Raw genomic sequence first — 121,896 nt, 5'->3', positions numbered from 1 at the left:
CAGAAAATGAGTTGGTCACTTTTTCACTCCTTCTCCAGATCTGTATCTCAAAATGCACTCCAGGCTGAACCATAGGAGATTATCTGGACCAGCATCCTGTTTCCTAAGCAGGCAAAATATTATCATTCCTATTTTACAGATGAGGCAATTGAAGCCCAAGAATAAATTCCTGAATGGGGTGGAATTGGAATCTGGAATATTTTAACTGCCTTGGATGTGTAACTTCTTGGTCTGACCAGTAAAATAATCACCAGTGACCTGTATAATAATGAGTTTCTGAGTTATAATACATAATATTAAAATAACATTGCAAGTTTCCAGAGTTCACTTATTTATCAGTTTTTTTCAGAACTCAAAACATATTTTCCCATAGAAATAAACAAGTTGGTAGGGTTTCCATATCAGGTTGCCTACCTCATATGGTGTAGGTCCCCTAACCTGATCCAATATTCCAACCAAATTTGATCTTTCAAATTCTTCCACTGTGACTTCTGGACTCAACATCTGTCATCATCCTTATATGCCAGCCTCTTCTCTGAATGTTCCTTTCGGAAACCTGGCTGTCTTGGAGGACACACTTCCCCGGCAGCCCTTTTTTGAAAATTAAATTAAATTAATTTATTTTTTGCCACGCTGCATGGCATGTGGGATCTTAGTTCCCCAACCAGGGATCAAACCTGCACCCCTTGCAGTGGAAGCACAGAGTCTTAACCACTGGACCAGAGAAGTCCCAGCAGCCTTTTTAATAAAGGCCTATTTTTGGTCCTACTTCATACACCTCAGGGGCTGGAGCTGGGAGTATTGATCCTCAGTGCTACTTTAGACCATTATTCTTCCTTCATCCTTCAAAATCCTCTGCTCCTGGGCTTTTCCTGCGCCTGCGCCGGAGACGAGACCCTCCGAGCAGGGACTAGGTTCGCCGGAAGCCCGCGCTCCCGACTTCTGCTTCCGGGTCGGAGCCATGGCAGTGGCAAATTCAAGCCCTGTCAATCCCGTGGTGTTTTTTGATGTCAGCATTGGCGGCCAGGAAGTTGGCCGCATGAAGATCGAGCTCTTTGCAGACGTTGTGCCTAAGACGGCCGAGAATTTTAGAAAAGATGGGGTTCCAATAGGATACAAAGGGAGCACCTTCCACAGGGTCATAAAAGATTTCATGATTCAGGGTGGAGATTTTGTTAATGGAGATGGTACTGGAGTCGCCAGTATCTACCGGGGGCCATTTGCAGATGAAAATTTTAAGCTTAGACACTCAGCTCCAGGCTTGCTTTCCATGGCAAACAGTGGTCCCAGTACCAATGGCTGCCAGTTTTTCATCACCTGCTCTAAGTGTGATTGGCTAGATGGGAAGCACGTGGTATTTGGAAAAATCATTGATGGACTTCTGGTGATGAGAAAGATTGAGAACGTTCCCACAGGCCCCAACAATAAACCCAAGCTGCCTGTGGTGATCTCACAGTGTGGAGAGATGTAGTCCAGAGGAAGACTGAATCAGGCCTCCCCTTGCTCGGGGTGATGCTCTTGAGTAAGATAAGCTGGATTGGCCCCTGTGTTTGCTTCCCTGCCTGCTGCTGCCCCATTTGATCAAAAGACCTTGGAAGTATCACAGACTCAGAAGCCAAGATTTTGTGTTTAAGTTTTCAACTGTAAATAAAGTTGTTCTTTAAAAAAAAAAAAAAATCCTCTGCTCCTATGACGTTCATCTCTGGAAGTATATCGCCCACTACCTCTAATTGTTGCTGGGGTCTTTCAGCCTGATCCTTCACCCACGTTCACTGACACCTTTAGCAACTGGCTCATCGTCTTCCTCTTTACACCCATGTTCTCATCATCATTGCTGTTGACTTCAAAGCCCACCAGGGTACTCCACCGACTTACAGTCTCTCAGCCCTCAGTCTCCTCTCCAGTGACCTTTCTCTTCAGCCCACCCTCAGGCCCCTACTCACGGCTCTGTCATCTCCTAAAACACCCTCTTCCAGTTTATTGAATTCAAGCTTCGCACCTCTTATGATCACCTCCTAGCCTTCCGGGTCATCTACTCATGTATCCCTACTCCTTTCACTTCATGGAGACCTTGAAAACATTGACCCAATCAGTTTTTCACTATCCACCGACACCGACTCCTTTTTATGTTTACTCTATTTTATACCCAATTTATATCCATGATCTAGCACATAATCACTCTCATGCAAATACTTTAAAATCCCTTCTCTCTCTCTCTCTCTCTGTTTTTTTTTTTCCTTTTCTTTTGGATTCTCAGTTCCCTGATGAGGGATTGAACCCAGGCCACAGCAGTGAAAGCCCAGAATCCTAACCACTAGTCCACCAGGGAACTCCCCCTTCTCTCTCTCTCTCTTTTTTTTTTAGAAGATGTTGGGGGTAGGAGTTTATTAATTAATTAATTTATTTATTTTTGCTGTGTTGGGTCTTCGTTTCTGTGCGAGGGCTTTCTCTAGTTGTGGCAAGCGGGGGCCACTCTTCATCACGGTGCGCGGGCCTCTCACCATCGCGGTCTCTCTTGTTGAGGGGCACAGGCTCCAGACGCACAGGCTCAGTACTTGTGGCTCACGGGCCTAGTTGCTCCGCGGCATGTGGGATCCTCCCAGACCAGGGCTCGAACCCGTGTCCCCTGCATTAGCAGGCAGATTCTCAACCACTGCGCCACCAGGGAAGCCCCTCTCTCTTTTTAACAAAATCCAAATCCTGATTAATTCCAACCATCCATCCACTTGCTCCTTGGACCCAACTCTTTACTTGAAGGCTACTAGAGCAAAAAATCCACAGTGATGCTGACTGATCACACTTTAAATCAGTGGTTCTTAACTGGGACCAATTTTGCTCATCGCCTCACTGGGACATCTGGCAATGTCTGGAGACATTTTTAAAAATTTTATTTTATTGAAGTATAGTTGATTTACAATGTTGTGTTAATTTCTGCTGTACAGCAAAGTGATTCAAATACACACACACATTCTTTTCCATTATGGTTTATTACAGGATATTGAATATGGTTCCCTGTGCTATACAGCAGGACCTTGTTGTTTATTCTGGAGACATTTTTGATTGTCACACTGGGGTGTTGGGGAGGGTTCTACTGGCATCAAATCAGTGGAAGTCAAGGGTGCTGTTAAATATCCTATAATGCACAGGACAGTCACCCATAATAAAGAATTATCTGGTACCAAGTATCAACAGTGCCAAGGTTGAGAGATCCTGCTTTAAGTTAATATAACAAGTCTCAAAGGGACAATCGACACAGGGTCTTAGCACTTGCTGTTCCCTCTACCTATAACATGGTTCTCCCCTGGCTGGCTCATTATTTAACAGTCCCTTCCTAGAAAGGTCTCCCTGACCTCACTCTGGAGTGGACCCAAGCTCATCCACCACATTATCCTATTTTATTGCCTTCAAAACATGCACCATTTTTATGTCTTTATTGCCTGCTTCCTCCCTCTAGAATCTAAGTTACCTGAGTGCAGTGTCCTCTTGTTTTTTTGTTTTTCTTCTCTTTGGCTGCACTGCCTGGCATTCAGAACTTCCCTGACGAGGGATTGAACTCGTGGCCCCTGTAGTGGAAGTGCAGAGTCTTAACCACTGGACCACCAAGGAAGTCCGCAGTGTCCTCTTGTTTATAGCTGTAGCCCCCATGTCAAGCATGGTGCCTGGTACATTACATAGGGACTCAGAAAATATCTACTTGTCAAACAAGTGGATGAAAATTTTGTTAATTTGCAATTTAATCATTCATTCATCAACTATTTATTGGTGATAAAATTCAGACATATCTCTGCCCTCTTGGAACCTATAGTACAGTGGGGAGACTGACACTGAGTAAATAATCACACAAGGTAAATAGTTTCTAACCATGATAAGAGCTTTGAAAGTAAAGTACATGTAGCGGTGAGAGCATTCAGCAGGTGATCTGACTCAGCCTGGGATGGGGTAGTCAGGCCAGGCTTCCCAGGAGAAGTAACATTTGAGCTGAGAGCTGAAGGATGAGTCGGTTAGCAAGGTAGTGGGAGGTTGGGTGGGGTAGATGGAGATGAGCACCCAGGCATAGAGAACAGAGTGCAAAGGCACTGTTGTGGGAAGGCACATAGCACGGTTCAGGAAGTGTGGCTGACGCACAGAGTCTGGTAAGCCACAGTGTGGCATTTATTTGCCAAATCCAGTGCAGCAATAGGAGCAAAAGTGTGCCATTGGAAGTTTTAAGGATTTTAAACAGGAAGTGACAAGATTTAAGTTATCCCGGAGGACAGACTTTAGAAGGACAAGCAGGGAAGCAGGGAGATTGGTTTGGAGGCAGTTGCAGTGTCCAGGCAAGAGGTGATGGTGGCTTGGCCTGAGATGGTCTTAACCTGGAGAGGAGCTGGATATACTTATGTAATGAGAAACATGGAATTTCAGAGCTGGAAAGCACCTGAAAAAAAAAACAAAACAAAACCTCACCATTAATCAAAAGGTAGAAAAATTAAAATGAATAATAAAGAATTCATTAAAGTCTGCATTTTATAGAAAAGCAGGTTAATTAGCTGAGCATGAAGGGCCCTTTAATTATTTTTATTGAATAAAAGAAGGAAAGAGGGAAATGTTTGAGAGGGAGGAGCAAAGACGGGAAATGTGAGAGAGTTGAGATAAAAAAAGGAGAGAGAAAAATTAAATGAGAGAGACAGAATAAGAAAGGTGTGTGAGCCTGAGCCGTGGCAGGAGGTTGGAGGAGAGGAAGATTGGGAAGAAACTGGACAAGGGGGTGGCAGCGATGTGCACTCAGGAAGATGTAAAGAAAGGCTACTTGGTGATGCTGGGCTCCAAGGGGGCTGGAGATAGGGTACAAAGGTAGACCAAAAGAGTGGGGAGTAAAATAGGAAGCGGAAAAGACAGGAAGGGGAGATGATAACAGATGAGGGAGGAATGAATAAATGGGGGATGCTTGGAGGAGATGTGTGGAGAAAGGATGGGGCTATACATAGCTCAGGGGGAGTGAGAGAAGAAACCTGAGGGTGAGGTGGCAATCTGAGGGCTGAATCAAAGGCCACATTAGAGCCAGGTGTTCTGGAGGACAGAATGGTGAGAGGGTGGGAGAGGGCACATAAAGGGGCAGGTCCAGGCTCAGAATGAGGGAGAGAAATGTGTGCAGGGCTGGGGGAGGAAGAAGAGGGAAAGGTGGAGGACGAGTTGGAAAGACTCCAAGGGAGAGGAATGATGGGTGTGGCCAAGACTCTAACCCTGGCCTTACCTTGCTCCCACCCTCTGCTGGCTTCTGGCCTCAGCGGTTTCTTCCTTCTGCTACAAGGACCCTTGAGACGGGATGGGATAGTGAACGCTGGGAGGTGGGGTGCCAACGGCCCCGCCGTTAAGTCATGTCAAGCAGGAATCGGAATAGGGGGCCAAGGAGATGGGGGGCGTTGGGGCGCCATGCCTGGAAGCTGGGTGTCTGTTGGAGGGCGACAGCGGCGAGGGGTGGGTGGGTGCTAGGAGGTGACTTTGGCGGTGGAGACTCCAATAAGGCTGCTGAAGTGGGGAGTTCTGCGGGATTGGAGCCAGAGCCCTTGAAGGTGGGATCGGCTAGGAAAGGAGAAAAAGAGCAGAGGGTTGGGGCGAAAGTAGGGCGGGACAAAGAGCGCCCAGAGTAGAACCCGAGAGTCCCTGCGTGGGGGAAAGGTGGAGCCAAGGCTGGCCTGGGGCATCCCCCCGGCTCCGGCTCCGCCGCGCTCTTAGCGCACCTGTCGGGGAGAGGGGAAGGGACATCCTGGTGCCCGAGGGACCTCCAGTCCAGAGGGGCTTACTCGGAGCTTGGGACTCCCGAGAAGACTCCGCCTCCTCCCCTCCGGCGGTCCAAGCCCGGTAAGTGAAGGGGCGTGACCCTGGTGCTCAGGTTTCTTCCTCCTCACCTGGGCCGGGAGGGGTGGGGGCCAGGACTTCCGGCTCAGGTGAGTGTCCCTTCGGTGACGTCAGGTCATCCTCGGCCGCCCCTCCGGTCCCTCCCCGCCTCGCGCTCCCGGTGCCCGCGGGGGCGCGCCCCCGACGACCTACATATACTCAGGTGCGCCGCACCTGTCCGCCCGCACCTGCCCGCTCACCGCTGAGCGACCTTTCTTCGCACAGCAGCCTTGGGCCGACAGCCCAGGATACTTTGGGGACTTCCAGCATCCGGGACCGCGCCCACACGGCCCCTCCACCTTTTGTTTGGGAAGGGTCGCCGAGCGCCGGAGGGAACTGCCGGGTCTTCGCGGATTGCTTTTGTCGGCCACCAGTCCTGTTCCCTCTGCTGTGAGATCCTCGCCCCGCCGGAGGGGTAGATTTGTGTTTACTTCGGTGACAAGATTTGCAAGCACTCGACCAAAAACTTTTTTGCCTCTTTGGGTGACAAAACTCGCCAGCCCGGCGCCTCCCGTCTTTTCTGAGGGCGGAAATGGCCAATTCGGGCCTGCAGCTGCTGGGCTTTTCCATGGCTCTACTGGGCTGGGTGGGCCTGGTGGCGTGCACCGCCATCCCGCAGTGGCAGGTGAGCTCGTACGCCGGCGACAACATCATCACCGCTCAGGCCATGTACAAGGGGCTGTGGATGGACTGCGTCACGCAGAGCACGGGCATGATGAGCTGCAAAATGTACGACTCGGTGCTCGCCCTGCCCGGTAAGGCCGCGGGACCGACGGGGCGAACGCGTCCAGGGCCGAGGTAGCGGGTGGGCGCGGGCCCCGACCCCAGGCCACACGGCCCGACGCCCTGGGTTGCCGGCGAGGGCGGGCGGAGAGGAGGAAGCGGAAGCGGTCGGGCTGGGGACGCCGCGGGCCGAGATTCTGGGGTCGCACGTGCGCGCCTCCGGGGCCGGCTGCGCCCCTCTTCGCCCGCGGACCGGCCTAGTCTTCGGGCTTGGCGGCCGGCGGCCCAAGCACCTCCCGGGAAGCCGAGTCCTGGGGCGGGGCCTTCCCCCTCCCCCCACCCCGAGGAGGCCACGGCCTCCGCCATCTCCCGCCCTTTTCTCTGACAAAAGGCGGCGTGAGCTGGAGGCCTCGGAGTTGGGTTGGGGGCCGCGGGGTCGGACCGAGGGCCGAGGAGTCGTGCACCCTGTCAGTCCTGGGGCGCCGCCTGCGGCTTCTAATCTTATCGGCAGATTAGCCGAAGCCGCAAACCGTGGCCTCGATAGTGGGGTCAGAGCTGGGACGAGGACCGGGATCTGCGGGCGGCGTCGGGTCTCCGACCACCGCTTTCGGGGCTCAGGCCACCACCTCGGTTCCTCTTCGACGTACCCTTTCACCCTTTCCCCTCCCCGGAGCAGTTTCGTCGAAACCCTGGCGCCCCGGGCGGATCCTAGAGCCGAGAGGGCGGGGCAGAGCGGGAAGGCCCGCGGAGTCGGGAGGGGGCGGGATCCACCCGCTCTGGCCTGGGACTTGGGCGTCGAGGGAGCCCCAGGCCTGCGGCGAGTGGGTGCAGCCGGCGACTCAGAGGCTGGAGCCATCCGAGGGCCGCTGGCATTTCCATCAAGGACAGCATCCTTCCCCCTTTCCTGCAGCGGCCTTGCAGGCCACCCGAGCCCTAATGGTGGTCTCCCTGGTGCTGGGCTTCCTGGCCACGTTCGTGGCCACGATGGGCATGAAGTGTACAAACTGTGGGGGGGACGACAAAGTGAAGAAGGCCCGTACAGCCATGGCCGGAGGCATCATTTTCATCTTGGCAGGTGAGCAACAAGTCCAAGGTGGGCCCAAGGACTGTTCTTGCCCATCCTGGAGGGGTGAGGGTGGGCACGGTGCTGGTTTGCGGGGGGCTCACAATATCTGAATCCTCATTCTTTCTCCAGGTCTTGCTGCCTTGATAGCTTGCTCCTGGTATGGCCACCAGATTGTCACAGACTTTTACAACCCGTTGGTCCCCATGAATGTTAAGTAAGTAAGAGAGCCCTGCCTCCTAAGGGGTCTGGGGTCGGGAGAGGCAGGCCAGGGTTTCTGACCCCAATCCTTTCCCCACAGGTATGAGTTTGGTCCTGCCATCTTCATTGGCTGGGCAGGGTCCGCTCTGGTCCTCCTGGGAGGTGCACTGCTCTCTTGCTCCTGTCCTGGGAGTGAGAGCAAAGTTGGGTACCGTGCACCCCGCTCCTACCCTAAGCCCAACTCTGCCAAGGAGTATGTGTAAGCTGGGACGCCCTTACCCCAGCCTGGCAGCCTAGAGGTGCCCCCAGACATCTGAAAGGACCTGGGGCAGAGAGCTCAAACCGTGGGCAGGGTGCCGAGCAGAAGCCTGCGGTCACTCTAGCCCAGCACACCATGTACAGTTCCCTGGGGTGTTGGGTGGCGGGGAGACAAAAAGGGGGAGGGTGTGCTTTTTGTACAGTAATAAAAATATGTTTTGCAAAGTAGACTTTTTTTCCCTTCGGGGCATCTGCTTTCTTCCAACCCAGATCCTTGCAGAGAAGCTAGAACCTAAAGTGTACCTACTTCAGTTAAAAAAACATTTATTGAGCACCAATGGTGTGCAAGGCTGTTCCAGCTCCACTATTTCAGTCATTCAGTCCCCAACACTTTTGACTATTGACTCTAAACGACTCATGTTCTTGGCTTCCCTCATCCCCTCCCAGCCTCCAGTCCTATCCACTCGCAACTCTTGCTTAAATAGCGACCAAAGAGCTTTTGTTTTTAATTTAAAAATTAAGATTTTATTAGGCTTGTGGGGGGGTGGTGTCACCTTCCGTTATGCCCCCATTCCACTTCCTCTCCTCACTGGAAGCTGCTCCCTGGCTCATGGGTCACAGGGCAGGGCCTCCACCGACACAGGGAACAAAGATGGGGCAGAGACAGGCTAAGGCCAACGCAAACAATGGAAGGATGGTTATGGGCCCAAGGTGTCTCTCTTCCTCCAATTACAGTCCAGTCACATCTCCTGGCCAGTTAAACATCTAGGTCATCATCTGGGTCTTCTTGGTCCAGGTCATCGTAAGCATCTGGCTCATAGAAAATGTGGCTGGTAGCCTGGCCCAGCCCAGGGCACAGTAGAGCCTGCTGTCTGAGAAGACATAAAGGGAGATTGGTGCTGGTGAGGGTGGGTAATGGGTCATGTCTGGATACCCTCTTTCCTTGTGACAGTGACTCCCTCTTTGGCCTCCATATTTTCTTGGTCTAAGTTCCCCTGTGTGACCTCGTTTAGTTAGCACAGAAGCACCACCTGGTACAGGGTAGATACTCTTATACCGCTCTCATAATAGCCTAAGTTCTTAGCAGCTTGAGAGCAAGGATCCTGCCGAAGTCTGGCTTCACCTGCCCACACACTGGGCACAGGACAACAGGCATCTACTAAGCCTTTATTAACCTGCCTCTGCCATACCCATCTAGCTTCCTGTCCTCTTAGCACCGCTGCCTGGAGACAGGGCCGCTTCCCCAGGGTCTGGTCTGGCTCAACCCAGGCCCAGATTACTTTGGGGACATCTGTGGAGCTGGGACCCAAGGCTCTAACGGAGAGAAAAAAGACATAAAGGACCTTTCCCATTGCTGGGGTTTGGGTGGGTAGAGAACCCCTCCCCAGACGTGCCTCTGGAAGTGGACTTCAGCCCCTATAAAGTCTAAGAGGTTAATCAACAACCTGCTGTTGCCCCACCTCTTAGGCCCAGATGCTGGGCTCAGCTCAGGGATCCAGGCACTGAGGCCCCAACCTTACTTTTCCGAGCTGAACTGGAAGGGCAGGGTCAGGCTATCTTTGGCTTCTCTCTCTCTCTTGGACAGGCGAAGGTTAAAAGTCAAATGAGTCGTGGGGTCCATCTGTAGAGACAAAGGATGCTGCCACTCTGCCCCGTCACTGAAATCCCTGACCCCACCCCCAACCTCTGCAGTCTTTATCCCCCTCTCTCCTTTCTCCAGACTCCAAACTGCATCCCCTCGTTCCGGCCCTGGCTCTCTTAGATACCGAGGGAGTATGAGGATCTGGGTAAGCCTGGGATTCTAGAGGAGGTCCCCCTTGGAGCTCCAGGCTGAAGTCAGCAAGGACAGAGAACCACTGAGTCTGGGGAGAAGAAAGAAGAGTGTTAAGAAGGTTTTTTTTCGTCTTACTGAACAAACCAGAGAACCAGGACCTGCCACCCCAGCTCCCAGCCACTTATGTAACTGGCTGCTTCCAGCTCTTGCTCTCCTTTTTCATCTCCTGGAAGGTAGTATCTTTCATTGGTTAAGCTCACAGGATCCGAGCTTTCCAGGCTACAGAATAGGGATAATAAAACAATCTACCTCACAGGGCAGCTGTGGAGATACAACGAGGGCAATGTTCAAACCATGAGAGCCTAGGGAAGTGCTCCATCGCATCAGCCATTTTATTGCTCTTCCTCTCTGACCCCAACCTCCAGTTCTCCTGTGCTTCTGACCTGGTGGGTCGGACGCTGTTGGGGCCTCCGAAAGAGGATGTGGGCTGAGGCCTGGCCCATCGCACCACTCAGGGTCACCTCGGTCTGAGCAAGGCTGCTCAGTGCTCCCAAGGGGCCTGGGCCGTGAAGCTCTTCATGCAGCAGGCCCAGCACATGCACCTGCTCTCCTGGGGAGCTGTCACCTGAAGAGGCACAAGAAAGGTGGTGCACGAAGGGCAGTAGGGAGCATTCGGGGGAGGCCTGGGATCAAATAGTGAAGAGGAAAAAAGGAAGGAGAGGGCCACGTTCCCTCAGAGCCCTGCCAGGATCCTGACTGACCTCGGCCAGTGTCACTGCCCTGTTCTGACCTCTTTCAGCCCTCCCCTTTAAAACACTTTCTTATTCCAATGCACATCGAATCAAGGCACCGCTCTGACCTCAATCCACAGGAGCGCCTCAAGGCCTTCAGGATGGAATCCACACTTTCAGCATCTGTTCTCTGCTTGTTTTCCAGCCTCATCTCTTACACACTGAACCATATGCAGTGTCAGGAACTTGCCAAGATCCCAGTCAGTGCCTTAGATCCCCTCTTTCCTTCCCTCCCTTTTTACCAGCATTTACAAAGCGCCAGGCACTGCACTAAATACTTGCATTTTTAGGTTGGACTGTATGAAATTGCTGACATTTGATCATATCTGATCTACAAAAAAAGCAATTCCAAGTGGTTCATCCTCATACTATAAACTCCCTCCTTCCTCGGCTTTTACTGAGGAAATGGAAGCACTGTGAGACCAAGCACCTGTATACCGAGCTGGGTATCTGACTCTAAAGCCCATTCTAGTACCCACTGTACCTTAGGGCTAGTCCCAGTGCCCCCAGCTGGACAAACTGGCCCTTGCTCTTCAAGACATTCCTTCCTTAAGGTACTCTGTGCATGTTCCTTTATCATCGTGGTCCTTATCAGACTTTCTAGTAATTGCTGGTTTACTTGTCTATACCTTTACGGGACTTTGAGCTCCTGGAAGGCAAGGACCTGACTACAGTTAGCCTTTATTTTTCCATTATCTAGAACTGTGCCTGATACAGTGTATGTATGTGTATGTTTGTTGAATGAATGAATGAAATGAATGAGGGAAAAATAAACTTGGAGAAGAAAAAAAAGAGTAATTAGTAGATAGCATTATGAAGAAACCAATAACTAGAATAAAGGCTAAAGAGATGGAAGGAAGTCCAACTGGAGATCCCTGATATGTTTCCTGTTAGGGTGGAAAGGGGCACATCCCTTGGCAGGGGGAATGTATGGTGGGAAGAAACGAAGGAGGAGTCTCACCATGGCAGGAGTCCTGATGGCTCAGAGTGTGCAGAGTCTGGCAGAGTGTGGTGCAGGGAAGGTGAAGCAGCAGCCAGCTGAGGGAATCGAGAGCAATGGTGACAGGGCCAGGATCTGTCCTCCTGCTCAGGGCCCTCAAGACTTCCAGGGGACCCCCAGGAAGGGCTTCCCCAGTCTTTGACCAGTTGAGAGGGTCTCTAAAGAGGTCATGGTAAACCAGCCTGCAAAGGGAAACAGAAAGGCATGATTCTACTGCCCCTCCCCCTAATCTCCAAATTCAGCTTCTGATCTTTGTGGCTGTTTCTCGATTTTCACTAATATCCTAAACATTAGTGAAAAGGGTTTTTGTTTTTGTTTTTTTTTGCAGTACGCGGGCCTTTCACTGTTGTGGCCTCTCCCATTGCGGAGCACAGGCTCCGGACGCGCAGGCTCAGCAGCCATGGCTCACGGGCCTAGCCGCTCCATGGCATGTGGGATCTTCCCGGACCGGGGCACAAACCCATGTCCCCTGCATCGGCAGGCGGACTCTCAACCACTGCACCACCAGGGAAGCCCTAGTGCAAAATTTTTACTGAGAAGTAGAATATAGTAATTGAGAGCACAGACTTTGGCATCAGACAGCCCTGAGCTGCAAGCTTGGTTCTACTTGTCCAAGGTCACCTAACTGATACATTACTTCACCTCTGTAAGACTCGGTTTCTTCATTTATAAAATAGGAATACCAACCTCCTGACAGCACAGTACTAAGTGATGCCTAAAGTGTATCATCCTCGAATGGATAAAGAGAAAAGAGAGGACCTGAGACATGGTTCCTGCCTGTAGGACAGCTTAGAGAAGGTCAAGAATCAAGTCCTGAGGTACTAACTACAGATAACATAGCGATTCAGGAAAAGAGACTGGCATGGACTAGAAATCCTGGGAAAGCTTCACAGTGGCAGAACTTGTTCCCAGACATCTTTCTATCTCCTGCTTCTCTTGTGAATGCCATCTTTACAGCATCACCTCCACTATAACAGCTGATACAAAATTAGGGCTCAACAGACAGGTGTAAACTGTTATTATCCACTTAGCTAACCAGACCAGGAAGTAATCTTTCTTAACCACCCAACATAGGTGGATTCAGGTACCTCCTGATCTGGCTGCTTTCCTCTACCCCACATCAGTCTGTTAAATCCAGGAAATTCTACCTGCTAAAGTCCTTTTACATTTGTCCTAAACTCTCCATCCCTACTGCCACTGTCTTTGGCCAGGCCTCTGTCACCTCCTACCATTATTCTCTAAGATTCACTGGAACAGGAATCATATCGGCTTCATTCACTGCTCTAGCCTAGCTCAGTTCCTGGTTCACAACTAGTTCTTAACCGGTACTTATACATCTGAGTGAACCTGCATTACTGCAATAGCCTTCCCACCTGGTCTGCCTATCTCCAGGCTGCCCCCTCCTAACCCATTCTCCACACTGTGGTCACTGGACGAGTCTTTCTAACAGGTATGACGTTATCACTCTCCTCTCAAATTTTCGTTTTCGTGCTCTGTAAGACCTTCTACTACTAGGTACCTCCCTCTGTCTGACCTCAGGAAGCTCTTCCATCTCCCATGAACAGGTGTGCCTTCCATACCTCTCTAATTTTGCATAAGCTGTTCCTTCTGCCTGTAAGACAAATCCCTATGTACCCTGCAGTTAGTGCTGATGCATGTTGATCACCAGATTCTGAGTAACTCAAAAGGCAGAACACGTTTATTCTTGTCCTCCAGTCCAGCCTCTAGTGCTAACCTGTACTGTCGGCCTTTTATTGCTCTGTTCCTCTCATCTTCTATGGTCCCCGCTTTGGATTCTCCAGATACCACTCTTCATCATTCCTCTTATTAATTCCTACCTCTTGAAAAACCCATATCCATTCAATGAACAAGTAGCTGCTACAGGTTTGCCCCTGTTGCTGGAAGGGGAGTTCCTCAGCAACAGAGGTCCCAAATCCAATTAAATTTCTTCCAATTTGCACTTACCGGCTGTTGATATTGGAGTCAAACCCTTCACGAAACTCTTCTTCGCTCACTTCACAGCCCAGGATGTGGACTTGCTCCCCACTGAGGCAGAGATGAAGGGGAGTGTCAAAGAGTGGGGCCCAGGCTCCCTTCTCGGGTAGGACAGCGAGACGCTGCGGGATACTCACCACAGTGCAGATTTCTTGATAAGCGCCTTCAAGAGGCTGCGCCCCTCCCACTCCACGGAGTCTGGAGAGAGCGAGGGACGGATAAACAGCCTGAGAACACTGAGGTTTTCGCATTCGCGAACCGGTAGGGACCTCCACCCCTGGCCTCTTACCCACGGCCCTTCCTCTCCACTTCCGCCCCTTGGGCCCTGCTCCTAAGGCCCTGTGCCTGTGACCCTCACCCCGCAGCAGCACCAGCCCACCAAGAGCCAAGAGCGACTCCAGCATCTCCAAAATGCGTCGCGTCCCTCTTCGGACGCCCTCTGATGACGTCACTACCCATCGCCCCGCCCCTCCACATGGAAGGGGCGGGACATCCACGATCTCTCCCACCACTAAGACCTGGCGTAACCTGGCGTGAGTGGTGCTTAGGTTCACTATCCCAGGAAGGCTCACGCGGAGCGACCCCTCCTGAGCCCTGGTGCCCAGACGCAGGGACGACGCCCCTCTCTACATTTTTACCGTGACTAGGGCGGGAAGAGCCGTTGGGGCAGTTGTCTGTGGGGTGGGAGGGGCAAGTGGCCCCGCAAGCCCGCCCGACTGTCGGAGCCACTGGCGCAAGTGACGTCACTCCGCCCCGCCCATGCAATTCGAGGCGGGCCTGCTTTGCCCCAGGCCCCGCCCCATCGCCACCCTCCGCGCATGCGCGATACTGGGGCCTTGTTCGGAGCACGATCCACTTTCCTTATCCCCACCCCCGAAGACAGAGTAGGGGGAAGTTCAGCCCCGGTGAAGCGAATACACGTCACCACCGGAAGTAGTGTCAGAGGGGAAGAGGAGGGGGGAAGAAAGAAGGAGGGAGGCCTTTGGGCGGTAAAATGGCGCCTGTCAGAGTGGGAAATCCAGCTGCAGAGGCTGCAGCCCCGCTCCCTAGCGGCTGAGGCACCCCCGACCTCGGGGAGGGGGAGGCCGCTCCAGTCCAGCCATCCGCGCCCTTCGGCTCCCCCTCCCCTCCTTCCCGGCTCCTTGGCTCAGCCGGTCCGTTCGCTGCCACCGCGGCCCTGCGCGCGCCGCTGTCCCCGCCCGCCCCTTTCCCGCGGGCAGCCCCCTAGCGCGCCTGCGCAGCGGGCCACCCTCCGCTTCCCCCTTCCCCTCCCCCTTCCTTCTCCCTCCCTCCCTTCTCCCTAGCCCCCTCCCCCACAGCCCCCTCCCCCAATTCTCCATCCCCTTCCCTCCTGGTCTCGGAGGACCCCATCGTAGCCCGACCTGTCTCGGCCCGCAGCCTCCGCGAATCCGTCGGTGCCACTCCCCGCCCATGTGGGCCCCCGCGGGCTGCCCACGCCTGTCCCCCAGCTCCCCGTTCCGCTGGGCTTTCCCCTCGTCGTGGGTGGCTTTCTGAGCCGCCCGCTCCGTGCCCCTCTCTGCAGCCTCTCCTGCCACTCGGGGCCCCCGTTCCCCCTCCCGGTGGCGGGGGGCTGCCCCCGGGGGGCTGGCGGAGCTGGGCCGCGGGGGCCCCGGGGCCGGCGGTGCCGGGGTCATCGGGATGATGCGGACGCAGTGTCTGCTGGGGCTGCGCACGTTCGTGGCCTTCGCCGCCAAGCTCTGGAGCTTCTTCATTTACCTTTTGCGGAGGCAGATCCGCACGGTGAGCCTGGGTGGGCGCTGGTGGTGGTGGGGACCTCTGTCAGCGGTGCTCGAGGGTTTTTGGAAAGTCTCGGGCCTCTGTTAGGGCCTAGAAACTGAGCCCCGGCGGCAGCGTTTACCGCTAGAGAATTAGAGCACCCGTCGCTGGGCATGGGGTGGGACGGGGAAGAGGAAGACCCTTGTAGTAGAACCGAGATGGTGGAGGGGGGCTAGATGGGGAAAGGATTTGGCAACTCTTGGGGGCTAGGGTGATGGGTGGGGTGCTCTTTAAGAAAGCTGTAGTTGTTGCTAAAGAAGCCGAGGGGCGGGGAACACCTGTTTGATGGCAGCAGGTCTGTTGATGTGGGCTTGTGAAAGACTCTCCTATTATTTGGAACCTCCGTGTGTGTTTGGTCTCATAACAAGGGAGAGACAGGCTCATGTGCCAAGGGTGGGGGTGGGGTGGGGGCGTATGTCACCAACAAGGATGGGAACGTGGGAAAAGCCCTGGGTGTGAAGGAGAAATCCCTGCGGTTCAAATTAAGGGAACTCTTCCGAAAAAGGTCCTGAAAACTCATTTCATAGTGTGAGTGTGAATACTTGGGTTTCTTAAGACTTTGGGACTAAAAAAGATGCATTTATGATTGGCATCTTTAGTTGTGGAAGGGAGCACATTAAAGTTTGGGTGTTCCTATCAGAAGACGGTGCTTGTCAGTTTAAGGTTTGAATCTGAGGGCACGCTTCTCAGATTGTTTCTCCAGGAGACCCCAGCATTGTGAGGGATACTGTGGGGAGTGTATCTCTGGGTTTCCTCTCCCATAGCTTTTCTCCAAGGTCAAACTTCCCTAGGCTAACATCATTTAATGCGCTCTGTGTTCCCACCATCACGGAGGAGAATCCTCTGAAGGAGTCTGGGGAGGATTCAGTGAGCTGGGTCGCAGAGGGTCTCCAGTCTGTACTCTGGTGTACCTCAATAAAACGTGAGGGAATAAAACCAGGTGCGGGCTGCCTAGGTCAAGGAACTTCCAGAAAGCCCTGAGTGGTAGTGGTGGTTGACTTACTGATTTGGGGAATGGGCCTGGCCTTGGATTCAGTGTCTCCTTTACCACTCCACTCCTTCCACTTCCTGATTTAGGGTTTAGGGTGAGGATTGTTTCTGGGTGGTCATGGCTGTAGGCAGGGCTATTTCCCTGAGATAAGGGTTAGGAGCCAAGAAGAATCGGGTCAGAGATACTGAGATGTGGGGGGGACTAGCTCCTGGGATTTTCCTTACGTGTTAGCTGCTGTCCTCTCTTCCTGGCCTTGCTCCGAGCATCTCCCCTTCTTCCCCTAACATAGCAGTTTTCTGTTCTGGGTGCAGGGATGGGCTCCAGCACATGCAGAGACTGGTTCTTTGCAAAATTGCTCTCCTCTGGGCAGCACTGACCCCACAGCCTTTTGTCTTCCCTTCCTTCCTTTCCAGTCTGGTTTCTCCCCCCACCCCCTTTCTGGCAGATGCTTAGAGCATTCCCTACATGCCCAGCATGTGCAACCCGAGATAGCAGGGCAGGACACCCGAGCTGTTGCGGCCCTCATCGCAGCCCCGAGAGAAAAGAAGGGCACATGCCTTGGGATTAGGGGGAGAGGGCCCTTTGGTTTGCAAGTGGAGAGCCTGGTTCTGGTGAGACTTGGGGCCTAGGAACAGACTGTGCTTAGAAGAAAAGAGCAGAGGAGGGAATTGCCAAGCTTTGCACGGGAGAGATTTGAGTGCTGGAAACAGGAGCCTCTAGAGAAGGCTTGGAGAAGCTGGAAGGCCGAGATGGTGACGTCCTTGTCCCTTCCTCACCTCCCACTCACAGCCCTTACTTCACTCTGGCCTTCTTGATACTCTCTCAGTCTGCCTGGTGAGTGGGGCTTTCCAGTGTGCTCTGCCTTGCCCTGGGTACCAGGATAAGGAGGCTGTTCCGAGGGCCGAGGTTCTCTACAACTTGTGACTTGGCTAGTGGAGACAGAAATGGACAGGTGGCTGGTTAAAATAGGCCTGGTGGCCCCCAGCCAGAGGAACTTAGCTGACCTGACAACCCCTGGATTCCCTCATTCTCTGTTCCCCTTAGTGACCCAAGGACCTCCCCTTCTGACTCTTACGCCCTGTCCACTAAGGAATCTGAGGCTCTCAGCTCCCAACAGGAGGTGATGAGAGCTGTCACAAAGAATTCTTGAGGTGGAGGTGGGGAGGGCCACGCATTTCTTTGTTCCACGTAGCAGGATAACATCATGGTTAAGAGGGCACGTCCTTGGATCGGACCGCACAGGTACAATCCTGGCTCCACCATTTCATTGATTCTAATGTAAGTGATCACCCCTGCTATAGTGTTCTAGGAATACAGCCACGATTGAGACAGAATCCTTGCTTTCATTCTAACTGGAGGGGCAAACTGCTAAATAAGACAATTCCTAGCTGTGGGGTCTTAGGCAAAGTATTTAACTTCTCCAAGCCTTGGTTTCTTCATCCTTAAGACGTAGATGATATTGTTGTTGTTATTATTAGGGTTGTTCTGAGGATGAAAGAAACAACCCTAAATTACACTATGCCCAATGTATGCTAAATGGTCAACACGGGCTTCCTATTAGTAGTGGGGAAGATTTCCTTGTCGAGGGTTCTAACCCTCTCTCTTGCTGTTCCTATAGGTAATTCAGTACCAAACTGTTCGATATGACATCCTTCCCTTATCTCCTGTGTCCCGGAATCGGCTAAGTGAGTATGCTGACTGGGAGGAACCCTAGGTGAGGTAGGGTTCAAGTTCTTGGCTGGAGGTTGGTTGGTGTTACCCCTTCCCATTGTGGTTCAGGCCAGGTGAAGAGGAAGATCCTGGTGCTGGATCTGGATGAGACACTTATTCACTCCCATCATGATGGGGTCCTGAGGCCTACAGTCCGGCCTGGAACGCCTCCTGACTTCATTCTCAAGGTGTGTGGGGCTGGGAAGTGATGGAATGGTTACGTCTGTTATTCTGCTCGCTTCTTTGCCAGTCCCAGAGCATCTCATCCCTGGCTGTGTCCTCTGGCAGCCTGAAGGAGGGAAGCAGGCAGTGGGAGGGTGGGGGGTGTCCTTTAGGCCTGTGTTGTGGTGCTCAGGACTTCTCCAAGCCCTGCTGTGTTCCTCTACAGGTGGTAATAGACAAACATCCCGTCCGGTTTTTTGTACATAAGAGGCCCCATGTGGATTTCTTCTTGGAAGTGGTGAGTTTGCAGAAGCTGAAGGCAGCTCTGTGGTGAAGCAGTGGTTTTAGGGCTCTGGGAGTTTAGAGGATTTGGAGGAAGTAAGGGATCAGGAGAAATGGGTAAGGGCAGTTTTGGAGAGGGGAGGTTGTAGGATGCTCAGAGAATGGCGTTCGATAGTTTGGGTTCATTTGTTTTGCTGATGCAATTCTATTCTTCCACGGCCTTCCCGCTCTTTTGTTCTTGCATCTGTGAATCTTAAGGGTGTATGGTGCCTAAGACTCTGAGTCTGAGGACAGTTTCAGAATTTTGTGTCCTCAGAGACATTCAGTGTTGTTGGAAGTCCTGAAGGACTCTGCTAGAGTCTTAGTAAAAGGGAACTATATGTCTGAATGATCATCTCTTCTGATACCTTCCTCTTCTCCAATCTCTTTCAGGTGAGCCAGTGGTACGAGCTGGTGGTGTTCACAGCAAGCATGGAAATTTACGGCTCTGCTGTGGCAGATAAACTGGATAATAGCAGAAGCATTCTCAAGAGGAGATACTACAGACAGGTAAGGGGCTAGAGTCCAGGTCTAAGAGTGAGGCTTGGGAGGCAGGCCATCAGGGAGGGACCTGAGTTTGAGGCAACTGCCCTGGAATGGGACCTTCTGAGGGTGTGGGGGAGGCATACTGTATAATCTCTTTTGTGAGAACTGGCTGCCTGTGGGCACTGTTGGGATTGGGGGAGCAATCACAGAGGGCGAGTCTCCTTTTGATGCCCAGCTCACCCTGCCTTCCAGCACTGCACTTTGGAATTGGGCAGCTACATCAAGGACCTCTCTGTGGTCCACAGTGACCTCTCCAGCATTGTGATCCTGGATAACTCCCCAGGGGCTTACAGGAGCCATCCAGGTACAGGGGACGGTGGTGAGTCTGGCAGGACTAGGAAGTGGTTCTGAGGAGGTATTTTGAATGCATGGAGCTGGGATTCCCTGGTTTACAGTAGGTCAGGATGCAAGTTGTTTCTCTTTTAAATGAGATGTTCCCCGCCCCCCATATCCATTTCATAAATCAGATTTCTCATATCGAAGTGCTTCAGGTAAGACACAAGGCAGTAAGTTTGACTAGAAGCCTCACCCTAGTATGAGATACGGTGATTAAAATTTTATTTTATTTTGAAGAATAAATCAAGAAGGTTTTACTTAGGTCATTGAGTTTGGGGGGGTATGTATTTTAAAGTAATGAACCCCACCCCCAAATAAAAGGAAAAACACCCTGTCTCTCTTGAATCCTTTGTTTCTTCTCATGTGCCTTTTCACCCACTCTAGACAATGCCATCCCCATCAAATCCTGGTTCAGTGACCCCAGCGATACCGCCCTTCTCAACCTGCTTCCGATGCTGGATGCCCTCAGGTAAGGGAAGCTAGACACTTAGATTTCTGAGGAGAGGAGCGGGTGGGGGATCCCAAGAAGGAATAAAAATTTGTCCTGTTTTACTTACTTATCTCTTTTCCCTTAAGAATATTACTTTTGAACAAGGTCTTCTTAAAACTCATCACTTTTAGCCATTGGGTTTTGGGCAAACTGAACCTGTCTCATGTGAAAACGGTGATCCTTTCCACCCCACGTCTTCTGTGAGGCTGCCTTACACTAGTGTGAGGATATCAACATAAGGACTCTACCAATGCAAGTTATTGTTGTCCCAGGTTCACCGCTGATGTTCGTTCTGTGCTGAGCCGAAACCTTCACCAACATAGGCTCTGGTGACAGCTGCTCCCCCTCCACCTGAGTTGGGGTGGGGGGGAAAGGGAGGGTGAGCCCTCGGGATGCCGTCTGGTGCCCTGTCCACTGGTGAGGACTGCCTGGGCAGGGTCTGCCCCTCCCACCCCTCTCTGCCTTGGGAGCCCTGCACTCCATATGGAGTCTGGATGGACACAAGGGCCAGATTCTCAAGCAGCCTCACTCTAACTTCGTGTTCGCACTCCCTGGAAACCCCAGACTGGGACATAAGCGGAGGCCTAGGAGAGCCGCAACAGTGTCTGGTGGAGAGACAGGACTGGCCAGAGTGGGAGAGAGACATTCGGTAATCCGGGAGGCTCAAAGAGAAGCCAAGCCAGCTTTGTTGTGATTTGTTTTTTTAAAAACTCTTGTACAAAACTGATCTAATTCTTCACTCCAAGGGCTGGGGTGTGGGTGGGAAACTGGGATTTTGGGCCACTGGATTTTCCCCAAACTTGTCCCCTCCCTTACTTTCTCTCTATTTTCCCTTCTTCCTAGATTCCCCTCAGACCTGTAACCAGCTTTCTCTTTTTTTTTCTTTCTTCTCTTTTAAACCATGCATTATAACTTTAAAACCAAGGCTGCCCTAGGTCCTTCTCTGGGGTTTTGGGAAATGAAGGGAGGGGTCTTTGTTCACACCCACCCTGTCCCCTAGGCAGAAGGAAAAGAGGCTGCTGTAGACCCGAGAGGTAGGGGGAACGGTGGTGTTGGCTTTCCCTGGTGGGAAGGGTCTTAGTGACAGGATGGGCGCCCTGGCGGGGAGTGAAAGGACAGCTGTGTGTCCTGAGGGAACGTGAGCTTCAGTGCGGTAGGACGGAGAAATATGAAAGGAGGAGAGACCTGGGCGCCGGCAAAGCCCGCATTTCGTCTGGGGGTGGTTAACGTGAACAAGCTAAGCAGACGCTGCCCCTGAGCGGCGTGGGGCGGGAAGGTTGGGGGGGGGGTGCTCCACGCCACCGGCGGACCGGCCGAGCCCCGGGGCTCCACCTCCCCAGCGCTTCCCTCCCCGAAGCTAAGCCGGCTCTACTTCTTCGCACCCGCCACGTGACGCTCCGCCCTTCTCCGAGATCACATGATTCTTGGGCACACAGAGTGCAGTATTCTTCCGCGCTGACGTAGTCCTTACTTTTCGGACCTCCTCTCTAGTCCCTATTGGTCCACTCACCCCTGGAACCTAAGCGTTCCGTGCGTCTTTTCAAACATACGTTTCGTTTTTCCCCTCTATTTCCGGAGACCACTTCCTCTGCTTGGGTACTACTTTGTTTTGGTGTCAACGGCCGCTTTCAGCGTACCAACACGTTTCATGAATAGCTCTCCTTGTAATTATCTGCTCTTTTCCTGTACGTTATTTCCGAAAAGAACTTTTGGAGAGCCAAGTCTCAAATTACGATTACCATCATCCAGCCATTTTCATCGTTACCTTCCTGGGGGAAACTCGGGAAATGGGTTTTCAGTTATCTTCGACGATAGCAAAAGCCAACAATCTTTCCTACGCCGCCTGCGTAGCCTCCAAATTGATTCCAAAGCGATTGCGCTGACGGCGTGGGGGCGGCGGTCAGTAGGTGGTGCTACGCTAGTGGCGTTAGGGCCGTTGCGCTAGCGGCGTAACATAGCAGGCGGGGAGGCTCCTGATGGTCGGGGGCGGGGTTGGTGAATAGGGAAGTGGTCCAAGTCTCGGGATCGCTCCGCCGAATCCGCCCGCGCGTTGCCGCCGTCGCCACCGCCCCCCGTCCCGGCCCCCCCCGGGTTCCCTCAGCCCAGCCCGGTCCAGCCCGGTTCCCGGGAGGATGAAGTTCGTGTATAAAGAGGAGCATCCGTTCGAGAAGCGCCGCTCTGAGGGCGAGAAGATCCGAAAGAAATACCCGGACCGGGTCCCGGTGAGGACAGTAGCCAGGGCCGAGGGCGCGGGGCGCTGGCGCTGACGCCACAGCCCGGGCTTGAGTCCGGGACCCGCAGCGCGGGCATCAGGCTGCCGGCTGTGGCGGGGTTGGGAACGAGTCCGAAACTGCTGTCCCTGGGACCGGAGGTGAAAGGAGTGGGCTAGCGGTAGGGCTGGGGGTGAGAGGATGTAGACGCGAGAGACAGACCTTGAGATTCATGTGGGAAGCCGTGGGGCGTTTGACAGTCTGAGCTTCACATGGGGTTTTTCAAATTGAAGCTGTAGTCGGCCCAGACAAGTCATCCCCTTATGATTAAAATAACAGTTTGTTACGACGCCCTGTTTAGGGATCCTGGATGTTTAGGTGAATTTGAGTCAGTGGGGTCAGAATCCCTACTCAGGGCTGCGCCGCGTGTTCAGAGACAAAGAGAAATGAGTCTGGGGTAGGTGTGGGTGTTAGGAATGTTGTTTGAGTTCTTGACAGGTGGAGCTGTCCGGTTATATACCTAACGTCTCCTAATTTTCACCTTCTCTTTAACAGGTGATAGTAGAAAAGGCTCCCAAAGCTCGGATAGGAGACCTGGACAAAAAGAAATATCTGGTGCCTTCTGATCTTACAGGTGGGAATCTGACCCAATACCCGGGTTTGCTTTCTGAGGGTGGGAGCGCAGTTTCTGTGGGAGGAGGCTCCACATAGAAGGTGTTCTTTTGAGGGCATTTGTGATCTCTGACTTTATCAGGCCTTGTATCTTTGGCAGTTGGTCAGTTCTACTTCTTGATCCGGAAGCGAATTCATCTCCGAGCTGAGGATGCCTTGTTTTTCTTTGTCAACAATGTCATTCCACCCACCAGTGCCACGATGGGTCAGCTATACCAGGTATGGTGCCTGGGAAGTAGTGGAGGCTTTGGAGAGGAATTGGAAGCGCTTCAGAGGCAAAAAGTTTTAAGTCAGCAATTCTTGGACCAACTGGCTTGCTTAGCTCTCAATTTTATATTTGCTCTTAAAATTTCTATATAGTCTTGGGTTGGGGATTTGGACAGGGCCGTGGGAGTAGAAAGAAAAGAGAATAGTGAGCTGGAGCAACTGTTGTGATCCAGACTCTCCCCAGGCCCCTCCCTGTCCCGAGGCAGCAGAGAACAGTTTGAGGTCTTTTTGCCCAAGACTGTTGGCTAGAATAATACTGTTCAGCGTCTAGGGCCTGGAGCAAGTGAGAGGGAGAGTCAAAATGAATGGTTTTGGAAGAATCTGTTCCGGTGGTGGGTGGCTCAAGTAACTAAAGCCCAGTTGCCTGAACACTGTTACTTTCTGCTTTCACCCCAGGAACACCATGAAGAAGACTTCTTTCTATACATTGCCTACAGTGACGAAAGTGTCTATGGTCTGTGAAGCTGCTGTCCCTAAGGTGGGGGGGTCCCATTCTACAAAGAGAGAGGTGGCCCCCCTTCCTTGACCTGCTCCTCCTTGAGGGTCAAACACCACCTCCCTTTTTCAGGACCTGCACTTCCTAATGTTTGAGACTCTCTTCTAGCCCCTTTAAACACAAGGGTTAATGGGGGAGATGGCCTCTAGTACCCACTCTTTCTCCCTTTAGCACCTTTCCCATTCTGCTTTAGACTTCTTGACTGTCAATCTCTGTCACATCTGGTGATTGTTTTGGTTTCTGTTCCCTTTCTAACTGCCCAAGGGGCTCAGAACCCCAACAATCCCTTCTTTTCACTACCTTCTTTTTTGGGGGCAGATGGAAGGGACTGAAATTGTGGGGGGGAAGGTAGGAGGCACATCAATAAAGAGAAAACCACCAAACTGAACTGGATTTTTCTTTGTGTTGCTCCCCTCCCCCTTTTGTTCTCCCTCGTCAGTGGTGGGGAAAGAGGAGGTTGGAGGGATAGTAGTATATTTTGGTTTGTTTTTATGTTGGGCTTTTCCTTGTGCATAAAAAGTGTGCTTTTGTTGTGCTGGATGGAATACTGAGTATCATTTCATGAAAGTTCAGTTTTATATACGTGTGTATGGATTGGGTCCTGAGGTTATAAAGAAAATTGTTTTTTTACTGTGGGTTTCTGTGGAAGTTTGAAAGCACCTGCTTTAGATAAACCATCCAAGTTTGTCATAACCTTTTGGGTTAAGGAGATTCTCGAGTGTGGGAGCTAGTAAAAGGACTCTGTCCTCAGATGCATGTCGCTTAGACAGACTGCCGGCGTGAGGGATCCAGTGGAGTGTAATCCAGGAGAGGGAGAACACTGGGAGGAGGGAGCCATTATCACCGGGAGAACTTCATCTCCCAGCAGCCTTTTCTCTGTCTGGCCGGAAGTGGGGCGGTCCCCCGTGGGTAGAAAGAAGCCGCAGAATGAGGCAGTATGGTGGCCGAAAGTTCTAATCCCTTCTTTCCCTTCATCCCCTTCTTTCTTAGCCCCGCCCAGCCTACATTTCCCAGGAGCCTGAGCGCACTCTTCCACTCTCCCCTCTGCTCCCAATCTCCCCGCCACTCCCCGGGGGAGGAGAGCGGTTTAGTGCGCCTGCGCCAATCCGTGGCTTGCTGGGAACTGAAGTTCCGGAGGCTTATGCAGTGTCCTTTTTGCTGCCCCCGGACGGACTATAATCCCCTTGATGCATTGCGCGTTAGCGCCCGCGAAGGGAGGGGGGAGAGAGGGGGAGAGAGGAGGAGGGAGGGAGGAGAGAAGGAGGAGGGAGCAGGCGGCCGGCGGCGCGGGGGGAGGGGGCCCGGTCCGGGAGTGCGGGAGGCAGTGGTAGAGGGAGGTGGCGGCAGCGGCTAGCGGACTCGAGTCACAACCGAGTCGAAGCAGACACCTCCGTGGAGCGAGGCAGTAGGAGCACCGAGCACCGGAGGCGGCACCGGGATCCCCGGCTCAGGGGAGGGGGGCGCCGGACCGGGAGGAGGGGAGGGGGCGATGCTGGAAGCCATGGCGGAGCCCAGTCCCGAAGGTGAGCTCTCGACCGGCACAGAGCGCTTAGCCGGCGGGGGGCGGGCGAGGAATCTATTGGCAAACTTGGAGGTCGAGCCCCGGAGCCCAACGGGGGAGGGTGGGGAGGGGGTCGGGGGTCGGGGGCCTACCCCTGGAGGTGGGAGAGTGACGAGTTGAGAGACCTTGGAGAAAGAGGAGTGGGAGACTGGGCTGGGGGTAGTTGGAGATCAGGCGCTGTGTGTGTGTAGGGCGGGTGGGGTGGGATGGGGGAGCGGGAGCTGGAAACCCACAGCTTCGGGGGTTAGGGGCCGAAAGGGCCTCCGGCAGGTTGGGGCCCTAGAACTGGGAGGTTGGGGGAATCTGGGGGCCGGAGAGTTGTTGGGGAGGAAGGATGTAGAAAAGGATTGAGTGAGGAGCTCGGTAGTTCGCCGAGGTGGGGGAGTTTGTGGCGGTGGTGCCGGAGCTCCCGGTAGTTGCCGCCGGAGCTAGCCCGGTGATTGTTGGAGGGGTGGGCAGATAGTTGTGGGGAGAAGAGAGGGGCTGGGTATTGTCTGCGATAGAGAGACCTATGCGGGGGGGTAGTTGTGGGGAGAGGGAGCCGGGAAGCGACGAGAGCTGGCTAGTTTGGGGGGCGGTGGGCCGGGGTGGGGGTTTAAGGCCGGCGAGTTGCGCCGGGGTGGGGGGGCTTGGTCGGTCGGCGAGGGTTAGAGCCTGGGAGTTGCGGAGGATGAGGGGGGCAGCGGCGGCAGCAGCGGGGGTTGCTGGGGAGGAAGAGAGTAGCTGGTTGGGGGGGGCTCGAGTTTAGGGGTCCGTAGCCTAGTGACTTGCTGGCGAGTCCGGGGGCAGGGAGGGGGGGGCGGCGGCCGGAGAGAGCTCGGAACTGGGCCCGGGGCCCGGCGGGGAGCCCGAGGAGCTCGAGACGGGGAGGGGCCAAAGCCCCGGATGGGGGCGGGGGGACGGCGAAATTGTGGGGAGCGCGGTAGGGGGGGGCAGGTGGGGCCGCGTCCGGGTGAGAGCTCTCAGGTCTGTCCCGGCCGCGAAGTGGCGTTGGATGTGTGAGCCCGTGTGTGTGTGGTGGGGGTGAGGGGCGCGCCGGGCCTCGTGCTCGAGTAGAAGGGGCCGGAGGGCGGGGAGCGGTTCGGCGTGGTCATCCTAGACCCTGGGGGCCGGCGGGCGGCGTGTGCGGTCGCGGAGGGCCCGGGGCGGTAGAGCGCGGCGGGGTGGGAACTCCGGGCACTGGGCGCGTGTGAAGGACAGGGGCAGGCGGCAGCCCGGGCTCGGTCCGGGGAGCGGTATGGCGGGTGGGGCGCCGAGAGCCGAGGAACCCGGAGTCTAGAGAAACCGTGAGTTGGGGGGGGCGGAGCGCCAAGCCTCCGGTGGGGGGAAGGGGAGCGCTATAGCGAGGCCTGAGAGGGCGCCGCGCCCAGGCTCCGCCCCTCGCGGGGCGGAAGGGGGAGCAGCGGCGGGTCCAGCACCGCTGGGGGCCTGCTCGCCTGGCTGAAGGACCTGGGAGCGGAGGGGGTTCACTTGGGACCTCGGAGGTTGAGAGGTGGGGTCTTACACCGACCCTTTCCTAGTGCCTTGACTCAGCTTTTATTGCTTTCACAGATCCACCTCCGACCCTTAAGCCAGAGACTCAGGTGAGGTTTCCCATTCTTTTGCAGCCCAGTATTACTGCAGGATCCCCTGCTCCTTCTCTATCCCTCTCCCACTTTTTCCAGATTTCTCACTCCAGGGACTATGCTTTTGGGAATGTCCCTCGTAAACTGTGTGTGCTACATATTTTTTTCCTTTCAGCCACCAGAGAAACGACGGAGAACAATTGAGGATTTCAACAAATTCTGCAGTTTTGTTTTGGCCTATGCTGGTTACATCCCTCCTAGCAAGGAGGTAGGGAGAGGAGGACAACTGACTGGAGGGTGGTGTCCTAGGGCTGTAGAGGGGCTCTTGAGCTTATGAGACTGTATTACTTTGTAGGCAGAGCCTAAAAATTATATGTAAGACTAGGGAAATGGAAATTTTGGTGGGAAAACTAGTATCTGGAGTGGGGGTGGGATTAATAGATAGGTGGTTTGAGTGCAGTGAATGGTTTTGGGGTGCTCTAAATGGAAGGTGCTTTTGGATAAAAACTTTAGGAAGCTGAAAATGGTAACAAATGAGGCTGTTCAGAAAGAACTAGAGAAATATGGCTCTGGTCTGGGGGATGCTGTGTTGTGAAGGCAGTGGGCATTGGGGAGATGGTTAGAATTTGAGGTGGGGGTAACATGGAAGTGTTCAAGAGGAGATGCTGATGGGAATTGGGGTGGGGATAAGTTTTCTGAATACAGTAAGATTTAGTGGTTTGGGCCGGATATTTTGGTCTTTTAAGTTGGGTTTGTATAGGGGCTGAGATGACCCTGGGCCCCTTGCTGATCCTGGTCTCTTCTCCCCTTTAAGGAAAATGATTGGCCAGCCTCCGGCTCCAGCTCTCCATTGCGAGGTGAGAGTGCGGCAGACAGCGATGGCTGGGACTCAGCCCCCTCAGATCTCAGAACCATCCAGACCTTTGTTAAGAAAGCAAAGTCATCCAAGAGGAGGGCAGCTCAAGCAGGTCCCACCCAGCCAGGACCCCCAAGGTCCACTTTCCCTCGTCTGCAGGCCCCTGACAGTGCCACCCTGCTTGAGAAGATGAAACTCAAGGACTCTCTCTTTGATCTAGATGGGCCCAAAATGGCATCTCCACTGTCCCCCACATCCCTGACACATGCCTCCCGGCCCCCTGCTGCTCTCACCCCAGTGCCCCTTTCCCAGGGGGACCTCTCCCAGCCTCCTCGAAAGAAGGACCGAAAGAACCGAAAGTTGGGGCCAGGAGGGGGGACAGGCTTTGGGGTGCTTCGGAGGCCTCGGCCAGCCCCTGGGGATGGGGAAAAGAGGTCTCGAATCAAGAAGAGCAAGAAGCGGAAGTTGAAAAAGGCAGAGCGGGGGGATAGACTCCCACCTCCTGGGCCTCCCCGGGCACCCCCCAGCGATACAGACTCTGAAGAGGAGGAGGAAGAAGAGGAAGAAGAGGAGGAGGAAGAGATGGCAGTAGTGGTAGGAGGGGAAGCCCCAGCCCCCGTGCTGCCAACACCTCCTGAAGCTCCTAGGCCCCCTGCCACAGTGCACCCTGAAGGAGTCCCTCCCACTGACAGTGAAAGCAAGGACGTGGGCAGCACTGAAACAAGCCAAGATGGAGATGCCAGCTCCAGTGAAGGCGAGATGCGGGTCATGGATGAGGACATCATGGTAGAATCAGGTGAGAAGTTTGGGGCTGCCCAGGGGTAGCTGGGTTGATGGGTTTGGGGGTATTGTGGATCTAAGAGCTCCAGCAGAACACCAAACAAACCATCTTTTCCCCAGGTGATGACTCATGGGATCTGATCACGTGTTACTGCCGAAAGCCCTTTGCAGGCCGGCCCATGATTGAGTGCAGCCTGTGTGGAACGTGGATCCACCTCTCCTGTGCTAAGATTAAGAAGACCAATGTCCCTGATTTCTTTTACTGCCAGAAATGCAAGGAACTGCGGCCAGAGGCCCGGCGGTTAGGGGGGCCTCCGAAATCTGGAGAGCCCTGACATATGCCATCTCTAGGCTGGAACTTCGAATGGCAACATGACTTGGGAACTGAGCCTCAGGGTCATCAGCCTGTCACTCGGAGCTGGGATGTTGTCCCACTTCAAGGCAGAAATTCCCAAGGGAGGCTGGTTTGGAAATGAGTGATGTTCCTATCCTACCCTTCCTTCCCGTCTTGTGGACTTGAACTCGGACCTATTGCAGTTGGGGGTGGGAAGCTGTCTGGGTCCCTAGACACTTAAGCTCTGTCCCTTGGACCTGCCACCACTCACCTTCTGGGTCAGGGTTGGAATTGGGATGGAGTGGGACGGTTGTCTATAAAACTCTAGTGTAAATATAGCACTCCCCTCCCTCATCTTTTCTTTTATCTCACTCCCCATTTATTCTACACCGGTTGTATTTTTAATTTTGGACTTCTCCTTTTGAGTATGGCAGCTCAGAGGTGGAGTACCAACCAGAGCTTGGCCGAGGGAGGAAGGAAAACAGAAAGGTGACGATGCTCTCACCTCTTGTTTTTAATAATATTGGCCAGCTGTTTGTACAGACAGCCTTCGTGTTGTAAATAAAGCAGAGTGGGCTCTTTTGTGTTTATAGCCCTCACTGACTGTCCTGCTTGGGAGGGAGGCTTTGGAAAAGCTGGCTGGAGGTGGGGCTGAAACTCACCTCCCTTAAAAGTCCAAGCTGAAAATGGCCTGGCGCTGCGCCTTTTCCACCAACCCTAGGACCTCGATTGGCTTTGCCCCACCTCACCCCCCAGTCAAGGACCCCCCCCACTTCCCACCCTCACCTCCCACTTGCACGCTCCAGCGGATCAGAGTTGCTTGGAGCTCTCTCTCTGAGGGGGTAAAGCGGGGTGGGAGTCGGTTGCCTGCCCCCTGAGGGCAGAGGCCAGCCGAGCCAGGGTAGTTGGAGGAGGCGGGTGGGGACACACTTGGGGGCGGAGCCGTAGAGGGTTGGGAGACCGTTGCTGAAAGTGGCAATAATGTGACGGGGGCGCTAGGCGGAGCTGAGAGTCACGTGACCAGTGAGGGTCACGTGGTGGGGCGTTACGGGCAGAGCGGGGGCGGGCTAGTTCTAGCCACGTGACATGGGGAGAGGTGGGCGGGGCGCTGGAGAGCCCTCGCGACGTCTGCGGCGGCGGCGGCGGCGGCGGCGGCGGAACCCGCGGCTTTGAGTCGCGCCCCACAGCCCGTCCCCAGCACCCCACGCCGTCACCTCGCTGAGCCTTGTCTTTTTCCCTTTTGCACCTTTCTTGCGCTGGGTCGGTCGCGTTGCTCGCGGGTCGGTTCGTGGGAGTGCGCAGGCGCGGCGGGGGCGATCAGCCCCGCTGGGTGGGCGGCGGAGCCCGGGAGCGCGCGGGCGAGACCATGGCGGGCAGCGGCGCTGGGGGCGGTGGTGTCGGGGAGACGAAGGTGATTTACCACCTGGATGAAGAAGAGACTCCCTACCTGGTGAAGATCCCCGTCCCCGCCGAGCGCATCACCCTCGGCGATTTCAAGAGCGTCTTGCAGCGGCCCGCGGGCGCTAAGTACTTTTTCAAGTCTATGGATCAGGATTTCGGGTGAGCGCGAGGCCTAGACTAGGAACGACGGGGGCTGTGCTTTTGTGGGTTGGGTAATATTGAGGGGCACTGGTCTACTTTGGGACATGCTGGGATTTTCTGGGCTCTAGTGGAGCACATCTTTACTATGCTCGTGTAGATTGGCTATCCCAGGACGGACAAGGTTATGCTTAGACAGATTGAGGCGTGCGGAACTGTAGGAGGACAGACTGGGCTATACTAAACCAGATTATAGAAGATTAGGCTATACTGGAATAGAGTGGGGCACACTGGTTTATTTTTGGGTGTTCTGGTCTGTGCTGAGGTAGATTGATCTCTCCGCTGGTAACTACATTGTGAGTAGTCCTGTAGCACACAGGCTATGTAGGGATATTGTGGACTCTGCTGATGTAGATTGGGCTATACTGGGCAGGCTTGGGATGTTCTGTCCTATACTAAGGCAGACAGGATAGTTTGGGGACAGTCTAGTCCGTACTAATGCAGAGTGTTCTGTTGGGATGCCATTCTGGTCTCCAGCGGGTTCTATTGATTGATCTTAGTTTCTCTGGGGGCCTAGTTTTTATTGGGACACTCAATACAAAGGCAGACGGGGCTGACGAGGTCTGTACCAATACAGCTGGTACAGTCAGCTGTATTGGGATATTTTAGTCTATATTGGTGTAGACAGCTGCACGTGGTAGAATAGATTGGGCTACCCTGGGGTAATTTGGGACAGTCTGGGCAAGACTGGGACTTTAAATAATGCAGAGTAGGCCCTTTTGTGTTTATAGCCTTTGGGACTGTGCTCTCTTGGTCCTCAGTCTCAGCTCTTGAAGGGAGGCTGGATCAGGCTGGGATAGCCTGGGTTATAGGAAAACTGAACAGACTGGGCTCTACTTAGTAGAAAGACTATTGGACGTTGGGAAGGTGGTACTGTCTTGGGAGTTACCTTGGATTTCAGTGTTCTTTTTGTCAGCACTATAATCTGGGGCAATTTATTTAACTTTTGTGCCTTGATTTCGTCTGTGAAATGGAGTTAACCAGAGTAAAATGCTTAGTACAGGTGCATGGTACGTTCTTGGTGTGTGATCATTGCCCTTATTAGCATTGAGTCTAATTCTTAAACTAGGTTATGATGATACAGGATAGAATCACTTGGCAGGCTGGACTATGCTGAGACTGGATTATGTTGGGAAGAATACAACGTTATGCTGAGACAGATTGGTAGTGACTGGGCTGTGTTGTCACATTGATAATAGGTGGGATTGAGTTGACATAGATCCAGGCTCTTAGAACCATATTAGGCTAAAGAGTTAATCCGACCCGGGCCTTCCCTGGTGGCGCAGTGGTTAAGAATCCGCCTGCCAATGCAGGGGACATGGGTTCGAGCCATGGTCTGGGAAGATCCCACATGCCGCGGAGCAACTAAGCCCGTGTGCCACAACGACTGTAGCCTGTGTGCCTAGAGCCTGTGCTCCACAGCAAGAGAAGCCACCGCAATGAGAAGCCCACGCACTGCAGCGAAGAGTAGCCAACATTCGCCACAACTAGAGAAAGCCTGTGCACAGCAACAAAGACCCAACGCAGCCATAAATAAATAAATAAATTTATATAAAAAAAAGAGTTAATCCGACCAGATATCCCAATTTGGGGGGGAGTGTGTGTGAGAGTCTATTCAGGGCAGAGCGTGTCATAGTTTACACGTTTATTAGTTTAGCCAACAGGTATTTGTTAATGCTTACTAAGTATCAGGTACTTTGGCCCGTGGCCGGGGACATGGTGTTGAACAAGACAGGCATTAATGATTTCACTTGGTGATTGAAAAGAAGGTCCGTTGAAGGAAACCATGGGAGAGGTGACCCCCAGGGCTGGGCTTTAGGGTCTGTCAGGAGGAGCAGATGGCTTGGTGCAGAGTTTGTGCCAGGTGAGGCACAGGAGAATGGGGGTCTGGGCTTCACCTCTGCTTGGGAGCTCAGTCTAGTGAGGAAGGTACTATTCTTTGGTCTAATGGGTATTTTTATCCAGGGGAAGACAGCACATTTGGACATCTCTCTGGAAGTGAGTTAGAGAAAACTAAGGAAAGCATAAAAGTAGAGATGTAGATGAGGACCAAAGCCTTTGGGGGAAGTTGTGTGAGGAATAGGGTGAAAGTTGGAGGGAGGCTGCCTGCAGGGCTCCTAAGGTTAGATATCTGGGGCAGCTGGGGCAACCTTACGGGAAGCCTTTGAAATTGGACTGAGAGGTTTGAATCAGACTCTAGGAAATCTCTGGAACAGCGCTGAGCCCCTGAGGATGAGCTGGGGAGAGAAGGAGAAATAAGGAAAAGGAATTGAGTTTGGTGATTTCTTAGGTGTAAGTGTTTCAGCATCAGAGAAGGAGACTTGGACAAGGTGGGAGAAAAGCAACATCCTTGAGCTGGATGAAGATTGGGAGAAACTTCGAGTGCGGGTGGGAATGGGGGAAGCCAGTCCAGTCTCACTGACCTTTATCTTGTCTCTCGGCAGGGTGGTGAAGGAAGAGATTTCAGATGACAATGCTCGCCTTCCCTGCTTCAACGGAAGGGTGGTATCCTGGGTAAGGGGCCCTGCCAGAGAGTCCCTCTGGCATTGCCAAGCTCCTCCAAGCCTCAGCCTGTGCCCGCCCCCTCTCAGTTGCTGGAAGCTCTGGCTCTTTGCCTTCTTACCTGTTTGTTTCTTTGTTTGTTTTTGGCCATGCCCTGTGCGGCCTTCGGGGATCTTAGTTCCCCGACGGGAACTGAACCTGGGCCTGCCGGTGAAAGCACCGAGCCCTAACCGCTGTACTGCCAGGGAACTCCCATCCTCCTTACCTGTTTGGAGAGCCAGCCAGCTGGAGCTCCTCAGCCTTCTCCTTCTGGAGCCTCTAACGCTTGCTGCTGCTTTTTTTGTGCTTTTCTCCAGGCTCTCTCAGGCGCTGTCCCCTTTTCTACTCTTTCCTCTTACTCTTATCTCATATGCCTCACTTCCCCATTGAGCCGTTTTCTTTTGTTGTTGTTCTTTTCAAATCACTTGCATCCTTCTAGTTAGTGTCATCAGATAACCCCCAACCTGAGATGGCCCCCCCAGCCCACGAGCCTCGGACAGACCCGGCGCCTCCACCGCCACCTGTACCCCCTCTGCCACCGGAGAGGACCAGTGGCATTGGAGACTCCAGGCCTCCATCCTTCCAGTGAGTCCTTGGGATTCTTGAGTCCAGGGGAGGGAGGTGAGGAGGGAATCCAAGCCCCTTGGGAGGGAAAGCCGAGGATTAGGAGCCTTGTCCCACTGACGCAGGTGGGAAACCCTCTTTGCCCATCTAGCCCTAACGTGTCCAGCAGCCGGGAAAATCTGGAGCCCGAGACAGAAACAGAGTCAGTGGTGTCTCTGAGGCGGGAGCGACCTCGCAGGCGAGACAGCAGTGAGCGCGGCGGTGAGGGGGGCCAGGCCTGGAGGCCGGCGAGACCGGGAGCTGGGGAGGGGTTGGCTCCGACCCAAAGCCCTGACAAGGGTGAGGAGCCTGAGTCCTGGTTCCTGAGGTTCCTGTTCTCCCTCAGCGGGGGGCCACCGGCCCAGCGGCCCCTCGAGGCTGGAGCGCCACCTGGCAGGGTACGAGAGCTCCTCCACCCTCATGACCAGCGAGCTGGAGAGCACCAGCCTGGGGGACTCGGAGGAGGAGGACACCATGAGCAGGTGGGGCTCCGTAGACCTCCCCGGGGCGCCCTCCCCGCCCCCGCCGCCACCCCATCCTCTCCTTTGGCCCCGCGACCGCGGCCCGGCCAGCTCCCCGCCCGACCTCCCCACAGGTTCAGCAGCTCCACAGAGCAGAGCAGCGCCTCCCGCCTCCTCAAGCGCCACCGGCGGCGGAGGAAACAGCGGCCACCCCGCCTGGAGCGGGTGAGGGGCTTCTTGTGGGGCAGCTGGACCTCGGGGGAGTTGGGGATGCAGGCCTTGGTTTCGGGGGTACAAGGCCCAGACGGGGAGAATCCTGGGTCTTGTCCCGGCTTGTTGGAGGCAGTCTGGCTCCTTCCCCTTTACCCACCACAGGCCTCATCCTTCAGCAGCGTCACCGATTCCACCATGTCTCTCAACATCATCACAGTCACGCTCAACATGGGTATGGAGGGCGCCCGGGCCCTGGGGGCTGGGAGGACCTGGTCTCCAGGGTCCCTGGGAGGCATGAGACTGGGCCTTCCTCTCGTCACCTAGCCTCCCTCCACAGAGAAGTACAACTTCCTGGGCATCTCCATCGTGGGTCAGAGCAACGAGCGGGGAGATGGAGGCATCTACATCGGCTCCATCATGAAGGGTGGGGCTGTGGCGGCTGATGGGCGCATTGAGCCCGGGGACATGCTTTTGCAGGTGAGCTGGGGCGGGGCCACCCGCTGACCCAGGCCAGGGCCCTCAGCCCCTCTCCCCCACCTTTGACCCACCGCCCCTCCTGCCAGGTGAACGACATGAACTTTGAGAACATGAGCAACGATGATGCGGTGCGGGTGCTGAGGGATATCGTGCACAAGCCGGGGTGAGCCTCCGAGCTGGTCTCAGGCCCTTGGTTCTCTTTCTTTGCCTTTTCACCTTTCGTTTTAAAGTGGCGAAACATAATGCTCATCAGAAAGTACGTAATGTGGGACTTCCCTGGCAGTCCAGTGGTTGGGACTCCGCGCTTCCACTGCAGGGGGCGAGGGTTCGGTCCTTGGTCAGGGAACTAAGATCCCGCATGCAGCACGGCGCTGCCAAAAAAAATACATAGAGCGAGAACACGTAACGAGTGAGTCTGGAGTGAGTGGGTGTTTGTGTCCCCACCGCCTAGATCATGACCTAGAAGACTTCTGACCCGGGAGAGCCCCTCGCAGTGTCCCTTCCCACTCCCTCCCTCCTCACTCCCCCAGAGGTAACCACTCTGTTGATGCTTTGGTCATCACCACGATGGTTTGCTTGGTCGTTTCACCGGCCATACACGTGTTTTTGAACAACACAGTTTAGTTTTACCTGTTTTCGGACTTGCTCTGAATGGGACCATGCAGCGTATACTCACTTGAATTGCTCAGCAGTGTGTTTTTAAGAGTTACCCGTGTTGGTGAGTCACCCACATTGTGGAGCCTTCCACCATCACCTTCTCTGGCCCAGCCATGTCTGTGCTCCTTTTTCTTTTCCTTTTTTTGTCCCTCACCCATTCTCATTCCAGGCTTCCCCACTCCTCAGGCCTCTCCCCTCACCCCAGCTTGACTGGCCTCCTCTTCCTCACAGCCCCATCGTGCTGACTGTAGCCAAGTGCTGGGATCCCTCTCCCCAGGCCTATTTCACTCTCCCCCGAAGTGAGTGATGCTCAGGGACCTGTAGCTGGGAGGACAGGGCGGGTGTGGATACCCTTGGCCTCCAGGCTACAGGGAGTGGGGTGGGTGAGGGTCAAGATGGGGCTGGGACAGGAGTCTTATTCGGGGAGGGACAGGGCTGGCTCTCTGGGACTGGGAAGTGACCATCTTGGTGGCCTTCGCTCTCCCAGATGAGCCCATCCAGCCGATTGACCCTGCTGCCTGGGTCTCACACTCTGCTGCGCTGACTGGCACCTTCCCAGCCTATCCAGGCTCTTCGTCCATGAGCACCATCACATCTGGGTCCTCTCTTCCTGATGGTGAGTCCCCAGGCCCACCTCATCCAGCCTCCCTGGAAGACCACCCAGTGTGGTGTGAATCCACCGCTCCTTGGCCCTACCTCTCGTTTTCTGTTTCTCCTTTGTCAGGCTGTGAGGGCCGGGGCCTCTCCATCCATACAGACATGGCATCTGTGACCAAGGCCATGGCAGCTCCAGAGTCTGGACTGGAAGTTCGGGACCGCATGTGGCTCAAGATCACCATCCCTAATGCCTTTCTGGGTACGGCTGGACTCTGGGCAGGTGGTGTGGGGAGGAGGAGGCCAAAGCTGGGAATGGTCCAGGCAGGGGTGAGGCAGGAGCTGGGGAGAAGAACCTGAGGCCTTTCTTTGCTCTGGGCGATCCAGGCTCGGACGTGGTTGACTGGCTCTACCATCACGTGGAGGGCTTTCCTGAGCGGCGGGAGGCCCGGAAGTATGCCAGCGGGCTGCTCAAGGCAGGCCTCATCCGGCACACCGTGAACAAGATCACCTTCTCTGAGCAGTGCTATTATGTCTTTGGAGACCTCAGTGGCGGCTGTGAGAGTTGTGAGTGCCCCTGTCCCAGCCCAGGGAGAGCGGATCTGGCTGCCTCGTCCTGCCTCTCCAACCCCAGGCCTAGCCCAGAAACCAGCCAGGGCCACCGTGGACGCTGAGCAGCATGCGTCCTGCGCTGGGCCCTGAGCTGGCTGATGACACGCGTGGGGGCTGACGTCCCCCGGTGTTCTGCCGGACAAGCTGTGCGCCACATGCAGGGTTGGGTCTGCTGGTGGGGAGGGCAGCTTTTCCTGAGTCACATAGAAGCATGTGGGACTAGTGGTGGCCCTGGCCAAGTTCCTGCCCTGATGGCTGTGGCCGGTGGGACATTTCCTGTCAGAGGCCTTCGTTTTAACCCCCATCGTGGATGGTTGTGGGGAAACGGTTCCCAGTTCCTCTTCATTCGATGTCTTGGGGTGCTGGCTTCTTAAAGCAGTGATCCTAGGTCTTTCTCTTGCCTTCCAGACCTAGTCAACCTGTCTCTGAATGACAACGATGGCTCCAGTGGCGCTTCGGACCAGGACACCTTGGCTCCTTTGCCCGGGGCCACCCCCTGGCCCCTGCTGCCCACCTTCTCCTACCAGTACCCAGCCCCGCATCCATACAGTCCCCAGCCCCCACCCTACCACGAGCTCTCGTCCTACACCTACGGCGGAGGCAGTGCCAGCAGCCAGCACAGTGAGGGTAAGTCACCGCCAGATCCCCATACAGCCGGGGCCTGGACGTGGGCACCAAGGTGAAGCCAGGGAGCAGAGGCTGGAGCGGGGACTGGGGAGGCCAAGGGACCCTGGGCTGGGGCTCAGTTGCTCCCATCCCCTCTCCCCCAACAGGGAGCCGGAGCAGTGGGTCGACACGAAGCGATGGGGGGGCGGGGCGCACAGGGAGGCCTGAGGAGCGGGCCCCTGAGTCCAAGTCTGGCAGCGGCAGTGAGTCTGAGCCTTCCAGCCGGGGCGGCAGCCTTCGGCGGGGCGGGGAACCTGGTGGGACTGGTGATGGGGGCCCTCCCCCATCCAGGGGCTCATCAGGAGGTGCTCCCAATCTCCGAGCCCACCCAGGGCTCCATCCCTATGGCCCACCTCCTGGCATGGCCCTCCCGTATAACCCCATGATGGTGGTCATGATGCCCCCTCCCCCTCCCCCTGTCCCTCCAGCAGTGCAGCCTCCAGGGGCCCCTCCAGTCAGAGACCTGGGCTCCGTGCCCCCAGAGCTGACGGCCAGCCGCCAAAGCTTCCACATGGCCATGGGCAACCCCAGTGAGTTCTTTGTGGATGTTATGTAGAGCGCGTGGTGGGGCCATGTTGGATCTCCACCCTTGGCCTGTCAGTGCTTGGTGCTCCTGTCCTGTGATTGGGTGTCTTGTCAGTCACGTGCTCATTACTCCTCTGGTGCCTGGACTCAGCCTGTCCTGTGGGCTGCTGCCTGCTGTGAGGTTGTTGCCACTGTGACTCTTTCCAGCAGTGCCTGGTTCCTCCCCCTTCCCTCAGGGGTCAACAAGGGACCCTTGGTTATTTTTAGCTTTATTGTTTTTTATAAGCCTTTTGGGGGGTTAAAATAGACTTTTTTACATTTTTGGGACTATTTTTTTACTAGACATTTTCTCTTTTGTATGAAGAATCCCTGTCTCCTGGGCCCCTTCTTCTACCCCCAAAATGTGACCTCCTACTCCATTTGCCCAGTCAGCTCTGTCCTGCGCAGGGTGGGAGGTACCCTGGGAAATGGAAGGGGGTTGGTTCCCCTAGACAGCAGTCAAAGAAAGCTGGGGTATTTGGTATTTGGGGGCTGTGTAGCTGCTTTTGTTACTCTATTTATTTTAGTCACTTGTATAAAACACCAAATAAAGCAATAGGGGCAAACTCCCCATGCCTCTGGCTCCTTTCTTTGGGAGGGAGGCAGGCAGCAAGGGAAAGGACAGAGGTACGGCAGCAGAGCATGACTTGTTAGAGACTTTATTTGTGAGGCGGTAAGCACTCCCTCTGAGAGTAGGCACCTTCCTGGGCCGAGGCCCCCTTCAAGGCAGAACCAGGATCAGCACAGAAGGGGCCTGGGCTTGGGCTTGGGAGAAGGCACATTCTGGGCCAGGCCCTAGCTGAGAGTATTCAGAAGCCAAGGGGGTTGCTGGTGACCACGCCGCCCCGCTCCACCAAGGCCTTGGAGATGCTTTTGAAGTTACGGAAGAGCTCCTGCTGCTGGGGGTCAGACTGCAGAGCAGCCACGTTCTCCCGGATCCGGGCTGCAGCCTGGGGAGGGGGAAGGAGGGGTCAGGCCTGTGCCTCGAGGGCCCCCCCGCCGCCCCCTGTACTTGGTAGCCCTGGATCTCACCTCAGTACACCAGCTGTCACAGAGCATTTTCTCATGCTGGGCTGTGGGGTGGCCCTCACTCAGGGCCCTTGAGGCCCTGGGGGGAAGCAAGAGGAAACCAATCTGGGCTGTGAGCCTGGCCCAGGACCCCCAGTGCCCCCACTGCAGCTCAGGCCTCCCCCACTGCCTCCTCACCTGGACAGAACCACCACCATGGCATAGAGGTCAATGGCACTGTCTGCCAGACGCTGCAGCAGAAACTGTTCGTCTGTCAGGTAGATGGGATGCGGTTGGGGGGCGGTTAGTCGGAGGGAAAGGAAAGTGGGGGGCAGGAATGGGGTAGAGCTCACTCACTGACAATCTCCTTCTTGTGTTTTATCAGCTTGGTCTCCACCACTGCAGCAAACTGCTCCAGAGCCTGCACTGCCTGAAGAGATGGGGAAGGTGCCCGGGGCTCAGAGTGGGGCCCAGCCCCGTCAGTCTTCGACGCAGACTGTCCCCCCACCTTGACCACTTACTCACCAGCTCACCGCTCCGACTCAGTTCCTGGTGGATGGTGCCGCTGAGACTCAGGCCACTGCCCAGCCCTGCCCGCCTTGGAGAAAGGGGAAGGGTGACTGGTTAGTTGCCATACCCTGCCCTACCCCGCCCCGCCCCGCCCTGCCCTGGACCCTAAGCTTACCGCCTCAGCTGTTTGCTTGCCTCTCCCAGCAGGAGGCCAGCATTCCCAAAAGGATTCTTTAGAGCATTGCCAAGCCCCGAGAGTTCCTTTCCTTTGTCCTGTGGCGGGGAGGAGGGTCCAATAGTCAGGACTCGCTGTCCTGCCCAGCTCCTCCCCCCATTTCTCCTCCCTCTTACCATACAGCCCTGCAGAGCCACAAACAGCCGGAGAATGTCATTCGTCCCTTCAAAGATCCGGAAGATGCGAAGATCTCGGAGCACACGCTCTACCCCAGGCTCCTGCCACAGGGGAAGACAGATCATACGCCCCTGCTGGACATGCTGCCGCCTCCTCCTGGCCCACTGCGGCTGGCCTGGGCAGAGAGGTGTTCTGTACCTTCATGAAGCCCATGCCCCCCATGATTTGGATGCACTCATCTGTCACCTTCCAGGCTGCCTCCTAGGGACAAAGAAAACACCCAAAATTGGGTTTGGAGCCAAGCTCCCAAACCGGGCTCTCCCTCCCCACAGGCCTGGGACCTCACCGAGCCAAAGATCTTGCTGATGGCAGCCTCTATCTGGAAGTCTGTGGATCCCTGGTCCATGTTGGCACTCACCATGTACGCCATGGACTGAGGTTGGGACACGGGAAGGGAAATGGAAAAGGGCTGCATCAGACTCGACCTGATCACCCATATCTACAAGACTGGGTCTGCCCTGGCGCCCTGTGGCCCTTGCCTTCACCTTCCAATGCCATGTGTCAGGCACGTCCAAATATTTGGTTCCCTGGTCAGTTCGTCAGGGGCTTGCAGGCATTTGACTTCTTGAAAGGGGTGAAGGAGTAAGGGTGGGGTGGGTAGACCAAATTTCAGGGACCTCTGGAAGCACCTCGGCAGAACAGCATGGCTCTCTCCATCCTGCGGAAGCTGAGCTGACTATGCCTCCCCGCATCCCCTAGGGCATTGGTGTAAAGCTGGAGACCCACTGCCCCAGGTGCTGCTGGGGGTTGTAGTCTGACCCAACTGGGAAGAAGGCCTCAGGGCTCTGGGGAGCGGGGTGGCCCTCACCTCAGTCACATATTGCAGCATAGCCATCCGGGCCAGCTTCTCCTGGATCATCCCAAAGTTGTGAATTTTTTCCCCAAACTGGGTACGATTAGCAGCATGATCCACCTGGAAGAGGGCACATGTGTCCCAGTGTGGTTCTCTAGTCTCCTCTTTCCGGGAGAGGGGCTGGGCTGCGCTGGGATGGGTGGGCTTTGGCCACAGCCAGGAGTTCAGTCCAGGCTGGGTGGAGACCTAAGCTATCAAGTCTGGAGCTGTTGGCAGGGGAGGGGCCTCTGGTGGAGGGAGGGCTTGCAAGAGACCAGGGACACGTGGAAAGGGAGACAGTGTGACTTAGGCTTAGATTCAGGCTAGCTAGGGACTCAGGCAGGGTACTCACCGCCTTAGCAATGATGCCCTTCATGGTGCCTGCCATGGCCGCGGCCATGCCAAACCTTCCATTGTTGAGAATGTGCATGGCGACCTTGAAGCCGCCCCCCACCTCACCCAGTACGTTCTCTGACGGCACCTGTACTCCGTCAAAGTGCACCTCTGCCGTGTTTGAGGCCTTGATGCCCATCTTCTTCTCAGGGGGCCCGCTGTGACAGACAGGGTGGAGAAGTTGCCACCGGGTGTGTGTGGGTGAGCCATTCATTCATTATGAGCCAGCCTGTAAGAGGCGCAGGCAGCAGTCCCTGGCATGCCCAGAGGGCTGAGGAGGCCTGGCTCTATCCTGCTGTCGTGCGATGGGCTCAGTGGTTGCTGAAGCCAAACTTTAGGTCAGTTGCATGCATACTAGGCCTAAAAGGGACATGCTGTCCAAATGCTCTGGCTTTTGCACCCATCCCTAGAGTGACCTGTGACAGCCATCTGCCCTGGAACTCAGTACTGCCCCCTCCCTGGCTCCACCTCTTTCTCCCCAGCCCACTCACTTGGTGACACCTCCAAAGCTCCTCTCCACCACAAAAGCTGTGATCTTCTCCTTCACGGCCCCCGTGGCTGTGTCTTTAACTGGTGTCTTGGCAAAGACCGTGAAGATATCCGCTAGGCCTCCATTACTGTGGAAAAATGAGAGGCAGTCAGGATGGAGCAGTGGGCCCTGGACGTGGGCAGAGGTGGAGAGGAGGGAAAAATGGGAGAAGAGTGCCTGATCCAAATCTTGCTTCCATTGAGGGTATAGTATTTTCCACAGGGGCTAGGCACAGCTGAGGTTCGGATAGAGGCTGCATCTGATCCACTTGAGGGCTCAGTTAGACAGAAAGCGGCAATAGTCTCCCCTATTGGAGAGAGAGCTCCTTTACACTGGGTTCTGATGGACAGGAAAGGCCCTTTAGTGCCCCCCCCCACAAACACAGGCATTCCCCCTTAATGCTTCCGGTGATATTCAGTGTCTTCCTGTTTCCCCACCAGCACACTGTGATGTCTACCCAGAATCTCCCCCAGCCAACACACCCAGCTGTGTGGTGATCTAAGTACCACGCAGCCTAATTTGTGCCAGGCCCAGGACACTCCCGATCTCTGGGTCTCCTAGGGCTGCCTCACCAGATGCCAGTTTGGGGAGGTATTTTTCCTTCTGGGCCTTTGTGCCAAAGAGCAGGATGCCTTTGAAACCGATGCTCTGATGGGCCCCCAGGACGATGGCCACGCCGAGGTCATGCATGCCCACGATCTCCACCAAGCGGGCATACTGGAGGGGAAACAGGCATCTGGGGCTGTAACTGGCTACGTGGGGACCTGCCCTTAGCAGGAAAGCGTGGGCAGCAGGGCAGAGCCCGACCTGGGCATCCCTGCAGAGAGAGTGGGCAGAGCAAGCGGGGCCATGGCAGAGAAGGACACTGGCAGGTCTGTTCCAGGTCTCGGTGGGAGGTTGGTTCCCTACATTATCCTCAGGCAGTCCCCACCTTAGCGATTCATTAGGACTTGGGACCCTGGGTGAGGTCCATGGCCCTTGGGAACTGCAAGTAGTTTGGTGGTAAGAGTCAACATCCCACAGGCCCCCAGGGCAGCTCTTGGCAGAGACCTTAGCTCCAGGGGTGAGGAGTAGACTGGGACACTGGAGGTGACCGAGGGAGCTCCCTCACCTGGGTGTTGCAGAGACCCACACCACCCAGTTCACTGGGCACTTGCAGACCAAAGGCCCCCATCTCCTTGAGACCCTGCATAGTGGTCTCCTCCACTTGCTCCAGCATGTCATTCTTGGCAGGATCGTTCACCTCCTGGGGAAGGCACAGGATCTCGTATCCAGGCTCCTGTTAAGCTCCTTATCCTCTTTCCCACCCCATCAGGGACCAAGCTCTATTCCTCAGGCTGGTGCTGCTCACCTCAAAGAATCGGGACACAGGCCCCACCAGCTCTTTAAGAAACTGTGTCTGGTCCTCGTTGAGCACTACAGGGGTTGGAGTGGCAAGAGGCACGGGCAGGTCAGGCCAGGCGAGGCGGTCAGGGGAAAGACGCCCCATCCCTATCCAGCTCCGCCTATCCGTTTCCTTACCAGAGGGGTACGGGAACACCTGATCAGTGGTGAGCTGGCCTTTGAACATCCCCACAGCAAAGGACTTAGATTCCTGCACAGGGAGAAGGGAGTTTCAGGGAGCAGTATGGGGTGGGTCTGTCCCTAGCTTAGTTCCTCCCGGGCTCGAGCCACATACCGGCTTGGCCCGTTTTTCCCCGGTCGAAGCCTCAGAAGAGAGAGAATCGGACTTCTCCACAGCCGCCTGGGGAAAGGGATGGTTAGTGAGGCCGGTGAAGGGGATTCCAAAGTAACAAGGAAAGCAAAGGGTAAGAGCTGGGTGCCAGGGGAGGGCGCATCTGCCACCTTTCCCCTAGTTTCATCTTCAGGGCACCCTGGTCTGCCCTTTCCCCTACTTTCGGCGCCAGGGCGATCGGCAGGTGACTGGGACCAAGAGGGAGACCCCTGCCGGCGGCTGGGAGGTGGGCGCCGAGGCGGCTTCCCGCTCTCATACCCTCGAAGGTGGCCGTCACTTACCTGGGCGGCCCCACTGGCATAGGGTCGCCAGGCGAGGCCGGGCCGGGGCTGCCCAAGGAGCGCACTGGGCCGCGAGCTGTGGGGAGTAGGGGTTCAGTCCTGGCCCGGTGTCCGGGCCCACTGCCCCCTTACCCCCTATCATACACACACCTCCCGCTCCCCAACCTCAGCAGCTGCCGCCCCATGCTCGGCGCCACCCTCGCCGCCTGCATCACCGAACCGCTCCAACCGGTGCTACCCTGAGCGTTGACTTAGCGCTCTCTCCGGGTTAGCCAAAGTCTGGTCCTCCAGCCTTGCCTCATCCTCCACAATGCACTGGGAGGCGGTGGGCGGGGGCTTCCGGCCGCTGGGGCATGCTGGGGGCTGTAGTTCCGGAGCGCCACCGAACCCCTGCATTCTGGTTGACCTAGGGTCATTTCCAAACGTCCCTTGTCTCCCCCAAACTCCTTCATCTCGCCTGTCCGAACTGGAGTGTAGCCCTCAGAAGGGGTGATGAGATAGGCTGAGACGGAAGACTGAGGAACTTAGGCGGCTGCAGCCAGAGGGATGGAGGGTAGACTGAAGGGAGGACTTCCCAGGTGGAATTAGAAGGGAGAGGTGGGAAGACATAAACGTAAGATAGATGCCAGAGGCAGAGGCATGGAAAGAGGACTCTTTGGGGTTCCTCGTGAAATCCGTCTCCACCAACACAAGACAGAGGGAAATAGTGGGGTGGGGTTAGAATGGGCATCATCAGAAAATCTACAAACAACAAATGCTGGAGAGGGTGTGGAGAAAAGGGAACCCTCTTGCACTATTGGTGGGAATGTAAATTGATACAGCCACTGTGGAGAACAGTATGGAGTTTCCTTAAAAAACTAAAAATAGAATTACCTTATGACCCAGCAATCCCACTACTGGGCATATACCCTGAGAAAACCATAACTGAAAAAGACACATGCACCCCCATGTTCATTGCAGCACTATTTACAATAGCCAGGTCATGGAAACAACCTAAATGCCCATCAACAGACAAATGGATAAAGAAGATATGGTACATACATAGAATGGAATATTACTCAGCCATAAAAAGGAACAAAATTGGGTCATTTGTAGAGACATGGATGGATCTAGAGACTGTTTTACAGAGTGAAGTAAGTCAGAAAGAGAAAAACAAATATTGTAAATTAACGCATATATGTGGAATCTAGAAAAATGGTACAGATGAACCGTTTGCAAGGCAGAAATAGAGACACAGATGTAGCAAACGAACGTATGGACACCAAGGGGGGAAAGGGGTGGGGGGACGGGGGTGTTGGTGGCGGGGTGAATTGGGAGATTGGGATTGACATGTATACACTGATGTGTATAAAATAGATAACTAATAAGAACCTGCTGTATAAAAAATAATTTAATTTAATTAAAAAAAAATAGTGGGGTGGATGACCCAAGGCATATTTTCCTGAGACGTCGGAGTTGCACTAACTCTGGAAACACCAAAATTTTCACAGTAGGAAGGACCCCGAGGTATGCTGCCTCCCCCTTAGGGCCTGAGACCTTCCTGAACATCTCTCTGCGCCCTCTCTTGTTCTTTCCTGAGACCATGTGCTCAGGGCAGACCTCTGGACCTCTGGGCAGATGGATTCTTCCCAGTCCTGAGAAGAACTGTAGGAATTCTCATGTCCTGTCCCCTTCACACACACGCACGCACACACACGGCCACACGCACGCCCGCGCGCGCGCGCGCACACACACACACACACACACACACAGACACACGTCTACTCTGGGTCAAGAAGTCCCAGGTAATTTATGCCCCTCTTTTTGCCATTCTCACTGGGGACAGGCCCAGGAGGATAGAGTGACAGCTTCCTCTCCTTTTGAGAAGAGAGAGCAGAGCCCCTTGGGGTTGGCCCTGTTCCCTGGTGGTCAGGAAAATGTTGCGGTCATGCCTGGCTTTGGGGAGAGGGGCCAGCGTGTGAAGGGGAAGGTGGTGGTGGCGGTGGTGCCTGGGGACCTGGGAAGAATGGAATGGTGGGCGGGTCAAGCCTGCCTACTTTACCTGACAGCTCAGGCTGGGTGGGGAGAAGACAGCTCAGCTCTGATCCGGTGGATTAGAGAGATTAAAGCGAGAGAAGAGAGAGATGTCTGAGGGACCAGGACCAAGAGGTGAAAAACAGGAGTCCTTGTGAAGGAGAGGCCTGGGGGCTGGTGGGGGGCTGGGACCCAGGGATCCTTCTCCCTGGACCTTTCCAGAGAGTCTGGGGTGAGAGGGCAAAGGCTGGGGAAGAGGCGGTGAGTGTGTTGGTCCTTCTATCTCTTCCTTGTCCCAATCCCCCCTCACTTGCATTTCACCAGCTCCCAGGTCAGCCCTCTGGCTCCTGGCCCCCCCACTATTGCGATGGGCACCCCCTCTCCTCACGGTGCTGCACAGTGACCTCTTCCAGGCCTTGCTGGGTGAGTCGCCCCAGTTTTCTGGGGGGCGGTGGTGGAAAGGGCTGGCCTGTGCCTGTGAGGGCAATTACTGAACTTGGGGGCTGGTTCGGAGCCTGGAGATCATTTGATACAAGCAGGAGCCCCGGGCAGGGGTCATCCATCAGCATCCAGTCCACCAGCCTTGGCTAGAGGAGTTCCTCTGTCCTTCCCAGGCAGGTGGAGGGGAGGTGATGGCAGGGGCAGCCAGGGAGGCGGGGGGATGGGGGGGGGTGGGAGAGCTAACTCAGCTCTGTTCCTGTGACAGACATCCTGGACTATTATGAGGCTTCCATCTCAGAGAGTCAGGTAAAGGGGTGAGGGTGGGGGCCTGACTTCCCAAGGGAGCAGGCAGGGCTGGAGGGGGATCAAAGTACTGCTAATATGAACCTGAGACTTGGGGGCCCTGGGGACAACATCCTGAGTCAGGGGCAAGGAGAATGCACTCTTTCCGGTCCTGTAGCCCCTTCGCCCTCTTGCTTCCCACTCTTCTTTACCTGCCCCAGTTTCAGGCACTAAAGAGTCTAGGACGCAGTCACTTTTCAGGCTTCCTTCTGTGAATCCTGAGGGAGCACTAGGCCCCCAGGTATTCCCTCCTGCCAGCCCCTCCCTCACTCCCTACCCCCTACCATGGCCTTTCTCCAGTATCTCAACAACCCCGGGTGCTCCCAGCCCATCTGTGTGTGCCTCCTCATCTGAGAAATGAACTCCCTCCTCACTGCCTCTGCTGTCATCGCTGGTGGCTGGCCGAGACTCCATGTTTGCCTCAGGGCCTCTGGGCTCCTGCTTCCTTCTCCTTTCCCATTATCCGGGTTCCTGCCAGCGCGGAAGCAGTTAACTCTACCAAGGCACCCCCCCCACCCTTCTCGCTCCTCGCTCCCTCCCTCCCTCCCTCCCCCTGCTTCCTCTCTCCTCCTCTCTCCCCTTCCCTCCTCGGCTCCACGGCTCCCTCGGCCGCTGCCGCCTCCGACCCCCCCCAACCCCACTCCCCCGCCACGGCCCCTAGCCCCTGGCCGTTAGGCAAGACCCCCCGCTACCCCGGGGCTCCCCGAAATCCAGTTCCCCTCCCCCACCTCAGCTCATGCCCCAGCCCCCGAACTCCGGGGCTGCCTGCCCCCGGTGCCCCCGCCCCTCCTGAGAATCGGGGTGTGCTCCCTAAGCCCCCTCCCCTCCATTGGGGACCCCTTTTTAGGGCCCCCTTCCCCTCCCTCCCACGCTCCCCTACCCTTCCCTTCTCCAACCCCCTCTTTCCCCTCTCACCCCTCCCCCCATCCTGGCCCCCCCTGCAAAAGTGGGGTGCGGAGGGGGGAGGGGTGAGAACCCACGGAGGGGAGGAACGAAACTCCGATGAAGTCAGAGCCCCTTACCCGCCGCCGCGGCCAGGCCCCCCAACATGGACTGTCTCTGTATAGTGACAACCAAGGTAAGCATGAGGGGGGACCTATAAACTGGGGGGAAGGTATGAGTTCGTGGGGAGGGGTTAGTTAGGCCTAATCCGCGGCTGGGGGCCCTGGGGTGAGAGCATCAGAAGATGTATCTGCGGGGGTCATAATTTAGTTTTGGGGTGGGAAAATGCTGGGTTTGGCCACAGGTGCCCCCTGGAGTGAGCCCTTTGAGGGAAATGGAAAATTGGGGGTATTCTGTGACTTGGGGCATCTGGTGGATTTTGAGGTTCACCAATGATGTTTGAGGGAGACTTATTTAAGGAGAAGCCTGGCTCACATGGGAGTCCTGCTTGCTGTATGTTAGAAGGTGGACTGCATGGCGGGGGGGACCTCTTCCCTCTTGGGGGACAAGCTGGCTTCCAGGTGCCTTGCCCAATTTCACGGGGCTCCTGGCTTGAGGGTAGAAGGTTACTGGTTGTGAGTACCTGACTGGTCTGGGGGTGTCAGCTGTCAGGGAAGGGGTGGGCCTTCAGGCTATAAAAGAAGCGTCTCATGGCTGATACATTTGGGGGCGCTCTCAATTTGAGGGAACTGTCAATTTAGGGTTTGATCATGTGGAATGGGGATACTTGGGAGTTGTCAGAGAGCTGGGGCCTGACATAGGATCACCTGAGGGAATGGACCAGGTGAGGTTAGGATTTGGGGTACTCCCTTGGGAAGTAGAAGGTTGCAGCAGCTGAGGTTGCCAGCTCCTGAGGAGGAGGATGAGAGGTTTGGGGAGAGGGGATTTGAGGAGGGGCACCAGGTGCGTGGTGCAAAATTGGGGGGTGGCCCAGGCAGGTGCCCAACATCCCCGTTTCCTCCCACACTGAATCTACCCCTGGTTGAGAAAGAGGGAGAAGAGCAGATGGAGGGGAATGTTCCTGTTACCCCTGACACTTGGGATCAAGGTGGGGGAAGACACCTGTATTTAAGGTTACTGGGGTGAGAAGGTGTAGGAGAAAGGCCGGGCTGGCAGCAGTGAAGATCTGTACAAGGGTGTCCCTGTGGTTGGAGCCTGGCAAGTGCAGGAGATCTTGGATGGGGAGCACTAGCAAGCTTCTGGTGGGATGCAGAATACCTAGGTCTTGGCTTAAGACTCTGGGACTGGAAAGCTGGATGCCTGGTGTGTGGAGGGAGGCTTGGGCGGGTGGCAGGCAGCTGGGGGTTGGGGGGTGGGACAGGAAGTGGGGGCCGGGGAGGCGGGGTCTGGGTGAGTCACAGGCTGGGGAGGGGGTTATATTTAGTGGGAGCTGCAGATTCTCAGGGGAGGGAGCTGAGGACACACATGTTCCCTGCCACAAACTCACATATGTATATACACATGCATCTACACATGCGTCATGCATGTGTGAGCATGGATGGAGGAGACTGGGGGCTGGGGACCTTTAAGTCCAAGTCCCCACCGCCTCTCCAGAGCTACTTGCTTATCCCACATTTTGTGGGCTTTGGGCTTTCTCCCATACTGCCTCTTCCTCCCATCCCTGTAGTTTCAGTGGATTTTTGTGCCTCAGTTTCTCTGGCCTGCTCTCCTTTAATGTCTGTCTGATTCTCAGTTCCTCCTGTCTCCTGCCCTTAGCCTGCCGCTTAGCCTTAGGCTCCCTGGCTATGGTCCCTTATGTGCAGGTGTACACAGAAAGCCAGGTGGAATGTGTGGGCTCTGCTTCCAACATGTGAACACACACACACAGGAGCAAGGGTGAGGGGCTTGCCTGCAATGGCAGCTATTCTGGGAGGATGGGTTTATTCATTTCCCTTCAAGAATCCTGCTTCTTCGATGGAGCCCAGGGTTGAGCATCCCCGAAGGAAGGAGTCTTGCGCAGAGAGGATCATGCATTTTGTGGTTTTACAGAGGTGTGGAGACCCAGGCTTGCCACGTTCCTTGGCCGGAAAACTTGTCAGTCTCGGGATGGCGGGGACTCGAAGTCCCATAAGGCCTTGAGGCGCAAGATCCGTCAGTGTTGGCGAGTTGCTGCCCCTGGGGCTGTTGGGAGTTGTGGTTTACCTCTATCCAGGGCAGCGGAGGGTTAGCTTAGGAGGAGCCAGCAGGGGGCACATGGCACTTGTCCTCCCCCAAAATGCTGGGTGGGGTAGACGGTGCTCATGCCTTGCGGTCGTTGAGCTTCCCAGCTCCGTCTGAGTCCTCCATCTTTCATTGCCTATATTTAGACTTCTGCCGCAGTAATTTAAGGATCATTTATTGAATGCCTACAATGTGCCAGGTCCTGTGCTTTGTGCTAAGTCTGCCTTTATAGCTGTCACTTAGTCTTACTCTGTGCCTAGCTCTCTGCCTGTATCTCTTGTCTCTGAGCATCTCTTTCTCCCACTCCGCCCCCGTCCCTCCCCCTTCTCCCCGCGCTGCTGCCGCCGTTGCCATGGTAACCGGCAACGACTGAAGTTGCGTGGCGGACTTGAGGGCCGGGCGAGGGTGGCGGGGGGCGGAGCAGAACAAGTGGGGGAGGGGGGAAAGTGGGGAAAGACCGGGGGTATTTGGCCAGAGTCCCGGAGGCGAAGCGGTTAAACCCTCCGGGTGGTCCTTATTGGGCAAAGCTAAGATGCCGGGGGCGGGGCAGTGTGTCCAACGGCCTCATTCATTGGCCGACTGGGGCGTGGCGGAGGGGCAGTGTGGGCGAGGCCGGGGGAGCGAATGGGCGGGAAGTGGACGGAGGCGCGGTCTCCTGGAGGCAGGTGGGCGGGGTCTGGCTTACTCTACCAAGGGTGGCGGGCAACGAAAGGGGCGGGGCCTTAGGGCTGGGTAACCGGCCCGAAATGAGGGCGGGGCTGACCCGGCAGGGGCGTGGCGTGGTCCCATGTGCCAAAAGGAGACAGGGTTTGAGGGGCTTGTTGTCTAAGAAACTGCGGGGCGCGGGGGTCTTTGGAAAGGAGAATCCGGGGGTTGGGCGATCTGACGTCTCAGTTTTCCTAAGATGGAGGCCTATTCGGATTTCATCAGAGCAAAACCTCCTACCTCAGCTCTATGTTCCAGGGAGACGGTTGCTAGGCGACAGCAAAGTCCTGGATTGCTGCGTTGCCGGGCAACGGGGAAACGGAAAATGGAGGGAAAAAGGAAATGGGGGATGGGGGAGGGTCTTAATGGGCCACAGCGCCCACTGGTGGAGAACGAGGGCCTGTGCACTTTCTTTTCTAGAAGGAATTTCGAGTTCAGCCCTTTCCGCACTGGCTCCCGGATCCAAGCATTTTATCCAGATATGAAACTAGGACCTTGGGGGTCATCTCGGGGTCGCATCTAACAGATTCCAACCAACGGGGAGAGAGGGGGCACGGGTCTGGTTCTAGGGAAGTCAGTCCTCTCTACCATATGTAGGCATTTTAGAAAAGCCAGAGAAGCAGATTTTAGGAGACTGCTCACTGGGCTTTAAGAGTTGGAAAGGTGGGCGTTCAATGGGAGAATATTTGGAAGAGATGCTTTCAGGTTCAGTTTGGGACAAAATGCAAAACATCTGAGGCAGTCATTTTGGGGTGTTATGGTAGATTCGTGGGTCACTGCAAGTTGCAGGCCAGATCTTATTTTGGTAAAAATTTTTTGAGACTTGGGTGTGGGGGAGATAGATATATTTGGGAGTAATCTTCCAACAAAGTTAAAATTCAGAATCATGGTGGGGGAATGTTGAGATGTAGGGGAGGGCAGCCAGAAAAGGGAGTAATGTATGCATTTAAGGGGGAAAGAAAAGGAATAGGGAAACATCTCTTAATTTAAAGGTTTGGTAATAAATTGAAGAGGTTTCAATTGAATTTAGAAGGTCAGCTTTAAATTACATTACGTATTCCCTGAAATGGAATTTGGTGGTATTGGGGAATGGTATATTAGAAACTCATGAGTATCTCATTAGGTTCAAGGATTTGGACAGGGGACCCCAAACAAATTTGAGGACTGCTTATTTGGGTGTTTACATTAGAGCAAGGGTAATAGCTGCACTAATTTCAAGGTCTCCGTCAGTGGATTGGGGGAATAGATATAATTTTAATAGGGATGATTTAAAGGGTAGATCAATTTGAGGGCACAACAGGATCTGTGGTCCTTCAACTCTTGGAAAGCGTTGTCTGGCTATCATGTGGGGCTTTCCTGCTGGTTAGAATAGGAGGTGTCTTGGCATCTGTGGGGATGTTGTCTACATTAACAATCTTTGGGGAGGTTGGGGGGAGGGGATTGTGGGAGGCAGTGTAGATCCCTTGGGGGTCCTTCTGAAGTGAGGGAGAAGTGCTGCTTCCTTCCCTGCACCCTGAGAGTCCAGTGAGGTTTTGTGATAGTTATGGCCTGGTGATTTTAGGGGTGAGAGATTAGATAGAATAAGGGGTCCCAGAGAACCAGAGGGATAAATTGGTAAATTTTAGGAGTGAGTCTATTTGTAAAGGAATAGGAATATACTGTGGAAGGTGAAGTGCACAGAGAAACAGCTGGAACCAGGGAAGTTGATGGCTAAGAGGGTCTCCCCTCACCCCTTCTCTCCCATCGTGACGCTCTCCCGCACTGCGCAGGCGCCGTTCCCCCCCCACCACCCCAAGCTGCAGCCTCCAGTTGCCGCGGCCGCCGCAGCCCCCGCCCCTCTGCCCCTCCCCCTCCCCCAACCCCGGGACCCTTGCTCTCCCACCCACCCCTTCCCCTCAGTCCCCTCCCCTTCTCCATGTCGGCTCGGAACAGATTCGCCTCCATGTGTCTCTGCGTGGTACGTGCCGCGGTACGGGCTCCGGCCCCGCTCCCCTCTTCCCGGACCCCCCAAATCTCAGGGTGCAAGCTTCAAGTGCTGTCGCTCTTCCTTCTGCTTGGCGGGGTCTCTGGGTTGCAGTGTCTCGCGGACAGGCGTAGTGGGTCGCCCCTCCTATGACCATCCACTTTCACTCACACCCCTCTATTCTGGGGGTACAAGGCTGGGTTCCAGGTCACTTTTGTAACTGGGGCTCCGGTGAGGAGGGAGCCAAGGGGGAAGGAACAACAGCGACCCCCAGCCTTTTGATTTATCCTATGCCTTAATATATTGGGGGTTCAGACTTGATCCCAGTAGCACTGGAGCTGTCGCCCCGCGGTGGCCCTGAGTCCCTGTAGGGTAAAAGAGGGGATCCTCCTTTCTTGCCTGTGCTGCTTTAGTTGTCCTGTCATCTGGGATGAGAGGTGCTGACCCCGACCCCCACCTACCAGTTTGCAGTTTCTGAATGACTCTCTCCCAGCCCCACCTCTCCAGAGGTTTTTCCTCACTACATTTACTTAGAAAATGTCCAGGGACTGAGCACAGGCCCTAACCTCCTCCAGCCACATTCTGGAAACTTTGGTACCCTTTCCTTGTTCCCCATCTCCCTCACCTTGTCTCCCAATCAGGAGGAGCCTTTTCCTCAGTCCTAGACACCCCCGCCCCCCATGGAGATGGGGCAGGGAGAGGTGTCTGCAGTCTCACTGTGCTACAAATTTACTTTCCTCTCCTATCTAGAATAAACAATGAAATGTCCCTTTGCAAACTTCCATTTTCGTTATGTGCACCCTGACAGTTCTTCATCGAGATTCAGGAATTTTCTGTGTGAGGTGGGGTGAATAAAGATGGAGGGGCATTGGGCTCAAACCCTTCCGCTGACTCCAAAACTTGAAGTTGCAACCCTTGGCCCTGCCTCATGTATCATGCAGGGAATTGGGGGCCTTGCGAAGTGGGGGCACAGCTGCCTCCTCCCTTTCTCCCTGGCCCCTCCAGTTCTGGGGCTCAGTCCCTCAGATCTCGCACTGTCCAGGCTGAAGACCACCTTTTCAGAGTGTGGAATGACAACCTCTTTCATTTTATCGAATTCTGTTATCCAGGAGGGCCCAGCTTTGAGGAGGATTATTTAGCTTATACTTCCCCTAGCTTCCCTTCTTCTCCACTTTTGGTGTTCATGATATCGAAACCTGGAGGGAACTTGGGTTTCTCTCTCCAAGACTGTCTCCAAGTCAAGTCTCTCTCCAAGGCCAGAAAACAGAGTGTACCTTGATGAGCCCCTGTTTTCCTTCTTTAAGGCTCTTCAAATGTATCAAGGTGCTCCTGATCCCAGCTGTCTCTGTGTCCTGGGTTTGAGAGTCTCCATGTACCATCTTCCCCTTCCTATTCTCTTACTTCATCCTTAGCCACGGCCAAAGTTGGATTACATCCTCAGCCTTGGTTCCTCATCCTCAGAATTTTCAGAATCATACTGTAGCATCAGGCATTGACCTTGATAAGTTTCCTCCAGTTTGACCTTGTAACTGTTGGTCTCCAAATGTTGGGGTCCTCTCAGTTTCTCAGATACTCTCTTTGAGAGGGAAACCTTGCCTTCTCTTTTCACCCACGTGTACTGGGGAGTGTATTCTGTCTTCTCCAGTCTCTGGGGGAGCCCTGCATATGGTAGCCTCCCCCTTCGCCATGGAGCCTGGTGTTGGGGAGGATTTGCTTCTATGGGAGCAGAGGCAGATGTGGGAGGACCCAGGCAGGGGCGCTGCCCTTCACCGTCTCCAGCTGCCCTTTTCCTCTCTCTGGTCCCCAGTTAATCTCATTTACTGGTGTCCCTATTAAGGTAGTATGGGAGGCCCTTGAGATGGCACGTGGTTAGTTAGGAAGCGAGTCAGGGGTCAGGTTGGGTCTCTCACTCCAAGAGGCCGGAGGGAGACCAGGGATTCATTCTGAGGCTCTACCCCCTTCTGCAGTCAGCAAACCTGGAAGCTGACACCCATTCCTGCCCCCGTTCTGAGCCCCTACTGTCTCTGTACCTCCCCCTTTCTCCCCCTTCTCCTTCTAGTATATCCGATTAGCTGCCTAGGCTGTGGGCGTTTGTAGAGGCGGGGTAGACTCCTGGGGCCCCTTTGCCGATGACCTGGGAACCAGCGAGGCCAGCTGGCCGGGTTTAGCTTTGTCCTGCCAGGGGGGCTGACGCCAAGTACCGGCTAGTTGAAGGGCTTGACTGCAGTCCCTGCCTGGGGCCTGCAAGGTGCTGGAGAGCCACTCACTCCAGGCGTAGAGGCTGCAGCGGGGAGACTGAGGCAAGGAGGGTGGGGTGGGGTACAGAGTGGGAGAAGCAACTGGAAGGAGGCAGTGGGATTGAGGTAAAGAGGAAATGGGGGGAAGCTGATGAGGAAAGCAAGGACGCTGGGGATGGATGTAGAGAACGGGGGTGCACGTGTCAGAGGGGCTGGAGCTCTGGGAGAGGGGTGAGGAAACGGACGCCAGAGGAAGGAGTGTGCTGGGTAGAAGGCGGGGGTCCTAGGCTGGGAGTTGAAGGAGTTGGGGGATGGGGCAGGGCTTTGGGAAGAGAGGAGAGGTGCCGAGGCCCTGGCGGGAGAGGGGGGATGTGGGGAGGTGGAGAGAGGGGAGCCAATGGGCTGGAGGACAGGGAGGGGGAGGAGCTGGCCAGGCCCCAGGACCTTCCGCACTGCACTGGCGGGGGGAAAAAGGAGGCGCGCCGGGGCGGGCAGCCTGGAGCCCGAGGCGCTGGGCCGGCCCCTGTGACGCCTCCGTCCCCGTCCCCAGAAATACCGCTACCAAGATGAAGACACGCCCCCTCTGGAGCACAGCCCGGCCCACCTCCCCAACCAGGTAAACGCCCCCGAGCTGGTGCACGTGGCGGAGAGGAACTTGTCCCACCTCGAGGCCGTCCAAGGGGTCGTGGGCCACGCCCACTTCTCCCCCCTCAAGGTAGGAGACTCAGGCGGCCCCCTCCCCAGTGCGGCCCTCGGAGCCTCGGAGCTACAACATCCCCAAGGCCCGGTAGGGCGTGAGCCGTAGGTGGGGGGAGGCCGGGGCTGGGGAGCTGGGCTTGGGCTCCTGGGGCCGGGGGAGGGAGGGGGCATTTGGGGCGTCGGAAACACTTGATTACCAAAGAGGAGAAAGAGAGGCCAGGCAATTGGGAGTGGGTGTAGGGCTTACAGCCAGGAGTGTGTTTGTGTGTGTGCGCGTGTGTGTGTGTCTGCGTGTCTGTGCGCACGTGTGTTGAGATGTGTGCATCCCCCAGGATGCTCTCGCGCCCCAGCCCTCTTCATTCCTGTACACCCTCCACCTCCATTTCCATTTTCTGGAGCCAGAGCGCTGCCCTCATTTGCTCTTGTCCCTTCGCTGCCTCCTCCCCCCTACTTCCGGCCTCTGGGCCTGGCTCTCCAGCCCTTTCCATCTGTCTGGCCTGAGACTAGTCGCCCGGGCCTTTCTGCCTCCATCCCCTGCCCCGGCCTTTGCACCCCTCCTGTGCGCCACCCCCCTCGCTGCCTTTCCCTCCCTGTTGGCTGGCGGGCTGGTTCTAGATTCTGTCTCTCTCTTCCTCCCACGCATTCTCTTTCTCCCTCTCCCTGATCCCCAGCTCAGGCCCTCTGCGGCCTGATCAGTCCTCTGCCTCGGCAGCCGGCTCCCCCTCTCCCAGCTACCCCCTTCCCTACTCATCACTTCTCTCCTTTCCTCCTATGCCTCCCCTCTCTCCTCCTCTTGGGCTCTCACCTCCACCCAGATTTCTTTATACCCCCCCCCGCCCCGTGTCTCCCCATTATTATTCACCACCACCTGTTTCCCCTTATCTTCTGTGCTCACCGTATGTTTTCCCTTCTCCAGTCTTGGGTAGGCCTTGTTTCTGAGACCTTCCATTCTGCAGGCCACTTCCCAACTTCTTCCCCCTCAATGTCCTCTTCTGGGGGCACAGGCTGGGGAGGATGGAGTGTACCAGGCTAGCAGGGAGATTCAGGGGAACACTGTGGGGTGAGGGGTGAGATTCTAGGATCTTGTGGGATGCCCTGGGAAGGGGGGGTTGTTGACATTTCACCAAGAAGATGGTGAGGAGGTTTCTGAGCCTAGAGATGAGGAGGCAGAGAGGGGGCAGCAGTAGGTTCTGGGGTGAGAAGGATGTGGTAGGAGAGGAATTGGAGAGGGAGAAAAAGACTGTTCTCAGGCAGGTAGCAAAGTGGAGAGGCAACAGAAGGGTAAGAGGTCTTGGGCCAGGAGACAGACGAGGATGAGACTGTGAAATCAGGGCAGCAGGTCGAGCTGATTGAGAGGAAGGAAAGGAAGGCTCTGGAGATGAGATGGTGCAGAGGATTCCTGTGAAACTCTGGGGGTTACAAGGAGTGAAGAAGACTAGAGATGCTTTTTTTCCCCCAAGATGGGGCCGTGAAGTCCCTGGGGAAGGAGAAGAGGAGAGAAGGTGGTAGTTAGTACAGAACGAGGGAGATTTGGAATCTGAGCCCAGGAAGCAGAGGGAAGTGGAAGGAGAGAGTGCTGGAGGCCATGAGTGTGGGAGGGAGGTCCCACGACAAGGCCTGAGCTGGGGGACAGGAGAAGCCTCAATTTTCAGAGGAGAGGGTGAATGGGTTGAGAATGAAGGACTGTGATTTGGTCATAGAATCTTGAGGGTTTGAGGATGAACTAAGGGAGAGTGGTGCTGATCTCTCTGGGGAATCAGAAATTAAGGTGGAGGATAAGAGCAGGAGACTGATAAGGGATGGGCCTGGATGGGAGGATGCGGGCAGGGAAGTGGACAGGGAAGTGGATGGAGAATGGAAGATGCGAATTGAAGGGTGGGGCAGAGATGTAGATGGAGGATATCGGGTGGGGTAGAGAGAGGGAGGGGACACAAATGAAGGTAGTTGCGGATACAAGATGGGGCCTGGGAAAGGAAATTCTAGGATAAGGATGGGGATGGCGATTGAGGACAGGCTGTGGGATAGAGGATGGACGTGCGGATGAGAGTTGGGCAGTCAGTGGCTATTGGTTGGACAGTTAGCATCTGCTGAGATTTGAAGGGTCGGAGGATGGTGTTAATAGATTTATGGATATGAAATCAACTATAGAGCTTGAAAATGTGTAGAATGGACAAATAGCAGTAGGAGAGAGGAGGGACCCCTTTTGAAGGAGAGAGCGAGGAGTCTGGGGAATCCGTGATGAGTGCCTCGCGCTTGGTAGGCTCCAAATAAATACTTGTTTAAGGAGGAGATAGGTTGGGGACCCCGGAAGGAGGCTTTTGGCCGCCTTCCCCCATTGCCATGGAAACGTGGCTTCGGTTGCCCAGGCAATTGGGGAAGCCCCTAGGACCGGCCTAAAGCGGGCTCCGCCCTGGAATCTAGAGACCCTGCTGCGTCGAGGCGACTGACGTCAGGGACCTGGGCACACCCCACTTTAACCCTTTCCCGGATGAAGTGGTGGGCGGGCGGAGAGTAGATGAGAGAATAGGGCCCGGATGTCTTTCACCACTCCCCTTTCCTGATGTTCTTTGCACTGCATAGGGTGAGGGGCGTACGGGAGGGAGGAAAGGAAGTTATTCAGGGTGCGCTGCGCCCTCAATCCTCCTCAGCCTGGACTTATTTCTGCCGGGCTAACGGGTCGGTGGGGGGGAGGGGGCGGGGCCCAGGTCAGGAAAGGCGGGGCTAGAGGATCCCTTCTGCCTTTGGGAATCTGGTTGCCCTTAGGCCACGCCCCATCTCACCCTCCTGTTGTCCTGGCGACGGGGCCTCCAGGAGGTGGGTCTCCCCAGGCCTTGGCTGGGCTTAGATACCGTTGCTAGGCAACAGGGTCCCTAGAGGAAGGAGTAGACTGAATGGTGGGTGGGCGAGAGGGAGGGTGGGGCCTGCATCTGGGGGAACCCCGGATTCCCGGGGCCCAGGGTTTAGGGCAAATGTGTGTGAAAGTGAGGGGCAAATCTGAGGGAGGGTTATGAAGGTATCTGGGTGTATGTGGGCGGATAGGGACAGGGATGGGGGCAGGAAGGGGGAGCAGGACCCAGTGGACATAAGCCCTGTGGTGTCTGTGTGTAGCACATAAGGCATGTAACACTCTGTGGTGTTACATCCGGTGAGACACTTCCCCCCCCAAGGCGCCCCCCCCCAACCCTTTACCATCTGCTGCTCCCCTATCTGGCTGTCTCTCCCTTCCTCCTTCTCAGACACCTCCTTCCACATGCAGGGGGCCTGGGCTGGGCAGAATTGGGTCCAGCATGTGTATGTGTGTGTGTATGTAACATGGACTGAGGCTGGGTCCTTCAGGGAGTCAAGGGTAGCAGAGCGGGCTGGGTTAAGAGGCTGAGAAGGTAGCCAGGCCGGTGGGACTCTTGGTTACCGGCTCCCTCTTGAGCCAAGGTTCAGGCAGCTTTTCGTCTCCTTTTTCCCCTCACAGGCCAATTCTCCCCCTGTGATTGTCAACACAGATACCCTAGAAGCCCCGGGATATGTGAGTTGTTTAGATTTTGTGGCCATTACAGAAGAGAGGAGGGAGACAGGGAGGGCTTGGGTCCCAGCAGCCAGGGTAGGGCCAGGTTCTCAGGTAGGAAGTCTGTCTCACTGCTCTTGTGTTTCTGGCCCGTGCTGGAGTTGCAGGTGAACGGGACGGAGGGGGAAATGGAATACGAGGAGATCACACTGGAAAGGGTGAGCAGGCTCCTCCATCCAAGGTCCTCCCCCCTCGCTCCTGTCTGTGCTTCTCTCTGTGCCCGCGTTTTCTCTGTGGCCAGCCTCTTAACCCTGTCCCTTCCTGCTCTGGTCACAACTCCCCAACCCACTCCCCTACCCTCTTGCCCTGTCTAGAGTGGGCGGTGAGGGGAGCTGACCCTCTTCCCCTCCTTCTGCCCAGGGTAACTCAGGTCTGGGCTTCAGCATCGCAGGTGGCACTGATAACCCACACATCGGTGACGACCCATCCATTTTCATCACCAAGATCATTCCTGGTGGGGCTGCTGCCCAGGATGGCCGTCTCAGGTGGGGAGAAGAGACAGGGGTTAGGATGCTGGTTCCCTTGAAAGGGAGGGCCAGGGCAGCAGGAAGCTCCCGGCTCAGGCCCAGTTTGCTGCCCTCAGGGTCAACGATAGCATCTTGTTTGTAAATGAAGTGGACGTGCGGGAGGTGACCCACTCAGCCGCGGTGGAGGCCCTCAAAGAGGCAGGCTCCATCGTCCGCCTCTACGTCATGCGCCGGAAGCCCCCGGCTGAGAAGCTCATGGAGATCAAGCTCATCAAGGGGCCTAAAGGTAGTAACCTGTTATGTCTCCACCCCCATCCCACTGTCCGCTGCCCCAAGGCCTGCTCCCCAGGTACCTGGGCACCCACCTCTGCCTTCCCCTCCATCTAGGTCTTGGCTTCAGCATCGCTGGAGGTGTAGGGAACCAGCACATCCCCGGAGATAATAGCATCTATGTAACCAAGATTATCGAAGGGGGTGCTGCCCACAAGGATGGGAGGTTGCAGATTGGAGACAAGATCCTGGCGGTGAGGACCCCCATCACTTTTGTAGCCCACACTTAGGTCTTGCCTACTGGTCCTGAGCAGGCCCAGGCTTCCTTATCGGCTCACCCTCAGTGCATCCGTCTTGAGGATGCTTCTGGTTCTGTCTGAGCTCTGCTTCCCTTGACCCTAGGTCAACAGTGTGGGGCTGGAGGACGTCATGCATGAGGATGCCGTGGCAGCCCTGAAGAACACGTATGATGTTGTCTACCTAAAGGTGGCCAAGCCCAGCAATGCCTACCTGAGTGACAGCTATGCTCCCCCAGACATCACAACCTGTGAGAGCCCTCCAAACCCCAGAGCTGCCCATGCCCCACCTCAGTCACCCCATGACATCCCTGGTGACCATTCCTCTTCAGATATTTCCCCTGAACTGGCCACAACCTCTGTCACTTCCTGTGGTTGGAGAATAGATGGAAAATCGGTCACCATCAAAGAACTAGAAAAGATTGTCAATAGTTCCTCCCCCAGAGGGCACAAGGCCCAGATGGTTTTATGGCTAATTTTATCAAATCCTCATGGAGTAGATAATTTTTATGCTCTTTTTGAATATAAGAAAAGATAAAATGTCTCATTTTATGAGGGCATTTGAAAATGGTCACAAAAATTATATAAAAGAAGGAAAGTAGGGAGTTCCTTGGTGACCTAATGGTTAGTATTCTGGGCTTTCTCTGCCGTGGCCTGGCTTCAATCCCTGGTCGCAGAACTAAGATCCTGCAAGCCGTGCGGTGTGGCAAAAAAAAAAAAAAGAAGAAGAAGAAGAAGGAAAGTATAGGCCAATTTTGCTTCTGAACAGAGATGTAAAAGTATCTAATAACATAGTTGCACAACAAACACAGCAGTATATTAAGGGAATAACATTGTCACAAAGTAGGGTTTGTTTCAGGGAATTAAAGGTGGTTCCATATTATGAAACCTCTCAGTATGATTTATTGTATTAAAAAGTTAAAGGAGAAAAAGGGTAAGTTCATTTCAGATAGATGTGGAAAAGGCATTTGATGAAATTCATCATCCTATTTTTGGAGGGAAACTTAGTATACTAGGAACAGAAGAATTTTCTTTAACGTGACTGAAGAATAGCTATCAACAACTAACAATGAACACATTATAATGATAAAATCCTAGCAGTGTGTACAGTAAGTTAGGAACTAGGCAAGGATGCCTCTTCCTGCGGCTGTTATTCCACATTGCTTTAGAGCAGAGTTTCTCAATGTTGGGACTGTTGACATTCTTTGTTGTAGGAGGTTGTTCTGTGCCCTGTAGGATGTTTAACAGCAGCCCTGGCCTCTGTCTATCAGATGAAATGGTACCCCTCCCCACCAGTGAGAACAACCAAGAATGTCTTGAGACACTGCCAAATGTCCCCTGGGAGGCGGAATCCCCCTGCTTGAGAATCACTGCTTTAGAGCTTTCAGGCAGTGTAGCAAGAGAAAAAGAATAAATAGATGTTACATTTGAAAGGGGAGAAACAAACTTATCCTTATTTGTAAATTATACTTTTGTCCATCTAGATTAAAATCTAAGTGAATTAACCGAAGAACTTAGAAATAATATGTAGGGTCAAGAAAGTGGCCATAAAATGTAATGGGTAAAAAGATCCCTTTTGCCATAGGAGAAAAGCTCTATAAAATTCGTAGAAAAATAAGCTTGACAACAAGTGTGTAAGATTTACATGAAGAAAATGATGAAACTTTCCTGAAGGACATGAAAGAAGACTGAAGAATTGGAGAGTCACATCGTGCTTCCTGACGCAAAAAAACATAATATGCTAAAGATCTCAATCTTCTCCAAGTTAATCTCTACATTTTATGCAGTCCTTATCAGAATTTTAATGTCCCCCCTACCCCGAACTGGAAAAATACATTTAGGAGAATAGCTAAGAAATTTCCGGAAAAGAATAACGAGATGTGACTGCTCCATCCAAATCTGAAATCATACTGTAAGACCATATTAAAATCACATGGTCTTGTTTCTCAACACCATAACCTACCAAAAGGAACCTTGGCTCCTTGGAGAAAGGGCCAATTCCAAATCTTGAGCAAGAAATGTGCAAGATGAGCTTGTAACATCTTTCATACTAGAAAGCAAGGAAGATATGAAGGGGTCGTGTCAGAGACACAGAAGTCAAGTTGAAACTGGCCATTCAACCAAAGCTCATTAGATATGTTAAAATCTACAGGATTATAATGATACTTCAAAATAATTGAGTACCTTTAGAGGATGCTAGGGAACTCATCCATTCTGAAAACTGGCAAATAAAGGGAAAGAGTCAAGCATTTATTCTCCCTTCCTGTACAAACTGCACCTTAGAGTAACCAAATGGTTGATATGGGAACGTTCTTTTTTTCCTTAAACCTATCTATTTATTTATTTATTTTTGGGCTGCATTGGGTCTTTGTTGCTGCGCGCGGGCTTTCTCTAGTTGCAACGAGCGGGGGCTACTCTTTGCGGTGCGCGGGCTTCTCATTGTGGTGGCTTCTCTTTGTTGCAGAGCACAGGCTCTAGGCACACGGGCTTCAGTAGTTGTGGCATGCAGGCTCCGTAGTTGTGGCTTGCGGGCTCTAGAGCGCAGGTTCAGTAGTTGTGGCGCACAGGCTTAGTTGCTCCATGGCATGTGGGATGTTCCAGGACCAGGGCTTGATCCTGTGTCCCCTGCATTCGCAGGCAGATTCTTAAGCACTGCGCCACCAGGGAAGCCCAGGAACGTTCTTTTTTACAGACGAATTCTCACTAATAAATGTTCCTTCCTCAAAAAAAAAAAACCAAAAAAAAATGTAGAATATCAGCGCTATTTTGCTGTCCCCAGTGAACTATGAGGACCAGGCAGCCATCATCAGTGGCTGCTAAAACTCTTAGGTGAAAGCCTGATGGGGAGCTTTATAATGCATGGATCAGGCTGACAATACCTGAACCTACAGATTGTCTTACCTAAGAAAAGGCAACCGGACATTATTGCATCCTTTCATGATGCAGAAAGTACGCAGCACCACCTGTGAAATATTCTTGCCAAAAAGTGAACTTGAGTCTCTTTTCGGATGACCAGTGTACAGGAAATACAGGGCAGAGGCGCAGGTTAATACCCCAGGGACAGGGATGCAAGCAGTGATTTACCTATTAGAATTTTCCTAGTAGAATGTGGGAAATTCTGCTAGACAAGTGCCCTAGTTTTTTCAACAAATGAACGGCCAAGAGGGGGAAAAAACGGGGAGAGGAATTTCATAGATGAAGGGATTTGAGAGATGCTACAACCAAACGAAAAACCCCAAAGCCTGGTATTAATATTCTCCTTGGCTCCGTGATCCCTGCCATACCGAGGTCACATACCCTTCAGATCCACTGTCCCCTAGGAGCACCAACCCCTACGTCACCTGTGAATTCCTGCCCCTGACATTGCTGCGACCTGACGCCCCCTTTACCACCCCAGCCTTGTTTCTCTGGCACAGTAACTTCCCCTTCCCCTGAGTCTGGCTCTGCTGATTCCCTAGGGAGGAGGTGGGGTGGTGGGCGCTGTCTTCTTCCATGTACTTCCATCTCATCCTTTCGCCCACGTCTTCCCCCAGCCTATTCCCAGCACCTGGACAACGAGATCAGTCATAGCAGCTACCTGGGCACTGACTACCCCACAGCCATGACCCCCACCTCCCCTCGGCGCTACTCCCCGGTGGCCAAGGACCTGCTCGGGGAGGAAGACATCCCCCGAGAACCGAGGCGGATCGTGATCCACCGGGGATCCACGGGCCTGGGCTTCAACATCGTGGGTGGCGAGGACGGTGAAGGCATCTTCATCTCCTTCATCCTGGCCGGGGGCCCTGCGGACCTCAGTGGGGAGCTGCGGAAGGGGGACCAGATCCTCTCGGTGAGGGAAGGCCAGCCCCAGCCCGGACCACCCCCTCCCCTGAGGGCAGAGCCCTGTAGGCTGGAGCCTGGCCCGCATCTCCAGTGACTCAGCCTCTCCTGCTCTCTCTAGGTCAATGGTGTTGACCTCCGCAACGCCAGCCATGAGCAGGCTGCCATTGCCCTGAAGAACGCGGGTCAGACAGTCACGATCATTGCTCAGTATAAACCGGAAGGTATCGGGCCTGAAGCACGCCTTCTCGTGGGCTCAGCTCTCTGTCTCCTTGGCTTCTGGCTTCAGCAGGGGGCGAGGGAGGGTGGCGGTAGTATGGGGCCCGAGCTCAGGAACCTTCCTGTCCTTCCTCAGAGTACAGCCGGTTCGAGGCCAAGATCCACGACCTTCGGGAACAGCTCATGAACAGCAGCCTGGGCTCAGGGACTGCCTCCCTGCGAAGCAATCCCAAAAGGGGTTTCTACATCAGGTCGGACGCTTCCCGGGCTGGGCTCCAAGTCCTCCTGTGCCCCTCGGCCCCCAGCCAGCTTTCCCCCTCAACCCTGCCAGCCCCCCCTTCCCCCACCCCTGCCGGCTGACACTCAGCTGGCGTTCCCGCAAAGTTAGCATTGTGAAGTAGTCGCTATGATCCCTACTGCCACTAGCCCCGGTCACCCTGGTACCTCCCCTGGGACCCCCAGCTGTCCCACAATCTGGTAACTCAAAGGGTAACGCCTGGCAGAGCAGGGGGCCTCTCGGCTTTTGGAATATATTGCCGCAGCCCCCCAGCCCCATGGGATACCGCAGACTAGGGGAGGTGGACCACCACTCTCTCCAGTCTCTCCCCATCTCTCCAGTGGCATTTTGCTACCTTCTTGGGGCTCCTTCTCCCATTGGCTCCTCTTTCTCGTTCTCTGCAGGCCTAGGCGCTGTGTCTGATGCTTTTTCCCTTCTCTCCCTTTGGGGCCTGTCCACTCCCATGGCCTCACCTGCCACTCGCTCTGCAGATGTCTCTCAGAGCTGTCAGCTCTGGCCTGACCTCTTCCTCGAGGTCTAGACCTGCAGTTCTGGCCATCTGCTTTCTGGACACGTCCATGGGGATGTCCCACAGGCATTCACACTCAACATGTCCCAAACTGTGAGCTCACCTCTTTCTCCCGTGCACTCGTGCTCTCTGTCCCACCCAGTCAGTGTTCTCTCTCCCTGAATGGCACCTCCATCCGCCCAGATGCCCGGCTCAAACCCGAGCCTCGTCGGGTCCTTTCCTCCCTGCAGGCTTCGGCTGGCTCCTAGGGCTGGTCAGTTCTGACTCCCAGGTGATGCCAGGCAGTCCTGGGGTCCCGTCCCATCCTTCCAGCCCCGGTGCTCTGCTCAGCATCTCTGCTACCTCTGCGGTCATTCCTTCCCTCGTCCTGACCTCAGGGGTTGTGCGTTACAGGAGTTTCATACTGCTGAGGGTAACCAGAGTTTGCAAAGAGTGATCTTTTTTTCTTTCCCTTATGAGTTCGAGTCCACGTTACCCCTGTGACTGTGACGTGTGTGCATACTGCAACTGCTTTCTTGGGAGGGTGCCGTTCTAGATCTTACTCTAGAAATTGCACTGAATCCATAGCCTGTCTGATCCCTGACACAGTGTGGACTGAATGACAGTTCATAGTTATGGTGATTATGAGTTTTGGTAGAGCTTTTGGTCCCCACACAGTTCTTGGGTTTCTCAGAATCCACGGCACCTGTGGGAGATCCATCAGCGGCCGTGCTTGTCTCTAGACCCCGGGGCAGAACCTCCAGGTTGGGTCTTGGGGGACGGAGTCCTCACCAGGCTCTGACCAAAGGCCGCCTGCCCTCCAGGGCCCTGTTTGACTACGACAAGACCAAGGACTGTGGCTTCCTGAGCCAGGCCCTGAGCTTCCGCTTTGGGGATGTGCTGCATGTCATCGACGCCAGTGATGAGGAGTGGTGGCAGGCGCGGCGGGTCCACTCTGACAGCGAGACTGATGACATCGGCTTTATCCCCAGCAAACGGCGGTGAGCCTTCCTGCCCCAGGCACTGACGCTCCCAAGGGCCCCAGGCTGGGCAGCCAGTAGGGAGGACATGGGTCTGCCTACTGACTCCTTGGGAATCTGTCTGCTGGACCTTCCCGGGCACCGTGACTCACATGAGCACTTCTGGCAAACGCCTCATTTAGGAGCACGGGGCCCACGGGCCAGCTGAGAGATGGGGTTCTCAGCTGGCCCGGGGTGAGGCCATCGGGCTTCTAATGGGCATTTCCCTACACACACCCCCACCATCCCTCCATGTATCCCACAGGGTTGAGCGACGGGAGTGGTCAAGGTTAAAGGCCAAGGTAGGTAGAGGAGGCCGTGAGCTTGGGTGGAAGAGTTGGGGGCTCGTGGGGCTGGACTCTTGACTGATCGCATGGCCTGCTCTTTCTTCCTAGGATTGGGGCTCCAGCTCTGGATCACAGGGTACGTAGGGTCAGTTTGGGAAGACCTGAGGTGAGAGGGGCCCTGAGCCTCGCTTGAGTCCTCGGGACGGCAGCACAGGGCCACAGGGCCCCTGCCTCAGAGCCCCCTTGCCGACACCCTGCCTCCCACTAGGTCGAGAAGACTCGGTCCTGAGCTACGAGACGGTGACACAGATGGAAGGTGAGGTCTGGCTGTGCGACCCGGCCCAGCCACCCCGCTCCCTGCTCTGCTCACCTGACCCCGCACTCTCTCCTCAGTGCACTACGCTCGCCCCATCATCATCCTCGGGCCCACCAAGGACCGTGCCAATGATGATCTCCTCTCCGAGTTCCCCGACAAGTTTGGATCCTGTGTTCCCCGTGAGTGCTGGGGCCTTGCAATGGGTGGGGGGGCCCAAGCGGTCACACAGGCAGAGCTGCTTCCGGGCATTGGGATGCAGCCGGACACAGGGGTTCTCAGAGAAGGGTGCTTCTCAGCCACCCTCATGTTCCATGGTGACCTTTCCAGGCCGGGGACTCGGAGGACCCGGGGTTGCTGAGGAAGTCTCCCCAGCTGCCCCCTTCCCTGAAGGACTGGCTGGGCACTCTGCGGGGGTCGCTGAGGGTTTAAGCTAGAGGGATGGTGGTTAGATCTTTGGGTGGTGGGGTGACTTCCTGGCAGATACGACACGGCCCAAGCGGGAGTATGAGATAGATGGCCGGGATTACCACTTCGTGTCGTCCCGGGAGAAAATGGAGAAGGACATCCAGGCGCACAAGTTCATTGAGGCCGGCCAGTACAACAGCCACCTGTATGGAACCAGCGTCCAGTCCGTGCGCGAGGTGGCCGAGCAGGTAGGAGCCGCGGCGCCGTCCTCCTGCCCGCCCCCCCCGTGGCCTTCCTCCAGCTCTCTAATGCGCTCTCTCTCTGTCTCTTCCCTGCTGGGTCTCCACTCCGCTTCTCCACCTCCTGCTCCTCTTGGGCAACTCTGCCTGCCTGCTCTCTTGTGCCCCGCTCCCCCTGCCTCCCTCCCTCCCTTGGTCCCTGACCCCAAACTCTGCTCTGCCATCTGTCCCCTCTCCTCCTCTGCCCTCCTCCTTGCCCCATTTCACCTCTCTTCCTGTGGCCTTGCCCTTGGTGGCTTGGCCTCCCCCCACTCGGTCCCTCCCTTCTGCCGGCTCCCCTTTGGCCCTCTCCCCTCTCCCCTCCCACTCCTCTGCCACCACCTTCTCCCTGCTGCCCCCACCCTGCCCTCTCCCTCCATGGCTCCTTTCTCCATCTGCCTCTCCTCCCTCCCATCTGTCTCTCCTTGTTCCTTCCATCTGTCTGTCCTCTGTCCGTCCTCCCCTCCCTCCTCCCTCTATCCTACTTCCTTTCTCCTTTTTCTTTGCTTCTCGCGACTCCCCCCCGCCCTTGCTCCGCCCCATCTTTTGGTTCCTCACACCTCCCTCCTTCCCCCCACTCCCTCCCTCCTGTGCTGACCCCTCCCTTGCCCTCCGTCTGCCCCTCGCCTTTTTCTCTCTGTCTTTCATTCTGTCTATCCATACCCTTCCTGCCTCAACTCTCTTGTCTACGTGTCTTTCGACATCCATGTCATTTCCCTTTCGGCCAATCCCCCGTTCCCCACCTTTCCATGAACTGTGTCCTGTCCTGGCACCTGTGTCTGTCCTTTCCCGCCACCTGCTGGTCCACCTCTGCCCACCCTGCCCACCCCCAGGGGAAGCACTGCATCCTCGATGTCTCGGCCAATGCCGTGCGGCGGCTGCAGGCGGCCCACCTGCACCCTATCGCCATCTTCATCCGCCCCCGCTCCCTGGAGAATGTGCTGTGAGTATGGTCCCAGGGGGCTTCCCCTCTGCTCGCCCACACCTGTGGCTCTGGGCCTCAGAAGGCCTCTGTGTTGAACTGTCCTCTCAGAACCCTAGACAGCAGCTCCGGCAGCCCTTGAGGGAAATCTGCACCTAGAGCTGGAACCCAGAGGATACAGGGACTCCCAGGCCTCTTTCCTTTTCTCCTGCCCTGGGCTAGGCAGGACTACAACTCCCAGCAACCCCTGGGGGTACGCACCTGATAGGCCGAGCCAGAGCTTCGGGCTGTCGGGAGTTAGGGTCTGAATCCCTTCACTGGGGCTGGCGGCTGGAAGGATGAAGCTCTGGAGAGGTCCCTGGAGTGGCCACACCCGGCTGGGGTGGGTCATGGGGAGGGGGCCCGTCTGTGGCCCCAGAGGATATTGGGAATTTTTTTTTTTTTTTTTTTTTTTTTTTTGCGGTACGCGGGCCTCTCACTGTTGTGGCCTCTCCCGTTGCGGAGCACAGGCTCCGGACGCGCAGGCTCAGCGGCCATGGCTCACGGGCCCAGCCGCTCCGCGGCATGTGGGATCTTCCCGGACCGGGGCACGAACCCGTGTCCCCTGCATCGGCAGGCAGACTCTCAACCACTGCGCCACCAGGGAAGCCCGGGAATTGTATTTTTTGCTTCGTGCTCCAGATAAGAAAATACTGGTTGCGACTTCACAGCCCTGGAGGAGATAAAAGGTGGGGCAGGACCCACCCTCAGGTCTGTGTCTCTCACTCTCCACAGAGAGATTAATAAGCGGATCACAGAGGAGCAAGCCCGCAAAGCCTTCGACAGAGCCACCAAGCTGGAGCAGGAATTCACAGAGTGCTTCTCAGGTGAGGTGCACACAAGGCACCTTTGGTTCAGATTCAAAGAGGGGGCCCCCACTGGGTGGGTGGTTTAGAGAGAGGCGTCCCCTTTGGGTGGGTGCAGCCCCACGGCACGTGGATAGGAGAATTAGAAAAAGGTGCCCCTCTGGGCCTGACTCCCTGCTCCCCCCCTGCCCCCAGCCATCGTGGAGGGAGACAGCTTTGAGGAGATCTACCACAAGGTGAAGCGCGTCATCGAGGACCTCTCAGGCCCCTACATCTGGGTCCCAGCCCGAGAGAGACTCTGATTCCTGCCCTGGCTTGGCCTGGACTCGCCCCGCCTCCATCGCCCAGGCCCTTGGTCTGGACTGAATTGCCCACGCCCTTCGCACCTCCAGCCTCCCTCCCACCCCTTCTTATTTATTTCCTTTCTAACTGGATCCAGCCCATTGGAGGGGGGACACTCCTCTGCATGTATCCCCGCACCCCAGAACTGGACTCCTGAACCCCAGGAACCTGGGGTCTGGGGGGGAGCCCTGGGCTCCTGATCCCGAGCCCTAGCTCCTTAGGACCCCTCGCCCCTGCCCGCCCCCAACGCACACACAGACCCACCAGGGGCCACCTGCCTTCCCCCGTCTTCTCCCACACACATTGTGGAAGTCAGGGCCCCTCTCAAGGAGCACCCCGCTGCAGGGCTGCAGGGCTACAGGCCTCCGCGCTCTCCCGAGGCAGGGTCTGGGGTCATCCCTGCCCCTATCATAACTCCCCCTGTCCCTTGATTTCTCATTTATTTTTTTCCATTTTTTTTCTTCTCAAAGGTGGTTTTTGGGGGGATAAGTAGGGGGACTCCACTGTGAGCCCCCTGCTTTCTACATGCCCTCCACCTTTTTTCTTTGCCGGTTTGCATGAGTGGAAGGTCTAACTGTGGCTTTTTTTTTTTTTTTTTTTTTCTGGGATTTTTTTTTGGGGGAATGGGGAGGGATGGGTCTAGGGAGTGGGAATGTGGGAGGGGGGGCAGGGTTGGGGGTAGGGTGTCCGGGAGCCAGGGGAAGACTGGAAATGCTGCCGCCTTCTGCAATTTATTTATTTTTTCTTTTGAGAGAGTGAAAGGAAGAGACAGATACTTGAAACCTGGTGTGTGGCCTGGTTATTTGGGCCCCGGGTGAGGGGGGAGACCGGGTGGGAGCATAGGGATGGGTCTGGTAAGGTCAGATCCTTCTTCCCCCCGCTGCACTCCCCACCCCAGAGGATAGAGTGGCCTGAAAGGGGCCTTGGAGGAACCTGCAAATCAAGGCTCCAGAGTCCTTAGTGAAGAATGTGCCTGGGGGGTGGGGTGGGGCGGGGCTGGAGCTCGGTCGGTCCGAGGTCACTGACAGACCCAGAAAGAGGACTTGCAAATGTAGCCCAGCCCTGACCACTCCCCTGGGCCGTCTCAGTCCTGTCGGGCAGCACAATGGTCTCTAAAGAAAATAGTGAGGACACTTCGTTCATGTTCACGGAGCCGTGGACAGAGCTGGGCTCTGGCAGTGACCTTCAGAGAGGTTTGCTGATAAGAAATGCTGTGTGAATATTCATTGGATTTCTTTATGTCTGCCCCATCTCTATAGGGAATATTTGAAGCAGTTTTGCAAATAACAAGGGTAGGAAAATAGAATGTGATACCAAAGGTAAAAATAGGAGAAACAGATGTATTAGCTATGAGGGTAAATATGATTTCTGAGCTTCCTGGTAGACAGGGCAAAAAGGGAAATGGTCCATTACATACATACATACATACATATACATGTATGTTGTGTATGTTATGAAGGAGAAAAACTTCTGGCTCTTTTAAGGAGTCACGTTTTCCTGGGCCCTAAATCCTAACTGAAGTTTCTCAGATGCTGCTCTGTAGATACTCGTTCTCAGCTTCCCTTCTGCCAGTGTTCATATGCTTGACAGGCTCCCCTCACACCAGCCTCAACTGCAGCATAGATGAGCCATTGCTGGCACCAGCTGGGGGATCCCACCTACCTCTTTCTCTCATTCAGGGACCCCAGGGAGGAAGGCTGAGGTGGGGTGGTTAAGTCCTGAACTGTGCAAACGGGCAATTTTGTAGCCACCCCTGCCAAAGCTGAGAGCTGGATGGAAAAGACCAACCCCCAGGGGCAGCGTTGGGGGGCAGTGTTGGGGGGTGCTGCCCTGGCCTGACCAGATCCAAGGCTAGAGGTGGAGATCCCCAGAGGTGTGGCCCTTAAAGCAAGGGTCCTCTCTGGATCGCCCTGCTGGTTTTTGAGCAGCACTCTATCCAGCAGAGGCCAGTCCTGGGGGTGGGACGGGGAGGGGGGGTGTCTGCCTTTCAGGAAACGTCCCAGGTGATTCTGATGTCTTGCTGGATGGAGAAGCACCGCCTTTTCCAATAACCCTTTTAGCTTGATTCTGCGTAGGAGCAAATGGTTTGAGGCTGTGCTCATATTCTCTGCCATTGGCTGAAGGGAGAAAGCTGTGAGCTGAGGAAGGTGTGTGCAGGTAACCCGTCTGCATCTAAGGGGTTAAGGAGAGTTCACTGAGAAGGGGTAAAATCCCCTAGTTCTGCATGTGTTATGTTTTAGGTTACAACACTAATACACGTACCTTACAAAACTGCAAATAAATATAGAAATACGCGTGGTTAAAAAAAAGTTCCTTCCCCATCTCATTCCACTCCTCAGAGGGAAGCATGTTCACAGTTTGGGATGTATTCTTCCAAATCTATAAAGAGCTCTTTCCTGTCCCTTTAGGGAGACCACATGTGCTTGAGTGGTAGGCGCACTGGGTTCCCACACAGACTGGAGTTCAAAGCCTGATCCTCTTTTTTTTTTTTTTTCCCCTCCTGCTTTTATTTATTTTTAAATTTATTATTATTTTTTAAAAGCCTGGCTCCTCTTCACCCCCCTCTACTTTTTTCAACAAATACTAATTTGGATCTTCCTTGGTGCCAGGCAGTGTTTGAAATGCTGGGAACACAGTGTCCCTGCCCTCAGGGAACTTGGGGGGTCTACCCAGTGGGGACAGAGAGTGGCAAGTAAAGGAATGCAGGGAATTTAAGATAATGATGGTGCTATTGAGGAAAGAAAGTGACCACTGGGTGTGTGTCCTTGCTAGTTTAGACAGGGTGGTCAGGGAGGCTTCTTCTTGGAGCGACTTCTTGGAGTTGAGACCTGAACTGTGATGAAGCATGGGGTGGGGGAGTGTGTCAGGTAGAGAGAGGATGCAAAGTAGGAAGAAGTTTGTAATGGTGGTGCACAGAAAGAGGTCACAGAGTGGAGCAGGGTCAGGGGAGGGAGGTAAGTAGGATATGGGTCAGAGGAGTCAGCAAGGCCTGAGGCCTTCACGTGGATTTTATAAATGCCAGGAAAAGTCCTGCGGGAGGGCTGTAAGAGGGCACCGGCTGGCTGCCGTGGGTCCTGGTGAAGGAGGTATGGTCGGGGGCAGTAGAGAGCCAGGGAGGAGGTGGTCGTAGGTCAAGATGAGAGGCGTGGGGTCACTGCAACTGGCCAAAGAGTTTAACTCCTCTGACCCTGTTTCCCTGGCTGTTAAATGGGAATAGTAACTACTTTGTTGGATTCTTCTGAGGAATAAAGGGAAAAAACACGTAAAGCCATTGGCACACTGCCTGGCACACGTTAGAATCTGGTAATGGTTATTGCTCTTGGCCTCTTGATCTGTTCTCTGTTACTGGGTAAACTGGAAAGTTAAATAAAACTTGGAAACCTTTGGAGTTTTACAATTTTCTAAAATTTTCACCCTCTTAAAAGTAGGAAAGAGGAGGAGAGAGGGTCCTGGGTCACAGGATCCTGGCTGTCCCAGCACAAAAGACAGTGGGGTTGGGGAGGACGGAGCCAGGACGGGGCGCGCCTATGGGAGACGGGCGCTGCGGCCCCTCCACACAGGCGAGTTCTCGCCCAGCCCCAGGGAGGGGATGTTGAAGCCCCTGGGTGGGTTTATCAGTTCACATCTGAAACTTGTGTGCAGTGGCTGCCTCCCCCTTCCTGCTCACAGCCCCCTCTTTCTCTGCCGCTGCTTCTGGCGCTGAGCGCTCCAGCCCTAGTGCAGCCCCCTAACCTCCCCTGTCTCATCTCCACCCAAGCCCAAGTCAGCCTCAGCTAGATTTGGGGAACCACAGGTCACCCTCTTTGGAAAGTCAGCACAGAGCCTTCTCTGTGCCCCTCTGCCCATTTGTTGTCACCTCTTCTGCTGGGTCTGCTGGGTACATGACTCTGCAGCCCACAGTCTGCTGAGAGGCACAAGGTGGAATCCCAACCCTCTGGGTCTGGGGCCCACTCCAAACACGAGGTCAAAAGCACTCTGAGAGAGAAGTGTGAGCAGGTGTGGGCTCAGGACGCAGGTCTCCTCCATAGAAAGGGAGGGGGCTGTCTTAACTCAGACAACACCCCAGGGCCCCAGTTCTGCCCCGGGGAAATTGCTCACCACCCTCTGGGATTTGGGGAGAGACCTCCTCTGCTATCCTGACCCAGCCTTCCCCCTTTCCCCTCATGCAGAGGCCCTGGAGGTAACTCAACTCTTGGCTGTGCTGCTAGTGATAATAATAAGAATAAAAATAGGTAGCACGCACAGAGCACTTGGTACGTGCCAGGCACTGTTCTAAGGGCTTTCCACTCATCTTATTTAACCTTGACATAACTCTGAGATGGGCATTAAACCCACTTCCTAGGTAAGGTGAACTCAGATCTGGCTGATAGCAGCCTTCAGGTTCTTTGTGCTTCTCTAGTTTTCCACCCCCTTAACATCCTTCTTGGGGACCTCTGGCCGTCGGCATCCTTCCTTCTCAGCGTCCACATGCCCCCTCTCCCCACCAGCCCCTTCTCCGTCCCCCAACTGCCCAGGCCCCGCCTCCACTTGCCAGAAAAGCACTTCCCTCTTCCTGACTCACTCCGATAGGAGGCCCAGACCCCTTTCTCCTTGACCATCTTTAATCTGGCACTTGGGGTCCCCAGAGCTGGCCCTGAAGGTCACCCCCACTTCCTGGGGCTCTTTCTTCTGCTTCCCCAACAGGGGCAGACTCCAACCTGGGCTGCTTTGTTTCCACTGTGGCCTCATCACAGGGCAGCACCCAAGACCCCGCCTTCAGTGTAACCAGAAATCTCTATGGTCTCCAGGAGGCTTCTGGACCCTGGTCAGGTGCACTGCTGTCCTTGCCCCCATCCCCCGCTTCGCTCTGTGTCCAGCAGCCACCAGGTCAGCTCCATTCTTCTGCAACGTTCTGCCCCTGTGACCTTCCCTCTCTGGCCTCAAGCCTCACACTTTCTTACTGAGATCAACTCAGCAGCCTCCTGACAGAGCTCCCTGCCTCTCAGGGACCCACCTTTGACCCAGCACCCACCCCGAGGCGAGGCCATTGTTCAGCTTACAGCTCTGACCTCACCACTGCCCTGCCTGCAACTCTTCATGGGCCCCTGTAGTCAGTCTTTAACTTGGCTCTTCAGGTGCCAACATCAGTACAGTGTTTTTGGTTGTGTGTCCCCAGTGCATATTCACTCATCTAATAATTCTATACATCTTGTGGCAGCCAGCCTTCAAGATGGCCCCTGATTATTCTCATCCCCTGGTATTCACACTCTCGTTTGGTTCCTTTCCACACTAGGGAGGCACTAGGATGCTGTGGAGATGATGGAGTGTTACTTCTGAGGCTAGGTCATAAAAGAAATTGTAGCCTCCACCTTGTGCTCTCCGATCACTTGCTCTGGGGGAAGCCAGCTGCCATGTTGCAAGGACACTCAAGCAGCCCTGTGGAGGGGCCCATTTGATGAGGAGCTGAGACCTCCTGCCAACAGCCAGCACTAACTTGCCAGTCTTGTGAGTGAGTCACCTTGGAAGCTGATCCTCCAGTCTCAGTCAAATCTTCAAATGACTGTAGCATGGATATACATCCTGGCTGCACTCTCATGAGAGACTCTGAGCCAGCACTAACCCTCTAAGCTGCACCCAGATTCCTGACCCTCAGAAACTGAGTGAGATGATAACTATTCCTCGTTTTAAATTGCTCAGTTTTGGAGTGATCATTTTACAGCAATAGATCACTAACACACATTTACCACTGTACAAGTCTATTATGTACATGATAAAACACATCCCCAAGTAGAAATCTAAAGAAAAGGGATAAAAATATATATAAAGTGTTTTGTTTTGTTTTGTTTGGTTTTGTTTTTGTTTTGCCATGCCACACAGCTTGAGGGACTTTAGCTCCCCACCAGGAATTGAACCCGGGCCCTCAGCAGTGAAAGCCCAGAGTCCTAACCACTGGACCACCAGGGGATTCCCTAAATAAAGTCCTAATGTTTTCTTTCCACACCCTCTTTTTTTTTTTTTTTTTTTCTTTCCCCCCACAGTGCTTGGGTTTTATTTAACATCACTTCCGTGACCAAGAGCCAGCTTGGAATCCACAGTCAGGATGGAGCCACATGGGCCACAGCGCACCGGGACCCGCGTCCTCCCAGCCTGCCCTGCACTCACAGGTTTTAGAGCCCTCGTAAAATGAGCTCCTATAAGCAGCTGCTTCTCGTGGAAACTCAGACGCCGGTGGGTGGTTCAGGGTGGGCGGGTCAGGGTGGGCTCCTAATTGCTGGTCTTCTTTTGTTTCAGTCTAAGCTTGTTCCAAATCCTCTCCAGGGCCACTTTTCCCATGAAGAAGGTGATGGCAAAATTGCGCTTGTACCAGTCCCTGTTACAATACATGTGCTTCTGAAAATTTTTACTTAAAAATTCCTTGTAAAAGTCAGCCATTTCTTCTGCATTCAGTGTTGCTTTTTGACCTGATGTAGCTCTCAGTTCCAGGCCTCTTTGGCTTTTAGTCTTGAGTCAATAAATTCTTCTTTTTCCTAAAAGAAGACAGCTATCAGAACTCCCTTTCTTCGTCTTTTTGTTTTTCCTTGGCTAGGACACAGCTCTCAGTGCTCTGGAGAAGTCTGGATGTGGATTTCCTGAGAAGTGGCCCATCTCAAAGCCTTTAGAAAAGTCAAATTCTGGTTTGCCCAGAACTGTTGGTTCCGTTCTTGTGTTTCTTGCCTTAATTCTCTTAGCTTCTGTTCCAATGGTGATTCATTTTCAGGGATGTAAAAGTGAACAGGTTGAAGGTTTGAATATTTATCTGGGGGTCCTATCCAATCATGGCAAGATTTTCTTGGAGGGCAGAATCTTGAGACCTGCTAGTGTTGGAGGGTTTCCTGCAGAGGGGGAGATGGCCGTGGCTCACCGTGGGGACAAGGACACTGGCAGCAGAAGTTCTGGGAAGCACTCCTTGGCGTGAGCCCTCGAGTCTGCCTCTTGCCACCTTCTTAATGGATGATCTTGTGATCCCCCTGGGGCACATGTCCCCCCAGTTTGGATACCTCTGTGCTTCTGAATGACATTCAAGATGCCTCACCCTGAGATTGAAGGCCCTCCTCAGGGTGGCCCAAGCTACAACTCTGGACATTTCTCCCACTCTTTCCAGGGTCACTTGCTTATTACAGCTGATAAAAATCCTTCCTGTTCTTTCAGGCCAGCGTCACAGACCTCCCCTAGGGAGCCTGGTGGTGGGATTCCCAGGTTTGGAGCCCGGCCTCTCTGAATTGCTCTCTGCACGTGCTCTATATCCCAAGGTGAAGTGTACTCAGAGGGGACAGCGTCGCTTTGCATGAAGAGGCAGAGTTCTAAAAGTGGCCCCCAAGATTCCATACTGTCCCCCCCAGCACCTGAGGACATGCTGAGATATCTCTCTCACAGTTGTTTCGTTATAGGGAGTGATCCTTACCTATGGCCGTACACATTGTACAGGGGGCTGGCTTGTAAATCAGCACCCCGTGTATCGTGTTGTTTGTCTGGCTTTCTCCATAGTGTCTTATCACCTCTGACTCCTGTTCTTAAGTTGTTGTGTATGTCATGTACACAGCTGACCTTAGGACAGGAAGATTCTCCAGGTGGGCCTAATCTAATCCCAGGAGCCCCTTTGAAAGCACAGGGGGAGTCAGAGAGATCTGCATCTTGAGGAAGATTCCAGGCACTGTTGCTGACTTTGCAGATGGAGGGGCCATGCGATGAGGAAGGCAGGTGGCCTCGAGGAACAGAGGGTGGCTCCCAGATGACAGCCAGCAAGGAGATGGGGACCTCAGTCCTATGGCTGCAAGGAACTGGATTCTGTCAGCAACCTGAAGGAGCTTGGGAGCAGATTCTTCTCCTTTGCCTCCAAAAATGAATACAGTCCTGCCAGCACCTTAATCTCAGCTTTGTCAGACCCTGAGCAGAGAAGCTAGCTTGGACTTCTGCCCTACGGAGCTATGAGCTAATAAATGGGTGTCATTTCAAGCCACTAAGTTTGGGGTGCATTGTTACTCTGCAATAGAAAATGAATACACGAGGCTATGTCCCTGAAGACCCTGCATAATTCAAGGTATACATTCTTTTTTGCTTTTTGGCCTCGCTGCACAGCTTGTGGGTTCCCTGACCAGGGATCGAACCCAGGACCCCTGCTGTGGAAGTGCAGAGTCCTAACCACTGGACCGCCAGGGAAATCCCAAGGTATATATTCTGGCCTCTCCCGTTGTGGAGCACAGGCTCCGGACACGCAGGCCCAGCGGCCATGGCTCACGGGCCCAGCCGCTCCACAGCATGTGGGATCCTCCCAGACCGGGGCACGAACCCGTGTCCCCTGCATCGGCAGGCGGACTCTCAACCACAGCGCCACCAGGGAAGCCCCCCAAGGTATATATTCTTAAAGGGATAAATGTAAAGAGTTCTCAGGGTGCATATATGTACCGCCATGTGTTGTTGTTTTGTTTTTAGCTACTTTTTAGTTTCTCAGGATTATCTCTGGTATTGTACAGGTGGCTTGTAAGTCAGCCACCGGGTGTATCGTGTTGTTTTGTCTGGCTTTCTTCACAGTGTTTTATCACCTCTGACTCTCACCCTAAACCTGTTGGCTTTGGCGTATTTTCGGCACTGGTCCAAGTACTGCTCCCTAAGCAATGGGTTTGGGAATATGGTTATAGGGTAGAGCCAGCTTGCAGGAACATCTTATTCCTGTATAAGATGCAAACAGAAGAATGCACAGATCTTAAGTGTACAGCTTTCAGCAGTTTTACAAACTGAACACAACCTTGCAACTGGCATCCAGTTCAAGAAGTAGAACATTTCCATCACCCAGTAGCTCCCTTCCAATCACCACTCCTGTAAGGGTGACCATTATTCTGACCGAAACATCGTAGGTTTGTTTGCCTGAATAAACCAGATCGTAAGCGATAATATCAGAGAAAGCCAAATTAACAGCCCAACAGTCACCAAAATTACTGGCCACAGTCCCAGTGCATGCAAACAACGTGGGGCTTTTCAAGACACAGACAAAGGAGATGCAGCCAGGGCTTCTTATTTTATACAAGGGACATGTTCCTGAATATCTCATGTAATGTAAACTCTCCTAACTCAGGTCTAGTTTTCTCACTGAAATAACTGTAACCTAGGATTCCCGTGACTTCACATTTGGTCCTAAAGCGAGACTTATTAACGTCTTTAACATTGCCCAATTTCTAGTTTAGCATAATTCCAATCCAGACACTCCTCTGAACACAACACTCCCTGAACTCTCCCTGGGGCTGTGAGGAACCACTTTTTTTTTTTTTTTGTGGTACACGGGCCTATTACCATTGTGGCCTCTCCCGTTGCGGAGCACAGGCTCCGGACGCGCAGGCCCAGCGGCCATGGCACACGGGCCCAGCCGCTCCGGGACATGTGGGATCCTCCCAGACAGGGGCACGAACCCGTGTCCCCTGCATCGGCAGGCAGACTCTCAACCACTGCACCACCAGGGAAGCCCGAGGGACCACTTTTAGCATTTCTGGGACCCCGGGGCCCAGCTATGGTGACGGGACGGGACCCTGGTTCTGGGGGTAGCACACAGGTCCTGGAGTCCGGCTGCCCACATCCCAGCCCTCCCTCTGCTGTTCCTTGCAGTGTGACCCTGGGTAAGCTCTTACCATTCAGGGTCTCGGTTTCCTCATCTGCGAATCGAATAGGGATGTGCTCGGGGGGGCTAATGAGAGGAGGTAATGAAGGAAAAGCACACAGGAATCACTGGAGGTTTGTTGGCACCAATCCCGGCTGAGTGGGAAAAGCGTGTCCTCCTGCCTTTCCCTGCACCGCCCCCTACGCAGCTGGGAGGACTTTACTCCCCCCTCCCGAGAGCAAAGCCATTCAGCCCCAGGCTGGGGAGTCTGGCGGCTGAGCCCCAGTGACGCCGGGCCCAGGCTCAGATGCCAGGGTCACAGGCCTGGATTGGGCAAGAGCAGAGATCGGCCCCTCTGATCCCGGTCAGGGATATTTGGAGACACCACCAATTCTGGGAAATTCAGAGGCAGGAAGTGAAAGGGGGGAGGGGCAGAGGGGAAACGGCAAACTGCACCCTGGCCCCTCCTGGCCTGGCCCCCTCCCAAACGGTGCCATGAGTGAGGTGACTGCATACAAGGAATGGGGACAGACCGGGGAGACTCCCCACCCCTGGGAAGAAAAGAAGAGGCAACCCATCCCCCACTCCCAGCCCCACACCCCCAGAGTTCCAAATCCAGTTCTACCTCTGTTTACGTCCAAAGTCCCGGGCACTGGAGATGCCAGGTTTGATGTGTTTGGACACACAGACACGCAGACGCACAGACAGGCAGACGGCACAGGGCTCAGGGCCCTCATATGGACCCTGCCCCCTCCTCTCCCACCATCCAGGGCTGTCTGCGCACCCTAATCCTCCAGGCTTCAGCCCGTTTCTTAGCCTGGGATCTGTGCAGCATCGAGGGACCCAGGAGTCAACCTTGAGACCTTCAGCAAGTAAAAGGGGAAGAACGGCTGTGGGGGGGACTAACTGGGGGGTGGGGTGGGGGAGGGGATGGAGGGGACCCATGTCAGGAGGGCTGAGGATGGAGTGGGAAAACTGTAGAAGATAGATTTTGGATGTCAGGCCTGGGAGGGAATGGGAGCAAGAAGAAAGGTCTCCTGCTGATCACCTAGAAAGGGACTGGACCACACACCCCAACTCTGTTCAGCCGTAGCCTCAGCCCTAACCCCAGCATTGACCTGGTCCCAGGTCCAGCCAGCCCTACCATGACAAAGGATTATCAAGACCTTCAGCATCTGGACAACGAGGAGAATGACCATCAGCACAGAAAAAGTGAGGGGACGCCTCTCCCCATTTCTGAAAGGCGAGCATTAGGTGGCTCTCGCTGTCTCCACTCAGCTCCTGCTTCTTTCTGTAACCCCGACTCTCCCTGGGTCTGCCCCACTCACAGGGACACAGCGTCTGAGCCGCCCCTCTTAGGGGAGGTGCAGGGTGTAGGGCTGGATTTCCTTTCCAGGTGACGGCTGTCCCCAGGCTTCTTCATGACCCTCCTGTCCCTCACCTTGTCACCGACTTCTCAGGACCCTGGGGAGGGGGGCGCCCAGGGCCATGGGACTAACTGGAAGAAGTTAGGCCTCCTTCTTCTTTCCTCTTTCAACACCCTGTGAGCCTTGGCCAACTGTGTGAGTGTGTGTGAGCGTGTGAGTGTGTGTGAGTGCATGGGTGTCAGGGATCAGTTTGGTCAAGGGGAAGATTTCTGGGACGGCTCTGAGGGATCTCTGATTGGGGGAGGATGAGGCTCTCTTACATCAAAAAGCAAGCCCCCTTTCTTCCTCCTGCGAGCAGGGATGTTGCTTCGGCTGAGCCAGGATGAAGTTCTTGGTGGATGGGAGTGGGCAGCGACCTTCGATGGGGGAAGGGACTGCCGGCAAAAATGGAGGGGAAGCCCCCATATTCCAGCTCACTGGGACAGGGCTCCCGGGTGGGAGCAACTTGAGGGACCTGAAGTCTGGCTACTCCGCCTCTTTCCCTGCGCGCAGCCAAAGAGGAGTGGGATTCGAGGGGTGACCAAGAAATCCACTTCTCTTGCTCCACCTGCAAGGCGGCCCCCCACCCCGCCCCCAGTCTCCTGCAGCTCGCAAACTCCGTCCATCCTCCAGGCTCTGAGTTCTGAGGCTGCAGTGACTCAGCCAGGCCAGCAGGTGTCAGCAAAGGCCCAGGGCCTGGGTAGGGCTCCGGCGGGTTAAAGCTTCGCGCCCCTCCCCACCTGCCGTTGCCTCTGGCTTCTCCGGGCCGCCCACCGCCCAAATTTCTTCATCTATAACGTTCCTCCTAGTCTGCTAGAGGAGGCTCAGACTGCTCTCCTTCTAGGACCCCGGAGCTGCCCCAGGCTCCTGAGGCCCTCTCCTCTTGCAGGGCCGCCTCCTCCCCACTCACTCTTTCGGCGTCTCTGCTCCGGACCCAGCCTCATCCTGATCTCCATCGGCCTTAGCCTCCTGCTGTTGGTGGTTGTCTGTGTGATCGGATCCCAGAGTGCGTTCCCCGGGGGTGGGCTGGGGAGGGAGCAATGTTGAGGGTGGGTGGGTAGGGGACGTGCTGGCTGCTGTGATGGTGGACACAACCTCCTAATTTTGTCCTATCCACACCCTCTTCTGCCCAGACTCCAAGCTGCAGGAGGAGCTGCGGGCCCTGAGAGAAACGTTCAGCAACCTCACCGTGAGCACGGAGGCCAAGGTCAAGGCCCTGAGCGTCCAGGGTGAGGAGGGCTGGGGCTGGGGGGGCTGGGAACGTAGGGACATTGGGACACTGAGCAAGTCTCTCCTCTAGGAGGAAATGTGGGCAGAAAGATGAAATCCCTGGAGTCCCAGCTGGAGAAACAGCAGCAGGACCTGAGTGAAGGTCAGCGAGGGAGCGTGTGCGTGCGCTTCCGCATGCATGATACAGGGGTCTCTCAGGCCAAACCAAGGGGCCTTACGGCAGGAGCATCTGTGATCCATCTTCACGCCCCAGCACGCAGACGACAGAGCCTTCCCAGCCCCAGTCTTCATCCTGACTTCCTTGCCCCCTGCCACTCATTCCCCTCCCACTCTGTCTCCCCAGATCACTCCAGCTTGCTGCTCCACGTGAAGCAGTTTGTGTCTGACCTGCGAAGCCTGAGCTGTCAGATGGCCGTCCTCCAGGGCAACGGTGAGGGGGTGGGTGCTGCCCAGCCCCGGTTTCCTGCCCAGTTCCCCTCAGCCCCTCACCCTCCCTCTGCCTGCCCCTGCCCCCACCCCTCCCCCAGGCTCTGAAAGGACCTGCTGCCCTGTGAACTGGGTGGACCATGAAGGCAACTGCTATTGGTTCTCTCGCTCGGGAAAGCCCTGGCCCGAGGCTGAGAAGTACTGCCAGCTGGAGGATGCCCACCTGGTGGTGGTGGGCTCCTGGGAGGAGCAGGTGAGGGCCAGGCAGGGCTCGGCTGGGAGGCTGGCAGGTCTATGTAGAGATCACCAGCCCCTCCTCTCTCCCCAGAAATTTATCCAGCACCACATGGGCCCTGTGAACACTTGGATGGGCCTCACTGACCAAAACGGGCCCTGGAAATGGGTGGACGGGACAGACTATGAGTCGGGCTTCAAGTGAGTGTGTGTGCCCCACAGCCCTGCCTTTCGCCTGCAACCCACCGTCCCCGCCTGGCGGGTCCCAGGGTGCCAGGGGCTGCTCGGCTTGGCTGAGGGTCTGGGCCCCTCGGGCCTGCATCCATCTGGTCTCTTTAGGAACTGGAGACCAGAGCAGCCGGACGACTGGTATGGGCACGGGCTCGGAGGAGGTGAGGACTGTGCCCACTTCACGGACGACGGCCGCTGGAACGATGATGTCTGTCAGAGGCCCTACCGGTGGGTCTGCGAGACACAGCGGGACAGGGACAGCGAAAACTAGCAGCCTCCTCTCCCCCTAATTTATTTCCTCAATGCCTTTACCTGCCATAGGGCTCCTGGTTTGGGGACCTTCCTATCTGGGGGCTTCTGGATTTTCATCTAAGATTTGGAGGGAAGGGTGGTGTCTGAGGAATGTAGACTGATGTTTGGAGGGGCGAAGAGATTGAAACCCATGCCGCTTTCTGTGGTTTGCAGGTTATTATTGTCAACTTTTTTTTTTAGAGTAAAAAGAAGAGAAATGTATGAAATATTCTGAGTTGTCTTGTTGTTCGGGATTAGGAATTGGGATTGGGCTGGTTGGCACTAGATAGTCTTGGGCAGGCAGCGGGTCATCCTGAGAACTGTCTGGGCTTTGGGCCAGGTGGCCTGGATTTGTTATTTACAGGTATGTGAGTTGGGGCAAGTTATTCTGCTCCCTGAGTCTCAGCTGTAAAGCGGCATTGTTACTGGTGTTACTGAACTCAGTTTCAGCTGCTTGTCTCTCAAGAATCCAATACTGAGAGACAAGTGCTGGGTAAAAGGAAATATAGCTTTACTGAGGAAGCTGGAAGTCCTGGGGAGAAGGTGGATTCATGTGTCAAAGAACCAACTTCCCCTTGCTGATCAGGGCACACGAGCTTTTAAAGGGGAGTTTCATGGGTACATAGGCAGGGCAGGGGGCTACATGCAGAACAGCACAGTTAGCTCTGATAATCACCTTGCAATTGGTCATGCGGAGGTCTGATCAGCATTATCTTGATTGTTTCAAGTATAGTTAATCTTCAGTTCCAGGGTCGGTTTGTTCCCATTTCCTTGAGACCAGTTCTTGAATTGTACAAGATGGAGCAGCTTATGTCATGACTACAGTCTGGTCATTGTGCAGTTAACTTTTTCCATTTGGTGGTGGTTTTAGTATCTGCAAAACAACTCAGGAGTGTGCCTCAGACACTGTTGTCTATGTCCTTTAGGGAGGAACTAAAGATTCTGTGACTCTGTTGTCCTAATCATTAACTTCTTAAGCTTTTTTTTTTTTGTGACTCGGGAGGCTTGGGAGAGTACAGCATTTTATTTTATTTTTTAACAAACAAGAGACAGGGGACATGGAGGGGCTTTTGTACCTGGGAGGTCCCCCGCAGGGTCCTGCTTGGTTTCACTGGGATCATCCTACCTCCAGCAATGCCCCCAGGAACAGAACCATCCCAGTGTGAACAGAAACAGCATCCACAGTTAGGTAACAAATACAGCAAATGCAAAGGTGAACCCACAGTCCAGAATCACCAACATGGGAGGAAAACCAATACCATGGAAGAGAAAACCACAGCAAGTAGAATCCACAACCCAGATGGGAGTTAACAGGACAAACAGATGAAGACTTTATGGACACTTATGGGTTTATCAACCAAAATGGACAAATTAACCCACAGATAAGACCTCCACTAATTCTAAAAAGGAGCAATGCTCTGACCACAATAAAATAAAGTTAGAAATAAACACAAAAGTATAGCCAAAAAAGATCTATCAACATATACGTGACTCACCATCTTTCCAGATAACTTGAGTTTAAAAAAAAATAAAAATGAAACAGTCAAGTGGTTTAGAAGTGAACAAGGAGAACACTACATACTGAGATTGTGGGATGGTATAAAGCAATTCCCCAGAGGAAAAGTATATAGCCTTAAGCACATTTATTAAAAAAAAGTAGGAAAGGCTGAATGGAAATAAGCTTATTTTTAACTTAAGACACTTGAAAAAAGCAAAACTTAATGCACTAGAAAATAAAAATGTAGATACCATCAGTAAAAACAAAATCTGATTCTTGGAAAAGGTAAATAACAAACAAATATGAAGGAGAATAAAGGAAATACAGGTACATGATTTTAGAAAGGAAAAAGATTACAGAAGAACAGATATAGAGGATATAATTATGTAACACTGTCTGATTTGAAACAACAGAGTGCAGTTTCTCCTACCATTGTTGTAATTTTTAGGTTAATCCCTTAGAAACAGAGCTTTTAACTTCCAAATTTATAAAGGGGAAAAATGAAGAAAAAACAATCTAAGGGGTGGCAGGAAAGGAGAGAAAAACAGAACAGGTAGATAAGAAAAATCAAAGAGTTATGAATCCAAATATGTTGATGATTATATTAAATACAAAAGACTAAATAATCTGTCATCTATCTATCTATCTCTTTATTTATTTATTTTGGCTGCACCATGTGGCTTGCGGGAATCTTAGTTCCCTGACCAGGGATTGAACCTCGGGTCACTACAGTGAAAACACCAAGTCCTAACCACTGGACTACCAGGGAATTCCCTAAATTATGTTTTTAAAAGACATGAACTTACAGACAGAATAAAAGGTAAAGTCCAACCACATGCCCAAGAGACACATCTAAAGAGAGACGTTGAAAGTGAAAGTATGAAAAAGATATATTAGGAAAATTCTAACCAAATAATTATCTTATTTTTAAAAATTAATTAATTAATTTGGTTGTGCCAGGTCTTAGTTGTGGCATGCATGTGGGATCTAGTTCCTTGACCAGGGTGAACCCAGGACCCCTGCATTGGGAGTGTGGAGTCTTAACCACCGGACCACAAGGGAAGTCCCCAAATAATTTTCTTATAAAGTACACTTTATAACAAAAATTATTATTCGAGATAAAGAGTGTCGCTTCCTAATGATAAAAGGTTTAGTTCAACAGGAAGATAAACCAGTGTTAAATATATGTGCACAGAATAACATGGCCACAAAATACATGAAATAAAAAATCTGGAAGTACAAAAAGAATACACAAATCTATATTCATAGTAGGAGATTGTACTGCACCTCTGTCAGTAATTGATGTATCAAGCAGACCGAAAAATCACTAAGTATACAGATGTTTTGAATGCCAGGTTGAAGTATAATGATCCAGTTGACACATTTAGTATAGTGCACTCATCAGCTACAGAATATTCATTCTTTTCAAGTATACTGGTACATTTTTTAAAAAATTGAGCAAATACTGGGCCATAAGGCAGGTTTTTTTAAAATAAATTTATTTTATTTATTTTTATTTTTGGCTGTGTTGGGTCTTCGTTGCTGCACACGGGCTTTCTCTAGTTGCGGTCAGCAGGGGCTACTCTTCATCGCGGTGCGTGGGCTTCTCATTGCGGTGGCTTCTCTTGTTGCGGAGCGCGGGCTCTAGGCTTGTGGGCTTCAGTAGTTGTGGCACGCAGGCTCGGTAGTTGTGGCTCGCAGGCTCTAGAGCACAGGCTCAGTAGTTGTGGCACACAGGCTTAGTTGCTCCGCGGCATGTAGGATCCTCCTGGACCAGGGCTCAAACCCATGTCCCCTGCATTGGCAGGCGGATTCTTAACCACTGCGCCACCAGGGAAGCCCCCATAAGGCAAGTTTTAACAAATTTCAAATAGAGTATTTTCGCTATAATGACCAAAAAATGTAAGATTCCTATATAAAATATTAACTAGCCCAATTAAGTGGTGTATTAAGAGAGATAACACGTTCAAGTAACATCTATGCTTTAACAACAGAAAAATCTATTCATAAGATAGACATAGGGAGTACAGAAGACTACATTAATGGAGTACAAAAGAAAAGATTACATGATGCAGAAAAAGCATTTGGCCATAGCTCCACACCTGTTTATGATAAAATCTTTTAGGACCTTGGCTGCTTCTGTACTGTTGCTCTACTATTCTCAGCCTATGGAATCTATCACCTGTTCCAAGATGACTGCCCCAGTCCAGCTGTGACACATTCTAGGCAAGAGGAAGGTGAGAAGAAAAAGAGAGAAAAGTATATCTATGAAGGAAAGAGATAAAACAATATGATCGTTCACATGGAAAATCAATAAACAATTAGACCTAATAAGAGGATTTAGGAGGTGTATCTGTTACCTATCATCACAGTGACGTATAAAGAATAGACAAGAACAAAGTTAAAGTCCTTGCCAAATTCATATAGGAATTCAATGTGATAAAAATACAAGTTTCAGCTGGATTTTTAAAAGCAACTCAACAATCTTTAAAAAACGATAAAAGTCAATTTGGGGAAAAAAAGAGTAAAAATTGAAAGAAAGGGAAACCAGATTTACCAGGCATTAGAATATATTGCAAAGCCATATTCATAAAGACGGTATGGTAATTTTACAGAACAGACTAATAGACCAATGGTATGGAACAGGGGGCTTGGAGACAGAACTATGCATAAATGGGAACTTAATATATAATAAGGGAGGCATCTCAAGTTGGTGGAGGAAAGACATTATTGGGAAAAGTGGCTCTCCATATTAAGAAAAAAAAATTGATACCCAACAACACATGCAAAGGTGGATGCTGGATAGATTCAAGGCTTAATATAAAAGGTAAAATTACAAAAATAATGGGAAAAAAGGAAGGAGAATCTTTTACCTAGGAGTACAGAAGGACTTCAAAAATAAGAACTCCAAAGCACATACCGTAACACACACACACACACAAAATCAGTGAAATTGACAGTGTGCAAATTAAAAATTTCAGCTCAGTGACAATGTATCAGTTAGGCTCCCAGCAAGAAACAGATGGCATATATGAAATGGGTAATTGGAAGGTGTTTTAATAAAGAGATGATTTACAAAATCCTGTGAGCAGGATTAGGGAAGCCACGAGAAATAGGGCAGGGACCCAGGTATCCCAACAGTGGGGAGCTGGTGGCACCTTCAGGAGCCCAGAGAAAGAGAAAGCTGCATGGAGAGGGCCTCCGGGAGCCATGACTTTTTCAGTCTGTTGTGACTTTTGGTTGCAGAAGGCAGTTAGCCCACAGCTACCCAGCAGGGAAGGAGCTGGGGAGTCAGTATCTTCATTTCCCTCCTCTTCCTCCCTCTGATCTCCTTCCAGGGCTTGAAGCCAAATGGCAAGGGAACACTTTGGTGCAGCCATACAGCTCAGCCTCTGAGGCCACAGAATGACATGGAGAAGGGTAGACAGTGGATGCGGAGGGACAAACAGAAGACATCCAGCACCTAAGGAGCCCAGAGACGAAGAAATAGATAGGACGTCTACTAGGGAAGTAGCCAAGGATATAAACAGCAGTTCACAGAAGAGGAATCCCAGGGGTCCAAAGTGCATGTGAAGACATGCTTATAATCACTAGTAGGGAGAGAAATGCAATTTAAAACAAACATCAATGAACCATCCCTTTACACCCATTCAGTTGACAAAAATGAGAGAGGAAAAGTCAAGTGCTGGCAAGGATGTGGGGGAAATGGGAAACTTATATGCACGCTGATGGGAGCATAAATTGGAATAACCATTCTGCAAGGTATTTCGTGGAATTAAAAATGCGTGTATACCACGATTCCCGCAGTCCTACTTCTGGGTATACATACCAGAGAAATTCTCTCACTCGTCCACTCTGGGACACTGTGGAGATGTTCACGGCAGTGCTGATTGGGTAACAGGAACTAGAGGCGACCTAGAGGTCCGCTGATAGCATAATGTGGTGGGTGTGCCTGAAGGGCTACGGTCCAGCATTTAGGAACAGCAATTATGGTGCAGCCACTATGGAAAAGAGCATGGAGGGTCCTCAAAAAATTAGAACTAGAACTACCATATGATCCAGCAATCCCACTTTTGGGTATATAACCAAAGGAAATGAAATCAGTATCTTGAAGAGATACCTGCACCCTCATGTTCCTTGCAGCATTATTTATAATAGCCAAGATACGGAAACAATCCAAGTGTCTGTTGATGGATGAATGTATAAAGAAAATTATATATATATATATACACACACACACACAATGGAATATTATTTAGCCCTAAAAGAAGGAAATCCTAATCCTGCCATTTGTGAAAACATGGATGAACCATGAGGACATTGTTTATGCTAAGTGAAATAAGCCAGTCACAGAAAAACAAACCTGTATGATCTCACTTATATGTGGAATCTAAAAAAGTCAAACTCATAGAACCAGAGAGTAGCATAGTGGTTGCCAGGGGCTGGGGGTGGAGGTAGCAGAAATGCTGAGATGTTGGTCAAGGGATACAAAGTTTCAGTCATAAGATGAATAAGTTCTGGGGATCTAATGTACAGCGTGGTGACTATAGTTAGCAATAACATATTGTATACTTGAAATTTGCTAAGAGTAAATCTTAATTGTTCTCACACCAAAAAAATGGTAACCATGTGAGGTGATGGATATGTTAATTTACTTGATCATGGGAACCATTTTACAATGTATATTAAATCACCACCATGTTGTATACCTTAAAAAAATCACATTGTACAATCTAAAAACATACAATTTTTATTTGTCAATCGTACTTCAACAAAGCTGGGAAAAAATGTTTAAAGCATCTTGCACAGAAAAAAACTCCAGTGACTACATGTCCATACAATAATAAGAGACACCTAAAAGCAGCATTGAATGAAAAAACTAAAAAATAGAATACTGCCTAGAACTCAAGGACACTGATAAAAATCAATAGCCTACACACACAGTAGCACTATGTACATTTCAAGGATCCATACATTTTCAAGGACATGTCTGTCCCATTCAAGTGGTTGCTTTAAGGAAGGGAGGAGACTAGGACGTGAGCAGGGTGAAAGGGGGCATCACTGAGAGGACCTTGAATAGACAGAAGCTGAGAACCTTGAGTGAGAGAAGCTCACACCTCATCTTTGGTCCAGAAGGAAAAACGTTCATGCACATCTCAACCTCCACTCTGCTGGGATTCTTAATGGGGAGAGATGAGAAATAGGACCCAGAAAAGGAGGTGAATCATCGCCTGGACTACTTCTAGAGGTCGATCCAGAGTGAGAAATGAGAATAAAATGATTAGAAAGGAGAAGGTCAATTGAAAAACATTGCAGACATTATGTAGCTCCCATTTTGATGCAATAGGGGCTACACAGCATCACCTGAGAAAGACTTTTCTCAGAGAACCTTGAACTTGAATCTAATTAAGCTTCTAGCACTAACTACTAGTTTACAGGAAATTTAGTGGGGAGGGGAGCACGCACACAGGTGTGCATTCTGTCAAATCCAAAAGGGGGAAGATTTTACAGAGCCAATTTCCAGTTTCTTCAACAAATAAATGACAAGGGGGAAAAAAAGAGGGAGGGGGGATTGTTATAGATTAAAAGAGCCTTAAGAGGCATATCCTGTATGTGCAACATGGGGACGTTGGATCCTGATTTGAACACACCAATTGTAAAAAGACATTATGTGAATATCAGGTAATTCTGAATATTACCTGGATAAGGCATTATTGTTAATTATTTTTGGTATATAGTATATATTATGGTTAAGTTAAAAACAGAAGATTCTCTATTTTAGAGATGCATGCTGAAATATTTACAGGTGAAATTACATGTCTGGGATGTGCTCTGAAATAATTCAGCAGGGTCAGGGGGACAGGTTGGGATGGGTGTAGAAGAAACAAAACTGGTCATATGTTGATAATTGTTGAAGCGAGTGATGGTACATGGGTGTTCATCATACTATTCTCTCAGCTTTTGTACATATTTTATTCACCTCAGCTGAATTAGAAAATGCAGTTCTGCAGATATGATTTAATGAAAATATGGTACATAATAGATTTTTTACAAGTGCAATATGGGGGAAAAGATATTTTGCTTCTCCAGAAAAGATGGGCAGATTTGACTTCACTAAAATTAGAAACAAGCAATAGACTTGGATGAAATATTTGCAACATTTATAACAAGAAATTAATATCCAGAGTATAAAGAACTCCGACAATAACAAGAAAAAGAAGCGACCCAACAGAGAAGCAGAATATTGTAGTAAACATTTGTCATCTGTTTTAGGGAATCCCCCATTATGTGCATACTTGAGAACACAAGTAGCCCAAGGGGGACCATATTCTCCCTCTTGCCTCCCTGGTGTACCTGGGGTGGGCTTGTACTTTAGACTTTGCCCACTGGACCCTCTCTCCCAGGATGTTTTTTTGTTTTAAATTTAATTAATTAATTTATTTGGTTGTGCCAGCTCTTAGTTGTGTCACGTGGGCTCCTTAGTTGTGGCATGCGAAGTCTTAGTTGTGGCATGCATGTGGGATCTAGTTCCCTGACCAGGGATCGAACCCGGGCCCCCTGCACTGGGGGCACGGCGTCTTAACCACTCTGCCACCAGGGAAGTCCTGCAGAATGTTGAGTCTGGAATGTATGATGCAAATTTGTGGGGCTAGTTGGAAGTGGGGAGAGGTCATGCTTAAGGTCTTTAAGAAATTAAGTAAAAGAATCCAGGCTTCAAAATAATATATACAATATAATCCCATCTATGTAGTATCCTCCCCAATAAAAAACCCCTGCCATTGCTCTATATTTCCTTAAATCACTCCAGTGATTGTCGCTTTTCTCCTGTATTTTCATCCTCTCCCCCTCCATGGATTCTCTCCATGTTCAAAGACTTTCCCATCAAAAATTCCCCACCTGACCTCCTGGTCCCTCTCCAGCCATTGTCTTACCTTCCTCTTTATTGCCTCAAGCTAACCTTGCTTTGGGGAATAAAGAGAGGGGCTGTGGCCTGGATCTGGGGGAGGCAGACTAGGGAGGGTTCCAGGGTTGTGGAGTTACAGGCTTGTCAGAGGTATTAGAGACTGGTAAGGCACCAAAGGCTGGAAAACTCAGGGATATTTGGGTCACAGCTTGACGTGTGTGTTTGTGTGTGTGTGTCTGTGTGTAGGTATTTATGTTTGTGTCTGTGTGTCTCTCTGTGTGTATGTATGTTTGTGTATATGTTTATGTATGTGTATATGTTTGTGTATGTGTGTGTGTGCATGTGTATGTATGTTTGTGTGTATCTCTGCATGTATGTATGTCTGTTTATGTTTGTCTGTATGTGTGTGTGTATGTGTGTGCACACGTGCATGCTGGGAAGGAGAGTCAGAGGAGAGGAAACCATGTCCAAGTTAGCCTTTCCTGCCCCTCGTTGCGTCCCCTGAGAGGACTATCCCTTGGGATCACTCTCACCTGAAGAGACACAGGGCAGCCTACTCCCAGCTCTGTTCAATGCTGCATGAAGGTGCTGTGGTGTTTCTTGGCAGCAGGGAAACCAACCAGCTCGAGTGACTCTCCTATAAAACTCCATTGTCTCACATGAGTTAGAATCCTCCAGGAGGCCTGTCTTGGTTTGAGTCTCTTCTAGAAGGGTCTCTCCCTGAGAGAAAGGCTTGAGGGAGGGAGTTTTCTTGGGAACTGGTTCTAGAAAGAAGGAGGGAAGACAGGGGGAGTGGGGCAGGAACCAGAGACCAGTAGGGATGCATCACTGGGGTTGCTGCATGCTTCGGGAGCTTTGGGCTATGGGACTCCCCAGCATCTCCTGAGCTACCGACCTAAAGGAGGGGTGGCTGGAGCATTTCCCCACAGCTCCTGTTCCTCGTGGGTTCACTCCTCGTCAGGTCTGGGCTGTACTTGGCTGGCCAGGCAGCTCCTAGCGGTGCTGGCTCATGCTGGAGGTGGGGTGCTGTCAGCAGGAGGACCTGCCCAAGCTCACGTGGCACTACCCCCTCTGCTGTGGCTGAAATAGGAAGCAGTCAAGGGGATGTGATGTAGGGTATCAGAGCTGTCTACCGCAGGCCCTATCCCCAGACTGCAGAAAGAAACAAGAGGATGCTCAATAGCAACCAATACATAAGACCCCTGAGAATGAACTTAGGAAATGTGTAAGATGTGTACGAAAACAGCTGTAAAACTCTAATGGAGGTCATAGAAATACTTGAGTGCAGGCAACTTATCCTTGGCTAGGGAGTCTCAATAGGGCAATGATTTTAATTTCCCCTAGATTAATGTATAAAGGCAAGGTTATTCAAATCAAAATTCCTATGCAATTTTTTTTAGGAATTTGACAACATGCATAAATGTGTGAGAATAACCTGCAGGAGAAAAACCAACAATCAGGGAACTTGTCCTATCAGATATTAAAATAGAAGGTAAGTAACTAAACCACACTTGGCACTGGCATGGGGATGGACAGATGAATCAATGACATGGAATAGACTCCAGAAACGGATCCAGGGACTTAGTAGGGGCAGTTTTGTTTGTAAGTGACAGAAATCCAGTGGGAACCAGCGTAAGCAAAGAAGGAGTTTATCAGAAGGATTGTGGAGTGTCTCATGGGATCTCGGGGCAGGGGTGCAGCTGGGGCTCATGAGTCAAAATGGGGACTGGAGCTCTACAGGGGACCCAGGAAGTTCTTTCTGTGTATCAGCTGTGCTTTTTTCAGAGCATCGTCCTCATTCTTCTCTTATTGCAGGATGGCTTCTCTGCTCTTCAGTTCACATGCTTACAGTACTCCTGGGTTTTATAGCCTACATATTCTCTCTCTCCCTCTCTCCCCCCCACCCCATCTCTTTCTCCCCAAACTCCCAGGGAAGGCACTGATTGGCTCTCTTTGTGTCAGCTAACTCTGTGCCAATAAACTGGAGCCAAGGGTAAGGTCATGTCATGGCATCTGCTGTAGTGACCACATGGAAAGGAGGGGGAGGGTTTACAGAAATGTGGTGATTGGGGGATGGAGGCAGGGATGTGCAAGCCAAACAATAGATATCTATTATATCCAAGTGCATATAGGAATTTAGTAGATAGCTGTGAAGTAATAAGAAATATGTATTTGGTATCTGTCCCCAGTTCCTGACACAGAGCTCCTAAATCCCTTGGAATTTCCTTGGTGATAAGAGCATCTTTTGTTCTAATGAGGCTCCTCTGTAGGGTCCTTCCTGGATGGCTTCAGGATGGGGGCTGGTCACCAGAAAGACCAAGCCATGATGAAAAACTTGGAACTTTCAGTCCCACCCTCCATCCTCCATGGAGAGGAGAGGGGCTGGAGATTGAGTTGATAACTGATCAATAATAATTGATCATGCCTATGTGGTGAAGCCTTCATAAACCACCTAAACTTCGGGGTTTGGAGAGCTTGTAGGTTGGGAAACACATTCAAGTATCAGTAGAGTGGGGCCCTCTCAACTCCACAGGGACAGAAGCTCTTGCACTCAGGACCCTTCTGGACTTTGCCTTATGAAACCCTTCATCTGTCTGTTCATCTATATCCTTTATCATATCCTGTATAATAAATCAGCAAATGTGTTTCCCCGAGTTTTGTGAGCCCTCACAGCAGATTATTGAACCTGATGAGGGCATTGTGGGAACCTCCGATTTACAGCTGGTTGGTCAGAAGAACAGGTGACAACCAGGACTTGTGATGGTATCTGAAGTGGAGACAGTCTTGTAGGACTGAGCGCTTAACCTGTGGGTCTGTGCTAACTCTAGGTAGCTGGTGTCATAATTGAATTGTAGGACACCCCGCTGGCATATGCAGTTTGAGAATTGACTGGTGTGTGAAAATCCCCCACATTTGATGTCAGAATTGTTGTGAATAGAGGAAAAGAGAGTTTTCCTTTAATAATTAAGGAGACATTTCAAATCGGAAATGAAAAGATGCAAATTCTGGTGGGACACTTATCCAATTCATTGACCTCATCACTTAAAAAATATTGGGTGATGGGATAATTTATTTCGTATGTGCCATCCTTCTCAATTCTGAATGCCTGTAATGCTACTTCTCAAAAATGCAGGTTCAGGGGCTTCCCTGGTGGTGCAGTGGTTAAGAATCTGCCTGCCGATGCAGGGGACACGGGTTCGTGACCCTGTCCGGGAAGATCCCACATGCCACAGAGCAACTAAGCCCGTGAGCCACAACTACTGACCCTGCGCGTCTGGAGCCTGTGCTCCGCAACGGGAGAGGCCGCGACAGTGAGAGGCCCACGCACCGCGATGAAGAGTGGCCCCCGCTCTCCGCAACTGGAGAAAGCCCTCGCACAGAAACAAAGACCCAGCACAGCCATAAATAAATAAATAAATGAAATTGAAAAAGATGTCAAAATCTAATTTAATGCCTAAGAACCAGATATTAGATAACCCCCCCCAAAAAAATGCAGGTTCAAATATTACATTTTATGCTGACAGACCAGGAATAGTAAAATTGGTACGGAAAAGTTATGGTTACCCCATAGTTTTAATAAGAGGTGAAGAAAACTTCAAATTTCAAAGCTTAAAACCCTTTCTATGAAATGAAGCTCCAAGAGCTTCTTCCCCCCTGAAGTCACATGTTTTACCAAAAATAAACTCTTTTGAAATAGCCATGGAATGCATTCCACCTGTATGGTGGAAAACTTCCTGTGGGTAATATCTTTTTATTTATTTATTTATGGCTGCGTTGGGTCTTCATTGCTGCGTGCAGGCTTTCTCTAGTTGTGGTGAGCAGGGGATACTCTTCGTTGTGGCGCGCGGGCTTCTCATTGCGGTGGCTTCTTTTGTTGATGAGTACAGGCTCTAGGCACGTGGGCTTCAGTAGTTGTGGCACGCAGGCTCAGTAGCTGTGGCGCACGGGCTTAGTTGCTCCGTGGCAAGTCGGATCTTCCCGGACCAGGGCTCGAACCCGTGTCCCCTGCATTGGCAGGCGGATTCTTAACCACTGTGCCACCAGGGAAGTCCTCCCATGGATAATATCTTAATGCCCCTAAATGACTCACCGTCTGGAAATCAACTGATTTCCCTAAGGACCTTCCACCAAACACCATACCTTCAGCACATACATTTAGCATAAATTCTCCCATATTCAGATTTTTCAATTATAGTGCTTATGTTGCCATTTTTGTCAGGATAATAATAGCAGGTACCAACAGTTCTGTTTCTGTAATCTAAAACCAACTAAAAAGGAAAGTAGAAACCTAGATGCAAAAATATTTCATACTTAAAGGCAAATGCTTTAAGTTAATTTCCACGCAGCACATAATAACCAGGTCTATGCACTTGCTACTTCTTTTCCAAATCAACAGTTTGGAACAGCATTTGAGGATCCACTCAACCTCCAAGGTGACACATCTTGGAACAATTCTGGTAAGTATCCAAGGTGGAGGGGGGAAAGAAACATTCTTGCTGACCTAGAGATTAGCCAAGTGAGGCTTGTGCTGGAGAAGGGTCTCTTCCATGGTCATCAAGTTCAGGTTAGGGCCATATTAGCTAGCCTGTACCAGCAGATGTCTGTAGAAAGCCATTGGGATTTGCCACGGCAGGGAGGAGGACCTGGGAGAAGAGGAAGAGGAGACAGTGTCTCTCTCTCGCTCGCTCTCTTTTTTTTTTTTTTTTTTTTTTTTTTTTGCGGTACGCGGGCCTCTCACTGTTGTGGCCTCTCCCGTTGCGGAGCAACAGGCTCTGGACGCGCAGGCCCAGCGGCCATTGCTCACGGGCCCAGCAGCTCCGCGGCATGTGGGATCTTCCCGGACCGGGGCACGAACCCGTGTCCCCTGCATCGGCAGGTGGACTCTCAACCACTGCGCCACCTGGGAAGCCCTCTCTCTCTTTTTTATACATCCTCTCCCCCGTTTCCTACTCAGTGTCTCTTGATGGAGTGTAGAGTCTGCTGGTTGGGAAACACAACTGACACATTTTGATGAACGATGGAAGGGGAAAAAACCCATCCAGGGACAATGGAAGTGGAATCGTCCTCCTAAAGGTGCCGTACCAAGCCAAAAGCCTCCCAAAAATCCCCCCGTCACTGGAACATTCTTCCTCATAAATGATGCCATCTTCTCAGTTTTGCTTTTGAGGTCAATAGGTATCTGGTTGCTCTTAGGGATCTTCAGCAATTTCTGGTCTTTCTTCATATCCTTCTCTACTCGATGCCAGTGAACTTTTTTTTTTTTTGAAAGTACAAATACTTCATTGCTCACCTTTCACACAAAGCACGCCTCCAGCCATTTTCTTTCACAGCTTGACAATATTCACGTGTACAAAAACCCAGCAAGAAGCGTCATGTAGATTTCAGTAAAGGTGAGTGTCAAACATCAACGCAGCCAGGCTTTTGTTTTCTGCAGCTATAATAAAGCGCCTCCTGCTCTAAGCAAAAATCTGTCCTCTTACTTGGTAGTGCATTTTTTCCATTACAAAAAAAGTCTCCTGCCCAAAGCAAACTAACTTGTATTTGCTGAGCCAGTGGTATTAACTTGTGCATAAAACAAATTTCAGTTTGCTGTTTCTTCTAGCAGATTTCAAGTAAAAATAAGGTTGAAGGAGGAACTTGTTTTGAATGGATGTCGGTCAGTTTGAATTGCTATCCTTAACTAAATGCCTACATGTACTATAGGTTCACAGCTTAGTTTGCTTTTATAATCTTTATGGATTTTGGCCGTGTTCAAGGTTTTCAGAGTTGAGTATATGGTACAGTATTCCATCGAAAGGATTAGGCCACTGAATGTGCTATCTACAGAAGGACTCATTTAATAGGAACTGACCTCAAACTTCTATCATGAAGCAAATGTTGCATAACCTCTCAGAATAAAAAGCCAATCAGGGCAGAACTGTGCTTGGAAAATAGGCAGTAGAATACTTTAAAGAAAATACATATAAATGGATTGTTAATATGAGGAAGGTTTCCTAGTTGTAATCTAAAAAAATGTAGGAGAATCTTCATTTTTCAAAACTGCGTATTGAAAACATGAAAACTACTTATTCAAGTAAGCTGCCAGTACACTTTGATGCACCCAGTATGGTTTGCAAATTGAAGGAGAAGAGAGAATCTACCTCTCACAGATGTTGCAGCCAACTTTCCAACCTCTTGGAAAATGAACACCATGTGCCATCCAGGAATGCCTCCCATCAACAGTGGGGTGGTCACACTAGCCTTTTCGGCATGGGGCCCAGACTCCTGCCCAGACATGACTGCTCTTAAGCAAATCATGCAAGGTCCAGTGGTTCAAAACCTTCCTCAGAGTTTCCTGGCCTGGACACAGCCATGTAGGCAAGCTTGTCTCCTGAGGACACTGCAGGGGCTCCTTGTGGCTCCTTCAAATTATCTTTCCCTTGTCATGTTCACTGCCCTTCTCGGCGAGCTTGAAGCAATTAAAATTATAATTATAATCCTTTCGTACCCTGAATTCCCTTGCTCCTCTTTCCCTCTGTCTTTCTCACCAGGCAAAACTCCAACCCCAGTTAAATTCTTTTCCTCTTGCTCTGGTCCTGCACCCAGGCAGGTGGATGTGGCTGTATGAAGCAGTTCCAATAACAACAAAAACACCAGCACATGATGACCTGTCTGACTTTAAAATTGTGACCAACTTCAAGTGACTCTTCATCACTGCCCGACATTCCTGCAGGTTCTATACATTGATCTGCTCTCCATTTCTCCAAGATCGTTGTTTTATAATTCTCCCTCTCTTGATCCTTCCTCACTTTCAGTCGATGACCTTGCTTCTTACTTCACTGAGAAAATGTCTGGTCTGATGAGAAGCCCACGCCCCCCCGCCGACCCATGCTCCGTGGTGGACACCACCTGGGTCGGCACTGATCTCATCTCCTCTCACCGATCATGGAGGAATTCACACCCCAGCCTCCCTTGGAGGTAGGTTGGGTCAATGTGACTGGCTTCTGGCCAGTGCGACTTCTGTAGTGTGCGTCCAGGCCTGGCCATAATGCGTCCTACTTGGTCCTTCTCATTCTGTCTCTTTACTTCTCAGCTGGCCAGATGGAAGGGATCCTAAGGAGGCCCTAACGGACAGCGGAGCCGAGGATGGCAGGGGCCTGGACCCCTAAGCCGCCCCACTGAGGAAACCTGTCCTCCTGTGTACTGTGATGTGAGTGAGAAACACGCTTTGTGATGCTAAACCACCGAGATGGGCATTACAGCAGCTAAGGAGACACTCACTTTCCCACCTCCAGGTACCAACTCCCGTGCCTGCATCTCCACCCACACACCTCTCCTTCCCTTTTGTTAACTGCGGTGGAGCCTCTCTGCTCCTATCAAAGACCCTGGAGCCCACACCTCCTCATTGATTCCAGGGCTTCCCTCCCCTCTGCACCCATGAGTTTTCTTTCCCTGCTGAACCATTCCCACAAGTTACAATCAAGCTCTCCCCACTCCCGCCTCAGACGCCCGCTCTCTGGAACATGGACCACTTCAGCGAATTCCCAGCTTCTTTGCTTCTCTTTAGAGCGAAACTCTGAGTTGCTTTTTCGTTGTCTTCACTTCCTCACCTCCTAGTCTCTTTTTATTTATTTATTTATTTATTTTTTAGTCTCTTTTTAATAAAAAAATTAATATTAAGAGATATTTCAAACCTACAGAAAAACAGAAGAAAAATAATCCATATACCCAGAATCTAACTTTCATAGATGTTAATATTTGGCCGCATGTATTTCTGATATATTTTAAAAGAGATACCTACTCATTTAAAGCCACCAGCGTATCTGTTTCCAAGCCCATCCTGTCCCTTTCTCTTCCTAGGTAAACAAACCACCCTGAAGTTAACCAGTGTGGTTCTCAAGTTTTTATGTTTTAATTTGTTTACGTAGTATGTGCCCATTACCAAAGGCTAGCATTATTTTGTGTTTCTAGACTTTACATACATAATATCCTACTTATAAATCATTCTACAAATTGCTTTTATTCACCCAACATTTTGTTTGTGAGATGTATCCATGTCAGTGTATGTAGAAATATTTTTATGTCCATATAAAACTGCAAAAGGGTTCCATTTTTTGACTACTACAATCTCCCTCTCTCCCATTTTAATTTTCCTTCTGATGCTCAGTTGGGTTGTTTTCAAGGCTTTGCTATAACAAAATTTTCAGATTTCTATTTCTTCTTGAATAACTTTTGGAAAGTTATACTTATTCTAGTAATTTGTCCATTCTATTTTTATTTTCAAATGTCCCAATATTGTTTATAGTATTCTATTTCTTTTTAATCTCTGCTCTATCTGAAGTTATATTTCCTTTTGAATTCCATTTTCTTCGTGATTGGTGTTCTCAGTCAATTTCAAAGAAACAACCTTTGGCTTTGCTGATAATCTCTAGTGAGTCTCTGTTTCCTATTTAATCTTGGCTCTCAGCTTTCTTTGAGTTATTCTGTTCTTTTCCTAACTTTTCTAACTTTATTTATTTTATTTTATTTTTATTTATTTTTGGCTGCGTTGGGTCTTGCATTGCTGTGCGTGGGCTTTTTCTAGTTGCGGCGAGCAGGAGCTACTCTTTGTTGCGGTGTGCGGGCTTCTCATTGCGGTGGCTTCTCTTGTTGCGGAGCACAGGCTCCAGGCGCGCAGTTTTCAGTAGCTGTCATACGCGGGCTCAAGAGCGCAGGCTTAATAGTTGTGGCGCATGGGCTTAGTTGGTCTGCGGCATGTGGGATCTTCCCGGACCAGGGCTCGAACCCGTGTACCCTGCATTGGCAGGTAGATTCTTAACCACTGCACCACCAGGGAAGCCCCCACTCCTAACTTCTAAAGAAGACTATTTAGTCTATACTTTTCTTATTTATTTATTTTGGCTGCGCCGGGTTTTAGTTGCGGCATGCAAAAATATGGTTCCGGAAGGTGAGAGGACCATTCTGGTGTATCCTCAGGGTAGAGCAAGAAGCAGGAACTGGAGGGAGTGAGGCTGGAGCTGTTCCCCGACCAGGGATCAAACCCGGGCCCCCTGCATTGGGAGCACGGAGTCTTAGCCACTGGACCACCAGGGAAGTCCAGTCTATGCTTTCTAATAAAAAGACGTGAGAATATAAATTTTCTCCTATGTTCTGCTTTTGCTGCATCCTACAAGTTTTGATGTGTAATATTTGTAATATTGCTCAATTCTAAATATTTAAAATTTGTTGGGTTTTTTTTTTGATTTATAAGACATTCGAAGTGGTTTTTTAAATTTCCAACTGTACAAGAATGTTTAAATTTCTCTACTTGTTAATGGCTTCTTACTCACTGAGGTTTGATGAGAGATCTGTATGGTATTCTTTCCTTGAGACTTGTTAAGACTTGCCTCCATCCTGTTACTCAGCCAATTTAGTATAGATTCCAGGTGTGCTTGAGTAGACTGTGTAATTTTTAATTCTTTGGAGCAGGGTTTTATATGTGTCATTAAATCAAGTTTTAAAATTGAGTTTTTCAGATCTTCCATATCTTTGCTATTTTAGGAGGGGAGGCATTGATCTATAGTAATTGCAAGAAGCATGTTGAAATCTCCCACCATGATGGTGGATTTGGCAGTTTCTCTCTGTAGTTCTATCAAGTTTTCCCTTTATATTTGTTGAGGTTATCTCATTAAGTTCATATAATTCTATAGTTGTTATATCTTTAAAGAATCTTTGAATCTTTGATCATTTTATAGTAAGCCCTCTATCTCTGAAATGCCTTTTCTGTGGGTCCAGGACCACTAGCCAATACATCCCTCTGAGAGCTTGGATGCAGCCTTGCGATCAGCGGCCAAGCCTGGAAACGATGTCCATGGTGGAATGGGAACGCAGGACGGAGACAACATGGTGAGGAAAACGGGAACGTGGCCTGGAGGATGGGCTTGGTATGCCGCTGGACGAGGTAAAAGGATGTAAGGCTTCCAAAGGTTGACCGTTTCTTGCATCCTGGCGCATGTGATGCTGGTTTATAGTGGTGACCTATTTTATGCTCCTCCTGGGGGACAACAGTCACCTTGTGTTATGTGTCAGGCTGGGGCAGCGGAACCTGGAGAAACCAAGCAAACAAGGAAAAGATTACCAGGGAGTGTGGCTACATCCTGTATTAGTCAGAACTCCCTTTTTGGAAGTGGTAGAAACCAAAAGAAGAATTTATTGACTCATAAAACCAAACCTTGTGAAGGACAGGGGTGGAGCTGATCTTTGAGGCTCCTGGAAGGAACCCAAATGCTGTTAGGATGCTCTGTCTTTTTCTGCATGTTGGCATCTTTCTCCCAGATCTGCTTCACCATGAGGCCATAACTACTGCTGCTAGCCGTTCTTACATCCTCCAGTCTCCAAAAGGGACTTCCAATTCAAACACGTCTGCAGAAAAGTCAACTTTAAATGCTTTGCTTGAAAATCACATAAAAGCAATAAAGAGGGCTTCCCTGGTGGCGCAGTGGTTGAGAGTCCGCCTGCCGATGCAGGGGACACGGGTTCGTGCCCCGGTCTGGGAAGATCCCACATGCCGCGGAGCGGCTGGGCCCGTGAGCCATGGCCGCTGAGCCTGCGCGTCCGGAGCCTGTGCTCCACAACGGGAGAGGCCACAACAGTGAAAGGCCCGCGTACCACAAAAAAAAAAAAAAAAAAAAAAAGCAATAAAGAGAATGGAAAATTCCATTTTCAATAAAACGAGAAAATAGACCTATCCACAGACAGCAAAATTCCAGCTGTGAGTAGGCAGAGATTGTGATTAGGAGAAAGGGAAGGTGGGAACACGGCAAGAGGATGGAGGGGCTGCAGCTTTCTGAAAGTCTGAGCAAAAATATGGTTCCGGAAGGTGAGAGGACCATTCTGGTGTATCCTCGGGGTAGAGCAAGAAGCAGGAACTGGACGGAGTGAGGTTATTCTGCTCACTGCTCAGTGAAGCAGAGGAGTTGGGCTCCACAAAGGCTCCCACAGTTGGGCCTTATTTAGAGGAAGCAGCTGAGGAGAGAGCCTTTGGGCTGTGACGCTGGGAAGGACACTGTGCAAATATTGACCTAGGAAAATCCAGCTCATTCAATGACGAGTCCAAGACAGTAACTAGCACAGCACTGAGAAGATATACCAAAGGGAAAAAAATGTGGGAGACAGCCATAAAATTCACAAGTAGAGGAAGAGTACCCACTAGAAAAAATTTTGCCAGGGAGCAGCTGAAAACACTGATTGAACATTTTCCTAGGGATTAAAAAAAAGTAATTAAGCAATCATCCTGATGAAGGAAGATACGAAGGCAGAGGTGCAAGAGCTCAGAAAAGAGATTATGGGACAACAGGGGCAGATGGAATGAGAGCTGGCTGAATTTCAAGAAACAATGGAAGAAAAACATCACAAACATTAGAGAAATGAAAATGAAATTGGGGGAACACACATTTAAATATATGATTTCAAGATAGTTTTTCTGAGATAAAAGAGACTTGACTCTATGCAGGGAAAGAAAAAGCTCTGTGCCAGGGAAAACTGATCAAGTTATTGAATTTTAAAAAATACAGAATTTTTTGAACAGCCAGGAAAAAAATCAAGTCACTTATAAGGGGATAAAAATCAGATTAGCCTTGGATGTCTGCAGACCCATATCAAATGCCAGAAGAGATGGCACAAGATAGTCAGGGAAAGAAAACATGGGTTAGGATTTTATAAAAAGGTCACTGACAGTTTTCTCTCCTCCACCCCCAGCTCCTTCTGGCAACCATTGATCTTTTTAGTGTCTCAATAGTTTCTCTTTTCCCAGAATTTGACAGAGTTGGAATCATATACTATGTAGCCTTTTTCGACTGGGCTTCTTTCACCTAGTAATATGCATTTAAATTTCCTGTTTGGCTTGTTAGCTCATTTCTTTTTAGCACTGAATAATATTCCATTGCATGGAAGTGCCACAGTTTGCTTATCCGTTTACCTATTGAAGGACATTCTGGTTGCTTCCAATTTTTGGCAATTATGAATAAAGCTACTGTGGGTATTCATGTACAGGTTTTTGTGTGGACCTAAGTTTTCTCTTGATTTAGGTAAACACCTAGGTGCTTGATTACTGGATTGTAAGGTAAGCCTATTTTAGCTTTGTAAGAAACTGCCAAATTGTCTTCCAAAGTAGCTGTGCTATTTTGCATTCTCGCCAGCAGTGATGAGAGTTCCTGTTGCTCCACATTTTTGCCAGCATTTGTTGCCAGTGTTTTGGATTTTAGCCATCTAATAAGTGTGTAGTGGTACCCACTGTTGTTTTAGTGTAAAATTCCCTAATGACAAATAATGTTGAGCATCTTTTCAGATACTTCTTTGCCATCCACGTGTCATCTTTGGTGAGGTGGCTGTTCAAATCTTTTCTCCATTTTTCAATTGGGTTGTTTCTTTTCTTATTGTTGAGGTTTTTTTTTTTTTTTTGCCACACCGTGTGGCATGTGGAATCTCAGTTCCCCGACCTGCAGTGGAATCACAGAGTCTTAAACACTGGACTTCCAGGGAAGTCCCTTACTGTTGAGTTTTAAGAGTCCTTTGTAAATTTTGGACACAAGTCCTTTATCAGATATATTTTTTGCAAATATTTTTTTCCCAGACTGTGGCTTGTCCTTTTATTCTCTAAACCATAGACAGTTTTGAACATGTATGATCTCAGGAAATATTGTTCTCACGAGCTCTTTTTTTTGTGTGTGTGTGATTCCAGTTCCCCGACCAGGAATTAAACCCGGGCCCTCAGTAGTGAGACTGTAGAGTCCTAACCACTGGACCACCAGGGAATTCCCATCATGAGCTCTTCTTGAAGAAATTACTAGAGGATGAACTTGAGTCAACCAAGGGATAACTGAGTAAATTTTAGTGAGAGGAAGGTAGTGAATGTTGAATATATTTAGCGTAGAAATAAGACTAAAACAAAAATTCAGTGGTAGAGTTGAGAGAAGGAAGGAGGGAAGATGAAAATACACGTTAATTCATTTGTTGTTCATAAAAAACAAATTTGAAAAGCTGTATCATTTTCTAAAAAAATATTATTCATCAAAAATATCCCAGATGAGGGCCTCCCTGGTGGCGCAGTGGTTGAGAGTCCGCCTGCCGATGCAGGGGATACGGGTTCGTGCCCCGGTCCGGGAGGATCCCATATGCCGCGGAGCGGCTGGGCCCGTGGGCCATGGCCGCTGGGCCTGCGCGTCCGGAGCCTGTGCTCCGCAGCGGGAGAGGCCACAACAGTGAGAGGCCCGCATACCGCAAAAAAAAAAAAAAAAAATATCCCAGATGAGGGCTTCCCTGGTGGCACAGTGGTTGAGAGTCTGCCTGCCAATGCAGGGGACACGGGTTCGTGCCCCAGTCAGGGAAGATCCCACATGCTGCGGAGCGGCTGGGCCCGTGAGCCATGGCCGCTGAGCCTGCGCGTCGGGAGCCTGTGCTCCACAACAGGAGAGGCCACAACAGTGAGAGGCCCGATTACCACAAAAAAAAGAAAAAAAAAAAAGAATTGGGACCCAATATCTATATACAAAATAGATAAACTACAAGGACCTACTGTATAGCACAGGGAACTATATTCATTATTTTGTAGTACCTTATAATGGAAAAGAACCTGAAAAAGAATATATATATAACTTTGCAGTATACCTGAAACTAACATGACATTGTAAATTAGCTATACTTCAATTTAAAAAATTGTTTTTAAAAAAGAATTGGTACCATTATGACAAAATGGACTTTATTTAGGAAATGCAAGGATGGTTCAATATTATCACCCTTCTACCCATGCTTAATTTTCATATAATAATAACAATATCACACTTCTACCCAACGTAGTGCAACTGTTTTTCATTCCAGTAAAGAAGCCCAAAAAAGGGGAGACAGAAAGTCCTATCATTCCCCTTATCCATCTCTGGGTGATGTTAATTTCTCCTCTAGCTCTGTCACAACCACTCCTGGATATTATGTGACCTGAAAAATAAAATTTAAAGTTCACCACCACCACCACTCTTTATATGATATGGGAAGAGAAAGGAAAAGGGGAAAAAGGAAATAACTGGTTAATGGATTCAAATCTGTAACAAGCAAGGAAGAAGAAATACATATCTGCTACAGTCCTTCTTTCTGTTATGGGTACAGAGCTGTAGTTCATTTTTATGATGTCATTCTTCCACTACCCATCCCCTGTTCCCTCTGCCCTCAGCATGCACTAAAGTAGGCAGACAGGGTGCCTTTTCCTGGTGGGAAACACAAACCTTCATTCCGGAAGAGTCGCTGGTTTTTCTGCCTTTATTAGGTTGTTGTAGTCTTCCATTAAGTTTTACTATAAGGCATGGGTGGACCAAGGGCTGCCCGTGAATCCCCCGAATTCTAGATATACTCCTCCCTGCCCTTGTTGTGTAGCATCAACCCCATTCCATCTTGATAACCATGATCGATCATTCCAGACAGTATAGTAACCTCTCTATGGTTCAGTGGCAGGAGAGGCCCAAAATGGTCATGGGGACGATACCATTTCCAGTTCAGTGCAACCAATCACGTTTCCTCATGGAAGCATTTCACCCTTGGGAATTAATGCCTCTAAAGTTAGTAGAACAGAAGCTAAATATGAGTTAGTTATTAAATGGAATAGGGAGAAGAACCCTTTGATTTCTGGACCTGTGAATCCAGGCTTTGGGAGGAACCATTCAAAGTCTATAGAGCATCCTGTAGGACAGCACCCTAGTCTTACAGGGTGTTGTTGCCCAGCTGGCACAGTTATCGAGTGTTGACTAAATCATCCCACCAGAAGTCAGATAAGCTGCTTCTGGGTGACAAGGTACAAGGAAAGACCAGTGAATCCCATGGGCTTGAGCCCAGTGCTGTACTTCCTTTGTTGTAAAATGAGTTGCAGGCTCAGGAGTACGTTGTGTATACCGCAACAGTGAGTAAAGCTTTCTGAAAGTCCAGGCATGAGTGGTGGTGCTGGCAGAAGCACTGCAGGCAGTGAAGGCAAATCTATAGGCTGAATAATGACTAGATATATATGCTGCCACCTCCATGACGTCCAATACCATTAACCAATAAAGTGCTACTAGGTGGGTGACTGGCTGGTCTCCAACCTCCCCTCCCCTGCCCCCATCATGAGGTCCAGCTTTTGTATTTTTTTTTTTTTCTTTGCGGTACGCGGGCCTCTCACTGTTGTGGCCTCTCCCGTTGCGGAGCACAGGCTCCGGACGCACAGGCTCAGTGGCCGTGAGCCCGTGGCATGTGGGATGTTCCCGGACCGGGGAATGAACCCGTGTCCCCTGCATCGGCAGGTGGACTCTCAACCACTGCACCACCAGGGAAGCCCCCAGCTTTTGTATTCTTTCGTCTGCATGATACCCGGGACCTTTTGGTATCATCTCAATCCCTACCAGTACAGAGCAGATTTTAATCGATCAAACAAATTGTTAGAGCTGCTCTCAGCTCCTTTGACTAACTCGGTGAATCCAGAATCTCTTGGAAGTGCATTCCTATCCATAAAATAACTAGGTGTCACACAGACCTGTCTCTTTAATCCTACAGCTCAAAATGGGCAATGGTTAAAGTCTCAAGTGCGTTGCCAAGGTCAGCCTAGCCAGATCATGACCATGGAAGCTCAAGCTTGATCAGACCAGGTCCTGCTTCCTAGTCAGACCTGCATGGGCTGTGGGTCACCCCAGGGTGCCTCAAGGCGGTCACAGGCAGACGTCCACAGTGGGAGGAGTAGAGCATGGGTACCAAGAGAGACGTGGACGGGTAAGGGAGAGGCAGGCATGCATCTCTCAGGGAGAGGTGTGGGCTGCAGAGTTCTCCTGTCTCACTCTGGACATTTATGACCAGAGACATTAGGACTGGCCTCCCTGAACCCGAGACCAATGCCAATGTTACAACAATCAGGGAGAGTGCAACTGCTTTTTTTGTGGGGGGAAATTTCTTTGGGGGGGTAAAGCCACAGAAAGGACATATATTCAGAGAGGGCAGCCTATACCTGTGTACAAATACAGAAGCAGTCCCCAAATGCATGCTTTGTCCAAAAAGCATATCTTCCAAGTTGGCCATCAGAGCCTAGGTGCATAAACTTTGTATTATACTCTTGTTAAGGGCTGCACTGTGTCCCCCCAGTATTCATACGTTGAAGTCCTAACCTCCGGTACCTCACAATGTGACTGTATTGGGAGACAGGGACTTTAAATACATAATTAAGTTAAAGAGAGGTAATTAGAGTGGGCGCTAATCCATATGACTGGGAAGGGGAAATTTGGACACAGACACATATAGTGAAGACACAAAGAGAAGACGGCCGTCTACAAACCAGGGAGAGAGGCCCTGAACAGATCCTTCCCTCACGACCCTCAGAAGGAACCAAACCTGCTCACACCTTGATCTACGACTTCCAAATTCCAGGACTACAAGAAAATGAATTTCTGTTGTTTAAGCCCTCCAGTCTGCGGTACTTTGTCACAGCAGCCCTAGCAAACGAAGACAGCTCCCTTCCTACGTGGATGCATGTAAAATTCAGAGCCACCTCTGAAAATCTGTGATGCTAAAAAAGAGCCAAATCCACCAATAAAAATCTCTCTCCAGAGCAGTTAGGATTATTAAGAAATTAAACCCTACAAGTGAGGAAGGCATCCAGCAAGATTTGTATCGAATTCCTGTTTTGGAATCCCAAAATTCCTCCTTTGCATGATGTCAGTGTGGGCAAAGAAGGGCGGTGTAAAAGGATAGCACTGCTTTGAACAGAGATACCCGCTGGGAGCGTTCACAATGCGGTTGGCCCCCTGTGTCCTTTTAGGGCCCACTCTGGCCACCCCTGCAGTTTCTAGGCCACACAGCAGAGAAAATGCCTTCTTTCCTCCAATCTAAACCCCCATCATCCTAGCGACCTGCATTCCATCATCCAGAAGGCAGAGGAGGGGCTTTGCTATCAAACAAGCCTGCCTTGTAGTTTTAGTAGTTTGTTTTGCTGTGGAGAAATTCCTGGGGTGAAAGGAGCAAAAGTTCAACAGGAAGCTTTTAAATTTGCTTTGGATTTTGTAGTTCTTCTCTCCCAGCTCCTTGTCCCCCCCTGAGGTTGGCGGCTTTATCGCCTAGGGAGACCATTCTGCCCTCCCACCAGCTCCCACAGCAGGGCTGTGTTTTCTGCTCTTAGGGAGGAAAAGAGAACAACTCACAAACCTAAAATACAAAATTAGTTCTTTCAAGTTCAATCCAATGTATAATAACATTTTTTGATCTAACAACTACAGTTCAACAACAGTCCAACTGTTGTTCTTTGTCTTGGATACTGTTTAGAAACATAATAAAGATATTCCAACCTCCCTTAACAAGAGGAGGGTTCTCAAACAATAAGGTTTGTGGTTCAAGGGAGGGGCTCAATCCTTAAACGAACATGTCATTTAGGTACCCTGACAAATTGTATTTTTATTGCAAACATTTAAGGACCTCCAGAAACAGAGGGTCATGTTCCCACTGGGGAAATAAAAACTTAGGTTTGTTTTAGGAACAAATGAACTCTTTTGTTATCAGCCCTTTCTGGGTTTGGGGATGTGGGAAGCCCATTTAAAAAATAAGTTAACCTGTTAGAAACACTTAAAACATGAATTCCACACCGGAGGTACAAGCTACACAAACAGACATTAAAAACAAATCTACCAAAAAAAAAAAAAAAAAAAAAACAACAAAAAAAAACAAATCTACCGTGGTTTCCAATGCAGAAATTTGTTTTTGTTCAGTAATTTAGCTGTGTGTTTAAGAAAAAAAGTCATTTCCTCAAATAAAGCAAGACTTTTGATCTTGCCTCTTTTTTTTTTTTTTTTTACTAAACCTCTCTCTTTTAAAAAAAAAATTATTTATTTTTGGCTGAGTTTGGGTCTTTGTTGCTGCGCGCAGGCTTTCTCTGGTTGCCGGGAGCAGGGGCTACTCTTCGCTGCGGTGCGTGGGCTTCTCATTGCGGTGGCTTCTCTTGTTGCGGAGCACGGGCTCTAGGCGCGTGGGCTTCAGTAGTTGTGGCACGTGGGCTCTAGAGCACAGGCTCGGTAGTTGTGGCACACGGGCTTAGTTGCTCCCCGGCATGTGGGATCTTTCCGGACCAGGGCTCAACCCATGTCTCCTGTGTTGTCAGGTGGATTCTTAACCACTGCGCCACCAGGGAAGCCCGATCTTGCCATTTTGGACAACATGGAGGGCATTTTGCTGAGTGAAATAAGACAGAGGAAGACAAATATTGTATGATCTCACTTATATGTGGAATCTTACCAAAAAAATTAAAATTCCCCAAACAAAAAACCAAAATCATGAATACAAAGAACAGAATGGTGGTTGCCAGAGGTGGGGTATAAGTAGGGAAGAGTGAAATGGGAAGTTCTCTGGCCCCTGTGAAAAGTTCCCACCAAGACCTATGGAGAAGAGCAGTCTTGTCCAAGCCGGGGACAGGACCTGTGTCCCCACCCGCTGTGGGCAGCTGGGCTCCCGACTTAAACAGCTGAGGAGAGGCTCTTGCAAGGTCACTTGCAGACAGAGAATTTGTTAGCAAGTTTTACCTGTCAGCTTGGGAAAACAAAAGAAGCTTATGTTCCTTTAACCAGGCAATGGTGTTTCATCATTAAACGTTAATTAGAAGAAAAGCTATTGCCTGGATGGGTCACAGGCAGCTAGGTGTTCCTGAGCCGGGCCGGAGGCAGGAGGCTGGCCTGGGGGTGTCAGGAGTTGGAGACCAGAGGTATGTGTGGTGTGAGGGGGTGGGAACAACCTGGGGGATGAATCCAAGTCGGAACCAGGAGGTAGAACTCACCTGCTGTCAACTGCAGACCGAACAGTTTAAGACCCAGATTGCGGATTACCTTCAGAACCGGCCCAGGAGGAAGACTCACTCGGGCCTGACCGGAGGTCCAGGACTGAGCCTGAGTCTGGAGAGGGCGGGGCTTACTCGGGAGTGGGGGTGACAGAGGGTCCCCGGTGGAGGCCGAGGGCAGTGGAGGAGGGAGTGGGCCGCAGGTCCCCCGGCGGCCTGGCAGATGCCCTTCATCACACTTTCCGGGCAGAGCTGGCGAGAAGGGCATCTCCCGGCCTAGCACAGACTCTGGGAAAGGGCCAGAGAGCCCGACGTGTGCAGAGGCCGCTGGGTCCCGCTGGCCTCACAGCTCTCGGGCCTCCCCGGCCTCGGCTCCCCGGCGCTCTCAGGTCCATTTGCACACCGCAAAACCAGCTGGAACTTCCGTGTCAGAAACTTGCTGAAGGCGGATGCTGAAAGCATGATCGGTGAAGATATGCTTGCATCTAACCTTGAAGGCAAGAGTTTGAGGGTTCGTTGAGGCCGGTTGTCAAGCAGGCGGGCTGCCGAGACATCGGCAGGGTGATGCTGGCAGAGGCGCCTTGGCGGTGGAGGCGGGGTGGGGGGGTGGGGGGGTGGTGATCCTGCCTGGCGGGAGGGGCTGTCTTTCTTCCGAGGGAGCCAAGGGGACGCTCTCTCCTTTTCGGGGGAAGAACCAGATAGGGTGAGAGTGGCATTGCTCTGTGTAGATCCCCCCACCCCCATTTCCCAAGTTGACTAAGAAAGAGAAGGGAAGCAAAGATCTGATAGGAGAGTGCACTTTCTATCAGTTAAGCACTTTCGTGCAAAGTAAAATTCAAGAGGCCCTCCCCCCTCCCCACCCCACCCCAGCTCTTATAAACCTGGGGCTTATAAACTCAGTCATCCTGGTTTCTGAACTTGAAACCTGGGCATTACACAGAGAAACTACCACCTTCTGATGCCACCGTGACACCTTCAGCGTCTTTGCAAGACTTTACTGACTCTAAGAAGTCAGAGTAACCAGTAAGTGTATAGGATTTAAGCTGGAATAAGGTAATAAAAGTTAATAAAAGAGAAATGATCAGAGGAAAAAGTTGCCAAATTGCCCCCAGGAGTTGATTTGTGGAAAACTTTTAGCTATCAGAATGATTCCTTTGCTATTTAATGTTTCGCTTCAGCTATTTCGAGAGAGGCAAGAAGTTAAAATGTTAGGGGGTGGATTAGCGGGAGAGCCTAGGTCCTCGCAGACTGGCGCATCATGCAGGTGTGACCACGCGGTGGCGCTGCCATCCTGGATGTTGGGAAGGTAAGCGAAAAAGGAAAGAAAAACCCAGCTTCTTAAATGGTGAAAGAGTAAACCCCCCAAAACATGGAATGACTTTGAGCGCCTGTTACAGTAATTTAAATAAGTTTTCCAGAAACATGCATAGGTCAGATTTCACAAATTGAACACACATGTGCTACCAGAAACCAGATTTCGAAAGAACATTATCAATGCCCCAGAGCCCCTGTGTCCCCTTCCTGTCCTGGCTGCCTCTCTGACTTCTAATAGCACAGGTTAGTTATGCTTGTTTTTGTACTTAAGTAAATGGAACCAGGCCCTACGCACTCTTGGGTCTGGCTTCTTTCACTTATTAATTGTGAGATTCATCTGGATTGTGGCACAGTCTTCGGGCTCTGTAGTGAAATATGGGTGTACTTCTGTCGGGTATACCCCTAAGGCTAGCATTCCTGGGTCATGTGTCCAGATTTAGTACACGCTGCCAAACAGATTTCCAAAGCGATCACATCATTTTAAGCTCCCACCAGTGGTGTATGTGAGTTCCAGTTGCTCCACATCCTCATCAACATTTTTCCTACCACAATAATTTTAAAATGTTATTTCGTCAAAAAAAAAAAAAAAGTCGTTAGGGCTTCCCTGGTGGCACAGTGGTTGAGAGTCCGCCTGCCGATGCAGAGGACACGGGTTCGTGCCCTGGTCCGGGAAGATCCCACATGCCGCCCACATGCCGTGGAGCGGCTGGGCCCGTGAGCCATGGCCACTGAGCCTGCGCGTCCGGAGCCTGTGCTCCGCAACGGGAGAGGCCACAACAGTGAGAGGCCCGCGTACTGCAAAAAAAAAAAAAAGGACTTGTTAATATTTCATCCAGGAATTAGGCAGACATATTTACCTAGTCACAGGCAGAGCTGGGCAAAGCAGGCTTTCTCTGCAGGGGCAGGCTCAGTGTCCTGACAGAAAGTAGATCACAAACTGAGCAGGGAGACACCAAAGAGAGCCCCATGGGGCTGAGCCAGGCCTGCTCAGTACGTCAGGCTTCCTCCCCTGGGGAGGAGTGAGTGAGGGCAGGGACGTGTGGAGGGAGGCCCAGAGAGTTTCCCTACTGGGAAATGTACATGGAAACATGATGCCAGGGGAAAAAAATACCCCAATTTAGCTGTTTTCTCATTAAAAATTAAAATAAACTTTGTCCTTTTGTTCTTTTTTTTTTTTTGAAAGATTTCCTAATTTTTATCTTCCAAAACTTCCGTTAATTGTTTTGGCTTTAACAATAATATATTTTATTTTCAAAAGACCTTGCTTGTTTTCCGAAAGAGTATCAAGAATATACAAGAAGGGCTTCCCTGGTGGCGCAGTAGTTGAGAATCCGCCTGCCGATGCAGGGGACACGGGTTCGTGCCCTGGTCTGGGAAGATCCCACATGCGGCAGAGCGGCTGGGCCCATAAGCCATGGCCGCTGAACCTGCTCGTCCGGAGCCTGTGCTCCACAACGGGAGAGGCCACAACAGTGAGAGGCCCGCATACCGCAAAAAAAAAAAAAAAAAAAAAAAAAAAGAATATACAAGAAATTCTGCAAATCAGCAAAGTGAATTCAGGAAACCCAATAGAAAAATGGATAAAGGATGTAAAAAAGCAGTCTGTGCAAGGGGAAATCCGAAAGACTAGAAAATGGATGAAGAAATGTTCAGACCCACTATTAACCCTAAATGCAACCCAGAACAGCGAGATGGCATCAGGCTGGAAGCTACTGAGGAGCTGGATAATATCAAGTGTTGAGAAGGATGACTCAAAAAAGGGAGTCCTCATGTCCTGGTGGTGGGAGTGTCAACAGGCACAACAATTCTGGAAAATGTAGAGCCTGCCAAGACTCAGTGAAATTAAGTAAGAGAATCCTTTGTGACCTCCCACTTTCACTCCTGGTTATATTTCACAGGGAAATTCTCACCTAGGTCCACATGGGAACTTGACAAAGCATTAATAGCAGAGATAAAACAGTAAGACCATTTCTAGATGGTTAATATTATCACAGGAGAGGTAAGGATGGAGGATGCAGTGAGGGGACAGAGTAGAGAAGCATAAGGCAATCGAGGAAAGAAAAGGAAGAAAAACTGTACTGAAAAAGAGTATTGCAGATAGGATCTCATTGATGCAAAAAAAAATAATAATGTGTGCGTGTGCATGAAATTAAGTGTGAGAATATTCTGTGACCTGGCAATTTCATTCTTGGATATAGTCCCTAGAGACACTCTCACCTAGGTCCACATGGGGACATGATGTGTTCATTGTGGTAGTTGGGTGTTGGCTATTGGTGACAATCTAGGGTTCATCATTAGGGGACTGGGTAAATATACTATGATGGATACACTCCATTGAATATTGTGCAGCGGTTCATAGCAACAAACCAGATGTACAAATAGCAACATGGTTAGATCTTAAACATTTATTCTTGGGTGAAAAAGGTCAGGAACAAATGAAATGTATAAAAGTTCCATTTATCTACTTTAAAAAACATATAGGCACACAACCTATACGACATATTTGATAAGGATACATATTTAAGAATATATATTATTTCAGTTATCTATTGATACATAACAGACCAGCCCAAAGCTTCAGTGGCTTAAAATAAACAACTACAGTTGACCCTTGAACAAGACGGGTTAGGACTGCGTGGTTCCACTTATATGCAGATTTTTTTCACTAAAAATGTGTTACACCATCTGCAGATGCTGAACCGGGGATACAGGGGGTGAAGTTATACTTGAATTTTCAACTGCAGGGGAGGGTCGGTGCCCCTAACCCCTGCATCATTCAAGGGTCAATTGTATTTATTGTTTCTCAGGATTCTCTGGGTCAGAAATCTGAGTAGGCCTAGGCCACATGGACCATGTGGCATTGGCTAGGGTTACACACTTGGATGCATTCAGCTGTTGGCTGGTCTGGTCTGGAAGCTCCCAGAAGGCTTTGTTCACATGTGGAGGGCCTTGGTATGCCTTCATGTTCTCTCTCTCTCCATATTGTGTCTTACCCCCCCGGGTCTCTCCACTAGGTCTCTCTCTCCAGCAGGATAGCTGGACTTCCTTACAGCCTGGTGGCCAGCTTCCAAGAGTGAAAAATGAAGCTTCCAGGTCTCTTGAAGGCTGGGTCCAGAGCTGACAGATTGTCAATTTGAGCACTTTCTATTGGTCAAGGCAAGTCGCACGGGCAGCCCAGATTCAAGGGGAGGGGAAATGGACTCGACCTCTGGATGGGTGGTGTGACCTGCATGGACAGTGAGGGGAGAACTTGACGGCCGCCATCTTTGGAGACTGTAACAAGTTGCAAACACATGATTTTGGCTGCCTCTGAAGAGTCAAGGAATTGGTGTGGGGAAACAGGATGTGGGAGGAAAAGCAATAAAATAAGAGAAAGGTCTTGCTCAGACTTCTGAGGAGGACTGGGTGTCATGAATTCAGGAATACCACTAACCTAACTTCCTGCACCTGAGGTACAGAAACGAAACAAACAAACAAAAAATCCAAATCAACCAAATAAAACAGGATTCCATAACCAAAATCAGAAAACCAACAAAAAGTAACAAGACAATATGGAAACCTCAGAAACAGCCCAAGCATATGTCAATTTTTGGTAGATTGAAATGCTGACTTTCAAATAGGGAGAAAGAGAAGGATGCAGAGAAATGTCTTGTTTTCTCTGTCCTCTCTCGCCAGTGCCAGGGTGGGAGGTTGTACCCTGAAACCTGGAATCAGTTCAGTAAACGTACGTGGCTGGTGAGAATCCCCCCATCCCTGATGGCAGTTGGTAAACCTTGATACTCAGTAGAATAAGCCATTTGTTAAGCTTGTGCCTGCATCTTGGAACTAAAACCACATCCCTGCCAAGATTGGGACTTCATGGTAGTGTTTTTCAAACTTTGAGTTGTGACCCCCAACTTGGGAAACTCAATTTAGTTGGTCATGAATTTGAATGCAAGTAGTAAGGTAAGCATTGTTTTATGAAACGTTCATCTTAATAATATATCTACAAATTCATTCATTCATTCATTCAGTAAATACTCATTGAGAACCTACTATGTGCTAGGCACTGGGGATTCAGGAGAAAGTAAAACATACAAATATGCGTGTGTGTGGGTGCCTGCGTGTGTGCTCTGGATCACACTGTAAAACGTATCTCTTACTGCGAGTTACAGTCAAAAAGCAAAGCAGCCACCACTGCTTCTGTGGCTTCGCAGGAATGCCAGGCTATTGGAGTGTGTGGCTACTTCCTGTGTGTCAGAAAGTTACCCCAAGAAAAGCACAGGCCTCTGTCCCAAACCCTTTTCAGCACAAGGGGAAACACAGGCAGCTTTATAAAAGGAACTCTGCCTGTAGCCAGCAGCTAAGTTTGGTGAGGGTCAGAAAATCAGGGACGAAAACCGGGTTTTCTTTCCCAAGCTATTGTTCGCGCGAGAGTAGACAGACGGCGAGTTCGCGCGAGAGTAGACGGCGAGTTAATCACGCTTCTCAGTTCATGGAGCCCCGTCTTCCTCACAGGACTGTGAAGAGCCCCCTCTGATGGTATGCCTTTTTTCTTTTTTATCCGGTTTTGTCTCCCAATTTCCCTACCCACCTCCACCCGGGTCAAGTCACTTAATCTCCCCAAGGCTCTGTTTCCTCCTCCGTGAAGTGGGAACAGCAGAAGACCCACCTTCTGGGGTGAGAGTTACCTGAGAAAAGGTCTGTGGATCATTCAGCCCCATGGTTGGGTGTGAGGACCGAGGTTTGGGTTGCCAGGGCCATAGAAGGGGCTTATTTTTGAGGTTGAACCCCTCCTGCCCACTACCTTCTGAAGGGATGCTCTTCCCTCCTTCCCTCGAACTTTGGGTCCCTGAGGGGCTTTACTCCCCTCCTGGAGAGTGAGGCCATCTGGCCCAGAGCCGGGGAGCCTGGTGGCTGACGCAGCAGGACGCGGCGGGGTGCGCCTAGGCTCAGATGCCGGATTGGGCAAGAGCACAGAAGCGACCCCTCTGATCCTGGTCAGGGATATCTGCCCAACAATTCTGGGAAATTCAGAGGCGGGAAATGAAAGGGGGGAGGGGCAGAGGGGGAAGAGCCAACTGCACCCCGCCCCCTCCTGGCCCGGCCCCCTCCCAAATGTGCCATGAGGAGTGAGGTGACTTGCTTGTGGGGGGAAAGCGGACAGACCAAAGAGATCCCTTCTCTGTGAGGGACAGAGGCAGTCCTGCCCCCGCCCCCATCACGCTTTGCCTGAGTTCCAACCACTTCTGTTTACCGTCCAAAGTCCCAGGGGCAGGAGATGCCAGGTTAGAAGCACTTGGACACTCAGACACACGGGTTCAGGGCCCTCGCCTGGACCGGCCCCCTCCCCTCCCCTCCTTTCCTCTGTGAGCGCCACCTGCTCCACTTCTCCTGCCTCAAGCCCCTCCTTCACCCTGGGGCCTGGGCTGCCCGGGAGACTGGAGAGTCAGCCCTCCAAACCTGTAGCAGGTAACCGAGGTCGGGAGGCAGGCGGGACCGGGGATGTCTGGGATTAAAGAGACCCTGGGGCTTCCCTGGTGGCGCAGTGGTTGGGAGTCCGCCTGCCGATGCAGGGGACGCGGGTTCGTGCCCAGGTCCGGGAGGATCCCACATGCCGCGGAGCGGCTGCGCCCGTGAGCCATGGCCGCTGAGCCTGCGCGTCCGGAGCCTGTGCTCCTCAACGGGAGAGGCCACAACAGTGAGAGGCCCGCGTACCACAAAAAAAAAAAAAAAAAAAAAAAAAAAGAAACCCTGGTTCAGAGAGAGTGGGTGCCTGATGGGAAGATGTGGGGTGATTTGGAACGTATGGAGGGGAGGCTCCGGCCATGTCAAGGCCCAAGCATCTCCTGAGGAAGGATGGGACCCAGCTGTATTTCAGCCCCACACTTCCCGCCAACCTCAGATCCAACCCAAACCGTTGCCTCGACCTACTATCAGCCTCCGCCTGAATTAGCATCTTAGCACAGCATCAAGCCCGAGCTCAGCCCCAGCCCCAGCCCGGGTCCAGCCACAGCCCAGGACCCAGCATGGCGAGGGACTTTCAGGACATCCAGCAGCTGGGCTCTGAGGAGAACGACCACCAGCTTTGCAGAGGTGAGGGCCCAGGCACTCGCGGGCGCAGTCCCAGAAGAGAAGATCCATTCTGGAAAGGCAAGTGTCTGGTGTCTGGGGCTTCGCTCCACCTTGGTCTAGCTCCTGGTCGCTCTCTGCCCCTCCGAGGTCTCTGTCACATTCACTCTGTGACCAGGGACTGGCCCCTGACCTCACCTCCTCCTCCACCCCCAGGACCCCAAGAAAGGGGTCTCCCCTCTTCCTTCCAACCTAAGTAGCGTGTGCCGTGTGTGTGTCTGCGTGTGGGGGTGGGTGGGTAGGTGTGTGTTGGAGGGAAAGAGCACAGAGATTCTGGAAGATTCCCACTTACCCCAAGCCCCCTGCCTGGATCCTTCTCTAGCAAATCTTGACCGAAGGCTCCAAGTGTCTGAGAGAAGGTTTTCGGGTGAAAAGGATCTGAGCAATTCTAGGCTGAAGGGCTGGAGCTGGGGTGGGGGAGGGGTGTCAGGTGTGCGTGCTGGTGATGGAGTGAAGCTCTGTGGAGACCAGGAGGGGTTGGGACTCGAAGCTCAGGGAGGAGGATTGGTTAGCCTGGGCTGGGAGGAGGGACCCCTCAGTCCTGAGGCTGGCAGACCAAGGGAGGGCAGGTGCTCTTGCAGGTGTGGGTGGGAGCTGGGCAGGGCAGGAACAGCAGGAAGGACAGGTATTCCCACCACACTTCTCCTTTCCTGGGGTAGCGGGCTGGCAGACCTTTCCACCAGGCAGTAGGCTGCATGGGGAGAGGCCATATCTGTCTACTCCCCTCTGCACCCCTGGGGCCCACGTGCTGCCTGGTATGTAAATGAACACTCAAAAATGATTTTGGGTATTGTTGAATCTTCTGAAGACAAGAGGATTCAGTGGTTAAACAGGAGGCTTGGAGAGAGTCCAGAGGTTTTGGATTTCGTGGGAGAGGGGGCTCACCCAAAAAAGACCTGGTGGACAGCATTGCAGGGTGAGACCGAGCAGGTGCAACCATCAGTACGTTTCTCTTCAGCAGCCTCTGCTGCCTTCATGTGGGCTGTGATAAATGGAATATTTATAAATGGAATATTTCCTGCCGGATCAAAAACAAAGGATGTCACAGTCATCAACGATTGCAACCCTCCAATGTGAGCCGGTGAGCCCTGAGGGAACTCAGGATGTGAAAATACATGATACTGGCCCCAGATGGCTGAGGTGCATATCAAAGGAATGATTTCAGTGAGCCCAGACCCTTGCATCTTCCCATGCATAGAAAAGTGCTACATTCCTTAACTTGAGATATCTGGTTTTCTTTAATTAACAATAATCTTTTGATGTTCCCAACTACCTGCCCTTTGTTGCAAAACCCCTATATATCCTGGCTCCTCCCCTCACCTCCTCGGGGCAGTTTCTCAGAGTTATCTGTCTCCCGGGCTGCAGTCCTCATTTTGCCCCAAATAAAACTGAACTCGAACATTTTTTTAAGTCAACAGCTGACATCTGTCACCTGCTTACCAGGGATCACATTCCATTCTTTCCAGCCTTTTATATGCCTATAGTTTTCAGAAGATTTAGAAATACATTGGCCATTATTTCCTCAAAAATTTTTTCTGCATCCCCATCTCCCCTTTCCATCAAGACTCCAATTACACATATATTAGTGATCCCACAGCTCACTGGTGGTCTTTCTAGTTTGGAAGGAGGGATGGGATTCTTTTTTCTTTTGGTGTTTCTTTTTATATAGTTATTATTGCTATGTCTCTAAGTTCACTGATCTTTCTTTATGCGTGTCTAATCTTCCATTAATTCTATCCAATGTATTTTTCATTCCAGACATTGTAGTTTTCATATCTAGAAGTTCAACTTGGGACTTTTATTTATTTATTTATTTATTTATTTTTATTTATTTTGCTGCACATGGGCCTCCCACTGTTGTGGCCTCTCCCGTTGCAGAGCACAGGCTCCGGACGCACAGGCTCAGCGGCCATGGCTCACGGGCCCAGCCGCTCCGTGGCATGTGGGATCTTCCCGGACCGGGGCACGAACCCGTGTTCCCTGCGTCGGCAGGCGGACTCTCAACCACTGCGCCACCAGGGAAGCCCCAACTTGGGACTTTTAAATATCTTCTTTGATAGCCAACTTAATTTTTGAATATTTTACAATAACTTTTAATGTCATTGTCTGTTAATTCTAACATCTGTGTCAGTTCTGGATCAGTTTTGGTAGATTTATTAACCTCCTCATTATGAGTTGTGTTTTCCTGCTTCTTTGTATGCCTGATAATCTTTGATTGGATGCCAGACATTGTGAATTTTACCTCGTTGTGTGCTGGATATATTTGTATTCCTCTAAATATTCATGAGCTTTGTTCTGGGATGTGATTAAGTAACTTGGAGTCAGTTTGATACTTTTGGGTTTGCTTTTATAATTTGTTAGATGGGTTGGGAACTTCTTGGGTACTCTACCCAGTGCCCTGTGGGTTATGAGATTTCCAGTCTGGCTGGTGGGAATAGGCACTATTCTTGGCCCTATTCCTGCCAGGCACTGTTCCCTAAAGCTTTTGGATTGTTTTTCTCCTGGCCTTGAGTAGTTTTCCTTACACGCATGTGTTGATCAGTACTCAGCTGCTTGCTTGAGGGGAACCCTCCTCAGATCTCTGGGATTCTCTGTGCAGCTCTCTTCTCTGATCCTCTGTCCTGTGAGTTCTGACCCCTTTGGTCTCCATAGACTCCCAGCTCCATCTGGGCTCTGATTGGATTTCCCCTCCCTGCCCTGTGGCCTGAAAACTTTCTCCCAGCAGGAGGCTGGGGCAATCAGACGGCTCACCTTGTTTGTTTCCTGTCTCCACAGGGATCATTGCCCTTTGTTTCCTGAATCCCAGTGTCTCGAAAAATATTGTGTCTTTTAGCTATCTGTCTCTTGTTGTGGTTGTTTCTGGGAGGAGGGTAAATCTAGCCCCTCTGGGTCCATGTTTATCGCAAAGGTTTTTGTTTTTGTTTTGTACGCGGGCCTCTCCTGTTGCGGAGCACAGGCTCCGGATGCGCAGGCTCAGCGGCCATGGCTCACAGGCCCAGCCGCTCCGCGGCATGTGGGATCTTCCCAGACCGGGGCACAAACCCATGTCCCCTGCATCGGCAGGCGGACTCTCAACCGCTGCGCCACCAGGGAAGCCCTGGGTCCATGTTTAGACCCGTTTTTTTTACTTTCAAACTTGCCTGTGCAGCACTTTCTATGTTTAATTTCATTCTCAGAATAATCCATTCAGGTAGCTACTGTTCTTACCCCAATTTTTAAAAATCGCAGTAAGAACACCTAATATGAGATGTACCCACTTGACACATTTTTAAGTGCCCAGCAGCCCATTGTGAGCTCAGGCACCATGTTGTACGGCAGATCTCTGGAACTTATTCAACTTGCATGACAAACTTTATACCCCTTGAACAGCAATTCCTCATTTCCCCAGCCCCTGGCAACCACCATTCTACCCTCAATTCCTATGAGTTTGACTCTTTTAGATTCCTCATTTAAGTGGACATGAGAAAACAGAGGCACCCAGAGGTTCAATGACTTGTCTGTGACCTCAGAGCCAGTTGGTGGCACAGCTGATCTGCCATGGAGGGTCTGGTTTCAGGGTAGAGGTGCAGAGATAAATGCTGAGCTGACCCAGTGTCAGGGGTTTATAGGTCATAGGTCAGGTTGGGAAGCAGGACAGGGGCCCGCTGAGTGGATGGTGCTGGAGAGAGCAGTCAGGGCTCAGCCATGGGGTCCCCTCTGGGTGGGGAAGACTGTGGTCTGGGAGAGCTGCTCTCCCAGGGGATTGAGGAAGACTTGTGGGGGGTGAGAGGAAAAGGGGAGGATATGCTGAGAGGGGGGAGTGGGCAGTGGGGTGTCAGAGACATGCCTGTCTGGGTCAAGAGGAAGGCTGGGTGTGGCTGACGTGGAGGAAGGTGACAGTCCTTGGTGTGAGGGGTCAAGAGTTCTGGGTGGATGAGGGGGTGCCTGGGTGTGGAGAGAGGGGGCTCAGGGTCCAAGGCAGAGAAGAGGAAGCGTTCTGTTGGCAGGAGGAAGACACAAAAGCAGGAGCCCAGGGCTGGGAGGACAGCCACTGCCAAGCCTGCAGATTTGGCAGGAGGGGAGAGGCCAGCTCTGCGTGTGCGAAGATGTGGGTGCATGAGTGTGAGAGCGTGTGGGTGTGTGAGAATGTGTGTGAGTGTTACGTGTGCTGCAGTATGTGCGAGAGTGAGAGGACGGGCATCTTAGTGCATGTGTGAGAATGTGCTAAGGAGAGTGTGTGCATGCATGAGTGTGAAATGAAAAATGCGTGTGTGATTGTGTGTGTGTGTGGGGGGGTCAGGGCTCAGCTTGGAGAGGTTTCTGTGAGATGATTGAGAGCTAAGGGAAGAAGGTTTATGGTGGAACAGAGGTTTCTGGGGGGCAAGGGTGGAGGGAAGAGGGCAAGGAGGCCCTGAGTGGTGGGAGATGGGAGGATGGGCTTGGGGGGCGGCCCCTGGGGAGTGGTCCATGGTGGAATGACCCTGACTTAAGGGTCCCAGTGGAACTGGGGGCGGTTGTCCCAGTTTTGGATTTGTCTGAGAGGCCCAGACAAATTTTAAGACAGGGTCTAGCCTCTAGGACCCCCAGGTCCAAGATCAAGGTTGTGCACACAGATGATGTGAATATCACGTGCACGTGTGTCATATGCACCTGTGTGTGTGTGCATGTTCGCGTGAGTTCCTGTGGGTGCGAGTGTGCAAATGTGTGTGTGTGCACGCTGCATGAACGCTGGGGTAAAGCCCATTGACTCCCCCATCTACCTTCCTCTCCCCCTCCCACCCCAAGGCTGTACGTCATCAGGCTCTGTTCCCCTGATGCTCAGTGACGCTGGCTCTCCAGCTCCCCTGCCTCTGATGCCCCTCGTCCTGACACCCCTTCTCTTGCAGGGATGCCACCTCCCCAGCCCTTTGTCCTGCAGCGTCTCTGCTCCAAGCTCCGCCTCAGTCTGCTTGTCCTGGGCTTCAACATCCTGCTGCTGGTGGCTGTCTGTGTGATGGGGTCCCAAAGTAAGGGTCATGGGTGGGGCAGCAGTGGGGGAGGCAATACGGGCAGTGCTGGGGGCAATGAGAACCACGATAGGGGAAGAGATGGGGGCAGTG

At 51.9% G+C, this 121,896-nt stretch overlaps 11 protein-coding genes and 1 pseudogene across 31 annotated transcripts in view; 9 read left to right on the top strand and 3 right to left on the bottom strand.

The window, feature by feature from the left end:
- The first annotated feature begins 958 nt into the window (after nt 1-958).
- LOC308606907 (peptidyl-prolyl cis-trans isomerase H-like) lies at nt 959-1,943 on the top strand. Its single transcript, XM_081218377.1, has one exon. It carries the CDS (start codon nt 962-964, stop codon nt 1,469-1,471), a length of 510 nt encoding a protein of 169 aa, XP_081074503.1. The 5' UTR covers nt 959-961; the 3' UTR covers nt 1,472-1,943.
- A 4,052-nt stretch (nt 1,944-5,995) lies between these two features.
- Nucleotides 5,996-8,344, top strand: CLDN7 (claudin 7). The gene is made up of 4 exons (XM_081219582.1): nt 5,996-6,632; nt 7,511-7,675; nt 7,796-7,880; nt 7,965-8,344. The coding sequence occupies exons 1-4, from the start codon at nt 6,410-6,412 to the stop codon at nt 8,125-8,127; spliced, it is 636 nt and encodes a 211-aa protein (XP_081075708.1). The 5' UTR covers nt 5,996-6,409; the 3' UTR covers nt 8,128-8,344.
- A 275-nt stretch (nt 8,345-8,619) lies between these two features.
- On the bottom strand, nt 8,620-15,684 carry ELP5 (elongator acetyltransferase complex subunit 5). Of its 4 annotated transcripts, none has more exons than XR_014013907.1 (8): nt 15,420-15,684; nt 13,820-13,880; nt 13,653-13,733; nt 11,649-11,869; nt 10,340-10,521; nt 9,889-9,984; nt 9,583-9,743; nt 8,620-8,994 (listed from the first exon to the last, which is right to left on the bottom strand). XR_014013907.1 is itself a non-coding variant. In XM_081218228.1 (8 exons), the coding sequence occupies exons 1-8, from the start codon at nt 15,592-15,594 to the stop codon at nt 8,880-8,882; spliced, it is 1,032 nt and encodes a 343-aa protein (XP_081074354.1). In that variant the 5' UTR covers nt 15,595-15,664; the 3' UTR covers nt 8,620-8,879. The 4 variants fall into 4 exon arrangements, 3 of the variants coding, with proteins under 3 accessions (XP_081074354.1, XP_081074355.1, XP_081074356.1); XM_081218228.1 differs by having other exon boundaries at nt 9,643-9,743; nt 15,420-15,664; XM_081218229.1 differs by lacking the exon at nt 15,420-15,684 and adding an exon at nt 14,041-14,134 and having other exon boundaries at nt 9,643-9,743.
- CTDNEP1 (CTD nuclear envelope phosphatase 1) lies at nt 14,631-20,959 on the top strand. The gene is made up of 8 exons (XM_081218231.1): nt 14,631-15,443; nt 18,089-18,155; nt 18,250-18,368; nt 18,569-18,640; nt 19,057-19,173; nt 19,402-19,513; nt 19,930-20,014; nt 20,308-20,959. The coding sequence occupies exons 1-8, from the start codon at nt 15,342-15,344 to the stop codon at nt 20,366-20,368; spliced, it is 735 nt and encodes a 244-aa protein (XP_081074357.1). The 5' UTR covers nt 14,631-15,341; the 3' UTR covers nt 20,369-20,959.
- A 1,084-nt stretch (nt 20,960-22,043) lies between these two features.
- On the top strand, nt 22,044-24,068 carry GABARAP (GABA type A receptor-associated protein). The gene is made up of 4 exons (XM_081218232.1): nt 22,044-22,257; nt 22,801-22,879; nt 23,018-23,136; nt 23,581-24,068. The coding sequence occupies exons 1-4, from the start codon at nt 22,168-22,170 to the stop codon at nt 23,644-23,646; spliced, it is 354 nt and encodes a 117-aa protein (XP_081074358.1). The 5' UTR covers nt 22,044-22,167; the 3' UTR covers nt 23,647-24,068.
- Nucleotides 24,069-24,986: 918 nt separating this feature from the next.
- Nucleotides 24,987-29,368, top strand: PHF23 (PHD finger protein 23). Its single transcript, XM_081217993.1, has 5 exons — nt 24,987-25,203; nt 26,793-26,824; nt 26,982-27,074; nt 27,621-28,458; nt 28,563-29,368. The coding sequence occupies exons 1-5, from the start codon at nt 25,170-25,172 to the stop codon at nt 28,775-28,777; spliced, it is 1,212 nt and encodes a 403-aa protein (XP_081074119.1). The 5' UTR covers nt 24,987-25,169; the 3' UTR covers nt 28,778-29,368.
- A 542-nt stretch (nt 29,369-29,910) lies between these two features.
- Nucleotides 29,911-38,332, top strand: DVL2 (dishevelled segment polarity protein 2). Of its 7 annotated transcripts, none has more exons than XM_081220249.1 (15): nt 29,911-30,336; nt 32,820-32,889; nt 33,356-33,501; nt 33,632-33,729; nt 33,866-34,001; nt 34,115-34,205; nt 34,356-34,425; nt 34,531-34,670; nt 34,757-34,833; nt 35,559-35,626; nt 35,815-35,943; nt 36,052-36,183; nt 36,309-36,488; nt 36,942-37,160; nt 37,307-38,332. In XM_081220249.1, the coding sequence occupies exons 1-15, from the start codon at nt 30,143-30,145 to the stop codon at nt 37,753-37,755; spliced, it is 2,199 nt and encodes a 732-aa protein (XP_081076375.1). In that variant the 5' UTR covers nt 29,911-30,142; the 3' UTR covers nt 37,756-38,332. The 7 variants fall into 7 exon arrangements, with proteins under 7 accessions (XP_081076375.1, XP_081076373.1, XP_081076374.1 ...); XM_081220247.1 differs by having other exon boundaries at nt 35,514-35,626; XM_081220248.1 differs by having other exon boundaries at nt 33,632-33,741.
- Nucleotides 38,333-38,406: 74 nt separating this feature from the next.
- On the bottom strand, nt 38,407-43,764 carry ACADVL (acyl-CoA dehydrogenase very long chain). Of its 2 annotated transcripts, none has more exons than XM_081220257.1 (20): nt 43,614-43,764; nt 43,464-43,539; nt 43,126-43,191; nt 42,969-43,041; nt 42,799-42,863; nt 42,559-42,693; nt 42,020-42,164; nt 41,625-41,754; nt 41,410-41,535; nt 40,878-41,076; nt 40,502-40,606; nt 39,980-40,066; nt 39,832-39,894; nt 39,633-39,734; nt 39,457-39,554; nt 39,297-39,369; nt 39,129-39,201; nt 38,970-39,042; nt 38,796-38,871; nt 38,407-38,713 (listed from the first exon to the last, which is right to left on the bottom strand). In XM_081220257.1, the coding sequence occupies exons 1-20, from the start codon at nt 43,673-43,675 to the stop codon at nt 38,573-38,575; spliced, it is 1,968 nt and encodes a 655-aa protein (XP_081076383.1). In that variant the 5' UTR covers nt 43,676-43,764; the 3' UTR covers nt 38,407-38,572. The 2 variants fall into 2 exon arrangements, with proteins under 2 accessions (XP_081076383.1, XP_081076382.1); XM_081220256.1 differs by having other exon boundaries at nt 43,702-43,722.
- Nucleotides 43,765-46,850: 3,086 nt separating this feature from the next.
- DLG4 (discs large MAGUK scaffold protein 4) lies at nt 46,851-69,409 on the top strand. Of its 5 annotated transcripts, none has more exons than XM_081220255.1 (20): nt 46,851-47,337; nt 54,817-54,882; nt 58,432-58,485; nt 58,632-58,682; nt 58,885-59,009; nt 59,108-59,277; nt 59,379-59,515; nt 59,664-59,808; nt 63,091-63,386; nt 63,498-63,600; nt 63,732-63,846; nt 65,205-65,381; nt 65,665-65,701; nt 65,795-65,822; nt 65,955-66,002; nt 66,080-66,181; nt 66,483-66,655; nt 67,519-67,628; nt 68,382-68,473; nt 68,648-69,409. In XM_081220255.1, exons 1-20 carry the CDS (start codon nt 47,308-47,310, stop codon nt 68,752-68,754), a joined length of 2,166 nt encoding a protein of 721 aa, XP_081076381.1. In that variant the 5' UTR covers nt 46,851-47,307; the 3' UTR covers nt 68,755-69,409. The 5 variants fall into 5 exon arrangements, 4 of the variants coding, with proteins under 4 accessions (XP_081076381.1, XP_081076380.1, XP_081076379.1 ...); XM_081220254.1 differs by having other exon boundaries at nt 58,432-58,486; nt 58,624-58,682; XM_081220253.1 differs by having other exon boundaries at nt 54,817-54,981.
- A 5,397-nt stretch (nt 69,410-74,806) lies between these two features.
- On the bottom strand, nt 74,807-77,659 carry LOC308607022 (cytochrome c oxidase assembly factor 8-like; annotated as a pseudogene). Its single transcript has 4 exons — nt 77,652-77,659; nt 77,366-77,417; nt 75,427-75,624; nt 74,807-75,300 (listed from the first exon to the last, which is right to left on the bottom strand). The product of its transcript is annotated as a cytochrome c oxidase assembly factor 8-like (transcript).
- Nucleotides 77,660-79,074: 1,415 nt separating this feature from the next.
- On the top strand, nt 79,075-82,568 carry ASGR1 (asialoglycoprotein receptor 1). 4 transcript variants are annotated; one of them, XM_081219641.1, is made up of 9 exons: nt 79,075-79,266; nt 79,527-79,610; nt 80,649-80,810; nt 80,938-81,033; nt 81,105-81,176; nt 81,378-81,464; nt 81,562-81,713; nt 81,789-81,895; nt 82,034-82,568. In XM_081219641.1, the coding sequence occupies exons 2-9, from the start codon at nt 79,544-79,546 to the stop codon at nt 82,194-82,196; spliced, it is 906 nt and encodes a 301-aa protein (XP_081075767.1). In that variant the 5' UTR covers nt 79,075-79,266; nt 79,527-79,543; the 3' UTR covers nt 82,197-82,568. The 4 variants fall into 4 exon arrangements, with proteins under 4 accessions (XP_081075767.1, XP_081075766.1, XP_081075764.1 ...); XM_081219640.1 differs by having other exon boundaries at nt 79,075-79,270; nt 79,486-79,610; XM_081219638.1 differs by having other exon boundaries at nt 79,075-79,270; nt 82,034-82,567.
- Nucleotides 82,569-115,837: 33,269 nt separating this feature from the next.
- ASGR2 (asialoglycoprotein receptor 2) overlaps nt 115,838-121,896 on the top strand; it is a 15,699-nt gene continuing 9,640 nt past the window's right edge. The window contains exons 1-3 of one of the 3 annotated variants that reach the window (XM_081219653.1): nt 115,838-116,158; nt 116,592-116,782; nt 121,684-121,803. In XM_081219653.1, coding sequence (XP_081075779.1) covers nt 116,716-116,782; nt 121,684-121,803 — 187 coding nt within the window. In that variant the 5' untranslated portion in view covers nt 115,838-116,158; nt 116,592-116,715. Of the gene's footprint in view, nt 116,159-116,591; nt 116,840-121,683; nt 121,804-121,896 lie in introns of all 3 variants that reach the window. The other 2 variants (XM_081219652.1, XM_081219651.1) reach the window with 2 other exon arrangements.

Source organism: Mesoplodon bidens, assembly GCF_964165515.1.
Source record: "Mesoplodon bidens genome assembly, chromosome: 19".
NCBI lineage: Eukaryota > Metazoa > Chordata > Mammalia > Artiodactyla > Ziphiidae > Mesoplodon > Mesoplodon bidens.
Note: the sequence above shows the minus strand (reverse complement) of the source record. Positions and strands in the feature narration are given on the sequence as shown.

Coding starts and splice junctions, on each gene's coding strand:
- ACADVL (XM_081220257.1), bottom strand. CDS start 43,675: ATGCAGGCGGCGAGGGTGGCGCCGAGCATGGGGCGGCAGCTGCTGAGG. Junction 40,607..40,877: donor AGGGCATCATTGCTAAGGCG/GTGAGTACCCTG, acceptor GCCCTCTTCCAG/GTGGATCATGCTGCTAATCG. Junction 39,895..39,979: donor TCAGCAAGATCTTTGGCTCG/GTGAGGTCCCAG, acceptor CTTTGTCCCTAG/GAGGCAGCCTGGAAGGTGAC.
- ELP5 (XM_081218228.1), bottom strand. CDS start 15,594: ATGCCCAGCGACGGGTGCTCTAATTCTCTAGCGGTAAACGCTGCCGCC. Junction 11,870..13,652: donor GACTCCAATATCAACAGCCG/GTAAGTGCAAAT, acceptor TTCCCTTTGCAG/GCTGGTTTACCATGACCTCT. Junction 9,744..9,888: donor CAGATCCTCATACTCCCTCG/GTATCTAAGAGA, acceptor TTGTCTCTACAG/ATGGACCCCACGACTCATTT.
- DLG4 (XM_081220252.1), top strand. CDS start 47,308: ATGGACTGTCTCTGTATAGTGACAACCAAG. Junction 59,010..59,107: donor GCCCAGGATGGCCGTCTCAG/GTGGGGAGAAGA, acceptor TGCTGCCCTCAG/GGTCAACGATAGCATCTTGT. Junction 65,702..65,794: donor GGTCAAGGTTAAAGGCCAAG/GTAGGTAGAGGA, acceptor CTTTCTTCCTAG/GATTGGGGCTCCAGCTCTGG.
- LOC308606907 (XM_081218377.1), top strand. CDS start 962: ATGGCAGTGGCAAATTCAAGCCCTGTCAATCCCGTGGTGTTTTTTGAT.
- DVL2 (XM_081220245.1), top strand. CDS start 30,143: ATGGCGGGCAGCGGCGCTGGGGGCGGTGGTGTCGGGGAGACGAAGGTG. Junction 33,742..33,865: donor AGACAGCAGTGAGCGCGGCG/GTGAGGGGGGCC, acceptor GTTCTCCCTCAG/CGGGGGGCCACCGGCCCAGC. Junction 34,002..34,114: donor GAGGAGGACACCATGAGCAG/GTGGGGCTCCGT, acceptor ACCTCCCCACAG/GTTCAGCAGCTCCACAGAGC.
- CTDNEP1 (XM_081218231.1), top strand. CDS start 15,342: ATGATGCGGACGCAGTGTCTGCTGGGGCTGCGCACGTTCGTGGCCTTC. Junction 18,156..18,249: donor TGTGTCCCGGAATCGGCTAA/GTGAGTATGCTG, acceptor ATTGTGGTTCAG/GCCAGGTGAAGAGGAAGATC. Junction 19,174..19,401: donor AGAGGAGATACTACAGACAG/GTAAGGGGCTAG, acceptor CCTGCCTTCCAG/CACTGCACTTTGGAATTGGG.
- ASGR1 (XM_081219641.1), top strand. CDS start 79,544: ATGACAAAGGATTATCAAGACCTTCAGCATCTGGACAACGAGGAGAAT. Junction 80,811..80,937: donor CTGTGTGATCGGATCCCAGA/GTGCGTTCCCCG, acceptor TCTTCTGCCCAG/ACTCCAAGCTGCAGGAGGAG. Junction 81,034..81,104: donor CAAGGCCCTGAGCGTCCAGG/GTGAGGAGGGCT, acceptor TCTCTCCTCTAG/GAGGAAATGTGGGCAGAAAG.
- PHF23 (XM_081217993.1), top strand. CDS start 25,170: ATGCTGGAAGCCATGGCGGAGCCCAGTCCCGAAG. Junction 25,204..26,792: donor GGCGGAGCCCAGTCCCGAAG/GTGAGCTCTCGA, acceptor TTGCTTTCACAG/ATCCACCTCCGACCCTTAAG. Junction 27,075..27,620: donor ACATCCCTCCTAGCAAGGAG/GTAGGGAGAGGA, acceptor CTCCCCTTTAAG/GAAAATGATTGGCCAGCCTC.
- GABARAP (XM_081218232.1), top strand. CDS start 22,168: ATGAAGTTCGTGTATAAAGAGGAGCATCCGTTCGAGAAGCGCCGCTCT. Junction 22,258..22,800: donor AATACCCGGACCGGGTCCCG/GTGAGGACAGTA, acceptor TCTCTTTAACAG/GTGATAGTAGAAAAGGCTCC. Junction 22,880..23,017: donor GGTGCCTTCTGATCTTACAG/GTGGGAATCTGA, acceptor TATCTTTGGCAG/TTGGTCAGTTCTACTTCTTG.
- CLDN7 (XM_081219582.1), top strand. CDS start 6,410: ATGGCCAATTCGGGCCTGCAGCTGCTGGGCTTTTCCATGGCTCTACTG. Junction 6,633..7,510: donor CTCGGTGCTCGCCCTGCCCG/GTAAGGCCGCGG, acceptor CCTTTCCTGCAG/CGGCCTTGCAGGCCACCCGA. Junction 7,676..7,795: donor CATCATTTTCATCTTGGCAG/GTGAGCAACAAG, acceptor TTCTTTCTCCAG/GTCTTGCTGCCTTGATAGCT.